Raw genomic sequence first — 128,591 nt, forward strand, 5'->3', positions numbered from 1 at the left:
GTGCTGTTCTATAAGATGCTGACGCAGAGGGAGGAGGTCCTCACCATCTTCCGGGATTTCTCCACAGACGGACAGACGCTCTCGGTGCAGGAACTGGAGGAGTTCCTGCAGGAGGGGCAACTGGAGCAGGGCGACACACAGCGGCACGCCATTGAGCTCATCCAGCGCTATGAACCCTCTGAAGCAGGTACCCTGACCCAAAAACACCCCCCATTATTCATTTATTTTCTGCACGTTGGTACCTTTTAGCATTTTTAAACAGATTCTGTGTATTTATTTGCAGGACTGGGTCAGTTTGATGAATTTTTTTTGCTTGAAAGTTTGTGAACCCTTTCAACTTTTCTATATTTCTGCATAAATATGACCTAAACCATCATAAGATTTTCACACAAGTCCTAAAAGTAGATAAAGAGAACCCAGTTCAACAAATGAGACAAAAATATTATACTTGGTCATTTATTTATTGAGGAAAATGATCCAATATTACATATCTGTGAGTGGCAAAAGTATGTGAGCCTTTGCTTTCAGTATCTGGTGTGACCCCCTTGTGCAGCAATAACTGCAACTAAACGTTTGCGGTAACTGTTGATCAGTCCTGCACACCGGCTTGGAGGAATTTTAGCCCGTTCCTCCGTACAGAACAGCTTCAACTCTGGGATGTTGGTGGGTTTCCTCACATGAACTGCTCGCTTCAGGTCCTTCCACAACATTTCCATTGGATTAAGGTCAGGACTTTGACTTGGCCATTCCAAAACATTAACTTTATTCTTCTTTAACCATTCTTTGGTAGAACGACTTGTGTGCTTAGGGTCGTTGTCTTGCTGCATGACCCACCTTCTCTTGAGATTCAGTTCATGGACAGATGTCCTGAAATTTTCCTTTAGAATTCGCTGGTATAATTCAGAATTCATTGTTCCATCAATGATGGCAAGCCGTCCTGGCCCAGATGCAGCAAAACAGGCCCAAACCATGATACTACCACCACCATGTTTCACAGATGGGATAAGGTTCTTATGCTGGAATGCAATGCTTTCCTTTCTCCGAACATAGCGCTCCTCATTTAAACCAAAAAGTTCCATTTTGGTCTCCGTCCACAAAACGTTTTTCCAATAGCCTTCTGGCTTGTTCATGTGGTCTTTAGCAAAATGCAGATGAGCAGCAATGTTCTTTTTGGAGAGCAGTGGCTTTCTCCTTGCAACCCTGTCATGCACACCATTGTTGTTCAGTGTTCTCCTGATGGTGGACTCATGAACATTAGCCAATGTGAGAGAGGCCTTCAGTTGCTTAGAAGTTACCCTGGGGTCCTTTGTGACCTCGCCGACTATTACACGCCTTGCTCTTGGAGTGATCTTTGTTGGTCGACCACTCCTGGGGAGGGTAACAATGGTCTTGAATTTCCTCCATTTGTACACAGTCTGTCTGACTGTGGATTGGTGGAGTCCAAACTCTTTAGAGATGGTTTTGTAACCTTTTCCAGCCTGATGAGCATCAACAACGCTTTTTCTGAGGTCCTCAGAAATCTCCTTTGTTTGTGCCATGATACACTTCCACAAACGTGTTGTGAAGATCAGACTTTGATAGATCCCTGTTCTTTAAATAAAACAGGGTGCCCACTCACACCTGATTGTCATCCCATTGATTGAAAACACCTGACTCTAATTTCACCTTCAAATTAACTGCTAATCCTAGAGGTTCACATACTTTTGCCACTCACAGATATGTAATATTGGATCATTTTCCTCAATAAATAAATGACCAAGTATAATATTTTTGTCTCATTTGTTTAACTGGGTTCTCTTTATCTACTTTTAGGACTTGTGTGAAAATCTGATGCTGTTTTAGGTCATATTTATGCAGAAATAGAGAAAATTCGAAAGGGTTCACAAACTTTCAAGCACCACTGTAGACCCATGATTAATACATAAAGATTTTGTGTATATACATTACATAATGGTGATATGAACTCACAGATGCCCAGGATTGGTTTGTGATTGACAGAGTAGTATCATCCCTCCTAACCAGAGAGCACAGCCAGTTTTGCTCTCTTCGCCCAAGCCGTGGATGTCTATGGCACCGTCTCCCAGCGATAGGGCTTGGCACTACTTAGGAGCCTGTCTCTAGCTATTTCTAACACATTATTCCTCCTATTAGTTGTTTAAACACCTGTATATAGTGCTGTATTTATTTCTAACAACGCATTAATCCTCCACTGAACAGCGAAACAACGTCAGGCGATGACTATTGACGGCTTTCTGATGTATCTCGGCTCGTCCGAAGGCTCAGTCTTTAACCCGGCCATGCAGCAGCTCTACCAGGACATGAGCCAGCCGCTGTGCCACTACTTCATCTCCTCCTCCCACAACACCTACCTGCTGGAGGACCAGCTACGGGGACACAGCAGTGTTGAGGGATACATCAGGTTACACACTGCTGCACATTACGCTTACGAGGACCAGCTTTTTCATTCTATAACGTTTTTTTTATTCTTTATAATGTATGTGTGTGTGTTAGGGCTCTGAAACGTGGCTGTCGCTGTGTGGAAGTGGACTGTTGGGACGGTCAGAATGGAGAACCGATCGTTTACCACGGACACACTTTGACCTCCAAGATTCTCTTCAAAGACGTCATCACTGTCCTGGGCAACTATGCTTTCATAGTACGTCAAAGACCTCTCTCTCTCTCTCTCTCTCTCTCTCTCTCTCTCTCGCTCTCTTTGTCTAGTATGTGCACACAGGTACTAAATTTTTAAAAAAGCTCTTTCCTTTTAGCTACAGAGGTTAAGGTTATAAGTTAGAGGTCAGAGGTGAGGCCGAGGTCTTAGACCAGTGTGTATAATGACTGAGGCTAGGGGTCGGGGTTAGCATCATTTAGTGATGTTAATAGACAAGTAGATGGAAATACTACTCAAAGATAGGATTACGTGTGTGTGTGTGCGTGTGCGTGCGCGCCTGCACACATCTGCCTTGCTGTGCCAGTGCAAAGTTCAACTTTGTGTCATGGCACATCGCCTGTGTGTGTGTGTGTGTGTGTGTGTGTGTGTGTGTGTGTGTGTGTGTGTGTGTATGAGTGAGTGAATGTAAAGTGATACATCCTTGCCAACTGGTCTCTGGCTGCTAGTGTGTGTTGTCAGGTGTATCCTTTCTCTTCATAACTTATATTCACTCACACACACACATATTTTCCATATGTGTGCATATTATATGTGTGTGTGTGTGTGTGTGTGTGTGTGTGTGTGTGTGTGTGTGTGTGTGTATATGCAGGCGTCTGAGTACCCAGTAATCCTTTCCATCGAGAACCACTGCAATGTGGAGCAGCAGAGAGTCATGGCTCGTCATCTCACACACATCCTGGGAGAGAAACTGCTGAGGAACACCCTGCGAGGCAAAACCAGCTGTGATTTGCCTTCACCTGAGGTCTCACACACACGCACGCACGCACACACACACAGAGCACGGTGCTTATGGAACAAAAGGAACAGAAACACATTCTCCTGTACACATGCTGTACACCTCAGCACTCATTTTTCCCTTCTCTGATTCGCTCTGCTCTGGAGCACACTGAATTATTAACGCACATGCATTATTGTACACACACACACAAAACATACTGGGATTGTTCCAAAAGACCTTGACTGATCAGGTGAAGTGGTATAAACTTTATGCACACCACAGCCAGTGATTCGCAGCATGTTCTGTTTGTGCTTTTCACAACATATAATTAGTGTTTACCAGGATCATGAAACTCTTCTCTGCAAACACAATCAGGCTCTCAAGTCACGCCGTAACACAGAAGGTAACACGAGTGGCTTGAAAACCCGATTGTGTTCGTAGAGACGAGGAGACGTTAGGCTTATTTCATGAGTCTAATCATATGTCATGAAAGGGACAGACTTTGTGTGTGAAATGGGCGGCACTGAACATCTCATCTCATCTCATTATCTCTAGCCGCTTTATCCTTCTACAGGGTCGCAAGCAAGCTGGAGCCTATCCCAGCTGACTATGGGCGAAAGGCGGGGTTCACCCTGGACAAGTCGCCAGGTCATCACAGGGCTGACACATAGACACAGACAACCATTCACACTCACATTCACACCTACGCTCAATTTAGAGTCACCAGTTAACCTAACCTGCATGTCTTTGGACTGTGGGGGAAACCGGAGCACCCGGAGGAAACCCACGCGGACACGGGGAGAACATGCAAACTCCGCACAGAAAGGCCCTCGCCGGCCCCGGGGCTCGAACCCGGACCTTCTTGCTGTGAGGTGACAGCGCTAACCACTACACCACCGTGCCGCCCGGCACTGAACATATTTTTTTTTAAAAAGAGGTAAAAAGATTTTTTTAATATTTCGATTTTATTCAGTAGTGGTTAGCGCTGTGGCCTCACAGCAAGAAGGTCCGGGTTCGAGCCCCGTGGCCGGTGAGGGCCTTTCTGTGCGGAGTTTGCATGTTCTCCCCGTGTCCGCGTGGGTTTCCTCCGGGTGCTCCGGTTTCCCCCACAGTCCAAAGACATGCAGGTTAGGTTAACTGGTGACTCTAAATTGAGCGTAGGTGTGAATGTGAGTGTGAATGGTTGTCTGTGTCTATGTGTCAGCCCTGTGATGACCTGGAGACTTGTCCAGGGTGAACCCCGCCTTTCACCCGTAGTCAGCTGGGATAGGATCCAGCTTGCCTGCGACCCTGTAGAACAGGATAAAGCGGCTACAGATAATGAGATGAGATGAGATTTTATTCAAAGCGCAGTGGTAGAGTTGGGCTCGGATAACTCCTGATGATGCAGACCCATCTCATTCAGATCCTTCGAGTGAAGGTTTGATACATTGCTACGTCACGTGCTTGTGCCAGGATGTTGATATCAGTGGTTGCGTTAGACTTTTTCATTGTCCGTCATTTTGACGGACAGGGTCGTAAAAATTCCGTCATTGTCCATTATTATCTGTCATTTTATTTTAACTTTTAAATGACGATGTATATAGGCTATAAATGCTATATATTTAATAACTTGTGTTTTCATGGACTCATTTTCATTTAAAAATTAATTCACAGAACAAGCTTGTATTATTTAATCATTTATTTATGTATTTATGATGCAAAAAGATGAACAGAGATTCTGACGTTCGGTCACTTGTGAACCCATTTTCCCTCCGCTAAAAACGTTGCGGCTGTTGAGCCTTAACGGGCATATGAACAATGTTATTTTACAACATACAGTAGCAAGACAATTGCAGTTCAAATATGAACAGTCCACTACAACGATTTAAGTGACAATCTAATCTGACCTGTTTGCGTGAGCTCGAACCTTCCTTCTGGCCCGCATGGATTTAAATTGGCAGCTCGCTTGTGCATAATCAGAGTCGTCAATGGAGACTGCTGCCGAGGCAACTGTCATTAAATTTTGCGTCTTTGCCTCGGACAGACGACTTCTCATTGACGTTTTAATTTTATTCTGAAGGCTGAACCCGCGCTCTGCTGCGACACTGGAGACTGGAATAACCAGCGCCACTTCAGCCAAAGTTCTGAAGTCGGGAAACATTTCTCCCAGGGAAGTGATCAGAAGCCGGCAAGAGCCTCTGAAAGTTGGATTTCCCGACCCTGCTAGTCCTCTCTTCATAGGGAGGAAATCCTGCAGCATGCGGTCTTTCTGCACCAGTGGTGCAGCTGCACCCCGCGGTGACCCGTAGTGGGCTGACACGGAAGGTCTTAAATAAAACGAAGTTATGTTTAAATGTTAGTTTGTCTACCCGTGCTCTCATTAAAATGATAGTTTAGCAGATATTCGAGCAGTGATGTTCCTAAGCTTGCTGGGGAAGAATACAATAAATCGACATTTGTTTCATTTTAAAAACAAGAAAACAACTCGCCTAAATGAGCGCTATTGTACAGGCAGGGAAACGACACACACAACCCAATGCATCTCTTTTTTTAATAGCAAAAATGACGTGTCTTCTGCAGAGAAGGGAAACATTAATCCATCTCACTGTGCTAGTGGTTAGAAAAGTGAGAGCGCGGTCAGGAGCGCGATGGGCGGAACAGCCTTCCGCAGTGGCTACAGTGTATACATGAGCAGCCTGTGCACTGAACATCAAGACTGCCGCAACGTCGGCTCAGATTGAAAGTGACGGCAGCGAAGACTATGTATACTGTATGTAAGAAAACTCTGCCACAACTTGCCAATCATTTCAATTGTGTGTTTTATTATTGCTATTATTAGGCTATTATTGTTATTGGTAATGGTAACGGTAAACATCCGTCAAAATGACAGACGGCCTTCAGATTTTTCCGTCATAGCTAAAAAAAAATCCGTCAATGACGGACAATTGTCGGTTAACGCGACCTATGGTTGATATTCAGCGTATATACCGTAGAAGGTGCAGATAAGTTGCACGTGAACGTGTTTTTCTTTGAGAACTGGGTTATGGACATGTCATGAGTCACTCCAGTCATGATTCGATTTGATACAATTCACAACACTGGATTCATGATTTGATTTTCCCACAATATTTTTGAAGAAAAAAATTAAATGAAGAAATTTTTATTACCAAAACCATGCACCATTTATTTTCCTATTTTTTAATGAACTTAAATATTCCTTTTGTTAAATAAAAAAACTTTTTTTTTCCATTTTCCTAATAAAAAACCCCAATAATTATTTACTCACATTTGTAAAGGTTGGAGTAAAATATAAAAGCCTCTTAACTAAAATATTCCTTTTATTAAAAATGAAACCATTAATAACAAGTATTCCTTTTCTTAATAAACTTTTATGAATGTTTGTTCTGCCTACATTTGCTTGTCTTTTCCGTATCTTTCAGCAGTCTGTAAAAAGAGAGAGAGAGCTCTGATTTCTTGTTAAATCTATCTGTACGATTACACAACAGCTCTTTCATATTTTCCATCTGTTTTTGTGTGTTTTTATGGTATTTGAGCTGTGTTACTTCCACCTACTCTGAAGTCATGTGTATTCCAGCTGTTGTACATTGTTAGACTCTGCCGTCTAAACAATGCAATTACAGCTAGGAAAAAATAAAAGATTACTCAGCCTGATAGTAATCACGATTCATTTTTTTTATTTCATCGATTAGAATCGTCACATGATATACTGTTATATACTGCATATTGTTATATATGTTCATGCAGTAATTTTCAGTGTGTGTGTGCAGGACCTGAAGGGGAAGATCCTGTTGAAGGGGAAGAAGATTGGAGGTCTGGAAGGGAACCTGAGCGGCGTTGTGGAAGATGCTCTTGGGGCGGACGTGAGCGAGGAAGACGACCCGGTGGAAATTGAAGAAGAGAATCGTCACAACGACAGCATGCGCCGCAAAACCAAGGTCACAATAATAATAATAATAATAAACAACACTGCGTGTTGCTGCTATAGTAAAATGCTGAGTGGTGGTGTGGTGTGGTTAAGCGGAGTTGCTATTACCATGAAGGTAATTATTTTCCCATAACAGCACTTCCCCACAATGATTACAATTTTTATTTTTCAGCAATGACACATCATACTTTTATCCATCTAGAGTTGCATGTAATATTGTGGAACGTCCAGAAAACAAGTTAGTTCCTGTTCTCACTTGCATTATAGCAGCTATAAACAATCGTTTCCTCACCAGGCTCTCTCTTTTCTCCCTCTTGAAGTAAACAAGAAAAAAACCCGGAGCTTTTCAAGCTAGACGGCCTTTTGATTTCATAAAATCAGTGAAATTTAGTTCGTTCTGAAATGTGGTGATTGTGATATCTGTTTATTTCTGTAATATCTGACAAAATATCAGGCCATTCTGTGGCTGGGAAGTTATTTAATTTGAGGGGATTAAAGCAAATAATGTGCATGAAATCGCTCTCTTGGTGCAGTCAAGCAGACAGAGGAAGTCCGTGTGCGCATGCGCAGGTTTACCTTCTTCTTTTGGGTTTTACGGCAGCTGGCATCCACAGTGTTGCATTACTGCCATCTACAGGTTTCCCTTTGAGCGTGCACTGACAGTTCCATCATTCTGTCGCTAAATGAACAGCTGATCACGCCGAGGTGCTCGCTGAGCACCCATGTTTATTAGTTTGGTCCTGCGCTTCCTTTCCTTTGTATATAACATAACGTCTTTTCTTCTTCTCGCTTTCTTTCTGTTACTGTAGTCACTCTTTCACGTTTCATTCGCACACTCACGTCCTCCATTTTTCTCTCCTGTTTCTAATTTGTATCCCACAATGCCTTGTGTGAACGGGGAAAACCCACCACGTGATGCATGATGTAGTATCTTGTATCGGGCCATGGTGAAGCAGGAAAAAATAGTGGAGAATTTAGGGTCACGTGGAGAGAAATTCATTAATTGTTCTATTTTAAAAAACCTAATAAAACTGGAAGTCTGTGATTCGAATTCAGTAGCTTTCAGTCACTAAACAAAAATAATTGGGTGTTGGGGAAATTCTTTTTATGACCTACACTTGAAAAATCTGAAAAATCTGAAGTCTACCTTTCATGTTACTGAAAAGCGTAAAATACTCCTCTGTCCTGAAGATGAAAACAGAAAACATAAAGTAACAAAGCGTGTTAAAAAGTGCTGGAGACTCCTTCCATAAATATTAAATACATGTGATATGTATAAATATATATGCGTGCCATGTATGTGTGTCTGTGTGTGTATGTACATATACAGTGGCATGCAAAAGTTTGGGCACCCTTACTGAAAATGTCTGTTACTGTGAATAGTTAAGTGAGCAGAAGATGAACTGATCACCAAAAGGCATAAAGGTAAAGACGAGACATTTCTTTTCAGTGTTTTCTGCAAGATTTGTGTATTATTTTTGTTTTGTACAATTGGAGAGTGAAAAAAAGAAAAGGAACACCATGTGAAAGTTTGGGCACCCCAATACATTTGAGTTCTCAGGTAACTTTTACCAAGGTTCCAGACCTTAATTAGCTTATTGAGCTGTGGCTTGTTCAAATTCTTCGTTAGGAAAGGTCGGATGATGCAGATTTCAAAGCTGTATAAATTCTCTGACTCCTCAAACTTGTCCCTAAAATCAACAGCCATGGGCTCCTCTAAGCAACTCCCTCGCATTCTGAATAATAAAATAATTGATGCTCACAAAGCAGGAGAAGGCTACAAGAATGTAGCAAAGTGTTTTCAGGTAGCTGTTTCCTCAGATTGTAATGTTATTAAGAAATGGCAGTTAACAGAAACAGTGGAGATCAAGGTGAGGTCTGGAAGATGAAAACTTCCTGAAAGAACTGCTCGTTGGATTGCTAGAAAGGCAAATAAAAACCCTGTTTGACTGCAAAAGACCTTCAGAAAGATTTAGCAGACCCTGGAGTGGTGGTGCACTGTTCTACTATTCAGCGACACCTGAACAAATATGACCTTCATGGGAGAGTCATCAGAAGAAAACCGTTCCTGCGTCCGAGCCACAAAATTCAGCATCTGAAGTTTGCAAATGAACATCTAAATAAGCCTGATGCATTTTGGAAACAAGTCCTGTGGACTAATGAAATCAAAAAAGAACTTTTTGGCCACAATGTGCAAAGGTATGTTTGGAGAAAAAAGGGGGCCAAATTCCAGGAAAAGAACACCTCTCCAACTCTGAAGCATGGGTGTGGATCGATCATGCTTTGGGGTTGTGTTGCAGCACAGGGCACATTTCATTGGTCGAGGGAAGCATGGATTCGAATAAATACCAGCAAACTCTGGAAGCAAACATCACACCATCTGTAAAAATGTTGAAGTTAAAAAGAAGATGGGTCCTGCAATAAGACGATGATCCAAAACACACCTCAAAATCTACAATGGAATACCTCAAGAGACACAAGCTGAAGGTTTTGCCCGGGCCCTCACAGTCCCCTGACCTAAACATCATTGAAAATCTGTGGATAGATCTCAAAAGAGCAGTGCATGCAAGACAGCCCAAGAAACTTGTAGAACTGGAAGCCTTTTGCAAGGACGAGTGTGTGAAAATCCCCCAGGTAAGAACTGAAAGATTATTAACTGGCTACAAAAAGTGTTTACAAGCTGTGATACTTGCCAAAGGGGGTGTTACTAGGTACTAACCATGCAGGGTGCCCAAACTTTTGCTTTGGGCCCTTTTCCTTTTTTGTCATTTTGAAAATGTAAAAGATGAAAATAAAAAATTGTTTTTGCTTAAAATATAAAGGGAATGAGTCGTCTTTGACTTTATGCCTTTTGGAGATCTTTCCATCTTCAACTTGCTTAACTGTTCACAGTAACAGGAATTTTGACCAGGGGTGCCCAAACTTTTGCATACCACTATAGTATATGCAATAGCAAATGTTATGCTTAGTTAAAGACTCAACAAATAGGAGGAATTAAATTTAATAAGTGCACCATGTTGTCATCCTTGGTATGTGCTGGTAACTGGTTATATGATACACTGTGATATTCAATACACACAGTTGCGCTAGCGCTGTGTTTCCTCAGAGATAGTTCTGTCCACTGCTCTAGAGTGAAGATCATATAGAGTAGTAAACAATGTTAAAGGAGTAAGCATTTATTTGACTTGCCCCTGTCAATGGTACCATGTTCTCTGGTTTTAAACCGAGGACGAATTTACACCGGTTCCTGCGTGCGCCTTATCACGCTCGTATGAAAGCAAAATATTATGGCGTACGTGAAACGAGTGGAAATGTTGTAATGAAAGATGGATGGAGCGAGCACAGGCTGACTGAGGATGAGTGTGTGAGAATGAGAGGAGTGAGGGATCTACTGACAGTGTCATGTGTACAGACAGAGACAGATGGATGTAGAGATAAAAAGAAGGACAGAGGGAGAAAGACAGACCGAAAGTGAGAAGGTAGAGAGGTGGAGGGTAAGACAGGGAAAAGAAAGATGACAGAGTGAGATTAGATGAAGAATCAATCGGACACTGTGCTCTCTGCAGCCTCTGCGCATGTTAGTTCAGGTGAAGGGGGCGTGGTGTGTGTGTGTGTGAGAGAGAGAGAGAGAGAGAGAGAGAGAGAGAGAGAGAGAGATTGTACCAGCAGGTGATCAGTTTTCATCTGCACAGCGTCTGTTCTCTCACCGTGTCTCTGCATGACTGAGCCTCATCTCACCCTCACATCAGCCTGTGTTAATGCAGCATCACGAGATGCCACCTGATAACACCAGTTAATGTCAGTACAGCAGGAACCTCACGTAATCTGATAACTCGTGATTTCATATGTTCATGTCAATACAAAACCGAACCCCAAACTGGCATCTGTTTGGAAAGAAAAGTATATATTTATAACAAAATTACTCCAAAACTTGTTTTAATAAATTGCTACATTTGGTTGGAGAGAAAGAAATTTAATTTGAATGAATGAATGAATTAATTTATTTGAATGAATGAATTTATTTATTTCGAACATGTATAAAAAAATGTATGTAACTATTTGTACGTACAAAAGAAAGAACACGAGAAAGTGACAAAAAAAATTTAATAAATAAAATAACATAAAGAGCTAAGACATTACAAAACACCGCACATTGTTTGAAAAAGGAGTGGGAAGAAGTACAATACTTTTTTTAATTTCCCACCCCTTTTTAACTACCCCGAAATCCAAACTTCATTAATACACCTAAAAAAATATATACCATATATACACTTCATGAATATCTATATAATTACAAAAATAGATATATACTACACACCATATACAGTGGGGCAAAAAAGTATTTAGTCAGCCACCAATTGTGCAAGTTCTCTCACTTAAAAAGCTGAGAGAGGCCTGTAATTTTCATCATAGGTACACTTCAACTATGAGAGACAGAATGGGGGGAAAGAATCCAGGAAATCACATTGTAGGATTTTTAATGAATTAATTGGTAAATTCCTCAGTTAAATAAGTATTTGGTCACCTACAAATAAGCAAGATTTCTGGCTCTCACAGACCTGTAACTTCTTCTTTAAGAGGCTCCTCTGTCCTCCACTCGTTACCTGTATTAATGGCACCTGTTTGAACTTGTTATCAGTATAAAAGACACCTGTCCACAACCTCAAACAGTCACACTCCAAACTCCACTATGGCCAAGACCAAAGAGCTGTCAAAGGACACCAGAAACAAAATTGTAGACCTGCACCAGGCTGGGAAGACTGAATCTGCAATAGGTAAGCAGCTTGGTGTGCAGAAATCAACTGTGGGAGCAATTATTAGGAAATGGAAGACATACAAGACCACTGATAATCTCCCTCGATCTGGGGCTCCATGCAAGATCTCACCCCGTGGGGTCAAAATTATCACAAGAACTGTGAGCAAAAATCCCAGAACCACACGGGGGACCTAGTGAATGACCTGCAGAGAGCTGGGACCAAAGTACCAAAGGCTACCATCAGTAACACACTACACCGCCAGGGACTCAAATCCTGCAGTGCCAGACGTGTCCCCCTGGACTGTGGGAGCACTGAGCACTGTGGGGCTGCTTACCTATTGCAGCCAGTACATGTCCAGGCCCGTCTGAAGTTTGCTAGAGAGCATTTGGATGATCCAGAAGAGGATTGGGAGAATGTCATATGGTCAGATGAAACCAAAATAGAACTTTTTGGTAAAAACTCAACTTGTTGTGTTTGGAGGAGAAAGAATGCTGGGTTGCATCCAAAGAACACCAGATCTACTGTGAAGCATGGGGGTGGAAACATCATGATTTGGGGCTGTTTTTCTGCAAAGGGACCAGGACGACTGATCCGTGTAAAGGAAAGAATGAATGGGGCCATGTATCGTGAGATTTTGAGTGAAAACTTCCTTCCATTAGCAAGGGAATTGAAGATGAAACGTGGCTGGGTCTTTCAGCATGACAATGATCCCAAACACACCGCCTGGGCAACGAAGGAGTGGCTTCGTAAGAAGCATTTCAAGGTCCTGGAGTGGCCTAGCCAGTCTCCAGATCTCAACCCCATAGAAAATCTTTGGAGGGAGTTGAAAGTCCGTGTTGCCCAGCGACAGCCCCAAAACATCACTGCTCTAGAGGAGATCTGCATGGAGGAATGGGCCAAAATACCAGCAACAGTGTGTGAAAACCTTGTGAAGACTTACAGAAAACGTTTGACCTCTGTCATTGCCAACAAAGGGTATATAACAAAGTATTGAGATGAACTTTTGTTATTGACCAAATACTTATTTTCCACCATAATATGCAAATAAATTCTTTAAAAATCAGACAATGTGATTTTCTGGATTTTTTTTCTCATTCTGTCTCTCATAGTTGAAGTGTATCTATGATGAAAATTACAGGCCTCTCTCATCTTTTTAAGTGGGAGAACTTGCACAATTGGTGACTGACTAAATACTTTTTTGCCCCACTGTATATACACACTTCCTAAACATCTATATAAATATTTAATTACAAAATAAATATATACTACATTCCATATATACACTTCACAAATATCTATATAAATATTACAAAAAATATATATATACTATATACCATATATACACTTCATACATATCTATATAAATATATAATTACAAAAATAAATATCTACTACATACCTATCCCTGTAAATATGAATATATAAACTATCCCCATAAATACATACCATATATACCATATACTAAGTTAGTTCTAATATAACAATCAACTCTATTCTATTTATCCCTCATCATCCTCCATTGACATACTTCCTCTTCTATATACTTGTTTAAAAATATTTTTTTGTACCTTCTTTTAAACAGATTTATATTTGCACTTTGTTTTATTTCTGTCTCCAGTCTGTTCCATAAAGTCACCCCACAGCTCGATACGCACATGCTTTTCATATTTGTTCGAACCTTTGGTTTTTTAAAATTTAGGTCTCCCCTTAGATTATATCTAAGAATTATATATTATAATTCAAGAACAGGAAAAGATTATAATAATCTTATTATTTTATAATAATCTATTTATTTTTTCTAATAATTATTTGATAATAATCTTATCAATTATATTATAATTATAATTAAGATTATAATAATATACTATATGACTAATATATATGATATATGACTATAAAAATGTGTGCATCATAATAAGTGTTAGGATTTAAAGCCATGATTTAAGTTAGTTTTATAGCTGCAGAACGTGATTTAGGATTGTTAGATTTAACCAGTCTCTCCAGTGTTGAATTTGAAATTGAAATGATTGAATGTTAGATTTAATGTTAGATTTAAAGCTGCATTAAGTGATTTAAGTTAGTTTTGTAGTTTTAGAATGCAGAATGTGATTTGAGATTAAGACTTTATGAATTTAATATTTTAGCCTCTTAGATCCTATTCCTGTATAATTTCCTGTAAAGTTACTGTGTGACCTTCCTCCGGTGGAGAAGACACACACTTCTTTGCTAGACTAGACATAAACATGTCTTTGTTTAAAATTGTCGTAAAAAAACATCTCGAGCTTTGACGTGTGTAAATGCTGAGTTGCTGAGTTGTTAAAAAACATCCGTTGATATGAAATATATTGCTTATTAAGATGTGTTTTGCTCAGTCCAAGGTTTACTGACCTAGTCACTGTTGTCATAGTCTGACATCCTACGACACACACACACACACACACACACACACACACACACACACACACACACACACACACACACATAGCATAGCTGCATATCCACACAGACACACACACACACACAGACAGATATCAAACAGTGATGTCATTTCATCCACACAGATAAGACACATATAAAATCCCTGTATTCTCTCGTTGTATTGGGGGACTTGCGAATAAAGATTGCGAGCTACTTTGTGGGGTTCCTTTCTTTTTTCTGTGACTCACCTCCAGACGTCTGGGTGACACGAGGGGACTGGTCTCGAGATGGTGAGGGCCAGAGGTGAAGAAACCTAACAATAAGCCATTTCTGTACTAAATTACATTAAAAGGACGAAGGATTATTATTGGGTTATTAATTTATTTATACAATTATTCCATGAAATCAAGTCGTACATGAGCTGATAGGCGACGAGGCGCGTAGCACTGAGTTGTCTATAATCCATGTACGACGAGATTGAGTGGAATAACTGTTTTATTCTATCCACATTCACTGGATTTTGAGAAACAGAGCATTTTTATTTTTATTATTTGCAAATTTGATAAATAAAATCTTTATACAGAACTTCCGCCAAAATAATTTCTGCTTAGAATGTAAACAAACCGGCGAAATGACAGGAGCAATTTGTGAAAAAATGCGATAATAATAATAATTCTTGAAAAATGAAAAATGATGCGTTCTTACCATCAAATACTTTCATTCCATATTTTGTTGCTTTTTTGCATTTTTTTCTTCTTCTTTAGGGTTTTTTTGGTGGTTGGCAAATCAACTTAAAGGTGCATTACTGCCACCAGCTGGTCTGGAGTGTGGAACGGGAGATAGTGGGGGAAAAAACCCAAAAACCCTATGTTCTTTTAGCTATTTCTATTTCCTTTAAATACTTGATAACAATTTGTGGGGTTTTGTTTTCAAGTCGAGTTTTTATTTCATCCTCGGTTGGTTCAGCAACACACTTCACCATTTTGTTTTTCTCTACTTACAGTATATGAGCTGATAGCCTAGTAGTAGAGTAGCCAATCAGAGTGCACGAATGCTCATACCCAGTGAATGTGGAGAGAATAAATATAGTATATTATAATAACGCCGTCATATATGATTACTGTATAACCCTTTACATTACTGACCTAACCCATTCATATACAACAATGCCATTCATATATTATAATAACTAATTTATACACCATAAAACCACATGTAATAAACCCTTCAGATATTGTAATAATTCACTCGTACTGTAATAACCCATTTATAATCTATTAAATCTGCGTATACTATAGTGTAACCCATTTGTCAATACCCTGTTATATACTTTATAAATATGAATATACAATAATAACTCAGGATAGATTAAAATCTTATTTCTGTACTACGGTGTAATCAAATTTAGTTTCTATAATCTAAAAAATAATGTTTACAGCTCATACAGTTGCTTGTTCTTTTCATGTTTTTTGTTTCGTGTGTGTGTGTGTGTGTGTACAGAAATCAGGGCAGCATTTGTCTAAAGAGCTGTCGGACTGTGTGGTGTACTGCAGGAGCGTGCGCTTCAACGGCTTCAAACACTCACGTGTCCACTCCAGGTTCTACGAAGTGTCGTCCTTCACCGAGTCTAAAGCCAGGAAACACATGAAGGAAGGAGGTGAAGTGGTCTAATCTAAAAACTGGGGAAGACATAAGCTTCCTTGGACCACAGATTGAGTGCAACAGGAAGAGCTGGTTATCTCCCGCAGTGAACAGGCTTTGATTTTTTTTTCCAGTGGTACAATACTGAAATATTTTAAAAACACTGAATGATATTTTAAACCAAGGATGATATTTCTGCTTTTTCAGTCAATTTTTGGTCACTCATCTGGCCGTAAGGCTGATGAGCTGTTGCCGTGGCGTGGCGTCCGTCGTCCTGCCGTCATCTGTCGTCCCCAATTCAGGCTACATCCACACGACAACGGCAACGAGATTTTTTTTTTTTAAATATCGCGTCCACATGGGCAACGGATCAGTAAAATATCAGGTTCATATGGGAACGCAACGCTTGCTGAAAACGATGCAATACACATGCCACACCTCTACGTGCGCTGTAAGACGGTCCCATCGGAGACACCAGGACAATAGAAGTAGATGCATGTGCATAACTGCGCATGCGCACAGTGACTATCCCTGTCACTGTCACATGCACACACTTTCTCACTCCCTGTCCTATGGATATAGTCCCTTTAAATCACGTGCTCGTTTTTTGAATGGAGACGCGGAAAGAGGAATGAACGGGGTAGATGGAGAGAGAGAGGAATGAACGGGGGGTAGATGGAAGCCGGTACGCCAACATTCTGAGATCCTCCAGAATTCTTTAATGGTCCGGAATAAATTGAATGCTACACGTTGATGGATTACTTTGTTCTTCTACGCCCTTTTTGAGGAATGTATTGTCGGACTTAAACCAACATCTGAAGAGGTGAGATCGCTCCTTTTTTTTCCCTATTTTTGCTGGCGGGATTGACTCTGCCCTAAGGGCTATTCTGTCTCTGTCTCTCTCTTTGCACCATTACACAATAAATATTCACAGTGAAAATATTTTGTAAGCGCGTTTCATGAATCAAGTTATAGGATTTGTTGACAACTCGCATCGAGTTCGTTACACTTCTACCCGGCGTGAAGCACTGACAGTCATGTGGTTGTGACGTCATCGTAAACAAATCTACTCATCCAGACGACTTCGCAACAGCTCCGTTGCCAGATTTTTTCACTCTGGAACCCGTTCTCAAAATATTTCATTTTGGGGCACTCAAAACGCTGGTGCCGTGTGGACGCCAGGCCGAAACGATAAACAATTTTATCAGATTCACCTGAATCCGTTGCCGTGTGGACAGGGCCTCAGTTAAATCGTATCTCCTCCGTCGGTTCTCCACGGGTTTCCGTTCCTATTGTTTTGTTTGAAAGAACTCATCACTCTGCACAAAACTTAGTCGTTGTTTTGTCAAATTTTTTGCTAACGAGTTACTAATTAGGCCAAATTAATGAATTTTCCAGGCCTCTCACTAGAATTGTATCTTCTTTCTCATCCGATTTCAGTTCTGATCGATGTTTTGGGTCGATCTTCCCATGAGGAACAAAATTTAGTCCTTTGTCGATTTTCCTGTTGTAAACAATTTGTTTACAGCTTTGTTTATTTTCAGTAGCATCGTATCTCCTCCGCCAATTCTCCATGGATTTCCGTTCTGATTGCTTTTGTCCTCTGTTACAGGAGCCGAGTTTGTGCTTCATAACGCACGTCAGCTGACCCGTATTTACCCCAGCGGCCTGAGGACCGACTCCTCTAACTTTAACCCACAGGAGATGTGGAACGCAGGGTGCCAAATCGGTGAGTCCGACTCACTAGCTGGGGTCCGGTCTGAATTTAAAACGTTATAAAGATGATGATTTAATCAAACCGCACGGTCAGGGAGACACTGGAACACACATTCTTTTCTTTTTTTCTAGCTGGTGCTAAAAACCTAAATTACCATCATCACTATCAATGGTTCTGTAATTAGACATGCTGTTTCTTGAATAGTATTGAACATTCCTTGTAACACAGTGTTATTTACTGTAAAAAAAAACACCTCTTCCCTCAGTGGCTCTGAATTTCCAGACGGCCGGTGTAGAGATGGATCTGAATGACGGTCTGTTCAGTCAGAACGCTCGCTGCGGTTATGTGCTCAAGCCGCTGTTCATGCGACACACAGAGAACCGGTTCGACCCGGAACACCCTCAGAACCGAGACGGGTACACACCACTCACTCTCACCATACAGGTACAATTGTCTTTTAGATTGAACTTAATTCTAAAAATCTGTGCACAAAAAACTGATGGGGCGTCAGTAATTAGTAGAAATGTGACACGCTGATATGCAGTTTAGCACACAGCGTAAATGTGAAATGTGTGTGTGTGTGTGTGTGTGTGTGTGTGTGTGTGTGTGTGCAGGTGATCAGCGGTCAGCAGCTGCCCAAAGTGAACCAAAAGGAAGGCTCCATCATTGACCCGTTGGTGCGAGTGGAGATTCACGGAGTCCCTCAGGATCATGCAAAACAGGAGACACGGCACATCGAAAACAATGGTTCTTTAGCAACACACTCACAACGCTGATTCTACAGAACACACCATGTTTCAAACTGAATTTACTAAAGCAGGGTAAATCGATATAAACTGATGGAAATGGAACCTAGAGGGTGGGATCTACAGTACGTGGGTCGAGAGAATTCTAGTCTTTATTCACAGAAGGAGTTAAAATTTGCGTGTAAGTTGTAGAGGATACTCTAATACCCTGGGATTGCTTTCGTTCCTGAGTTAGTTTGTGTTATTTACATACTCTGTGTTTCTCTTTCATACATTTGTTGTCAATTCAGAGCTGTTAGTTCCCAGTTTTGTATTTATTACTTGTTTGCCTTTGGCCTGTTTCTCGGTGTTTGATTATTCCTTTTTTTTTTGTCCCTTTGCAGGTTTTAACCCCGTATGGAACGACACGCTGAACTTCACCGTTCATGTACCTGAACTGGCCCTGGTGCGCTTCATGGTGGAGGATTACGACAAAACATCAAAGAACGACTTTGTAGGACAATACACACTGCCTTTCTCCTGTATACAGCAAGGTATATAACAAATTATGCTTATTAATGCATACACGATATATATATATATATATATATATATATATATATATATATATATATATATATATAGGATATCACACGGTTGTGCAAAGATATGAAGTTTATCTTCCAGTGGTGAACATATTCACGAGTGAGCGAACCAAACAAGTGAAACTATTTCCAACATGAGAAGATAAACTTCATATCTTCGCACCACTATGGAATATTGTTTATATTATATGGACACATCCACACACACACACACATACAAAAAAAAACGCAAGTTAATGAAAAGAATTTTCATTTTGAACCGGTTCACCATTTTGACAACGTGCATCTAGTCAGCGGAAAAACACTGGGAGTGATATCATCGGAGTGAAATATCAGGAAATATTATACCGGGGCGAGTTCTCAGAGACAACAAGGGAAGCCGAGCTTCCCCTAAAATTCTCTCCCCAAACTGTGGCATCTACGACGTTGAATCCTCATTAAAACAATAACTTGCATAACATAATATATGCCCAAGATTGTATTTACGTTCATAACTATCCTGTAACTTATTTGAGTGATGTCTGATGAACTTGCAGTTCGCTACGAGAATCACCTTTGCTGCCAGGCTGTAACCAGCGTTGCCAGATACTGCTGACGTTTTCCAGCCAAAATATGTTCAAAACCCTCCTAAATGCACTTAAAACCGCCCAATCTGGCAACACTGGCTGTAACCTTTCTTATTTCAATGGGCTCTATGCGCTGGCAGTCGGGTTTCCGTTACAGTCTATGAGAGGGCTCTGAACAGCCAATTTCGGCTAGTTGTTATTGGTTAAAATCGACAAAATCGTCACTTCCAGGGAAACCGGGCTTCTCTGGGACTAAACGAGACAGTGGGAGGGACAAGAAGCCGGGCTGATGAAGGATTATTGGAGGTAGTGTTTGAAAGACATGAGGAGGGCGGGCTCTGTACTTTGGCGTCGGCGAGGAACACGGAAGTATGATCAGTCAGTCCCTAGCGGATGTCGAGAAAGTGTAGTCGTGTGCCAAAGTGCTGTCTGAATTTCTTTTCATATAAACGGTTCTTCTCATTGATGTCTCTGTACATTACTCTGTAAATAAATGTAAATATTACTCGTTGTGCTCCGTTAACTTTCATCCATTCTATCAGTTTGATCATTCGCGAATTCACTCGTTTATTTCATTTGTAGTTCAATCTGGTTGTAGGCTAGCTTGAGCCTTATTGGGATCTGCAGTGCTAGCTGCTAACAGAAATTGGTGAAGTCTCTGGAAAGCAGGGCTTTGAACCGGAATTTTTTTCCTATTGGTTCGTTCCGAACAGAAACGGAATTTTAACGTTTCCGGTTTTGGGTTCCACCATTAAATAGACGTTCCCGAACCGGTTAGAACAAAAAAATTTCGTTCCCGGAACGGTTAATTACGTTCCCTGTCAGCTGTTTAACAAATGGCTATAAAGTTATGTCTCTGTCTCATCCAGCTTAAGCCAAATGTAGGCTAATTCTATTACAACCTTCATTAAATAAGACAAGAAATAATTCAAAACAATTATTATTTCAAATGTTGGTGATTTGGATTCTCAGTATGTCTTCCCATCTACACAAACAGAAAAAGTGCCAAAAATGAAAGATAATTCATTTAGTGTGTTACCAAAGGCTAGTCAGGCCCTATAGAGGGCTACCGCATGACGTCACCGCGCCGCGAGATTGTGTTAGGTGCCATATTGGAAGTACACATCTATGCAAATACATATTCATAAACTACAGCTGAAATGTAGCCAGGGCCGGTTCTGCCCTAATCTGGACCCGGGTGCAACATCGCACAACCCCCCCCCCCCCCCCAAAAAAAAAAAAAAAAAAACACCAGTCTAAATCAGGACAACCATCACATAACTATAACTATAAACATTTTATATCAACTATTTTAACTAAATGGGCTATAATAAATCAGCCTGCAGGCAGCCACGGCGGGCTGCCTCAGAAAACTAACCATTTGTCCTACCTTAAAACTCGTTTTGCATTTTCTGCCTCCTTTTTTGTATTTTCGACCCTCCGTTTATTTTCTTTCCTTTTCTGAAAACCCGATTTGTGTCCAGACATTTTGTTCTGCTACCAACGAACTAACTTGTCAGGTCTCGTCTCTCGAGCCCGCGATGATTCCCGTGGGAGGGGCAACAACTGATACATTTTTACAAACAGCCAATAGGGAGGTTGCATCGTTCAGGCTCTTCTTTGCTCAGACACTCAGTAATGGAGACGTGATGGCAGTCCACCTTCCCGCTCTCTCCATTCAGTCAGCGAACGTCACACAGGAAGTGAACCCCAGCGGGTCATAGAAACTTGCGCAGGAGAAGAATGACTATTTGTAGGCTACAGAAACTTTGAGGAACGAAATAAAAACCGGTATTAACCGGTTACCATTATTTTTAATAAGCGTTTCTGTTCCGGAACATAAAAAATAATAAAGTTTCTGGTTTCGTTTCTGTTCCATGTGAAATAGAAAAAGTTCCCGGTTTTCGTTTTCGTTCCTTGAACCGGTTCAAAGCCCTGCTGGAAAGCACAACCAGCTGGTATGACAGGGTCACAGACCATTTTCTGGAAAAGGAGCGGAGGGCAGAATTTGTGTATAAATAGTGTGCATCATATAATGTTCATGAATGTGAAGTGTGTATATTGTTCAGTAATGTTAAGAGAATGGTGGGCTCTGTGTTATAGGTTATACCTGGGTATAATATTCAAGGTTCTGTGTGTTGCATAGCCTACCTGGTTATGAATTTCCAGACTGTGTTGCAGAAGATGTTCAAGGATGTGTTGCACAGCTGGGTGTTGTGTTAAAGACTCTGTGTTGCATATCAGGGTATGATGTTCAAGGCTCTTCGTTGAATAGCCAGTGATTTTTGGATGTTTGATATTTTTGATTAAGGATATGAGGCACTAGCCTGGCAAGCCAGACTATAACATGAAATGTACAAGCAAAAATACTTTCTGCCACTAGGTAGGGTTGTCTAGTTCACTATGCTAATGGGGCACACCTTTCTATGCTTTGATATCCGGCCTACAGGTTTTACGATGAATGCGTAAAATGGGCTTCCCCTGTTTTAAAAACCAGCAGCCGCCACTGTATTATACATACAGGACACTTTTTCGATGGAATAAAAACGTGTTCTATTCCCTTCTAGCGGGTTTCATTCATTTGGTTTTATAGCATGGACACATCCACGCACAATGCTCGTTCTCCATTGGGTAGAGTGACGTAATACACGTAGGATAAGCGATATGCTAACAATCGCTTATCCTACGTGTATTATGTCACTCTACCCAATGGAGAACGAGCGTTGAATATGGTTTACAATATTGCACGGTTGTCAAGACAACATGACGTCCTACGTCGGAGATGTAAAATGTCCGCACTAGCGAGCGACTGGAACAATTTGTAAACAAACATGACCGCCAGGTTTGCTTCGTTAAATATGGAAGATTTTGGGAGAATTTTGAAAGAGAAAGATGCGTTGAACACACAAAAGGAATGTGTGTGTATAATAATAATAATAATAATAATAATAATAATATTGGCAGGGTTGAAACTTGGCAGTGGCGATTAAAACTGACCAGGGTCACTAAAAGTGGAAGTTTGATTGCCCAAGGGGTAACTACGATTTGAGAAGTACAAAAAAAAATTACAATAAAAATTAAATAAAATGTTCCTTCTGTGGAGTACCTTTCTTTTCTTTGCTTTCCTTTCCTCAACTCTAAGTTTGTGAATTCTAGAAAAAGTTTAGTTCTAAAGTGCAAAATTCAAAGCCATTCATGAGTTTTCAGATCACTCCACGGTATCCACAACTTTCCCAAACTCTGGCTTTTCCCATGATTCATTGCTGCGTCATAGTGGAACCCGGGATCTTTCTTCCGCTGCACTGTGTCGACGTTTGTAACTAACGCTAATGGGGCTTTTCCACTACCAACGCGGCTGAGTTGGGCTAAGCCGTGCAGTGCTGAGTTGGGCTGAGTCGAGCTGAGTGGGGCTGTTGGGGTTGCATTTCGACTACAACCGCGCTGAACCGTGCTGGCTGGAAGTGGGTGGACACATTGGGTGGAGTTAGTGAAAGTGGGTGGACGTCACGTGATGTCGTTAGGCGGCGCAAACGGTGACATCAGTGACCTTTTAAGCGGTAGTCTCATGATCCGGATAGTAAACAATAAACTGGCTGGCCTTTCCTCGCTTGGGTTGGTCTTCCATCTTCTAGTTTTCTTTTTTTGTTAATATATTTTTATTGCTTTCACATAGAAACCGTTGTTACACACCAAACAGCAATGCATAATGTATAAAAGACAAACGAACGAACAAACAAAAAACAAACAAACAAAAAACAAAACTAAAAGTATGTGTGTGTGTGGGGGGGTTACACTTCTTGAAACTCAGGTAGTTACAGGGAAAGAGCAAAACATAGGCTACATATCATGACATCAGATACATGAAGTATTTTAAGAAAAGAAAGATATGGCAGCTGACCAGTTGTTAATTGTCCGTGGCGTGGCTTTATGATACCTTGCTGTAGCACGCTCAAGAATTAAAATGTCCAAAATATAGGAACGCCAAACCGCTGCCAGATTTATGTCAGACTCAAACCAACCTTTCAAAATGGCCTTTTTTGAGGCAGTCAGGGCCGCCATCAATATCCTTTTCTGTTGAAGGGTAAACATTACATTAGAATCATCAGCAAGTAAAAGTAACTTTGGACATAAAGGGACATCATACCTTAACAATTCAGAGAGTTTTTTGACAACATGTTTCCAAAACTTGACAATAGGTGGGCATTCCCAAAACATATGAAAATAGTCCCCTATGGAGCCTGTGGGGCATTTTTTACAAACTTTATCATCAGTTAATTTCATTAAATAAGCTCTGCAAGGAGTTATATAGACCCTATGAGCAAACTTAAAATGTATTAGCTGATGGGCCAGACAATTAGAAGATGAGAAAATATTGGTCCAGATAGTTTCCCAGTCAGGCTCCACACCAAATCTATCAAACTCCCTGAACCAAACTGAAACAGCACCTATGGGAGGATGCTTTTCTGCAGTAAACACATCATATAAATATGACACCAAACCCTTGGTTGACTTAAATTTCTGCAAATGTTCAAGAAGGGGATGATTATTCAAGTGTCTATCCCATGGAACCCCATATGCCTTAAGAGCAGAGCGTAATCTTAGGTAAAAGAAAAAGGATGTGCCAGGGAGAGAAAAAGAGTTACAAATGTCTTGAAAAGAACGTAAGCCATCAGAGTCAAATATATCACTCAGAGTATGGATATTTTTATCTGACCAAGAAGGAGAAACAAAAGGTTTAGAGCCTGTTAAGAGGTGGTTGTTGTGCCATAAGGGGGAGGATTTATGAAATTTATGATTATAACCCAGAAACTTACAGGACTGTTTCCATACTTCAAGAGAGCAGTTGATAATTGGACCCAGTCGTAGTGATGAGCTTCTTTGAGTGATACCTGAAAAAGGCAGATCCTGTAGTCGGAGGGGATGAACTAATCCTTGTTCTATGGATCTCCAGGAAATTTTGGAAGAAGGATCAAACCATACTTTTAAAAATCTTAACTGAAAAGCCCAAAAGTAATGCTTAAAATTAGGTACAGCCAGACCACCATAAATTTTGGGAAGCTGCAATGTCTTTAAACGAATTTTGGATCTTTTGTTATTCCATATGAAATTAGAACAAAGCCTGTCAATGTCCCTAAAAAAATGTGGTGGAGGAGTCAGTGATATAGCAGAAAACAAAAAATTAACCCTGGGAAGAATATTCATTTTCAACACAGAAATCCTACCGCAGACAGAAATTTGGAGTGGGGACCATCTGTTCAGATCATTCTTGATTTTTTGTAACATCACATTGAAATTGTGCTTGCAAACCTGAGTGAGGGAAGGATGAATACTTACACCTAGATAAGTGAAACCAGAGGTTTGAATCTGAATAGGTGAAGACACAGGAGGATTAAAATGAGGAGGGGTTGAATCAAGAGGCATTAATATAGATTTACTCCAGTTAATTTTGTATCCGGAAAAAGAACCAAATCTTTGGAATAAAGCTAGGGCTTGAGGAACTGAGTTAGTGATATCAGACAGGTAAAGAATAATATCATCAGCGTAAAGTGAAATATGATGCGTGGTGTTTTTAATGTGTATAGGAGAAATGAATGGACTCTGCCTGACTGCTTGAGCTAAGGGTTCTAGGGATAAAGCAAACAAAATTGGAGAAAGAGGGCAGCCTTGTCTAGTGCCCCTCTCCAGACAGAACTGTGAAGACAATTTATGACCTGTAGAGACACATGCAGTGGGTTTATTGTAAAGTGTTTGAACCATATGGATAAATGTGTCTCCAAATCCAAATCTCCTAAGCACAGCCCACAGATAACGCCATTCCAGCCTATCAAAGGCCTTCATAGCATCTAGACTAAAGACTGCATAGGAGTCAGCTTCATCTTTGGGGGCGTCTATAACATGCAAAAGCCGTCTAACATTGTCTGAGGCCAGGCGACCCCTGATAAAGCCTGTCTGATCCTCATGTACTAAATGAGAGATGTATTTGTTTAGCCTGTTGGAAAGAACTTTGGCATATATCTTAATGTCTGAATTTAACAATGACAAGGGCCTATAGTTTCCACAGTCCAGTGGGTCCTTCCCAGTCTTCAACAACAAGGAAATCAGAGCTGTTCTTTGGTCTCTGTGAAAGTAGCCAGCATCTAGTGAATGTTGGATGGATTTAAGTAACAAAGGCCCAACCAAGTCCCAGAGTTCTACAAATAGCTCTGGAGGTATCCCATCCAACCCTGGTGACTTGTGCCTAGTCATGGAAACAGCTGCTGATCTAAGTTCTTCTAAGGTGAGTGGGGCATCTAATTGGTCAGCTTCCTCTGCTGATAGAGACGGGAGCTCCAAAGGACTAAGAAAGGCATGCATATCGGTCAAGTCATCCGGTGTTTCAGACTTGTAAAGTTCAGAATAAAATTCCCTGAAAACATTATTCACTAGAGGTGGGTGGGTAATGACTACGCCAGAAGAATCTTTTACTGCATCCACTGAGGCAAGGCGTTCTGACTGTTTAAGGCGCAATGCAAGAAGTCTATTTGGTCTATCTGACTGCTCGTAATAAAGCTGCCTAGTTCTAAGTAAATTAAACTCAGCCCTTACACTAATAACATCCTTATATTGTGCCTTTAAAGAATTCATTGCTCTAGCTCTGGCAGCATCATACTTATTTTTCTGCAATATTTCTATCTGCTGAATTTCTTTTTCCAGGTCACAAATTTTCCTCTTACGGTCTGCGACTATTTTGGAGGCATATGATATACAACTGCCTCTGATTGCACATTTTGTAGTCTCCCAGAGAACGTGAGGGTTTACATCATCTGAATTATTTAGGGAGATAAATTCGTCCAAATCTTTCCTAATATATTCTAGGAATCTTTCATCCTGTAGCAGGTACACATTAAAGCGCCAACGCTTAAAACGAGAAGATGAGTAAGCTTTTGATAAAGTGATTTTGACAGGAGAATGATCAGAAATTAGCATAGGTAGGATTTCTGTGTTTAAAACCGACTCCAGCAGGGCAGCTGAAACAAAAATGTAATCAATTCTAGAAAATGTTTTATGGCGTGAAGAGAAAAATGTGTAGTCCCTTTCATTAGGATTCCTGATACGCCAGCCATCCACCACATTCAAGTCTTTCATAAAATCTGTGATGTAGTTAGATGACAAGAGCTGGTTGAAAGTAGGCGGGGCAGAGTTGGACCTATCCAGGATATCAATTGCTAAATTGAGATCACCACCTAAAATTATAGGAACATTTAAATGTATGAGTCTGGCTTTGATATCATCAAAAAACTGTGGCTCAAAGACATTTGGTGCATATATGGAGACTAAACAATATTTAACTGAATTTAAGGTAATCAAAGCAAAGCAAAATCGACCATCAGAATCATTGCCAAGCTCATCAACATGGAGATTCAGCTTTCTGTCAACTAAGAGTAGAACACCCTTTGTTTTATTTGGGGCACATGAAAAAGAAAGGATTTTATAAAACTTATTTTGAAATCTATGCACATCCTGTCTCTTTAAATGCGTTTCTTGCAAAATTCCAAAGTGTATTCTTTTCTTACGTAGAAATTCAAGGCACCTAACCCTCTTAACAGGCTCATTAACTCCCTGCACATTCCATGAAATGAAATTATAGTTGTCAATTATTAACTGTTATGAGCATACACAATGATAATTTGAAGACAAAAGAAAATGTAGCCATGTGAAAATATGCAGCCATGTAACTGACGTAAAAATGAGCAAAAGCCCCCCCAGGCTTGAAGCATTGCATTAAAACAAGAACGCTGCTAGCCTGCCAGGGAAAAACGCTAACATCCCTGCATGGCCTAGCCAGAACAAAAGTAATCATCATTCCTTGGATTCGAGCTAAGACAGTGTTGCAAAACCACGTTCAGTTTGGTTGCTTTAACACGAGTCATTGTTTATGAAAGAAGTGCCCCAACGGGTACAATAGCGGAAAAACACACGTTACAATCCATGTTGAAGACAACGTTACTTTCGCATTCCAAATACAGTATAGTCAGGTCGCTAACCAGTGCAATAACGGATGTTTTCGTAGGAGAGGCAAGTGCTGAAATCAAATGTCTTTAATGTGATGCTGAGCCTCTTCGGGAGAAGAGAAAATGCGGGTGTTGTTTGAGTCGAATGTTACCTTCAGGCTGGCAGGGTAGAGAAGGAAAAACTGGATCCCTTTCTGTTTGAGCGAAGCGATGCAGGATGAGAAAGCTTTGCGTTTCACGGCGGTGGCATTGGAGTAGTCAGCAAATAGCATGAGCTGGGACTGACCATGTTGTGCCTTCGTGCCTGCTTGTCGGTACGCCTTCATGATAGCCTGGCGATCGTTGTACCTCAGAAGTTTGAAGATGAGAGTTCTGGGCTTGCTTGATGAGTTTTCACCTCTCTTGTAGACTCGATGAGCTCTCTCAATTTCGATGATCCCTCGATCAGCCAGTGAAGGGAACCAGATAGGGAGCTGGCGTTGTAGGAAAGCAATAGCGTCGTCCCCCTCTTCATTTTCTGGAAGGTTAACAAGACGCAGATTGTTTTGTCGGTTTCGGTCTTCCAGCTCCGCCACACTGGATTGTAATTTAGCAATCGTTGAGGTAGCTTCCCTAATTTGTGACCTGTCCTCGCGCTGGGCAGCTTGGATAATGTCAGTACGCTTGTTCAAAGTCATTAAAGAGGCGTTCATTGCTGAGACCTCAGTCTCCACATTGGAGAGTTTCTTTCGAAAAGTGTCCATATCACCCCGTATAGCTTTAACATCAAGGGAAAGTTCGCGTAGAGTTCCCCGCATCTCATAGATTAGCGTGGCTAACACAGAGCTCTCAGCGCTGCCATCCAAAATGGAATCCGTGTGCTCACCAAAGAGCTGTTTCTTGGCTTTCTTCTTTGCTGATTTAGATAGCGGAGAAGGGGTTTGGGGGTCTAACTCCTCCACAGTTCTCTTCTCCGCCGATCCCATTATAATTGTCAACAAATAGAATTGCCGTTAAAGCACTTTTGACTCAGTTGAAAATGAAATATTGAAGGTGGCCTTGCAAGTTCAAGTTTAGGCGGCCATCTTAGCTGGAGCCCAACCGGAAACTCCATCTTCTAGTTTTCTGATCATCTTCTTCTTCGTCATAATTCTTCTTCTTCCGGGTTTACGGTGTTTACAGATCCCAGCGTGCTCGCGGGGCATGTGTGGGCATGTGAGGACACTCCTCCTCACCAATCAGTGCACAGGGGAGTGTCTCCTCACGCCCCTAGCCCCACTCGGCTCGGTTGGGCTCACTTCAGCCCCACTCCAAAACCGTGTGAGTTTTGGGTGCTGAGTAAGGCTGAAGTGAGCTCAGTCGTGCTGCTCTGAGGTAGTTGAAACGCGAGCCATGTTGGGCTGAAGTGAGCTGAAAAAGGGTAGTGGAAAAGGCCCATAACTGCTAGGTAGTTAAGCTCAAAGATGACTAAAAGATGGTTACGCGGGTCCAATTTTCTGACGTGTTCTGACGATAATACGATCAAAGTTGCCCATCTGTCTACTCTCACGGAACGGATAGATGACGTGAAGTTGTGGCCCGACGTCAGCTATGTTGACATTATCAATTATTTTATTCTTAGCGAGGGTGTTGATGGTGAGGAGCTAAGGAACTACAAAAGCACGGAGGCGTACAATTATCTACACAGGAATAAAATTAGCAAAATTATATGTAAAAGAGAGCTAGGGCGAGTTTGTTTGCTTAAAGGCTGAGGTTGAGCTGAGCCAGAGTAAAACAAAAAAGGGAAATAAATCCTACAGTCATGCAGCAGCTCTCATCTGGAAGGTCGGCTCTGTCAGAGTAGAGCGAGTGGATTATTGGATTGGTTTACTAATAATGTAGTGTTTATATATTGTAAGTCGCTTTGGATAAAAGCGTCTGCCAAATACCAGAACCAGAACCAAAACCATATTAACCATCAGCACCGAGCTCGAGTCTAATAGAACTCGACCAGCCCACTGTACCATGAGGTCTCTTGTATCGGCTCAAGAAGCAAAAGCTTGGAGAGAAGCACAGGCTCACCATTTTAATGCAAATGCTGTGAAACTTTGGAAACAATAAACACACCATACTTAACATGTCTGTGAAGATTCTCAATCATCCAGGTCATAGTAAACTGTGGGTGGTAGAAATGGGCAACTGGACTTGCTTGAAGATTCTTGAAAACGTTTCACCTCTCGTCCAAAAGGCTTCCTCAGTTCTGTCTGACTAAAGCCCCGTCTACACGATCATACATTTGTCCATGGACATCGTCATACAAATGTATGATGATGTTCATGGACAAATGTATAATCGTGTGGACGGTTTTCCCAACAAACTTGAACAACGGCATATTGTATGACGTTGTATGATGTTCAAATTTTTAGAATCGTGTTTCTACTTTCCAACAAATGTTCACAACATCTTACAACATTTTGGGTCATCCACCAATCAGATTGTTAATTCAAGTCATGTGATCTACACTGCCTGTCATGTGACATACAAAATGTATGATCGTGTGGACAGAAATCCACAACATGATCATACAAACTTGAACATCATCATACATTTGTATGATAATGTTTTGGACAAATGTATGATCGTGTAGACGGGGCTTAATAGGGAGTATCAGATATTTATCTTCTCCTGGATCAGAATCAGAATTCTGATGACCAGCTCATCTAAGGCTACGTTTACATTAGACCGTATCTGTCTCGTTTTCTTCGCGGATGCACTGTCCGTTTACATTAAACCACCTGGAAAAGCCGGGAAACGGGAATCCGCCAGGGTTCACGTATTCAATCTAGATCGTATCTGGTCCGGTGCTGTGGAAACATTGAGATACGCGAATACGCTGTGCTGAGCTCTAGCTGGCGTCTCATTGGACAACGTCACTGTGACATCCACCTTCCTGATTCGCTGGCGTTGGTCATGTGACGTGACTGCTGAAAAACGGCGCGGACTTCCGTCTTGTATCACCTTTCATTAAAGAGTATAAAAGTATGAAAATACTGCAAATTCTGATGCAAATACTGCCCATTGTGTAGTTATGATTGTCTTTAGGCTTGCCATCCTTCCACTTGCAAGTAGTAAGTGATATGCGCTGGGATCACACACACAGCGGCTCAGTCCCGAATCGTGGCTTGTGCACTTCACTCACGCGCTCTGTGAGCTGCGCAGGGCCGGAATGCGCACCCTCCAGAGGGCACTCGCTGTTCAGGGCGGAGTGATTTGGAGCGCAGGATGCCTGCGGAGCCGAGCGTATCCGTGTATTGGTATTGCTGTGTGCACGGCTAACGGTTTTAGTGTAAACACGAATCGTTTTAAGAACATTAATCTGATGATCCGCTGATTCGACGTAATGTAAACGTAGCCTAAGGTGTCATTGAGGCATCATGTTGGTGTGGGTCACTGGAGGCTGGGTGTGAACGGAGAGTCATTAGGGTGATCAAAGGATTGCCCGTTAGGGTGATCAATGGCAATCTGACTCTCTCTGTCCTCCTGTGAGTCACCGAAAACAGCTGGGTCCTGGTGTACACCCAGCCGTCTGGGAAGAGTGTCCAAGACCACCTTGTAGATGGTAGTTTGGAACGGCCATCAGTGAACAGAGGTGGGGGTCTAAGACATCATTTGTCAACCATCTACAAGGCGGTCTTGGACACTCTTCCCAGACGGCTGGGTGTACGCCAGGACCCAGCTGTTTTCGGTGACTCACAGGAGGACAGAGAGAGTCAGATTGCCATTGATCACCCTAACGGGCAATCCTTTGATCACCCTAATGACTCGCCGTTCACACCCAGCCTCCAGTGACCCACACCAACATGATGCCTCAATGACACCTTAGATGAGCTGGTTATCAGGATTCTGATTCTGATCCAGGAGAAGATAAATATTGGATACTCCCTATTAGTCAGACAGAACTGAGGAAGCCTTTTGGACGAGAGGTGAAACGTTTTCAGGAATCTTCAAGCAAGTCCAGTTGCCCATTTCTACCACCCACAGTACACCATACTTAAATAATTCCTTGTCTATGTATTTGTCGAAGTGTCTTCAACTTCTTAACTCCCCTGATCATTCCAGATATTGGATGGTATTTGTAGGTTATTTGTTTCCACTTGTACTTCAGCACTGGTCGCTCTCGGATTCTCTCAGCTACAGGCACTTATGCCGCTTTTCCACTACCAGCGCGGCTGAGTCGGGCTGAGCCGTGCTGTGCTGAGTTGGGCTGAGTCGAGCTGAGCGGGGCTGTTGGAGTTGCATTTCGACTACAACCGCGCTGAACCGTGCTGGCTGGAAGTGGGTGGACACATTGGGTGGAGTTAGCGAAAGTGGGTGGAAGTCACGTGATGTCGTTAGGCGGCGCAAACAGTGACATCAGTGACCTTTTAAGGGGATAATAAACAATAAACATGGAGTCGTTAGTGTTGCTGGTCTTGGTTCTGTGGCTTGTTGTCACCAACAACGCCAACAGATACTGGCAAGAGCGTATAGATGACGCGAGGCGCATAAGGCTTCAGAAATTCTCGTAATTCGTAATTCTTCTTCTTCCGGGTTTACGGTGTTTACAGATCCCAGCGTGCTCGCGGGGTGTGTGTGGGCATGTGAGGACACTCCTCCTCACCAATCAGTGCACAGGGGAGTGTCTCCTCACGCCCCTAGCCCCACTCGGCTCGGTTTGGCTCGCTTCAGCCCCACTCCAAAACCGTGCGAGTTTTGGGTGCTAAGCAGGGCTGAAGCGAGCTGAGTCGCGCCGCTCTGAGGTAGTCGAAACGCGAGCCGTGTTGGGCTGAAGTGAGCTGAAGCGAGCTGAAAAAGGGTAGTGGAAAAGGGCCATTACTGTTAGTCACTTTGAGTAAAAGCGTAAGCTAAATGACTGTAATGTTTGAATAATGTACATTATTTTTTTCGCAGTATGGTTTCCATCAAATCCTGCTCGCTGATTGGCTGGCGAGCGGGTCCGTGTCCTACGGTACGGACCCCAGTTATGGACCTCTGGCGACTCGCTCGTTCACAACAACAACAAACATAGTAGCAATTTCTGTCAACATTTATCTTTTTTATCAGATTTATTTATAAGATTTTTATCAAAAATCTTAATTTTTTGCCAGCATTTCTCAGCATAATAGCATTAATTTTACAGCATGGATAGCTATAACGACAGTGTTCACAGCGAAAGCGAGTTTTACTACCCTGAGGAAGAAGAAATAAAAGAAAACATTTCAGAAGAAAGCTAAAAACCTGTAACTGTTGCTAACGCCGAGCAAAAACATGGCTGAATCCTGAATGACTCAGTTTTGTATAAATAGGGAACTACATAGGCGGCAAAATATAGTTTTTTCCTGCCATGGAAGTGCACTTGTATACTGAGGAGGAAGCCATTTGCATTGCAGCCGTGAATGAGGATTCAAAATGGCGGCTCGGCTCGGTTTTCCCTTTCGGGCTCTCTCGTTTTCTGTTAGAATTTGGTAAAGAAAAAAATTAATATATTATTTACCAGCTTAAGGTCGGTCCATGTGGTGAAATACCATGACCTTGGCCTTGAATACTGGCCTCCGCCCAGAGGGCCTCGCTCAGTACTTTCAAGACCTTGGTCACGGTATTTCACCATACGGACCTCCCAGCTGGTAAATAACACATATATAGACAACAATTACATAGAATTAATGTTGTTGATTAATCCATTTAAGGGGGCATATGTTAAACACCGTAGGGTATTATTCAAGTAAAAATGGTTTTCAAATTTTTTTTGTGTTCGGCTAGAGGAAATTTAAGGGCCACTAAGAATTCAGGGATACTGGCCCGAGTGGTGATCAAGCACTGAAGTTAATTTTTGGCCCTGATATTGTCTGGCTTTTTTTCGTGGTCTCGTCTCGTTTCGTCTTCATCCGCTTTATCCGGGGCTGGGTCTCGGAGGCAGCAGTCTGAGCATGGAAGCCCAAACTTCCCTTTCCCCAGACACCTCGGCCAGCTCCTCGGGAAGAACACCGAGGCGTTCCCAGGCCAGCCGAGAGACATAGTCCCTCCAGCATGTCCTGGGTCTTCCCCGGGGCCTCCTCCCGGGGGGAAATGCCTGGAACACCTCCCCAGGGAGGCGTCCAGGAGGCATCCGAAAGAGATGCCCGAGCCACCTCAGCTGATTCCTCTCAATGTGGAGGAGCAGCGGCTCTACTCCGAGCTCCTCCTGAGTGACTGTGCTTCTCACCCTATCTCTAAGGGAGCGCCCAGCCACCCTACGAAGGAAACTCATTTCAGCCGCTTGTATCCGCGATCTTGTTCTTTCAGTCATTACCCAAAGCTCATGACCATAGGTGAGAGTCGGAACGTAGCTCGACCGGTAAATCGAGAGCTTCGTGTTTTGGCTCAGCTCCTTCACCACGACGGACCGGTAAAGCGACCGCATCACTGCGGAGGCTGCACCGATCCGCCTGTCGATCTCATGCTCTATCCTTCCCTCACTCATGAACAAGATCCCGAGATACTTAAACTCCTCCACTTGAGGCAGGACTTCTCCTCCAACCTGGAGAGGGCAAGCCACCCTTTTCCGGTCGAGAACCATGGCCTTGGACATGGAGGTGCTGATTCTCATCCCAGCCGCTTCACACTCGACTGCAAACCGCCCCAGTGCATGCTGAAGGTCCTGGTTTGAAGAAGCCAACAGGACAACATCATCCACAAAAAGCAGAGATGAAATCCTGTGGTTCCCAAACAGGATTCCTTCCGGCCCCTGGCTGCGCCTAGAAATTCTGTCCATAAAAATTATGGACAGAACCGGTGACTAAGGGCAGCCCTGCCGGAGTCCAACATGCACTGGGAACAGGTCTGACTTACTGCCGGCAATGCGAACCAGACTCCTGCTCCTTTGTACAGGGACCGGACAGCCCTTAGCAAAGAGCCCTGAACCCCATACTCCCGAAGCACCCCCCACAGAATACCACGAGGGACACGGTCGAATGCCTTCTCCAGATCCACAAAGCACATGTGGACTGGTTGGGCAAACTCCCATGAACCCTCGAGCACCCTATGAAGGGTATAGAGTTGGTCCAGTGTTCCACGACCAGGACGAAAATCGCATTGTTCCTCCTGGACCCGAGGTTCGACTATTGGCCAAATTCTCCTCTCCAGTACCCTGGAGTAAACCTTCCCGGGAAGGCTGAGAAGTGTGATTCCCCTATAATTGGAGCACACACTCCGGTCCCCTTTCTTAAAAAGAGGGACCACCACCCCAGTCTGCCACTCCAGAGGCACTGTCCCCGACCGCCATGCAATGCTGCAGAGGCGTGTCAGCCAAGACAGCCCCACAACATCCAGAGACTTGAGATACTCAGGGCGGATCTCATCCACCCCCGGTGCCTTGCCACCGAGGAGCTTGAAAACCACCTCAGTGACTTCGGCTTGTGTAATGGACGAGTCCACCTCTGAGTCATCAGCCTCCACTTCCTCAATGGAAGACGTGACTGTGGGACTGAGGAAATCCTCGAAGTATTCCTTCCACCGCCCGACAATGTCCCCAGTCGAGGTCAACAGCTCCCCACCCGCACTGTAAAAAGTGTTGGCAGAGTACTGTTTCCCCCTCCTGAGGCGCCGGACAGTTTGCCAGAATTTCTTCATGGCCGACCGATAGTCCTTCTCCATGGCCTCCCCGAACTCCTCCCAGTTCCGAGTTTTTGCCTCCGCAACTGCCCGAGCTGCGGCACGCCTGGCCTGCCGATACCAATCAGCTGCCTCAGGAGTCCCGGAGGCCAACATGGCCCGATAGGACTCCTTCTTCAGCTTGACGGCATCCCTTACTTCCGGTGTCCACCACTGGGTTCGGGGATTGCCGCCACGACAGGCACCGGAGACCTTGTGGTCACAGCTCCAAACAGCCGCATCTACAATGGAGGGAGAGAAGATGGTCCACTCAGACTCAATGTCCCCCGCCTCCCTCAGAAGCTGGGAGAAGCTCTCCCGGAGGTGGGAGTTAAAGACCTCCCCGACAGAGTGCTCGGCCAGACGTTCCCAGCAGACCCTCACCATACGTTTAGGCCTGCCAGGTCTGTCCGGCTTCCTCCTCCGCCAGCAGATCCAACTCACCACCAGGTGGTGATCAGTTGACAGCTCAGCCCCTCTCTTCACCCGAGTGTCCAAGACATAGGGCCGGAGATCCGATGAAACGACAACAAAGTCGATGATCGACCTCCGACCTAAGGTGTCCTGGTGCCACGTGCACTTATGGACACCCCTGTGCTCGAACATGGTGTTCGTTATGGACAAACTGTGACTAGCACAGAAGTCCAATAACAAAACACCACTCGGGTTCAGATCGGGGAGGCCGTTCCTCCCAATCACGCCCCTCCAGGTGTCACTGTTGTCACCCACATGAGCGTTGAAGTCCCCCAGTAGAACAATCGAGTCCCCAGTCTGAGCACCTCTCGGTACCTCTCCCAGGGACTCCAAGAAGGCCGGATACTCTATACTGCTATTCAGCCCATAGGCACAAACAACAGCAAGAGCCCTCTCCCCGATCCGAAGGCGCAGAGAGGCGACCCTCTCGTTCACTGGGGTAAACTCCAACACATGGCAGCTGAGGTGGGGAGCTATAAGCAAGCCCACACCAGCCCGCTGCCACTCACCATGGGCGACTCCAGAGAAGTGGAGAGTCCAGCCCCTCTCAAGGAGCTGGGTTCCAGAGCCCAAGCTGTGCGTGGAGGTAAGCCCGACTATCTCTAGCCGGTACCTCTCAACCTCCCGCACAAGCTCAGGCTCTTTCCCCCCCAGCGAAGTGACATTCCATGTCCCAATGTCCTATGTTCGGGGATCAGGTCGTCAAGGCCCCTGCCTTCGACTGCCGCCCAATCCACACTGCACCGGCCCCCTACGGCTACCTCTGTGGGTGGTGAACCCACAGGAGGTCGGGCCCATGTCACCGCTTCGGGCTGAGCCCGGCCGGGCCCCATGGGCAAAGGCCCGGCCACCAAGCGCTCGCATACAAGCCCCAACCCTGGGCCTGGCTCTAGGGTGTGGCCCCGGCTGCGCCATACTGGGCGACATCATGGTCCTTGATTATTTTTTTTTTTATCCATAAGGGTTTTGGTGAACTGCTCTTGGTCTGGCCTGTCACCTAGGACCTGTCTGCCTTGGGAGACCCTGACAGGGGCGTAATGCCCCCGACAACATAGCTCCTAGGATCATTCAAGCACACAAACCCCTCCACCACAATAAGGTGGCAGTTCTAGGAGGGGTTTTTCGTGGTCTATCAGATATATTCCATTCAGCTACTCGTCTTCGACTCGTTCAGTATCATGCTCGCTGAATGGAATATATCTGATAGACCACGAAAAAAAGGCAGCCGATATTATTTAAATATGTCTCTCAAATCCGCAATGTATTTTGTATGAAAAACTTGAGTTTTTCAACATGAGAAGATAAACTTCATATCTTCAAGCCAATGTGCGATTTTCTTTTTATTCTATCAAAGATTCAAGATTCAAAGTGTTTCTTGTCATATGCACAGTAAGGACGTCCTCTTGCACAATGAAATTCTTAGTTTGCTGTCCACCATGAATGCCAATTACAAATAAATAAATAGACGGAAGAAGTAATACAAAGTCAAGGCAATATAGTGCAAAAAGAAAAGCAAAAGCAACAAAAACACACACACCCAGTAAAGTACAAAATAAAGGTAAATGTAGTGCAAAATAGGTAGTGTAATACAAAATAAGGCAATGATCAGACGTAGCAGCAGAAGGGCAGTAATGTGCGAATGTGCAAACAAATGTAAACAGTCAAGGACAGTTTACAGGGAGGTGGTCCATGGTTATAGACTCCTGTCAGCTGTTCAGGAGTCTGATGGCGGTGGGAAAGAAAGAGTTCTTTAGTCTGACAGTCCTGCATTTCAGACTTCTGTGCCTCCGGCCTGAGGGTAGGAGTGTGAACAGTCCTTGCTGGGGGTGGGTGGGGTCTTTGAGGATGGAGGCAGCTCTCCTGTGGACTCTGCGGTGGTAGATGCTCTGCAGAGAAGGCAGTGGAGTTTTGGTGATCCTCTTAGCAGTCTTCATCACTCTCTGCAGGCGTTTGCGGTCCATAGCTGTAGTGCTGCCGGACCACACAGTAATGCAGTTGGTCAGGATGCTCTCAATCACGCAGCTGTAGAAGTTGCTGAGGATCTTGGGTGACATACCAAACTTCCTAAGCCTCCTCAGAAAGTACAGTAACTGTTGAGCCTTCCTAACCAGCTGTGTAGTGTTAGGTGTCCATGTGAGGTCTAGGGATGGCGAAAACTAAAAAAAATCTTGGCCGACCACCGAGCCTCATTAGCCGGTTAAAGTCGGTTAACCTATGAGTTTAAAATTCTAGAATTGGAATTATTACAGGGATGCAAACGGCGCGCCTTTTGGTGGATGGCGCCCTCTCCACGGCTGAATCGCCCAGATCCGACCTTCCTTTCCCAAAGGGGGGCGTTGGAGCGTCCGACCACAACTTCATCAAAGCAAATTCTGCATATAAGCAAATGCCGCCATAGTCCATGAAACACAGGAAGTACAAGCACGAGAAGAAAACAGCAAATCAGAAAGCCGCACACGCCCGCGCCGAAGCCGCGCAAAATTTAATGTACAGTTTAATAAACTGATTGCTCAGCTTCCATGCAAACGCGCACAGCCCCCTGATCCACTGCCCTCCTCCCACACCCCCCACGCCTCATGGACTGCAACGGCACCCGCCTATTTAGTCATTTTAATACAGAATCCACCTTGAAATTACAATCAGACACTCCAATGCCCCCCCCCCCCCCCCAAAAAAAAAACCCGGATCTGCGCAATTAAAAAAAAAAGTCGGCATCTGCGCCTTTAGTTTGTGTGGAGAGATATGATCTGCAATAACATGCATTGTTGGCTACAGACCGAAACATACTTTCAGAATGCACTGGCCAAGGCAGGACTAAACTCGATGTGCCTTCTAATAATAATTTAAAAAAAAACAGAATAGTAATTTGTAAGGGCGGCACGGTGGTGTAGTGGTTAGCGCTGTCGCCTCACAGCAAGAAGGTCCGGGTTCGAGCCCCGTGGCCGGCGAGGGCCTTTCTGTGCGGAGTTTGCATGTTCTCCCCGTGTCCGCGTGGGTTTCCTCCGGGTGCTGCGGTTTCCCCCACAGTCCAAAGACATGCAGGTTAGGTTAACTGGTGACTCTAAATTGAGCGTAGGTGTGAATGTGAGTGTGAATGGTTGTCTGTGTCTATGTGTCAGCCCTGTGATGACCTGGCGACTTGTCCAGGGTGTACCCCGCCTTTCGGCCATAGTCAGCTGGGATAGGCTCCAGCTTGCCTGCGACCCTGTAGAAGGATAAAGCGGCTAGAGATAATGAGATGAGATGAGTAACTTGTAAGCTAAAAAGCCTGTGTCTACACTTTTCTTTCACCGAGTGGCAGCTGGGCGGGACATGACTGAATAGGTGTTTCTGATTTGTCAGCTGTCTTTAACTGGGGCGGGAGGGCGGGACATGACTGAATGGGTGTTTCTGATTTGTCAGCTGTTGTCCTTACACCGTATGGCATGGCCCAAGCGTTTACAACATGGAATTCCAGGTTCTCCGCTCCAAAATCGGCAGCTTCAAAACAATTGATTTTTTTTTTTTTTTTTAACCGACAACCAAAAAAAAATTAACCGGTTGACGTTGATTCGGTCAACCACCGGTCAAACGGTCATCGGTTAACATCCCTAGTGAGGTCCTCACTGATGTGAACACCCAGGTATTTGAAGCTGCTCACCCTTTCCACCTCACGCTCCTGGATGAACAGTGGCCGATGAGGTCTCCTCTCCTTCCTCATGTCCACTATCATCTCCTTTGTCTTGTCTGTGTTGAGGGTGAGGTTGTTGTCCTCACACCATGACACCAGCCTGGCCACCTCTCTCCTGTAGGCCGTTTCGTCACCGCCAGTGATGCGTCCTATCACTGTGGTGTTGTCCGCAGACTTCATGGTTTCCACACACTGATATATATCGACACATTCACAAACAAAAAGTCCCCCAATTTATCAAAAACAATCCATCGAGTTCGTCACAAGTGACATACAGAGCTTTATGTCACGGTTTTGGTTCTCCATGTCCCGGATGGAACTCGGATGAAAAATACAAGTGGTGTATTTCCCAGTAAAACACTCATGTCCATAAAACACTGGATACATCTCATCTCATTATCTCTAGCCGCTTTATCCTGTTCTACAGGGTCGCAGGCAAGCTGGAGCCTATCCCAGCTGACTACGGGCGAAAGGCGGGGTTCACCCTGGACAAGTCGCCAGGTCATCACAGGGCTGACACATAGACACAGACAACCATTCACACTCACATTCACACCTACGCTCAATTTAGAGTCACCAGTTAACCTAACCTGCATGTCTTTGGACTGTGGGGGAAACCGGAGCACCCGGAGGAAACCCACGCAGACACGGGGAGAACATGCAAACTCCGCACAGAAAGGCCCTCGCCGGCCACGGGGCTCGAACCCGGACCTTCTTGCTGTGAGGCGACAGCGCTAACCACTACACCACCGTGCCGCCCCCACTGGATACATCTTCATGCTACATTAGTAAGCTACATTAGGGTTTTTTTTCACACAAAAAAAAATCAATTATTTGTTTGCAATTTGGCTGATGATGTAACTAAAAGCATGTCACACATTCAATTTAACTCCATTCTGGTTCTGTAGCCAGCTGTAAGGTTTAAATTAGTATCACAGTTTCATTTCTATTTTCAGGTTATCGTCACATTCACCTCCTGTCCAAGGACGGCACCAGCATCCCTCCATCCTCACTCTTCGTTCACATCAGGATTAAAGACGCTATTTAACACCTGATCAGAGCAGAAACACAGTCTCAGCAGGATGGAAACACACACACACACACACACACACACACACACACACACACACACACACACACACACACACACACACTCCAAGTCTTCCCACTCATCCGACATCATGGTTTCCACACATAACTACAGCAGGTGCTTTATAATAATAATTTTTTTTTAGTTAAAACTGTATTTTATTGTCTAGCTTTATGTTCCATAGATGTTAGTGCGCCAAAACTTTTTTATCCCTCGTACATTCAGGAGACTGTGTGGAAAAAATATTCAGTGTTGATGATTCTACAGCACTGTGTAGTGTGTGGTCTAATTTATGTTTTGTTTTTTAAGATCTAAAGTGCGATGCGCAACATTTTTACATTTTAGTTCAAAGCTACAAGGTCACATGACTTGCTACTAGCTGTATCTGGACCAACTGGTATGTCCTGGTGGTTACGTGACGAAAACGTACATCATCCATTTGAAGAAACAAAAAGAAAACCTTCTTACACCTTGATAGCCGTTTTTATATTTTGAGCTACAGTGAAATGATACACTGATTAATAAATGTCCTGAGAACAATGTTGCTAGGCAACAGGGGAATATGGGACCCCAAGCAGAAGCTGATCTATCATAAAATGATCAGTCTACTTATCACGTAGTTGTTAAGTCTTTTATACAGACAGTAGCAACAGAAATGTTAGTAATATCAGAATTTCCTTCAATTTTCAATTCTTCTTCTTCTTCTGGCTGCTCCCGATTAGGGGTCGCCACAGCGGATCTTTCGTCTCCATTGCTCCCTGTCTTCCACATCCTTCTCTACCACACCTGCCACTTTCATGTCCTCTCTCACCACATCCATGTATTTCCTCTTTGGCCTTCCTCGTTTTCGTTTGCCTGGCAGCTCCATCCTCAACATTCTCCTTCCCACATGCTCTGCATCTCTTCTCAGGATGTGCCCGTACCATCTCAGTCTCATCTCTCTTAGCTTCATTCCCAAGCTCTCCACATGTGCCGTCCCTCTGATGTGCTCGTTCCTTATCCTGTCCAAACCTTAACATCCTCAACTCCGCCACCTCCAACTTTGCCTCCTGTCTCTTCGTTAAGGGTACGGTCTCCAATCCGTACATCACAGCTGGTCTCACTACTGTCTTATACATCTGACCTTTCACTTTTGCTGGGACTTTCCGATCACAAATGACTCCCGAAATCCTTCTCCGACTGCTCCACCCTGCCTGCACTCTCTTTCTCACCTCACTATCGCAGCCCCCATTTTCCTGCACAGGTGACCCCAGGTACTTGAATTTCAATTTTCAATTACTGACAAAAATATTACGTAGTGATAACACTTAGCATACAGCATTTACCACCATTTTGAGAAACATCATGAAATGTTGTGTTTGTTCTTCTCAGTGACACATGACCATGTCTGGACATTCTAACACATCCTGTATCCTTTCCTAATATTACTTTTAATAATAATTCATCATCAGAGAATCCCTCATGCAATATTTTCCTGATCTTATTCATTAGATACGTGCTAATATTAAATTCTACACGATATCATGATATTACAAAGTGCTGCCAGTAGGTTTCATTCTTGAGTAGGTGACTTTTTTTTCCCCCTTAGATATAAAATTCCATCCATCCATTATCTGTAGCCGCTTTATCCTGTTCTACAGGGTTGCAGGCAAGCTGGAGCCTATCCTATCCCAGCTGACTATGGGCGAAAGGCGGAGTACACCCTGGACAAGTCGCCAGGTCATCACAGGGTTGACACATAGACACAGACAACCATTCACACTCACATTCACACCTACGCTCAATTTAGAGTCACCAGTTAACCTAACCTGCATGTCTTTGGACTGTGGGGGAAACCAGAGGACACGGACACGGGGACCACATGCAAACTCCACACAGAAAGGCCCCTGTCGGCCACTGGGCTCAAACCCAGGATCTTCTTGCTGTGAGGTGACAGTGCTAACCACTACACCACCGTGCCGCCCCGATATAAAATTCCGTTTTCTAATATTTCGTATTTTTTGACACATTTGGATTCATTCTAATTGAATATGATGTTAATTATACTAAACCTAAACCATGATAAAAGATTTAGAAAAGTAGAATATATGAATGATAGATGATATCAGAACATTGATAAGGGCTGTTATAGGAATGTTTTGTCATTTCTGCTCTGATTTTGTATCCTCACACTGCTGGTCAATAGTATTATTTTTATACATTGTGCTGTTATAGTGGTTTATGATGAAAAGTTGTAAAGGAATTGTTCATCTGCTGTTTGTACACACGTGACTCCATGCGTTCATGTGATCATTGCCACACGCAGCTGAGAATAAAGACCATTTTGAGTATCTGTCATTTGTGATTTTTAACTTTTACATTATTTATGTTCAGCAGTGAGATTCAGATTTTAGGTAGCTTTTTTTTTTCCATTAAGACCTTTATTAGAATATGGTTTTTGGGGATTAAAACTTAAATGAGTAAGAAATAACACGAACCCATTTAATAACACAGTGCTGCGATCAAGTATTTCTTGATTCACTTTTATTTCATTATTTTCTTGTTGATTTGATCATGTGTTTATATATCTGCTGGCTTATTTATCTACACTGACCATCCACTTTATTAGGAACACCTCTACACCAGCTCATTCATGCGGTCATCTATTCAGCCAGGTATGGGTGTTGGTTTGAGCCAGATGGACTGGTTTGAGTATTTCAGAACCTGCTGATCTCCTGGGGTTTTCACACACAACAGTCTCGAGAGTTTACACAGAATGGTGCAGAAAACAAAAAACACTGAATGAGTGAGCGACAGTTCTGTGGGTGGAAACAAACAGCCTTGATGATAAGAGAGGGTCAGAGATCAGGAAATGGACAGATTGGTTTGAGCCAGGAAGGATATAGTAACTCGTATAATCACTCTTTACAACCGTGGTGAGCAGAAAAGCATCTCAGCATGCAACAGCAGACAGAAGAACACATTGGGTTCCACTCCTGCAGCCAAAAACAGGGATCTGAGGCTTTGGGCACAAACTCATCCAAACTGGACAGCTGAAGATTAGAAGAAGAAGAAGAAGAAACCTTTATTTGTCACATGCACACTTCAAGCACAGTGAAATTCATCCTCTGTGTTTAACCCATCTGAAGCAATGAACACATGCACACACTCAGAGCAGTGGGCAGCCACACCAAAGCGCCCGGGGAGCAGTCAGGGGTTCGGTACCTTGCTCAAGGCCGCCGCATGTGAACCTAACCGCATGTCTTTGGATTGTGGAGGAAACCTATGCAGACACGGGGAGAACATGCAAACCACACAGAAAGGCCCTCGCCGGCTGCTGGGTTCGAACCCGGAACCTTCTTGCTGTGAGGTGACCATGCCGCCCATAGAAAGGGGGGGTGGGGAGAGAAAGAAATATATCGCCTGATCTTTTTGCAGTCTTCAGCTGTCTTACCTACCTGTCTACCTGCTCACCTGCCCGCTTGCTTGCACACACACTTATCTATTTATTTATTATCTCATATTTAATAATTATTCTAATTATATAAAAGTGACTGAAGAGGCCAAATTGTCTTAAATGTTACAATTTATTTCAATTCTAAATGTAATTAGCTACACTACTGTTCAAAAGTTTAGGGTCACCCAGACAATTTTGTGTTTACCATGAAAAGTCACACTTTTATTTATCACCATAAGTTGTAAAATGAATAGAAAATATAGTCGAGACATTTTTCTGGCCATTTTGAGTATTTAATCGACCCCACAAATGTGATGCTCCAGAAACTCAATCTGCTCAAAGGAAGGTCAGTTTTATAGCTTCTCTAAAGAGCTCAACTGTTTTCAGCTGTGCTAACATGATTGTACAAGGGTTTTCTAATCATCCATTAGCCTTCTGAGGCAATGAGCAAACACATTTTTAGTTTTTTTTTTTTTTTAGTTTATTTGGCCATAAACGTACAATATAAACGGTACAGGTATGGCAGGGATGACACAAAAAAGCATAAAAACTTGTTTCCATTGTGGTCCCTTATCACAGACAAAAAATAGCTACACACAAAAAATAACAAAATAAAAATAATTTGACAATACTGTATAACTGTATATGGGGAAGCATAGCAAAAATGTGAAAACTAATACCATAACAAATAATACTGAACAATATTGATAATGTTAATAATAATAGAAAAGCAAGAGAAAAAAACATCTCATCTCATCTCATCTCATTATCTCTAGCCGCTTTATCCTGTTCTACAGGGTCGCAGGCGAGCTGGAGCCTATCCCAGCTGACTACAGGCGAAAGGCGGGGTTCACCCTGGACAAGTCGCCGGGTCATCACAGGGCTGACACATAGACACAGACAACCATTCACACTCACATTCACACCTACGCTCAATTTAGAGTCACCAGTTAACCTAACCTGCATGTCTTTGGACTGTGGGGGAAACCGGAGCACCCGGAGGAAACCCACGCAGACACGGGGAGAACATGCAAACTCCACACAGAAAGGCCCTCGCCGGCCCCGGGGCTCGAACCCAGGACCTTCTTGCTGTGAGGCGACAGCGCTAACCACTACACCACCGTGCCGCCCAATAATAACAATAATAATAATAAAAATAATAAATAAAGAATGAAATTAAAGAATATAGAAACTAAAAATACACATAATCTGCTGCTTCCTCATCAAATAGAATGTTGAAAAAGTGCTGTTTTACCTTCTTCTTGAACAGGGGAAAATTTTCTACTGATTTTATTTCTGAAGGTAGTTCATTCCAAATTTTGATTGCAGTGTACAGAAAATAAGTTTTTCCAAAAGGACCACACCGGGGGAGCTGAAGAGAAGAGTGACTGAATCTTGTACTGTAGTTATGGGTAACATTTTGAATTGCAGAAGACAAGTATTGAGGCTCTGAGGAATTTTGAGCATCATATGGGCTTTGTACCATTATAACACTGTACCATTAGAACACTGGAGTGAGAGTTGCTGGAAATGGGCCTCTATACACCTATGGAGATATTGCACCAAAAACCACACATTTGCAGCTAGAATAGTCATTTACCACATTAGCAATGTATAGAGTGGATTTCTGATTAGTTTAAAGTGATCTTCATTGAAAAGAACAGTGCTTTTCTTTCAAAAATAAGCACATTTCAAAGTGACCCCAAACTTTTGAACGGTAGTGTATTTAAATTAGAAAAACATGTCCTTGAATAGAATTCCAATCTGAAGCGGAACATTACTGCGCAGGAACCAAAGTCACAGATTTCCGCTCTACTCCGGACACTTTATTACCGTCGCACCACAAACACGGAAGTTGTGGATGCAGCAGCAGCGGAAGCCCAAATCTCTCCTCAGCCACTCCGTTAGCGCACTACACTGAGCTCCATTTCACAGGTTCTGCTCACTATGTAGTGCACTGCATGCCTCAGGGAGAGGTTTGTGATGAGACCCAGAGACACGCTGTTGTGAGCATGGTTGAGAGAGAGAGAGAGAGAGAGCAGTTGCACGACTTTTCACAGCGCTGCTGTTTCATTTATTCACAACAAAATGGTGGGGAAGATAAAGCGCGCACGGCAGAAACTTCACCACGACGCTGTGAAGATAAACACGTCATTAGGTCTGGAGAAGGCTCCTGCTTTACCTTTAAACACAACTACAAAACCAGAAACACAAATAAAGTCGGCTGATAAAAAAGCCAGAGATGTGAAGGTGAGTGTGCACTTTAATGTGAAAGCTATTTCTGTAATGAACCACATCCAGATCCCTAAAGTAACACACAGTGTCCTGGATATACACTACACTATACTACTGCACTACACTAATGCACTACACTACACTACACTACTTCCCTTCTTTCTTTATAAATGCACTGTGATGAGTTTCTGTATGCACAACCCCGATTCCAAAAAAGTTGGGACAAAGTACAAATTGTAAATAAAAATGGAATGCAATGATGTGGAAGTTTCAAAATTCCGTATTTTATTCAGAATAGAACGTAGATGACATATCAAATGTTTAAACTGAGAAAATGTATCATTTAAAGAGAAAAATTAGGTGATTTTAAATTTCATGACAACAACACATCTCAAAAAAGTTGGGACAAGGCCATGTTTCCCACTGTGAGACATCCCCTTTTCTCTTTACAACAGTCTGTAAACGTCTGGGGACTGAGGAGACAAGTTGCTCAAGTTTAGGGATAGGAATGTTAACCCATTCTTGTCTAATGTAGGATTCTAGTTGCTCAACTGTCTTAGGTCTTTTTTTTTGTCGTATCTTCCGTTTTATGATGCGCCAAATGTTTTCTATGGGTGAAAGATCTGGACTGCAGGCTGGCCAGTTCAGTACCCGGACCCTTCTTCTACACAGCCATGATGCTGTAATTGATGCAGTCTGTGGTTTGGCATTGTCATGTTGGAAAATGCAAGGTCTTCCCTGAAAGAGACGTCGTCTGGATGGGAGCATATGTTGCTCTAGAACCTGGATATACCTTTCAGCATTGATGGTGTCTTTCCAGATGTGTAAGCTGCCCATGCCACACGCACTAATGCAACCTCATACCATCAGAGATGCAGGCTTCTGAACTGAGCGCTGATAACAACTTGGGTCGTCCTTCTCCTCTTTAGTCCGAATGACATGGCGTCCCTGATTTCCATAAAGAACTTCAAATTTTGATTCGTCTGATCACAGAACAGTTTTCCACTTTGCCACAGTCCATTTTAAATGAGCCTTGGCCCAGAGAAGACGTTTGCGCTTCTGGATCGTGTTTAGATACGGCTTCTTCTTTGAACTATAGAGTTTTAGCTGGCAACGGCGGATGGCACGGTGAATTGTGTTCACAGATAATGTTCTCTGGAAATATTCCTGAGCCCATTTTGTGATTTCCAATACAGAAGCATGCCTGTATGTGATGCAGTGCCGTCTAAGGGCCCGAAGATCACGGGCACCCAGTATGGTTTTCCGGCCTTGACCCTTACGTGCAGAGATTCTTCCAGATTCTCTGAATCTTTTGATAATATTATGCACTGTAGATGATGATATGTTCAAACTCTTTGCAATTTTACACTGTCGAACTCCTTTCTGATATTGCTCCACTATTTGTCGGCGCAGAATTAGGGGGATTGGTGATCCTCTTCCCATCTTTACTTCTGAGAGCCGCTGCCACTCCAAGATGCTCTTGTTATACCCAGTCATGTTAATGACCTATTGCCAATTGACCTAATGAGTTGCAATTTGGTCCTCCAGCTGTTCTTTTTTTGTACCTTTAACTTTTCCAGCCTCTTATTGCCCCTGTCCCAACTTTTTTGAGATGTGTTGCTGTCATGAAATTTCAAATGAGCCAATATTTGGCATGAAATTTCAAAATGTCTCACTTTCGACATTTGATACGTTGTCTATGCTCTATTGTGAATACAATATCAGTTTTTGAGATTTGTAAATTATTGCATTCCATTTTTATTTACAATTTGTACTTTGTCCCAACTTTTTTGGAATCGGGGTTGTAATATGGAGCTGTTAGAATAGAGTAGGGTATAAATAATAACTTTATTTCCCTGTTGTGATGTACATTTTTGTGTTGCTCACATGACAGTCCAATAAAGAGCCATATTTCCATCCATATCAAAGGCATTAGTTCTGTCAGACTTTCTTTGCAGGATGGCACTTCCTGTCATGTTCAAATTTTTTTTCTTTAATGATATATTCATATTCTATAATTATATCTTCATATGAGTAACCAGTATTCTTGAGCTTGAATGCGGTGCCATTACTTTAAGTCAGTGTCATGAAGACATGCTGTTACACCGGTGACATTTTCCATCATTCTTCAGACCAGCATTCTTTAAAGATGCCCTTCCACCAAAAACATTTAATACTGGCTCTTTTTGAAATACCATAGTTCACTCCGAGTTGAATATGCATGCTGCATGTGAAAATGTAATTCTACTCCCATTCCCTGTATTAGCTTATGAAAGAAAATCGTCAGAAAAACGAGTGGATCAGAAAAAGCCATACGAAGTTACGTCACTTCGAAAATTAGTATTCATGGCCTCGCCCACCTTGGCTTGCGACCGCCCATGGGAAGAAAGCGCGAGGAGAGAGACGTGCTTCGCATCAGTTTCATTTCTAACGGCGGCTCCAGCCCGACTTTGCACGCTCGTAACTCGGGCAGGGGAGGTCCCAGTCTCCCCAGACATGGCAGCCAGCGACCCCTGCCCTCTCCCGAACGAACCAGCGCTGCCAGGGCCCGTCAGCTCCCAGCCAGGGGACGTTATTCCCCCCACACACCCCGAGGCGAGCTCCGCTCCATGCCTCGTGCCTTGATGAGAGCCGCTGCCGCAGGGAGTATTCAAATAAATGAATGAATGAATGACGCACGCACATACACACAATCGTTCTGGTTGGGGAGAGAGCCCCCTTCCTCTGCACTCCCTCTCCTCTTATAGGGCGCGGTCACTGGGGAAGACACACAAACACGTTAATTCCCGTCAGGTGCAGTGATTCTGCCACTTACCTTCCCTGACTCCGCCCTCCATTCACAAACCGACACTCGGCCACGCCCCCACTGCCACATCTACATTGTTATTGGTCAAAACATCGATATCGAGACCATAATAGCCAATCAGAACAGTTTTTACAAAGACACCCACATCCGCTTGTTCTGACCTACTGGAGGTAGCGTCACAGTGCTGTTAGCCAATCAGAGGTAACACGTTTACATGTCATGAATATTGATGAGTAAGAGCTGAAATCCTGTCGTTCTCCCGCCACCCACTCCTCCAGCAAACTAGAACAGCCTGAAACAGGAGAACCACAGCATTTTTTTCACCAAAACCGTCTCACAGGGCGTTCATTCATACTAGAGACCACCGCACAATTAATGAAAAAACGATGCAAGGAGACCTTTAAAAGTAAAACTACTTTTAAATGTGTAAATCCAATGAGATCGAAATTCTCAGCTGGAAATAAAATTTCGGGTTAAATGAATAACGTACAGGGTGTCCACTCTTCAAGCTGTTCATTCTTCTGAACTTTGACCCACCAGCGACATGAGACACAGGTTCGAGTTCCTATTACAGGATTTATACAATTTGTCATTCTGCTCATGTATATATTTGATAGATCTCTTACTTATGTTCAACCTGAGACACTTAAATCAATCAGGATTTTTTTAACGTCTGTAAAAGTCTCGAAAAGCACTACAACTGGATTGTGGGACAGTTTATTTTTCCAGTGAAGAAAATGATATGATAATAAAGAGCCAAGCTGTGTTTATTGCTGAAGAACCCTTAAAGTTATGCAGCGATGTCTGTCTGTGTCCTGAGCAGCGCAGTAAGGTTAGGGACAGGCTCATCACTGGATGTTCACTCAGCTCTTTCTGCCCCACAAACAGGCATTTAACTTCCCCAAGCGGGTTTTTGCTGGGACTGTGATTCCTCCTGAAGCTCTGGTGCAGACTCTCGGTGTTACTGAGCCTCCAGTGGAGCAAACAGCAAAACCAACAGCCGAACAGCCCCAAGGTGAGACACTGAGAGTGTGTTAAAGGGCATATTCTGGACTAATTTCATTGTTTGTTTGTTTTTTTTAATATGAAAGTATGTCCCTTTACACACTCATCCAGAAGGGTAATTTTGCACAAGGGCATCTGTCTACGGCAGAAAAAAAATAAAATCGCAAAACGCGTCTGGAAAAATCCCAAGGGAGTCTGGAGCCAGATTTGTGACGTCACCTGCGGAAGCGCCAGCAGGCTGCATGAGCTTGCACGGTTTAAGTGCACAGCCTGTGTAGACCAAGCGCTCCCATTTCTCTCTCATTGTCCGGTCTTTTGGGGAACGATGAGTACTAATCCCATCATGATTGGTGTTGCTACACCCTCCTACGATACATCTGTTAACCATTTTAATAATTACGCGATAATGTTGAAGAAATTTGCAGAAAACCACCAGGTCGTTTTCTCATAAACAAACCAGCGCTGACGTAGGATTCAGAAGGAGGCGTCCCGCACGCGACGTCACGAAAATCAATGTGTTTTTTTTTAAAAGATATTTTTTGGGCTTTTTTTTCAGCTTTATTATTGGATAGGACAGTGTAGAGACAGGAAATGAGTGGGAGAGAGAGACGGGGAGGGATCGGGAAATGACCTCGGGTCAGAATCGAACCCGGGTCCCTGGATTTATGGTATGGCGCCTAAGCCACGACGCCCCCCATGAAAATCAATGTTTGCCGGGAAATCCAAATGCCAAGTTTTTTCAGAGGCGGACCAATTCGCTTCAGATGGCTTGATTTCAACTGAATTTTTTTGGTATTGCACAAAATGCAAACTGTGACAGATATTTGACCAAAGTTTAATATAAAATAGGAGAATTACATTGATCTTGCTCCTGAATTTACCCGTGATGTGCACTTTAAATGGTTTTAATGGTTATTGATGTGTTTCTGCTGTTTACGCGGTCATTGCGGGCCTCCACCGCTAGAGGGCAGAAGCGACCTGTAGCAACAAATACACACATCATCTATACAGTAGCTTGCTTTTCACCCTTTGATGCAAAACATGGGTCAAAAGTGACCCGGCTGAGTTTTTATCTTCTATATCTTTGCAATAAATTAATTCCATCATTCAGTATTCAAGGTATTCCTCAATTAACTTGTTTTTGATCATCATACATCCTTATTTTATTTTTTCCTTTCTTACTTTTTGAATAAAAACCCTTTTTTGTATCACTACCCTTCTAATGCACAACATGGGTCAAAAACGACCTGCGTTCATTTTCCAGGTTATTTCATGTATGGCTGAGTGTTTCCATGATATACTTTTGAAATAAATTCATTTTGTCATTTACTTTTCCAAATATGCAGTAAATATCTTGTTTTTGTTTAGCACAAATCATCATTTTTATTTTTCCTTTCTTAAGTTATGAACAAGCACAGTTTTTGTAATTCTACATCAAGTTTACACACATGGGTCAGAACCGACCCGCAGGCATTTACTCCAGCGTTTGGTGGGAACTGTGAATTGTGCTTGTGTCAGACATTTCACAGCTCAGCACGGCGCCCTTTGCCCATCTCATACATGGAAGTAATGTTTTTCAATTGTTCTAAAATTACCTTAGAAAAAAATTGATGATGTTTAGGTTACCTTGAGAGTGAGTAGATTACTTGTCAGAAAGTTACAAGTAATTACTATTAGCTACCGAGCTGTCGACATATTCTACTTTCGTTAGCTAATTTTATTGTAGTTGGCTTAGCTAACGACATAGTTAATAAATAAATAACTGGCCCCATTCACTGCTAAAGTAATTACTTGAAACAAATTATTATTATAGTATTAAGACATTTAATTTTAAATCACACTTGGATGACCCATGTGTAGTAATATAAAAAGTATTTTTGTTCATAAAGTAGGAAAGAAAAAAATTAAATTAATGATTTGTGGTAATTAAAAACAAGATATTTAAAGAATACTTGGAATATTCAATCATAAAATAAATTGATTTCAAAAGATAGAGCAAAGAAAAACTCAGTCAGCATGAAATAACCTGGAAAATGAATGCGGGTCATTTTTGACCCATGTTGTGCATTAGAAGGGGTGTGCACATGTTTTGCATCAAAGGGTTAATAGGTATAAATGTCTCCATACAGCTCACTACACAACATAAACTCTAAAAATAATTTTCTTGGATATAAGTTACGAGATGGACAGATATACAGGTGTAGTGGTTAGCGCTGTCGCCTCACAGCAAGAAGGTCCGGGTTCGAGCCCCGGGGCCGGCGAGGGCCTTTCTGTGCGGAGTTTGCATGTTCTCCCCGTGTCCGCGTGGGTTTCCTCCGGGTGCTCCGGTTTCCCCCACAGTCCAAAGACATGCAGGTTAGGTTAACTGGTGACTCTAAATTGAGCGTAGGTGTGAATGTGAGTGTGAATGGTTGTCTGTGTCTATGTGTCAGCCCTGTGATGACCTGGCGACTTGTCCAGGGTGAACCCCGCCTTTCGCCCGTAGTCAGCTGGGATAGGCTCCAGCCTGCCTGCGACCCTGTAGAACAGGATAAAGCGGCTAGAGATAATGAGATGAGATATAATTTTTATTTCAGTAAAAAAAATAGAATTCCTTATGTTGTGTGTTCAGCTTCATGTTTTATCAGTACATGTTGTATTATTTATTATTCATTGTTATTAAATTAATTTTAAAGCTGTGTTTGTTTTTCCTATAATTGCAACCATGATTTTTTTTTTTTACAAAAACTACAGCATGTTTATTTATATATAAAATAGTGGAATGAGTTTGAGAGCTTAGATGTTGATAACGTAAACATATGTGTTGTTTATTAATTAATAATTATACGCTATATCTTAATATTCATCATGCATGGCGTTACCTTTCCTCCTCCTCCTACACGTGTATGCTGTTCTGATTTATGAAATGGAAGATAATTATTGCAATATGAACACATTCTTATGACCATGTATTATATCCGATATGTTTGTTAATATATTTCCATTTTTTTTTTTTAATTGACTATGAGCAATTCCAGCGTTATGGACGTGACACTTGAACTCAAAATGGCAACAAATGACCCAGTGCATGTTTTATTGTCTCCCAGTATTTAAACAGGTGTTGCATATTTTAAGGCTGTACCATACTGGAGAAGTGATAGAACAAGAACAATTCCCATAGTACATCTAGGGCATGCCAGAAAACGCCAATAAAAGATGCGTTATGGATGTGACAGAAAAAGTATCACTTTTCTTGGGTGACTGTACATTTTTATCAAACTCTGTGAAATTGTAAACCTAATGTCGAAATGGAGATATCCATTTGATAGAGGGGTCCAAGGTGAATATTAAAAAATCTTTGTTTAAAATATTTTGTATTTTATGCAGAGTTTAGGAAGGAAAAGTCAGCGTTATGGATGTGACGCTATGTACTTTTAAGCTCCACTACAATTCAAAGCAAATTATTCTACTTTAGCTTGATTACTTTCCACTGCATGTCAGTCATTGCTGATAACTGATAAGAAGAGGATTGGATAAAGTATCTGACACAAACTGGTGAGCGTGCAGAGCCTGAGAAAGCTGGCCGTCTGTTTACAGCAGCATCCAGTAACACGCATTCCTCTGAATTGTGACATTAAAAAACATCATACTTCACAAATACTTTTGCCTTTTTGAACTACGTTTACAAGAAGCCTTGAGTCAGAACATAAGTTGTTTGAATTAGATGATTTCATGATTGACAGGTTGACTGGCAGCGAGACTCGGGTGAAAAGAACAGAGAGAAATATTTACACCACGTGCAGTGGACAGGCGCCGTCTTATTTAGAAAATGATCCTCAAAATAATGTAAATAAAATGGCTCAGTATTTCTGACCTTTGATCCGTAAACACAGGAAAAAGCCATGAGGTCCTTTAACTCGAGTAGAAATGTAAATAGAACACGTCGACTTTTACACCAGTAATATGTTACTAAAGGAATCTCTGCTTTCACTCGAGTATCAGGTTTCTTTTCCGACTTTATCCGCCACTGATCTGAAATGATGACGTGAAACACCACTCCGGGACACATGCACTCACTGGCCACGTTATTAGGAACACCCCTACATCCACTTGCAGTTCTGTAATCAGCCGATCCCTCCACAGCAGCACGATGCATCAAATCACACAGATACAAATCAAGAGCTTCAGTTAATGTTCAAACATCAGAACAGGAAAAATTGTGATCTCAAAGTGTGACTTTCTTTCTCTCACTGTGGTATGGGTGTTGGTTTGAGCCAGATGGACTGGTTTGAGTATTTCAGAAGCTGCTGATCTCCTGGGGTTTTCACACACAACAGTCTCTAGAGTTTACACAGAATGGTGCGGAAAACAAAAAACACTGAGTGAGTGAGCGACGGTTCTGTGGGTGGAAACAAACGCCTCGTTGATAAGAGAGGGTCAGAGGGAAATGGACAGATTCGTGGGTTGAGTTTTTTTGCCAGGAAGGATATAGTAACTCATATAATCACTCTTTACAACCGTGGTGAGCAGAAAAGCATCTCAGCATAAAACAGCAGAAGAACACGTTGGGTTCCACTCCTGCAGCCAAGAACAGGGATCTTAGAATCAACAGCAAGGTCCTATTAAAGTGTCCGCTGAGTGTATAATCACGTCATATCGTCTTATTTACAACCATAAACTAATCGTTAATATTGTATTTCAGCATTGAAGGGTAAATTTGTGTTCTCCATAAACACAATAGTTTTCGTACCATTTTCAAAAATGTTCTACATCCACATCATAACCTTAAAGGAGATACGCAGAACCTTTATTTTAAAATAAATTTCTGAGTGGATAGTATCTCCATCCTTGACTCTTGCATGCTGCATAAATGGGAATAAAAAATATATATATTTGAGAGTTAAAATCGACCGCAAAGTTGTGATTGGAGCCGCCCCGCTGAGCCAGCCAGCCCTGAGTGCGTGACGTCACTGCGGGAACCGGTTTTAAGGCCGAGGCCTTTTACAGCTATAGACCAAAGTCATATCAATAAAAATTTATGGTGAAAGTAAGAAATCCCGTTACCGACTCGCTCAACTAAGACTGATTTGACTTCATTGATTGTGGGTTGACTCTCATTAAATTGACTCTCAGGACGGGTGTTAAAACTTATGCAACATACATGTACATGCATGCATTTTCACCGATAAAACGTAAAAGGCTCATTTAAATAATCAGATGAACTGAGACGATCACATTCTGAAGCAAATTAAATAATCTTATACCGCTAACTTAAACACACAATACAAGTTACATGGATTAATCTAAATGCAGGTAAACAACGTGTTGTTGTTTTGTATCCAAATGAGAGTCGGAGCTTACCCGTCTGTGTTCCCGCTTCTTGAAGGCCAATCTTGTGGCCGATTGTTTTGAAACAATTTGACTTTCAGTTGTTCGTTCAGCTCTCTGTTCATTCGCTTCTTCCACGTAAAGGCCAGATGGCAGCAATATCCAGTTTAGAAATCAGACGGCTGCTCCACTCATTCTCCATTTTCTCCATTACTGAGTACTCCGCCATTACTGCTAGGCTTAGGCAATTACTAAAACCCGGGACGGAACGGGACGTCACTGGTTTTAGCAACAACCGCGGGGAGGTCACTGCCCGAGCGATAATGTGTCGCGTCCCATTCCGGGTTTTACCAACAACCCTCGGCTCACACTCCGGGAGGACTGGTGCAACTGAACTTACTTTCCTTTAAAAAATAAATAAATACTTTCCTTTTCTTGTAGTTTTCTTTTCCTTTAATTGTTGGTACTGCACCCTCTTTCAATCCGGGCTTATAGCCAACACTCCTCAACAGATCAGAGGTCTCGTACGAGTCTTCAGTAAAATGTGCAGAGCAGAGGAGAGACCACTTCATAGGCGCCCAACGTGCCCGTGAACTTCTCGCAAAACGCGTCCAAATCTTTGCAGTTTGAACATTCTTGGGCCATGAATGCAACATAAATTCACCTTCTGTCGTATTGCTGCACCGGCCAACAACACATCTACGTGGCATGGCGATAAATTAGCTCAAAATGGAGGATCGAAGTTGCAGTCAGCTCTGTTTTTTAGTATAGCGGAAATGGCGATGAGACGGATAGACTTCCTGCTGTGACATTACAGATGCCAAGGTCATTCACTCAGACCGCTACCTATATGAATCACTTTAATCGTAAAAATGACTATATTAGATTTATTGTTAACGCTTAAAACTATTCCTGCGGCATTCTTGAGGTCTCAAGGCATTTATAAATGAAAAGTGAGGCCATGGCTCTGCGTATCTCCTTTAACCGTAGTGTTTGTTTTCACGCCATTTACAGTCAACTCGGACTTGATCACATGAACTAATAATGATGTCATGGACTTCCTGCTTCAGGCCACAAATGAATATAAAACACGCATTTCCTGATCTTCAAATTTTATATTACTGTATCTTCACAAATTATAGTTGAAGACTTTAAAACACTCTTCTTATTTTTATTTCATTATTATTATTATTATTATTATTATTATTATTATTATTATTATGTGCTGCTCATGTGTTGCCTCGTGTATTACTCTGCGTCCATGTGGATCGATGATGCTGCTTTGACAGTCTGAACACTTTCCTCTCTTTAATCGCAGTATCAGTGTCTTATCGTGACCCTAAAAAAACCCCACCTCGTTAACCCGTGACTTCTCTCCCCGAGAGACGGAGGGATGGAGCCGAGGCTGCGTCCGCTCTTCATCGAGCCGTGTCCATTTCTGCCAGCTCAGGGAAGACGATAGCCTCTCGGGGCAGGATGTGGGGAAAGCGGGATGGATGCGGGGAGCGGGGGAGGGGGGTTCAGATGTCGAGGAGAGGGCGGAGATTCTTATCACCCAGTTACAGCACATAAACACGCCTGTGGTGAGGCACGGACACTTCATCACTTTATCACTCCGAGAGCAAAGACAGTGGGAAAGATGAAGGTTTTTGAATCCGTGCATTATGAACACTGACCGGTGGCTCAACATCATCAATAAAAGGCTCTGCTGATATTTGACCTTTGGCCTTTTGCATATGAAATGACCTCATTAATCCTACAGTTGCTGCAGAGTGGAAAGAGTGATTTCCTGCAGACTCTGGATGCCAAACCAGTGTTCGTATCTATTTGACCCCGGTGAATAAACCCAGGGCTGTGTTCAGTTTAATTTCTTAACGAGTTTATCATCATTGTAGTCTGAGTTTGGTTTACGGAGATTTTTTTTTGCCTTGCAAGGTATTAGTTAGTTAAGTATCTAACTCTTTAAAATGTTTGTCTCATTGTAATTTTGACAAGCTGAAGTTGATGTTTGATTTTTGCCCAGTTAGATTTGATCTCTGTGTAATTTTGGGTTTTCCTCGAGCTCAGATCAGACTATTAGATATTTGTCGAGCTATATATTTTTTTCTAGTTAAATTTTATCTAGCTAAATATTTGTCCAAGCTCAGTTTTTGTCAAACTAGATTCTTTTCTACTTGCGTTTTTGTCAAGTTAGAATTTTGCACAGTTAGTTTTTTTTTTTTCCCCCCGTCTGACTGGAGTTTTGTCGAGTTATATTTTTGTCATGTTAAATTTCATCCAGCTGAATTGTGTCTGGTTGAATTTTGTGTGGCTAAAACTTGTGTAGAGAGATTTTCAGTTGGATAAATTTTGCCAAGGTATCTTTTTTTTTTTTTTTAATGTAGCTTGATTTTGTTTAGTAACGATTTTTGGCTGGTTTCTTTTTTGTGTGTTTAGTATAGTTTCACTTCGGTTCTGGTTAATATTGTCCAGATTTATTGCTTCACAGGATAAATATTGTGTAATTGTAAGTGAAGAGAAAGTGCTGTTTGGGATTTTCAGGTCTTTTATTCTGAGAGTTTGGTGTAAATTATAGAGTGTGAGAATGGGATGAGTTGGATTGGGATTAAATTGGGGCTTTGTTTTAGGTATAAAGTGTGATCTTAATTGTGTGTGTGAGAGAGAGAGAGAGATCTCATTTAGGAAAATGCACTGTTCTATCTAGTTATTGGACATCAAGGGAATTACTTTAAGCAGAGACGTGGGAACTTCTGTCTTTTTTGAAACAGACACACACACACACACACACACACACACACACACACACACACACCCTGTGCTCTTAGCATTTGGCTGTTCTCTTAGATAGTACAGTCTCATCCGGCAGCAGGAAGCTGCTCAAGGCTACAATAACACACTGCGCACTCAGACAGCTGTGTGTTCAGCTAATTTATACACATTTCTCACACACACACACACACACACACACACACACACACACACACACACACACACACACACACACATCTCCTATACATGATTATCTCTTTTTATTTCTTACAGATTGTGACTTTCCCACGAAATAACATTCCACATGTATGCAAGACACAAAGTGGACAAAGTTCCTTCTTGTTATTTACGTGTGTGTGTGTTTGTTTATATACAATACGTTACAATATTCTACGCATAGTATTATTTTTATTATTAAATAAAATAATTCATTATTCATTTGAATTTTTGACATTTATTCATTTTATTATTTGACAGTATTTGTACAACTCAAAATACTGTCACCTTAACAAACACTAACTACACAAAATTCGATTGAAATGGAAATCTAAGTAGTCAAAATTCTTTCAACACAAAATTCTGACTCGGCTACAACTCAACTAGCCTAATCACACATTCACAACACGCTAATAACACAAAAAATCTAACGGGACAGAATTTTAGTCCAAGTGTTCAACATTCTAGCGAGATGTAAATCGAACAACAAATATTACACAGATAAACTTAACGAAACAAAATTCCAAGTAGGCAAAATGCAACTAAAATTTTAGCCAGAAAAAAATCTAACTCTGCCAAATTCTAATCAAAACCCTTACTCGAAAAAAGTCTAGCTTGATGAAAATTGAACTCATCAAAATTTACGCAAAGATAACTCGCTACACAAAAATCTAACTCGACAAATTTCTGTCTGTCCAGGAACCTAACGAGATGAAATTCTCGCTTGTCAAACGGAGCAGTTCAGGAAGTTCAGCTGTTAGATAAGGAACTTGTTTATATGTTTTCAGTTAGATAAGTGCTTTCCCATTCAGAGAAGAGAATACTTATATTTTTATTACAGTATTTTGCAATTTAGTAAACACTAAAAGATGTATCTGTAAAAGCTTTGTTTCATAATGCATTCACTTGAGCTCTATAAGATGAAATATTTAACACAGGAAAGAACTAAAGCTATATTCAGATGTGTATATCGAGAACGAATCAGTTCAACACATCAAACAGCCTTTTGACTCACTGATTCAAGATGACACATTCGTAAGTGGTGTTTACTCACAAACCTTTTGAAACACCAGATTTTATTGACTGCTTCAATAAAGATAAGGAATGTGAGAGTAAAATTAATTTGCTCTTGCCAGGTTTAATGAATTATTAAGAGAGTTCCACATGCCAGCTTTTTTTTTGTTTTGTTTTTTGTATTTGGTCTTGTGCTAGGATAAAGATTTTTGTAGATGTAAAAAAAAAAAGTGTTTATATTTTTATGCTGTACATTTTATGTTAAATTTCATTAGAATTACATTCCAAGTCAAATTTCACTGAGGATACTTTGAGACAAGCTGTTGTGATGTTCAGATCGTGTTATTTTATTACTAATTTATGACCTCCTTCCTGCTCGGTGTTAATGTTGTGTAATATCTGTCTATCATTCGTGCAGGTGTTGCGGAAAAGAAGCAGCAGTCGAAGAAGGAGAAGATGAAGGAGAGACGAGAGCGATGGCTCAACAGTGAGTGTCTCAGAGTATAATAGAAATAAAGCCTTACACATGATTTCAAAACATAACCAAAGTAGAAAATGATTCTCGTGTGGAATCGTCTCCGTTGATCTCGCCGTACTCATCCACATGTTAACTTTTCTTCATTTCATTAAAAAATTGAATGTTGACAATTAAAAACCTCTTGCAAAATAATTGGGTCATAGACTTAAAATTCATGAAGTACTACATTTATTATAAAAAATACTTTAGTTATTACACACCTTTTAATTCAGATTTTAGAATTGTTACGCATCATTAATTCGAATTTTGGTGTTATTACACACCTTTTAATTAGTATTTTAGTTATTATAAATTATTTTAAAATGCATAAAGTACTACATTTACCAACAAAAACCCCCATTGTTATTATACACCTTTAACTTTGATTTTAGAATTACTCCATACCTTTAATTCAGATTTTAGAATTACTACACACCTTTAATTTATATTTTTGAATTATTGCACACCTTTAATTTATATTTTAGAATTATTGCACACCTTTAATTTATATTTTAGAATTACTACACACCGGAATTACTGCACACCTTTAATTTATATTTTAGAATTACTACACACCTTTAATTTATATTTTAGCATTACTACACACCGGAATTACTGCACACCTTTAATTTATATTTTAGAATTACTACACACCTTTAATTTATATTTTAGAATTATTGCACACCTTTAATTTATATTTTAGAATTACTACACACCTTTAATTTATATTTTAGAATTACTACACACCTTTAATTTATATTTTAGAATTACTACACACCTTTAATTTATATTTTAGAATTATTGCACACCTTTAATTTATATTTTAGAATTACTACACACCTTTAATTTATATTTTAGAATTATTGCACACCTTTAATTTATATTTTAGAATTATTGCACACCTTTTAATGCAGATTTGTGGAGTTTAGTTCAGGTATGAGGAAGTACACAAATGTACTTTAGTGCAGTGATGGTTATCGCACGCTTCATTTGGAGTTTTCAGTGAAATACAAATGAATTTTATAAATTCGGATGAGTTACTGTGTATTGAAATGTATATTAATAATTACTACATTTCTAGTAAATCTCTTCGTCATACAATTTTATCTTGGTTCTGCACCTCTGTGTGTGTGTGTGTGTGTGTGTGTGTGTGTGTGTGTGTGTGTGTGCGCGCGTTCTTCTCTTTTACCCGTAACTGCTGTCATTAGAAACAGAATCTGCCAGCTGGTCGATGCGGCATGTAACACAAGCTTCAGCTGCAGTAATTAGCATCAGGTCTTAATGGAGATTTGGAGCGCGCGCACACGCAGCTATTAGAGACGTGTTAATCGATTTCACTGTCACAGAAAAGCAAAGTGACCTCTGTGACACGTTGCTGGTTCTGATACACACCGCGATAAAGGACAAAAACTCCCGATACGGGACAAAATGTTTCGGCTGAAGAGTCATCTGAAATCTGAAGTCGTAATCGTAAACAGTGGGAGATTATAAGTTATTTTGAAGCCCACTGGTTTTGACAGTGGCCTGCCCAATAACTGCCCTGTTTTTGGCTGAAAAGTTGACTTTCCTTTCTTTGCGCTCTGCTCCTGTGATGTAGCATTAGCATGACTAGGAAATACAAATGTTCTGACAGCTCTGAGTTAGCTAGTTGTGTTTGCCGATGGTGATGTTTCTCAGTATCACAGAAGTCTTGGACAGTCAGTTAGCGCTCGATGCTCTGTGTAATTGCAGTGTGATTTTAATTGCATGGTGTCTTTTCTTAGAAATTTAGCAACATATCTCAGGTAAATGTTGATGTCCCTCATGATTCTGGGTCGTTTATACCCTCACTGTTCCTCCACACTGTCTGGAGAAGAAGTTGTAAACTAGCGAAATAATTAGCTTCCAGGTTTTCCAGTTGCTTAGCAACAGTATGAGGTCATTGTGTTTCTTATGTCAAAAGCACAGTTTTCCCGAGTTGAATTTAACACCTCAGAAATGAAATGCTGAAGTCTCATTCGAACAGATTTGTGTTTAATTGACGTGAAGTGAGGTGGAGAATTGTCACTTTGTGTTTCTCAATAGAGATCAGCGCCATTAAACTGGCCCGTGAGAAGCAGGTGGAGCTCGCACGCCGCAAGGCCACGCCCGTCGTCGGGGATATGAGGATATTGGCTGATGCACTTCCTGAGCTCCACACTTTCATCAGAGCACCTGACTTCAAGAAACAGAAAGGGTACGTGTTACAGCTCACACACACCATTACTTAGCCCCACTCAAAGCACACACACACAGTACACGGAACGAAAGACTCGTATTACATGATCATATTAACTGCAGTCATTAATTCATAGTTTTTTTTTTTTAAGATTTTTTTTTGGGCTTTTTTTCACCTTTATTATTGGATAGGACAGTGTAGAGTAGGGCTGGGTATCACCAGATACCTCACGATACGATTCTATGGCAATATTTTGTCCACGATAACGATAATATCACGGTACAGCGATTCTGCGATAATCGATATATTGCAAGAAATTTCAACCACATCACGATATCTGTGTCACTGAAGAAAATCAGACTTTATTGACCACTGTAAAATTACATTTCACATACATAACTACACACTCTTGCCAGACATATATTTGTCTCTATTCCACTGCTGGCAAAACCAAGAGTTGCTTCACTACAACATACAGAAAATTCCCATTTCTGTGCTAGTATTCTCAACTTTTCTGTAAGCATGGACACATCAGTGCTGCTTAACAAGCAGAATCAAATTGTTTTATGAAAACTTAAAACTTGCACTGCAGACTGCACATACTTTTCAGTGCTAACACTAATATCAGTTTGTTCGTTGTAAACTTGAGAACATACACCGGAGAACATTTAACTTGTGCTTATTTTGCAGGAACAACACACTGTCTGAAACACATTGAAAAGTGCAGTGTGCATCTTAGTCTCCTACTGCGCATGCGCGAAGCCTACTGCGCATGCGCAGAACACATGAATTAGCAAGTTCTCATACAGACCGGTTTATTATTCAAAACAAGGCATTACAAATTATTTGACTTGGCCAAAGACTCGACCAATACGCAGAAAACATAAAAATCGGCAAATGCGTGAAATACTCACCGATTTTCTATCAGCCCACTGATCGGTAGGACAAAACTACTGTTGAATTTTCCTACCCTCCTGGATTTCGCGCATGCGCAGTAGGCTTGGTAGGACAAATCCAAGAGGTAGGATAACTTTACAGAACACCGGCTCATTTTTTTTTTTTTTTTCTCCTTTCCTTTGGAATCCAAATGCCTCCAAACATCTGCCTTAAAGTTCGGCGGCGTCTCTAGGTTTACGTTAACAGCCATGCTTGCTTGTTTTTTTTCATCACTGCAACCGCCGGGGAAAAAAGAGAAGATGAAGAGTGCCTTGCAGTGAGGGAGCGGCACAGCGACACCTCGCGGAGCGGAGGTGCGGAAGTCGTACTGGATTTGCAACCCGTCTGAAACATGATTTATTATTTGAAAAAATATCGATATTCAAATTTTGAGTATCGATATTGAATCAGAAGACAAAGTATCGCGATATATCGCCGTATCGATATTTTTTGCACACCCCTAGTGTAGAGTAGGGCTGCACAATTAATCGAATTTAATCGAAAATCGCGATTTTGGCTGCCATGATTAAATTAAATGAAAATCGTGATTTATTTCTATTTAAAATGCGAGCTCTGCTGTATATCTGATCAAGCACTTTTTGACCAATACTCCGCCAAACCATTAGGGGGCGAACCGATAGCCTGGCTAACGCGACTTCAAAGCTCTCCGAGCATTTGGTCTGGCCAAGCTATTAAGCCAAACTGTTTCCCAGAGCCCGTGGTTGACCCGCCTCCCTGAAATGCCTCAGTTTGCTACTGGTCGAAGCCAGAAAAGGCTGTGACGAAGCTTAAACCAATCACATCACTCTTTCCTCTGACGTATGTGACGCGACGGGGCTAACTGGTAGATTAAACTCTTACCGAAGCCGGTCGGGAGCAAGGCGAAAACGTCCTTCCTTTCAATAAATACCTCCAGGGCTGCTCTTTGCTCCGTTTTCAATGAGAACTTTCCGTTGAATGCTTTCAATACAGCATCTACCACTGTGTTAAAGGCTTGCCGCTGCTCCATGTTCGTGATGTGAATGAAGCGCTTCCGGCATAGATTCTGTAAACAATCTATGGCTTCCGGTCGCAGTTCTACTACGTCACTGCCTTGAACACGCCTCTACCCAGGGCCGTTGGAGATGCTCAAAGTTGATTGGTTCCCGATTTTTCGGGAGCTTGGAAATGCTGTAGATAGCTTGCCTGGCCAGACTAAGCTCGCAACAGGCCCTCGTGTTGCGTCACGCTTAGGATGGGCGGGCCCAGGCTAGCGAACCGACGCATGTAAGGTTTCATCACTCCGCCTAAATAAGCAAGCAAGCCAAGTGCAGTGTTGCCAGATTGGGCGGTTTTAAGTGCATTTTGGCGGGTTTTGAACATATTTTGTGCTGGAAAACGTCAGCAGCATCTGGCAACACTGGCCAAGTGCGCAGAGCTTCAGTGCAGCGGTATCTTCTTCAAGGGGTGATAGCGTGAGAGTAGGTAGCAGATTGAGGTGAGAGAGAAAAGCTAACTATGTCAGAACAACAGACTATTTAGCACTGGAGGCAATGCTGTGACCTGCCTTCGCTCATGTTTAAAGCCAGAGCATGTTGATAGGCTGCTCTTTCTAGCTAAAAACTTGTAGGCCTCAGTATAATGCCATGTAATTGTTGCAATTGAGTTTTCAGTTCCTTCATCCTTTGGTAATTTCTTGGATAAATTTCATTTATTTGTCATTTGGAAATCAGAATTTCTCTTTTAAATTTCATTCTGCACTGAAAGCTGTTCATATTGTTTGTTTGAATATAGTGAAATAAAATTTAAGTGATTTCCCTAACATCAAGAATAATCGTGATTAATAATCGCTATTACAATTTTGATCAAGATAATCGTGATTATCATTTTTTCCATAATCGTGCAGCCCTAGTGTAGAGACAGGAAATGAGCGGGAGAGAGTGACGGGGAGGGATTGGGAAATGACCTCGGGCCGGAATCGAACCCGGGTCCCCGGATTTATGGTATGGCGCCTTATCCACCTGAGCCACGACAAAAATGATTTTTATTTCGGCCTGAGTTATAACTTATTGACAGGAATTATTATTATTATTATTATTATTATGCTAACAATTACATCAGTAAAAGGTTCTAACAGCAGCTGGTAATGGTAATTATTAACGTAAACAAAAGCAGGTGGTCTGTCATAATCATCCCTCCACCATGACCACTTGTCAGCTTGCTGAGATCTGAGTGGCACTCACTCACTCACTCACTCACTCACTCACTCACTCACCTCATTGTGGCGGTCACTGTGACAGTCCTGGTGCGGCTCTATCCCGAGCCTGACGTTCTCCCTCTCCTTCTCTTCCCTAACTAACTCCTCTCCATCCCCATCATACAAGACATGCGCTGTGCCCAAAATCACTCGCCATATCGTGAGTTCACCATTTTGTAGTGCTGTCTGAATATATAGTGAGAATTATTGCACCCTATATAATACACTCGTAGGCAGCGGCAAAGAAGAACGAAAGGATTCAGCCTTGATATGGATTAATATGGATTTATCATAAAAACACACGCGTGTATTTATTGTTTTGAAAGCCCAGCAGCCGACTGATCCGGCACGTTTTAACTGTGCGACAGTAATGACGTAAATAACGGCGCGGCGGAGTAGTGTCCCAAAGTGTTTTTTTTTTTTTTTTACACATTTTACCAATCAGCTCACTATATCGTCCTCTATATAGAATTCCCTAGGTAGGGAGGAGTGAACGAGTGAGTGATTTCAGACACAGCTCACAGCTCATGTTCTGTCATGAAAACATGTTCTGTCGGCGCGCCTTCCAGGCAGGGGTTCCTCAAGCTACGTCATTTCGGATTTGGGCCCTTCTCAGCAGAAGGGAAGGGAATTCCAGGCATCGCTTTGTGACGGAAGGTTTAAACATTGTATTTCGTTGAGTTTTCATCTCCACACCTTGCGATTACATCGAAAATTGAAAGATTGTGTTAATCTATAAAATAACACCTGGGGCGTCGTGGATAAGGCGCCATACCATAAATCCGGGAGATTCCGACCCGAGGTCATTTCCCGATCCCTCCCCGTCTCTTTCCCGCTCATTTCCTGTCTCTACACTGTCCTATCCAATAAAGGTGAAAAAAAGGCCAAAAAAAAATCTTAAAAAAAACAAAACACCAAGGAGACCCGTTCGTGTTAGTATCACTTCAAAATCTTCCACAGATGTAAATGTTCACACTATCTTCATACATCTTAATAAACCCATTAACATCCAAACATCTCTCTCTCTCTCTGTTGGTCTGTGTTCTCTCTCTGTTTTTCTCTCTCACACTGTCTTTGTCTCTGTCTGTTTATTTCTCTTTCTCTCTGTCTGTCCCTCTCTCTTTTCTCTCTCTTGCTGTCTGTCTGTCTGTCTGTCTGTCTCTCTCTTTCTCTCTGTCTGTCTGTCTCTCTCTCTTTCTCTCTGTCCCTCTCTCTTTTCTCTCTCTTGCTCTGTCTCTGTCTGTCTCTCTCTCTCTGTCTGACTCTCCTCTCTCTGTTCTGTCTGTCTGTCTCTTTCTCTCCCTCCCTCTATTCTCTCTCTCTCTCTCTCTCTCTCTCTCTCTCTCTCTCTCTGTGTGTTGGTCTGTTCTCTCTCTGTTTTTCTCTCTCACACTATCTTTGTCTCTGTCTGTTTATTTCTCTTTCTCTGTCTGTCCCTCTCTCTTTTCTCTCTCTTGCTCTCTGTCTCTCTCTCTCTCTCTGTCTGACTCTTTCTCCTCTCTCTGTTCTGTCTGTCTCTCTCTCTCTCTCTCTGTTGGTCTGTGTTGCATCTCTGTTTTTCTCTCTCACACTCTGTCTGTCTGTTTATTTCTCTTTTCTCTCCGTCTGTCCGTCTCTCTCTCTCTCTCTCTCTCTCTCTCTCTCTCTCTCTCTCTGTTGGTCTGTGTTGTGTCTCTGTTTTTCTCTCTCACACTCTCTGTTTATTTCTCTTTTCTCTCCGTCTGTCCGTCTCTCTCTCTCTCTCTCTCTCTCTCTCTCTCTCTGTTGGTCTGTGTTGTGTCTCTGTTTTTCTCTCTCACACTCTCTGTTTATTTCTCTTTTCTCTCTGTCTGTCCGTCTCTCTCTCTCTCTCTCTCTCTCTCTCTCTCTCTCTCTCTCTCTCTCTCTCACACACACAGTATGGTGAAGAAGAAAAAGGAACCCACAGATTTCTGTCAGATGAAGCCAGCGCAGAAACGCAAGCTGCTGTAAGACACAATCACACACAAGTATAAAGTTGTGTGTGTGTGTGTGTGTGTGTGTGTGTGTGTGTGTGTGTGTGTGTGTGTTTTTTTAAGCATACAGTTCTGTGTGTTTTGATTTGCAGTGAAATGGAAACGTCCCGCTTCAGTGAGGTCATGAAAGACTCTGCCTTCAAGGCCAACCCCCTTACTGTGATTGGTGAACACTTGAGGAAACGCCTCAAACAGGAAGATGAGCATAGTTAACTCCGCCTACTTTCTCTTAACAGACTCCTCCATAATCTCGCACACTAACGCACTCTGTCGCGCTGCCCTCACCGTGTGTGTGTGTGTTTTCCAGTTCTCCCGTTATTATTCTGAGTGCTCAATTTCAGATTAAAGAGAAGAATCTCGAGTGTTCTGGCTCTGACTGTTCTACTGTGAGATCATGACCTCTGCAGTTCTGCGAAAGAAGTTGCAGTATTAAAGGACTAGTTCGTACAATCACCTCCCAGGTGTTCATATTAAAGGGGGCGGTTAACGCATTACTTTTTTTCTTTATTAATTTTTCACATATTCATTTTTCAGATGTGATTTTCTCACATGAATAATCATTTTTCCCATGAGCACCTGACTCGCATGACGCCACATGGTCATTCAGCACTTGCGCTAACAAACACTTCAGTGTATTTTCCTACTCTGCCACACCCAGTTTATACTCATGCCGGGTGTGTTAGTGATCTGAGGAGTTGATCAGAGGTGAATCTGAGCAGGAAGTGCACTGCGGTGGAGCTGGATGGGCAGGACTGAAGGGGCTCGGCGGTGACTGGTGAACCACTCTGACGCCCCGTTAGGCTCCTGATAGACTAATGTGATCAATACAGTGCAGAGACGGAGAGAGGCCATTAGCTTTCATTAATAAACCATCAGACGGAGGCAGAGACGTGTTGGCAGAGCAACAAGAGTTCGGTACATCATGTCACAAACACCCAGTTAGAAACTGATCTCCAGTTTATCAGGATTATCTTCCGACAATGGCTAACAGCACGTCCCAAAGTGTTTTATTCCTCTTATATTACACTCGTTTTCCAACAATTACTCTGTTATTTATTAAAGAATATGTTTTATCAATTTATAGTTACATTTAATGTTGGTAAAATGAGTTGGTTCCTGGTCTGTTTCTCTCACCAGCCTCCCTCTTTTTTTTTTTTTTTTTTCCTCTTGAAATTAATGATTTTAAAAAATGCAACTTATGTTACAGAGAAACATTAAAGTGCAAACTCCTCTGTCCTGAAGATGATGGAAAATTTAGTTATAGTTTTACAAAACACTGACACTGGAGACTCCTTCCATAAATGTTAAACATCTCCTTACCATCATCATGGCACAGATTATTTTAAAACGCACTTTTCTCAGAGCTGCTGTTTCTTCTTTTTCACTGACTGAATCTCAAATTATTAATCCATTAAGCAACACCTTCTGACCAATCAGAATCCAGAACTGAGCAGTGCTGTGATATACAGTAATTATGTCTAATATATCAAGTGTAAGCTCCAAATCTTTGTCTTTTTCCTTATTTTTCTATTAATTCCTCGTGTTTAATCTGAGGAAGTGTTATTTAATTTCGAAAATAGAAACTATGTGGGACACTTATATAAGGAGTTTATATAAAGAGTTGGAGCTGTACACTATGTAGGACACTTGTATAGGGAATAAAGAGCCAGTTGAGATTCAGCCGATGGAAAAAAAAAAAAGAGTGACTACTACTTTTCCTCTCTCACCTGCGAAATTAATTGGCTAATTAATCTTAGAAAGCAAATGTTAAGCAAATGGCTCTCTAATGGAGAAATTACTGACCGACCCACCATTAGACTGTTTCCCCATGGCGTCAGTGTAACCTATTTTAGGTGTCAAATGACCAAACATACCGACCCACCTGCTGTTAGTTCCAGTAAAACAGGAAACTGTGGTTAGTAGTGGGGAATAGTCCTGGGTTTTTCCACTTTTCCCCTCTCGCTGAAAAGATTATAGTGTAATTTTCCAACATTAGTGGGCTATTTTTAAAGCTCATGACATGACCACAAGCTTTCTTCTAATTACCAGTAAAGATACTACTCAGATTTTAAAATACATTTAATCTAGAACACATTCTTGAGCTATAGAAAGAAAGAATCAATCAAAAGCCAAGAGTTCTTGTCACCTTACTGACTTGAAAGAAGATTGTAATCTTCTCCCTATGACACCATGATGTCGTATGTTTTCTTAATTTGGTGGTGTAGTGGTTAGCACGTTCGCCTCACAGCAAGAAGGTTCTGGGTTCAAACCCAGTGGCCAGCGAGGGCCTTTCTGTGTGGAGTTTGCATGTTCTCCCCGTGTCTGCGTGGGTTTTCCCCACAGTCCAAAGACGTGCGGTTAGGTTGACGTGGGGCGGCCTTGGGCTGAGGTGCCCTTGAGCGAGGTACCGAACCCCTGACTGCTCCCCGGGCACTCTGGTGTGGCTGCCCACTGCTCTGGGTGTGTGCGTGTGTTCACTGCTTCAGATGGGTTAAACGCAGAGGATGAATTTCACTGTGCTTGAAGTGTGCATGTGACGAATTTCTTCTTCTTCTAATTTTTTTCTATGTTCAGATCCACTTTGTAAACAAGCTCTATTCATGAGATTTGATACATGCTCTCCTGTTCCTAATTACAAACCAGTTCCTGAGGAATTTCACAAAATGTTCAACTGTATACTTAGAAATGGCATAAAATTATTTTCATGCTACTTTCCTGATTAAACAGTGAGAAACAACTTCCCAACGAACTCTTCCTGTCAGAGTATTTCTCTTAAAATCGTTTTTCACGGTGAAATTAGCATTTTAATCCGAACTACATCAAATCATCTGATTTTTTTTTTTTATTATTTGAAGTATGCAGATTTATGCAAATAAGCTTAGCTGAACCTTATTAAATATTCGGAATAACTCATTAGAATAGGCTATGCTGCTCCTCAGTGTTCTTGTTCAACAGGATTTGATATTAAACTTACAGATTTGATCACACATTTCATTTTAAAAGACATTAATGTTTGACCGAACAGGTGAACGGGCCCCTCCCCCAGCTCCATTTTCCGCCTTTCGAAAATTAAAACGTATGCGCCTCATCTCCAGCCAATAGCATGGCGCAAAACACCTGTCATACGATCATCATCCAATAAGAATGCGTTTTGGTTTTAGAACCCGCCCTTTTTGCAGCCAATCATTTGAGCCGCGCGCGACCGAGTTCCCACCTTCTGTGTTCAACGTCCTGCAGCAGCTTTCATCCCCGCCGAGTCGCCTCAGAAATAAAACGCTGCCTGAGGTAACACAGGTCATAGCTTCGCTAATTTTACAAGTGAAAAGATATAAAAATATATATATATAATCCGTAAGTCTGTTGTTTTCATGAATATTAAAAATTAATGTTCATTTTTTGACGCGTCGTGTATCTGACTGGAGTGCACAGCGACGCTGGAAGTGTTAGCTTAGCTTACAAAAAAACACCCGTCTCGAGCCCTTCTGTCTCCTCAGAGGTGCCGTGAGTATTATTTTATTTTATTTTATTTTTGGGTAAATTATCAGATGATAAATATGCAACGAAATATTTGATTATTTCTGTCAGAAAGTGGTTATAATCCCGGTAAATGTTGCTCCTTTATCCGTTCAGCCATTCATTCATTTTATGAGGTGAGCAAATTTTACATTTCACACTGACGCTCGTGCAGCAGGTTCAAAAAGCGTCACGCGCCGTAGAAGGCACGCGCACTGCAGATTCTCCATGCACACCAAACAACCCAGTGCGTTATTACCGTCTGATTTAACGCGTTATAAACCACCTGTACTGGAACCACAAACGCATTACAGGCTGCACTCTGCACTAATGGGTGTGTGTAAAGTGTTCACTTGGCACTAAATGGGATAAAGATGATATTTGATCATGTAGTGCAGAATGAAATCCGGAGTGCACAGGCTGAGATCTCACACACACACACACACACACCTTCCATATTGTGTTATGTTCGGGAATTATGTGCTTTAACACTGTATAAACCAATTCAGCATTGTAGATCAGGGGTTTTATTTGCTGCATTAGTACAAGTTGATGCCATGCACCAGGAAAAAAAAAAGAGGTTATTTATCTAAGCTTGAATAAAAGAGCGTTCCTGTCATGTTGTTAAACGCTGCTTCTGGATAAAACTCTTGTTGACAGTGTTTTCTCACAAATTGTGCTCTTTTCAGTGCTTTCAGTCTCTCCTGAAAGTTCATTATTTTCCTAAAACAGCGTCCTGAAATGTGTGTTTTAATCACAGCACGTTACTTATTCATTGCAAATGACATGCCATACTTTTTATCCAATTATAGTTACAGTTAATATTGTTGAACATCCAGCCACAGGACCTTTACGTTTTAGCAGTTATCAAAAGTCGTTCCCTCACCAGCCTCTCTTTTTTTTATTTCTCTTAAATTTAATAAGCTTGTCGTTTGTCAGACACAGCAAAATATCCTGAAGATAATAACTTCGACAAGCTGTTAGCTGGCATTGACACTTGAGCCTCCTTTCATAAACGTTAAATAAACATTGCCTTATCCTGGACTATAAAGAAAACTGCACCATACTGATCTGATGATTAAACATCTTGTTGATGATTTCCAAAGAGGGAAACTTTTTTAGGAATAAGAGTTGGTTTATGTAGAAGCACTGATTAAAAAAATTTATTATGACATTATTTTACACATCACCACGTCATATTTTGTGTTTGGTGGTAATTCAGTATTGTGTAAATTTCTATTGCTTTGTGTATTGGCTGTCTCAGCCATGAAGGTGAGTTTAGTTTAGTTTATTTAGTTTAGTTGAAACAGGGACCATGCACAAGAGTCATTGGTTACAAAAGTAAGAAGATTGCTTGCGCCAGATTATAGCTAAAAAGCTAATTTCCATCTGCAGTCCCTAGGCAGGTAAAACAAATACAAACAAAATACGTGAGAATAAGAGCAGCCATAGGTGCACAAATGCATGTGCGCATACACACACACACACACACACACACAAACAGTTAAGAATTAAGACATAAGATATATAATTGCAGCATTACATAATATGATTAATGTTGACAAGACTGAGAAGTTTAACATGGAGTCAGACAGGATGGAAACACTTTATCATAGACCAGTGGAGCCTCATGAGCCAAGCCAGTCCCAATACGGCGCGAGGACACTTATCTCCTGAACGTCCTTATTCCTTATTTTGGCCTGAATGAGACGCTGCTGAGGTTTCTTTCTAGAAACGAGGCTCAGTGAGAGCAGTTTGAAGAAGCCATTTTCTCCACACAACAATAATAATACGGTAATAAACCCTGATATATAAATAAAGCAGTAAAAATTGAGGTGAGGTGAAATGTGGTGAAATATTGGCACATGCCTGTTCCAGTCAGGTCTGAGTTTTGTGTGTCAGAGGACAATATCATGGCATACATCACTTTATCTGTCAGATATATCAGCGTCTCGTGTAGTGTCTTGTCTGCAGTTTGTTTAATATCCTTCAGATCATTTCGTCTTTTTTTAAATTTGCTGCACCAGTCTTTCTGATCACAAACCATGATATTATCATAATAATGTTTTTTTTTTAATTATGGTGACTAAAAATATATCCAAGGTCAAATGAACAAGTGGAATGTTTATGGAACAGTGGATGAAACCCCTTGGACAGGCAAAGCCAAAAATTCTGCCGTAGGCTTTCTCAGGACAAGTATTACGAGTCTGGGGTGTGGGGAGTTTATTTTCGATTGCTTTGCAGACATAGTGAGCTCCTGAGTAAGAAAAATACCTGCTTCCTGTTGATGTGTAGAATTTTTTTAATTGAAATATATGTTTAAAAATAACACTCCAGTCAGTTTATACATAAGGAACGAAAGGCTTCACAATATATGTTATACAAAAATAATCCACGATGGGGTGGTGTGACATGGCCCACAAGTGGCTTTTTCCTGTATAACCGCTTATACCACAGTGATTTACCAGCAATTGCAATGTTTTATTTATTAATGAATGACACGTCACACTTTTTAACAATTCATAGTCACATTTAACCTTGTGGAACATCCACAAGACTCTCTCTTTTACAGTATATTATAGCAGCTATAAGCAGTCATTCTCTCACCAGCTTCCCATTGTTTCCCTTTCGGACGTTAATAAAACAAAAAAAAAAAAAGTACCTTGTCATGTTACCAAGAAACTGAAAAAAGCATGCACTCCTCTGTCCTGAAGACTTTCCCATGCTTTTACAGAAGCAGCATGACTGTTAGAAGAAGAAACCTTTATTTGTCACATGCGCACTTCAAGCACAGTGAAATTCATCCTCTGCATTTAACCCATCTGAAGCAGTGAACACACGCGCACACACCCAGAGCAGTGGGCAGCCACACCAGAGCGCCCGGGGAGCAGTCAGGGGTTCGGTACCTCGCTCAAGGCCGCCCCACGTTAACCTAACTGTATGTCTTTGGATTGTGGGGGGAAACCGGAGCACCCAGAGGAAACCCACGCAGACATGGATGGGCAGAACATGCAAACTCCACACAGAAAGGCCCTCGCCGGCCGCTGGGTTCGAACCCGGACCTTCTTGCTGTGAGGCGACCGTGCTAACCACTACACCACCGTGCCGCCCAAAAAAAAAGCACTGACACTGGAGACTCCTTCCATAAATGTTACATAAATGTCTGTTTAAAAACATATCAACAATTATGTTTTTCTTTGTTAAACAACACGTTCTTTAAATGTGTTGATTATTGCATAGTTTATGTAGAGCATCCGTCTGTACAAGCCCCTGCGAATGAGCTGTTACTAACGGACACATTAATATAAACCTTTTTAGCCTAGTTAGAAGATAAATATGATAAATGTTGTGTTGAAGATCCTTTCAGGCCCAGCAGGTCCTTTCATGTGGTCTAAAGGATCTTTAATTAACACTTTAAAATGATTAATATTAATGCAAATTAGTCTGTACTATAGTGTGCTTTATTTACTCTCTGCATGTAGGCCAGTCATGAAGACACCGAAATAAAGATTTGTATATGCATGAATCATCACCTGTGATTCAGAACAGGCTCGGTAGGAGGACAGGATTAAAGGACATGCTGCTTTTTTATTATTAAAATAGAGAGAGAGAAAGGGACAAAAATGGTAGAGCGAAGGAGTGCATATCCTGTAATCCTATTTTTAAAATTCATATTTTTATCACAGAGACAATGAAATAAAACTTGCTGAAATAAAACCGATTGACCCACTTACTTTACTTCTAATTCACACTTACACCTACACTCATCACAAGCTGGTGCCACTGTTATATTTTTAAAATCATGATCATTGGCAAATCATTTATTAGGATTTATGCTTTCTCTTATACAAACTGCTTATTATGGGATGGCTTTCTTGATATTTCAAATGTCATGAAACGGACTTTTCCTCCAAAGAGAACAGAAATGCTGCCTATCTAGGTGGCCTACTCCCAAATGGAACACAGGGCTAGGGATGATAATCAGACATGTCCATGATAATACAGGGTTAGTCAAAATTATGTTAACACTTAAATGGTAGAAACCAGTCAGATCTGTAGTGGAGGTTCATCAGTGGCGTACTGCTGCACCATCTATAAGTAGACGTCTGATGTCACTGTTGGGGCGTCAAAAAAGTCAGGCCCAATTACGCCAGCAGCGGTCACGGCGCACCATACATTCAGGAGAAATATAATCCATTAGTGTTAACGTAATTTTGACAAACCCTGTACTGTATATTGAAATATATTTTATAATTGCTCATTGGCCCTAGTTGGCTTTGTAGTAAATGTAACAGGACAGTGAAATGTCCTAACAGTTATTTGATTATATTATTTCCTTATATTGTTTTTTTTTTTAAACAAACGTACTTTTAAAATGTTCCTGAATAGCCGTCTCCAAAATATGAACAGAGTAATAAACCTCATAAACCATAAACATGATCAGTATGTACTTGTGAGGTTTGAAATAAGATTTTGATTCCATTATTTGATATTAAATGCTTTTAAAATAAAAATATGAATAGAATCATATTTTTACATTTTATTCATTAAAGCCTGTAATATAAATGGATGAAATGACAGTTTTAATATTATCATCAGACATGTTTATATTATATTTATGTAGTTACAAAATACATTTAATTCAGAATATTCCTTCCTACTTCAGAATTAAAATAAATAGATTAAAATATATGATTTTCATGAAGTTATGAAACACATTTAAACAATTTAGAATAGATAAAATACTCTTTTATAAAATACATATGATTATGACACATACATATATACTATGGATTAATTTTATTGTTTCTTTAATACTTTCTTTAATATCCTTGTGTTATGTTGGGATTGAAAACTGATTATATGTGTAAATATGTTATATAAACTAACACACGTCCTCCACCTCCTCTGAGCTACGTTCAGGGTGAGTGTGGACACTCTCTGTGCTCCTCACATTAGCTTACTTACTTTTCTGTTCTTTTCTAAGTCTTTAATTTAGACAACGTTTTTGGAGAAGCTGATAATCTCAGAATTCTTTTCAGCATCTATCTTGAGGACAGGTACGGTCGGTATCGTTTTTCAAGTCTGATATCCTGCAGTGTAATGAAAAAATAGGAGAGAGTCGTGACACAGGTGGACAGGAGAAGATCAGATACGGATAAAATTAATTAGTCCTTGACATGTAAAAGCATCATCAGAGTAAATGTTAATCTTCAGCTACAGGCAGTCCCATAGAGCCAGCATCAGGGTTAATATACAGTACCATTCAAAAGTTTGTACACCCCTACTCTACGCATTCATAGGAGTTTCTGTATTGTGACTATTTTCTACACTGTAGAACAATACTGAAGACAGCAAAACTATGAAATAATATCTGGAACATATAGAATTATGTGATAAACAAAAAAGTGTTAAAAACAAAATATATTTCATATTTTAGATTCTTTAAAGTAGCCACCATTTACCTTGATGACACTTTGCACACTACTGGCATTATCTTAACCAGCTTCATGAGGGAGTCACCTGGAACACTTTTCAATTAATAGGTGTGTCTCATCAAAAGATAATGAGCGGACGAGTTTCTTTCCTTCTTAATGCGTTTTAGATCCAACAGTAAATAATGAAAATTATTTACAAATTTACCCATTTGTAAATAGCCCTATTCCACAACTGTAGTAATCCAAATTATGTCAAGAACCACTCAACTAAGTAAAGAGAAACGACATGGATCCATCATTGCTTTAAGACATGAAGTGACTTTTAATTCATAAAAATAAAGAAAAAGCATTCAGTTGGAAGGTGTCCAAACTTTTGACTTGTACTGTGTAGTAAATATATATTTGTTTTACTTTTATTTTACCAGGAAATCCTATTAAGATAAAAAAAACTAAAAATATATTTATATTTATATAATATATATTTTTAGAGACCGTGATGTATCGGAGCAAAGGAGGAGTGAATCCAAGTCGGTTTGAAAGTGCAGGAATACGCTGAGAAAATTAGGAATGTTGAACATTTGTGTCAGCGCGTTATCGAGGCGTGTGTTTATTCACTGGTCATTAAGTCTAAATTGGTGGATTGAGCGAGTTGTGTAAGCTTTTCTACAGTATGCACTTTGTCAGCGTCATTATTTCTTTCTTCATCCCTGAAACAGTTCCAGCCCTGAATCCTGCCTCTTTATTGACAAAGTGATGCTCTGAATATTTCAGCTCCCTCGGGACAGACAGTTTATTAGCAGTTATTGCCTCTCACATAGGTGGCGATTTCTGCACACTTCGACTCGAGTTCTACTGTTCAGTCATCTTTTTCTCTACATCCAGACATTTCTTAAACACTCCTAGCAATCATATGATGTTGCACACTTTAGGAGGTGAATTAATCTGAATCAACAGACTTGGGTTTTTTTTGTTTGTCTTTAATTTATTTATCATTACATCGAGCACATCATCATTTTTACACTCACAGTAAACCCACAACATAAATATAAAAGCAGTGTGATCATGTCTGTGATGGGATTGTAATTTGTGCTGCAGCAACATCGTGGTTTATGGAAAACGAAATCAGACATCACCCCAAGTACCTGATTCATCAACGGAAATAAAGTGTGTATTTAATCTGAACTGCACACTATCTTTGTATTCAGATTAAGCTCTGCATCCTGATTGGTCGGAAGGTGTTGATTAATTTTTAATTTTCTCCAACAGCAGCTCTGACAGTAGTGCAGCTGCAAATCACAGGTTTATATTAAAGTGCCATTCCACCATTGGATGTATTTTTTTGGCATAAAATACAATATAGTTTATGACAACATGACTAGACAGAGAAATCTTTTAGCTTCAAAATGATATATCAAACATAATTTTTTGACAACGACAAGTATATTAATTTTGCGACCAAAGTCACCTACCCTTTTAATTTCCGCGCGGTAGTGAAACGTGATGTCATCGGCAGGTTCCCCTTCTTGTGTACCACGTCACGTGTGATGTGGCACAGATTATCAGCAATGGCGGATAGAACGCGATTGTCAGCTTCGGAAAAGAAGCGAAGGAAAATAGCAAGTGATGCCCAAAGGAGACGGTCGATGGTGAATATCGGCACAGCAATCGACAAGCGGAAATCGCGTTCTATCCGCCATTGCTGATAATCTGTGCCACGTCACACGTGACGTGGTACACAAGAAGGGGAACCTGCCGATGACATCACGTTTCACTACCGCACGGAAATTAAAAGGGTAGGTGACTTTGGTCGCAAAATTAATATACTTGTCGTTGTCAAAAAATTATGTTTGATATATCATTTTGAAGCTAAAAGATTTCTCTGTCTAGTCATGTTGTCATAAAATATATTGTATTTTATGCCAAAGAATACATTCAATGGTGGAATGGCACTTTAACGTTATTGTTTCTTTAGTAACTGCTCATTCACAGGGACTCATACAGTGAACACATAAACAGAATAAAAACCGTGTGTAATCACTGAGGTGTAAGGAGACATTGATGTAGCATTTATGGAAGTGTCAGCACTTTGTAACTCTGAGGTAAATCTGTAATTTTCAGCTTTCTGATGTCTTCAGGACAGGGGATTACGTTTTGTGTTTTTGATAACATAAAAAAAGAGGGGCTGGTAAGGGAATGACTGTTTATAGCTGCTAAAACATAGGGCCCGTTTACACGAGGACGCTGTTGGGTAAAAACGACTAAATATTTTATCGGAAGTGCCTTTCGTCTACATGGGGACGGCGTTTCCGAGGCTGAAAAACGGAAAAAATTGAAAACGCCTTCCAGAGTGGATAAGTTAAAAACAGCCCCCGTTGCATATCCGTCTAAACTACCCAATACGCGAAACTCTGCTCGGATCTGCTCACGTCGGGTACGCGTTTACGTCATACATATGTCATATACTGTACATGCCAGCCCGGGAAGTAAGAAAGTAAGTAAAAAAGTAAGAGCATGTCTGATTACATCGATCCAACGGACCTTCAAGCTGCTCTGGCAGCTTTAATAAACGTCCAGGAGTCCTTCGAACATCTATACCGAATCTGCACATATACCGTTAATGAACAGAGGCGGGTATAGTATGCTCTTACTTTTTTACTTACTTTCTTACTTACCATAGCCAGAGTAGTCAAAGTTTTCGCAGCGCAGATGTGCAGATCAGACAAGACGGAAGACGTTGCGCATGCGTGCAGACATAGCGGAGGTCTTTCACAGCACCACCTAGCCGCCTGGCATGCACATCCAATCGAATTCCACACATTTATGCGTCACCGTATAGACGCAGATTTCCTCCTTGAAAACGGCCGTGTAGACGCGGAAAAAAAGTGAGAACGAAAACGGACTTTTGCGTTTTTGTTTCAGACTGTCCCCGTGTAAAGTGGGCCATAATTGAGAACTTGTTCTGTGGACATTCTCCAACATTAAATGTAACTATAAATGGATAAAAATTACAATGTGTTCTTAAATAAATTTTAAAAAATGAAATCATTGGCACTGATATAAGAGAAATAAAACAGTTTGGGACGGGCTGTTAAAGGAAAACAATCAACTCTGATGTGGTAACAGGAACTCATTCATCACACCACTCAATCGTTGATTAGTTTCCTCTAACAGCACCACACACACACACAATATTTTATTACTTACTCATTATATACTATAGTGTAGTATACAGTATAATAGTACCAGCCTTTTTGCATCTTCTTTTTAGTTTTACTGTTTAGTGTACATTCTTTACAGAATGCTGAAAATCAAATCCTTCTGTCCCGTCCCCCCCACACCCACACACACACTTTTTTTTATCTCAGATCTCAGTGTTGGTGGATGAGACCCTGGGGAGTGCTGAAGTTACACTGAGATCTAAGGTCAGCCATTCTGTGTGTGTGTATGTGTGTGTGTGATAGAGAGAGAGGGCAAATGGAGGCCACTAAATCAGTCCTTATTGCAGCTTTTAGGAAAAGTAAAAAGAAGAAAAGTTGTGCCATTTTTAATGAGGAGCACTCTAGAGAAGTGGTGTAGAAATAATTTATGAAATTAAGAATGTAGAATGTATTGTAATTGCGATGTACGAGGTGTATACATCTAAGCAGTAACAGCTCTCTAACGAGTAAGACAGACTGGAACCTGTCTTTGAAAAGTCTCTCAGTTAAGGCTCGGAGATGTTATGATGAGATTATATCGATATTGTGAGAAATTATGTCACGATACTCTTTTCTGTAATGTCTTCTATGCTATGAAAATTATAGCTTTCGGGTTTTTTAATAATTACAAATTAAATGGACTCAAATGTAAGCTGCTGATTTATTTCCCCAGGTGCTGTAGCATAGCTGCCCACTGCTCTGGGTATGTGTGTGTGCTAATTGCACACTTACATGTGCATGTGAGTGTTCACTGCTTCAGATGGGTCAAATGCAGAGGTTAAATTTCACTGTGTGCTTAAGTCTGTGCTTGAGTGTACGTGTGACAAATAAAGGCTTCTTGGCTTCATTTATTTATGATAATTGTACATACTTTAAACTAATTTTCAGCATTAGAATATAATTTTCATAAATATTAAAAAAAAGTCTGGGCGGCACGGTGGTGTAGTGGTTAGCGCTGTCGCCTCACAGCAAGAAGGTCTGGGTTCGAGCCCAGCGGCCGGCGAGGGCCTTTCTGTGTGGAGTTTGCATGTTCTCCCCGTGTCCGCGTGGGTTTCCTCCGGGTGCTCCGGTTTCCCCCACAGTCCAAAGACATGCAGGTTAGGTTAACTGGTGACTCTAAATTGACCGTAGGTGTGAATGTGAGTGTGAATGGTTGTGCGTCTATGTGTCAGCCCTGCGATGACCTGGCGACTTGTCCAGGGTGTACCCCACCTTTCGCCCGTAGTCAGCTGGGATAGGCTCCAGTCAGTCCTCGAAAAAAATCTCCCAGCCTTACTTGCCCAATGGGCGAGCAGCATCCAAAACATACTCGCCCGAAAAACAATTCCACGTGCCCAGAGCTTTATTTTATTTTAGAGGGGACAGAATGCAGTTGATTTTTTTTTTATAGGTGAAGCAGCGTAATTATCATAAATCCACAAAACCATAACACCAATATATGCAGAAACATTCAGAAAGAAAGAAGTTCTAGTAGCAGAGGAATTAATAATTTAGGGTATATTAAGCTGTAGAGAGTTTTGAATGAGTATAATAATGATGCTGGAGCTTTGTTTCTGTTATCAAAGGAACACAGTCCTGTGCAAAATGTCACCGTGGAACTAGAGTATAGAAATGAACCTACAGTTCAATAGAGTTCTACACAAACACACTGAACTTTACAACAGCTGCACGCATGTGAAACGGAAATCAATCGACTAAGGCAGGAAAAACTATTTTGGATAAAATTGTTATTGTCCGTTACACACTGATCAACCTGTGTGACTCAGCTGTGCCTTTGAATAGAGAATAAATGAAGAGGGAACTGAACATTAACCGTTTATTGAAATTATTATAACAAGAATGATTATAGTTACTGTATGACTGTAGCGACAACTGGAATGTGCTGATTCTGTTAGTTTGTAATTATTGTGCCAACCACTATTAGATAAATTTAAAATAAAATCTTACAATATTGTTTGAAAGTCTAGAGCAAGATATTTTGTTATTTTACAAGTAATAACCCTTCAGATATTGTTTTAACAATAATAAGCATCGCTGTATAAATGATAGAGTGCAAATAGCTGTGTAACTAGATGTCCTTGGGGTTGTTGAGACATGGAAGGGGGCAGGGATACCATCTAGCCCACAATTTAGGTCAGAGCCCTTTGAGAGTAAATGCTTTGGCTTTCGCAACATTCTGTTTCCAAAAGCTGATGTCGGGAAAAAGTCTTTACACAAAGAAGGTTTTCTTGCTTCTGTAGTTTTTTTTAAACTGTTTTTCTATGTCGGGACTCTTCGGGAAAAAGGTCTATTCCAACATGTAGCTAATGCTAGGCCACTAATCTGCACCGTCACGTCAGTCATTTTGAGGAATTTTGTACGGATCATAACCGCTAATAAACTCTAATATCCGTGTGTATATCTATCCTTTGCTTCTTTCTGACTAAGACTGTCCAAGTAATCCGGTAGTAGAGCTTTTTTAGCTGTAGTTTTCTTCGGACAGCACCAACAGATGCCAGACATCTTCACTTGGCTTCAATATGTGAACAGCCAATCAGTGGGTCCTGTATGTGTTTATGATTTTTATGTCACGATTTACAACCAATGGGAGACACCCTTTGTCGGCTGTCCACCAATCACAGGTTCCCGTGCCACAATGGTGGTATGTTGATAAATATTTAGAAAATAAAAGTATCATTATGAAATATATGAAACTATCAAAAGCAATTTAAAAAAATTGTTTTTTATTTATATATATATATATATATATATATATATATATATATATATATATATATATATATACTGGTTAGAGGTAAGAAACATTATTCGGTGATATTGTTTATTATTAACTCCAGTCGTGATATAAAAGTTCCAAGTTTGACACCTGCCCGCTTCAACCGCGCTGCTGGCACACATTGACCCTCGTCACTCTTAGCCAATCGGTATAATTACGTCATTACGTGGACCCCTCTGAGCCGAGCTTTTCCTGTACACTCGAACACATGCATACTTCGACAAATTATAACCAAAAACAAGGAAATTTGAATGATTTCCTCAAAATATTTTTTGTACTTTTATAAATTGTCGTGTTGATGAATAAAACTTTTTAATGCATTTCCTGTGAAACGAGGCGAGCTACTTTAGACTGGTTCCCTGCTCTCTTAGCGCCTGTGTGTCTGTGCTGCTTAGGCTGCCAGCACTAACTTTTGTCGTCTGATCGGACGATTACCATTAAAGTTTTATTCGTCCTTGCACAGACTTTAGTCATCTGGGATGATCAGACATGAGGTTTTTCGAGCATTGAAAGTAATGCAGTATCAAATTCAGTTTTACAGTTTAATGCAGAACTTCTGTTTTTCCAGTAGTTTGTTCGCTGAATTGTATATCATAATACATATCGTACAAATGTCGTACAATATCATTAATATAATATTTTTGTCATGTCATCCAGCTCTAGTCCTAATCCCCTCTTTATCCCACAACACACGTCATTACTATGCTATAACAAGCAGAAAAAAGCAAATCAAAGGTTTTGTTAAGATGACATTAATGGATTTAGGTTAACGAGTGTAAATTACAGCACGTTACACAAACGCTTGATGTACAGCTGCGCAGAACCGAGTGACGCTGGTGATGTAGTGACTGTAATTTATTAAAATATTGTCATAACACCACTAACAACAGTTAAATAAATACAGATTGATTATTTTACAAATTAATGATTAAACTTTTTATTTTATTGACCATGTACATTCAAAATATCATGAATGTTAGAAATATTAGAAGTGACTCATGGAACAATTTAGATTTAAACTCTTTATCACTTTCATTAAGCTCTTTACAGCTCTACCCTCCGACCGCATGTTTAATAAAGCACTCGTTTATTTATCAAACAGTGAATCATTTCCATCCAGATTTCTCCTTCTTTATTGAATTACTATTCTGTCTCATTTTATTTGGTGTGTGTCAATAATAGACAGAAGGTGCATTAGGTAAGGTTTGTTAAAATCTGCAGAGAACACCATGAGATTACTGTGAATGGTACCACAGACTGTCGAAAACATAAAGATGGCTCTGGATGTTCTTCCTTGGATAGCCTCAGGACTCAAGTCTCCATCATTGAAAAGCTAATAACTTCAGTTAGATCTAATAAACTTTGAGTTAAAATTATAACAAATTCAGAAATGACTCATAACTTGCTCATAAGTTCCTGTTTACACAATTAGTACTTTTTGACTGTATGGTACAGTTATAGAAGAGGAATGATTCAATAGTGAATCGCTCTATCTGATGTCACCCAGATGAGTTTCTTCCTAATGTTATCTCAGGGAGTTTTTCCTTGCCTCTGTCTTGCTCAGTCGGGATGAGTTTATATTTAAAATTTATATCCAGATATACAAATAAAATCGAATGCCATGTACACCAAGCTCCACCCCAGAACCTGGCTTAACTTTGGTTCAACTAGGGTTATGATTAGGATGGACTGTAATAACATCACTTTCAGGCGATCAGCTGATTGAAAGCCGTGTATAAGTACGTGAAATTCACATGGTCACATGATTCATACAATTCATAATCACAGATTATATGGTTGAGTGCCTTTTCTGAAGGATTCATTTTTCTTTCCTGGTTCAATAAGTCTTTAATCTCTGGAGGAGGTTCACTGATACACATGCTGTGTGTGTTACTGTGCAAAAGAATGTAAAGAAATGCTGAGCAAAGATGCCTTCAAAAATAATGAAATTAAATGATTCTACATTAAAAAACATTATAAAGAGTAGTAAACAGTAAAAAATGACGACCCTTTGCTTTAAAACAAAAGTCAGTCCCGGGTCCAGTGTGTTCAGTTTTATAATGAAATGATCTGTAGGTTTTCCTGAGCATCTTACAGAACCAGCCACAGTTCTTCTGGACACTTTGACAGTCACACTCACTTCTTCATTTTACACCAAAACCCAGCAGCCTTCATTAGGTTTTTTGTCTGAAAAGTCTCTCTTGTGTAATATGCTGCTTTCTTTACTGAACTACAAAAATTTTTCTGTAACATTTTTAATTTTATGCTGGAAAACTAATATTTGGAATCTAAAGTGTTTTTGGACTGAAAAACACCAACATGGCTGATCTGGACAGAAATAAAATCACCTGTAAAAGAGGAAATGATCCCGTGTACATGTAATCCCATCCAAATAGGGCTTTTGTCATGAAAAAGAAAAACGTATCTAAATTGATTTGTTATGTTTCGACTGTCACACCTGTAAAAAGATTAATAATAAAACATTCGAGGTTTAAATCCAGAGGATTAAAAAGGTAGCACCTTGATTTTTTAAAATTTTTTTACAAATATAGAGCTCACTGAATTTGTGCAGTTTTATTAACATGAGGTTGACAAGTGCACAATAACACTACATTACACAAATTAACAAAGATTACAGAAGTGAGCTTGTGACTGATTTGAACCGTATCTCAAAAACAACAAACAAGCAGACTCAAAACGCCAGGTGCAGTTTATAAAAAAGTTTTGAGCTGAATAAGTGGTGTGAGGTGTGTCTGTGTGTTTGCTTGAGTTCAGACTCGGATTGTGGGAAGCGCGCGCGTGTGTGTGTGTGTGTGTGTGAGGCTCAGCAATAATTTTTTCTGTTTGTTCTTGTTAGGAATGTGCATGCGGTCAGATGTTTATCAGTGCGTGATCATATCCCTCTCTCTCTCTCAGTGTGAAAATGGGATTAAGCCACTACATAACACATTAGTGAGCACATAACACCCTCTGCTGGCGCTGTAGTATCTTACAGAACTTCACGTTGGCTTTGTGCTCTGATGATGGTATATAAACTGTAAAAGCTCACTTTAGTCTGCTTCATTTTATACAATTCATGATGCTGAGTGAGAAGAAATGGGTTATATGTATATCTTTAAACCTGCTTCAGTTAAATCTAAATTATTTAAATCAAACACTCACATATTTTAGATACAGTTTTTTAAATGTATTTGTGTAAAAAATTAAATTATTAAACAATAAACATTTCTCTGTGATCATCATACATTACAGTAGTATAGTAATTTCTGCTCGAAGTATTAGCCTTTGAGGTTGCAGCAGCGCTTTTCAGACATGAGGTGTTCTCGATAATAAGATAATTAAAACTTCAGAGCTTCAAAGTTTCAGTGCTTTTGCATAAATCCTACACATTTACAGAGCTGTACTACATTCTGCACACAGCAGACTGTTGTATTTATTTCTGATAAATAATTTGAAACCTATAAAGTCGCAATGTTGGCATCTTAAAAGAATACTTAAAGGATGTCATATTATTAAAAACATGGATGGATTGAATGAAAAATAGACAGAATGGTAACCTATAGAGAGATAAACAGAGAGGAAAGGTTCTTAATGAACTTTCAGTTTGTAAGTTATATTTATGCAGCTGAGTGGTTATCACTGTCACCTCACAGCAAGAAGGTTCTGGGTTTGAACCTCACGACCGACTGGGGCCTTTCTATGTGGAGTTTCAGTCTCCTCATGCCTTCGTGGGACTGCTCTGGTTTCCTCCCACAGTCCAAAGACATGCAGATTAGGTCAACTGGCTCAAAGACAGCTGGGTTTGGTTCCAGCTTCCCCCACAACCCTGATGGATAAGCGGTGTAGATAATGGATGGACATCTATGCAGCTTTTTTTTTTTTTTTTTACTGTAAGAGCCAATATGTATGTAGTGCTGCTGGTCTCTCTCTCTCTCTCTCTCTCTCTCTCTCTCTCTCTCTCTCTCTCCCTCCCTTGCCCTTTCTCTCTCTCTCTGTCTCTCTCTCTCTCTCTCTCTCTCTCTCTCTGTCCCTCCTACTGTGTGTTGCTCTATGGGGTCGTCTGTGTCTATTGCTTTCTCTCTTTGCTTCTCTGCCTAGCTCTCTCTCTCTCTCTCTCTCTCTCTCTCTCTCTCTCTGTCCCTCCTACTGTGTGTTGCTCTATGGGGTTGTCTGTGTCTATTGCTTTCTCTTTTTGCTTCTCTGCCTAGCTCTCTCTCTCCTCTCTCTCTCTCTCTCTGACCCTCCTACTGTGTGTTGCTCTTTGGGGTCGTTTGTGTCTATTGCTTTCTCTTTTTGCTTCTCTGCCTAGCTCTCTCTCTCTCTCTCTCTCTCTCTCTCCTCTCTCTCTCTCTCTGTCCCTCCTACTGTGTGTTGCTCTTTGGGGTCGTTTGTGTCTATTGCTTTCTCTCTTTGCTTCTCTGCCTAGCTCTCTCTCTCTCTCTCTCTCTCTCTCTCTCTCTCTCTCTCTGGGAGGGAGTGTACGTAGCTGTGTGTGTGTGAGAGAGAGAGGAGGGTGTATATAACAGCATGTGTGTATCAGACTTTCCTCATGTCTTGGTCGTGTTGCAGCAGCATGGCAGCGTCGTACCTCTGTCTGGTGCACCGTAGGTCTAAACGGAGACGCAAAAAACGCTCTGAACGTAAAGGTACTGGTTGTGTGTGTGTGTTAGAGAGAGAGAGAGAGAGATGGAAATAGTGGTAATGGTTCACAATATGCAGTATTTACAATAGTTAATGATACAAGAAACAGCTTTTTTTGAATATCACACTTTCTGCTCTGTTGTAATGCAATTTATAACATTTTTGTTTTGCTTTTCAGAGCAGTACATATCACAACAGATAGTGATGTAGAATAGAGCATACACAGCCCATGTATATCCTGAGTGAGGTTCGTCTCTAGTTGTGGTTACCGTTTGGATGAACTGATATTGCGACAATGTTTATTGTTAAAAGGGCTATATATATAAACTTGACTGATATATTGGATGAATGATAAGGCTTGCAGATAGTTGAGCTCGACTGTCACGTTAGCATCACTGCAAATCACATTAATGAAGAGATGATAATGTCTCGCTGTTCTTTCGGAAAACTGCGTTCATGCCTCATGGTGCTATTCTAATGTTTTTTCAATAGTAGTAACTCTAATGGCAATCCGAGTCATTCAGAGAACACAACATATTACTGATTTACCTTTTAATTAACCCTGATTAGGACAAAAAATTGTGTATTGTACATAGGGCTAGGTGATATAACGCAAAATATCGTTTCACAATACTGGAAGGGAATTCTAGGAATTAATAACATCCAATCAACTGCTTCTAATCAGAGTTGTTGGTTTTTTTTTACTTTTTATTTAAAAATGTTATCACAATCTGACAGAAATATATTGTAACACAATTTAACGCGATATTAATATTATAGTCATATCGCTCAGCCCAAGTCGTCCTCTATCACTACTCCTGTATTCTTTCATGTGTATGGATCTTTGAATCAGAATTGGACTACTCTGAAGCATTTAAACACTTCTAAAAACTGTTAAGCACTCGGTAACTTGCAGCTGATTGATGTTTATTGTGAGTACAAAGAAAATCAGCATCTGTAAAGTTAAAGTTCTGTACATGTGGTAAATATTTCCATACAACTTTTTACTAAAGGATTGATAAACAAGGCTTGATGTACGATTCAAAACTTCACTATTCTATTAAATGTCCAGCAAAGTTTAAAAGCCGTCCCAGTGGGTGTGGCCTGATATTCTGATTTGCATGCTTGATTGACAGCTTTCGGTCTCAGGCTCCTTTGATTGCATGAGAGGCAAGAATCAGGATTGTAAATGCAAAGATTCAATAAAATCAGTGTTGTGATTGGTGTGGGTGGAGCTTATGCATGCATTGCACACTATTCGCCCCGCCCACGAAGAGGAGGCCATGGAATGTCTGCAATTATTCTGTTGTCTGTTCTGCAGATTATGGAGCAACATTAACTTAATGAGAAAGCAATAAAGATTTATTGGGATTTCTTGAGCTTCGTGAAAGACTTCCATCATCTCATTGTTTCAATGCTTTTTTTTTTGCTTTTTTTTTTTTAAAGAATTTGTCACACTGTTCCTTGTGAAACTCTTGTAGAAAAGCTCTTTAATTTCATGCTTACTTTATTTTTAGCAGTTCTTATAAAGGCCTGCTGCTGCGTTTGTATCATTAATAAGGAAAACAGTATGAAAGGAAACTGTGATTAATGCTTGTAATCCTCTTGCGCCAAATAAAACACAACAAGCCCCTTATGCAAAATAATTAATGATTGATGGATTCATGAGGGATCATATGTTTTAAGAACTGCTGAGGAAAAATCACACGGCAGGCCTCAACATTAACTTTTGACACCTTTTGCCCTGCAGGGCAAATGGCCTCAAATTTTTTTTTGCCCCCCTTGAATTTCCTTTTGCCCTAATATTTTGCAGTTTTTTGGCAAGTTTTCAAGTACACGGTTCAAGGCAACACTGATATGTTTTCTAGGGGTATAATTGGATTATTTAGACAAAAGTACAGTACATTTAAAAAACCCCATTTATTTTTAAAAACAACATTTATTTCTGCAGCAGAACAAGATAAGCCCTGAAAACATGAAAGATAAATCAGTATCATATACTGTATGTAAGACTTCTGTACGGTACTAGTATGTAATACATCTTTTTATATAGAGTTTAGGACACAAAGCACACTTTGTTTTGCCTCACAATGACTAACAATATTGCAAAGATGAATTATAAAACTAAAAACATTATAAAACAGGAGTCTGTACTGCAGTACTGTCTTATTCAGTTTGCCATTGCATTTAGGAGGAAATTAAACAACCTGCCCTCCTCATCTACATCAGCTTCCTGTGCAACCTCTGCAAATTGTGAGCGCCGTTCACGCTGTCCCTCCATCCACCACAGGTGGACACTGCCCTCTCAGCGTTATATGCATCAAGATCTAGGCCCTGTAGAGCAGGGGTTCTCAACCTTTTCTGCTTTGAGGCCCACCTATTCATACTTGTACTGAGTCAGGGCCCATTAAAAAGATCCCCAATTATTTTGCTTATCTATTTGTAGCAATTCTGACGGGTGGGTGGAGCACAGAAGGACGGCAGGCCAGAACTAAGTTCAACAAAACTCTTTTATTTTCCACTTTTCAGTGTACTTACTTTCACTGGGGAAGACACACAAAACACAGGTTAACTGACATCAGGTGCAGTGATTCTGCCACTTACCTTCCCTGACTCCGCCCTCCGGTCACAAACCGACGCTTGACCACGCCCCCGCTGCCACATACCCCCACCACCCGACTCAGGCCGGGCAGCCGTCCGGCCTGCAGCCGACTCCGCCCCCCTTGACGGGAGAAGAAGTCCGCCACGACCATCTGTGCCCCCGGCCTGTGGATCACCTTGAAGTTAAAGGGCTGGAGTGCCAGATACCAACGGGTGATCCGCGCGTTGGCATCCTTCATGCGGTGGAGCCACTGGAGGGGTGCGTGGTCCGAACAGAGGGTGAAAGGGCGTCCCAGCAGGTAGTAGCGGAGGGCGAGGACCACCCACTTGATGGCTAGGCAGTCTTTCTCAGTGGTGCTGTAGCGCCCCTCACGCACCGACAGCTTTCTGCTGATATACAGCGCTGGACGATCCTCCCCCTCCACCTCCTGGGACAAAACAGCCCCCAGCCCTCTGTCTGACGCGTCTGTCTGCAACATAAAGGGGAGAGAAAAGTCAGGGGAGTGTAACAGTGGCCCTCCACACAGTGCAGCCTTCACCTCAGAAAAAGTCTGCTGGCATTGCTCCGTCCACTGGACCGGATCTGGTGCCCCCTTTTTAGTGAGCTCAGTCAGTAGGCTGGTGACGTCCGAATAATTAGGTATAAACCTCCGATAGTAGCCAGCCAGCCCCAGAAACTGTCTCACCCCCTTTTTGGTCTTGGGCCTCGGGCAGGCCGCAATCGCTGCTGTCTTGTTAATTTGGGGACGCACCTGCCCATTGCCCAAGTGGAAGCCCAGATACCGTACTTCCACCCGCCCAATCGCACACTTCTTTGGGTTGGCCGTGAGACCCGCTCACCTCAGCGACCTAAGGACGGCCCTTAGGTGTTCTAAATGCTGCGGCCAGTCATTACTATAGATTATGATATCATCTAAGTATGCGGCCGCATAGGTGGCGTGGGGGCGGAGGACCCTGTCCATCAGCCGCTAGAACGTAGCGGGCACCCCAAACAGCCCAAAAGGAAGTGTAACAAATTGGTGTAAGCCAAACGGTGTGGAAAAGGCCGTTTTTTCTCAGGATAGTGGAGTCAAGGAGATCTGCAAATAACCCTTTGTTAAATCCAGTGTCGAGTAAAAGCGAGCCGTGCCTAGTCGATCCAGCAACTCGTCAATACGAGGCATTGGGTATGCATCGAATTTAGACACTGCATTGACTTTTCTATAGTCCACATAGAACTGGACCGACCCGTCGGCCTTGGGAACCAAGACCACCGGGCTGCTCCAGTCACCGTGGGACTCCTCGACGATGCCCATTTCGAGCATGACCTCAAGTTCTTCCCGAACCACTTTTTTCTTGTGTTCGGGTAGCCTGTAAGGGCGGCTGCGCACTACCACCCCCGGGGGCGTCTCGATGTGGTGTTCTATGAGGTCGGTGCAGCCGGGCAGGGGCGAGAACACGTCCGAAAATTCGGTCTGCAACTGGGCAACCTCCATGAGTTGGGTCGGGGAGAGGTGGTCTCCACAAGGGACCGGAGAGCTACGCGATGTCAATGTTCCCTTTTGAACCTCCGGCCCCAGCTCCGCCTTCTCCGGAACCACCGACACCCATGCCACGGGGACCTCCTTGTTCCAGAGTTTGAGCAGATTTAGGTTAAGTGTGTGAGTGTGTGGAGTTTTGTGCGCAGGTCAATAACGTATTGAATTTCATTTTTGCTGGGGGAAGGTCCCTCCTCCCAATTTTCTCGCAGTACATCTAGGATGCCGCGCGCATTACGCCCATATAATAATTCGAACGGGGAGAACCCCATGGAGGCTTGTGGGACCTCTCGCATTGCAAATAACAGGGATTCGAGCCATTTATCCCAATTGCGTGCGTCCTCGCGAACAAATTTTAAAATTATATTCTTGAGTGTGCGATTGAACCATTCGACTAAACCGTCCGTTTGTGGGCGATAAATGCTGGTGCGGCTCGGTTTAATTCCCAATAACCCATACAGTTCGCTCAGTGTGCGTGACATAAACGAGGTGCTTTGATCAGTCAGAATCTCTTTGGGGATCCGACTCGGGAGATGACACGGAGGAGCGCCTCCGCAATACTGCGTGCTGAGATATTGCGAAGAGGCACTGCTTCCGGGTATCGCGTTGCATAGTCCACCAGAACTAAAATAAAGCGATACCCTCGTGTTGACCGATCTAATGGCCCAACGAGATCCATCCCAATTCTTTCGAACGGGGTCTCGATTAATGGTAGAGGGCGCAAAGGCGCTTTTGGAATGCCCGTTGGATTTACTAACTGGCATTCGCGGCATGCTGTACACCACCTACGGACATTGCCGCGAATCCCTGGCCAATAGAACCGGGCCATTATTCGGGCTAGTGTCTTATCCTGCCCCAAGTGTCCAGCCATGTGATTAAAGTGAGCCGCCTGGAATACCAATTCCTGGCGGCTCTTTGGAATCAAAAGCTGTGTAATCGGCTCCTTAGTCTGAGTGTCCTGCATCACTCGGTATAATCTCTCTCTCATAATGGAGAAATAGGGGAAGGATGGGGTGGCGTTTGGCTGGAGCATTTGACCATCGATTACTCTCACTTGGTCAAACGCATGCCGCAGAGTCTCGTCTCGCGACTGCTGTAACGGGAAATCCGCAAGGGATTCCCCGAGAGAGGGAGGAGAAGCCTGCGGCTCCTCTCTCTGACGCGGAGATGACGTAGACGGCTCTGTGACAGCTGCTCCCGCCAATGCCACACCGGGACCTCCCCCTGCTGAACTACGGCAGGACCCACTCTTCACTAAATGCCTCATTAACTCCCGAAATCCCGGCCAATCAGTCCCCAAAATTATCGAGTGGGTAAGGCACGGATTAACTGCCGCCTTTACACTAAATTTTTCCCCTCGAAAAAGAATGTGGACCGACACTAAAGGGTAGTTGTGAACATCCCCGTGCACACAAAACACGTTCACCAATTGTGCTCCCCCCAATGCCTCGTCTTGCAACAGGTTTTGGTGGATTGAGGTCTGATTACAGCCAGAGTCCATCAACGCCTGATATGTATCCCCTTGGACACTCACTGGTATGCGATACGCTCTGGCCTGATCAAGGGTGGCTCCTGGCGCGTCGGGGATCCGGACCACCGCGCCCACCTCCATGACTGAGCACTGCTGCTGGAGGTGCCCCGGCTCCCCGCAGCGCCAGCAAACTGGCCCGGGCTTTCTCTCTGCACCGGTACTCTGGGGCTCACTCACCTGGGGGGGGGAAGAGACAGACACGGAAGCAGGAAACGGGAGGGCACCGCGGGTGCGGCGGGCCAGCTGGGGTGGAGCCGGCCCCCGTCTCCGCGGTGGGGGAATGGGGCAAGGATGAGACACAGAAGGGGAGGGGGAGAGAGAGAGAGAGAGAGAGGGGAGAAGAGGAGATCTGCTATCCTGCTGTCAGAACAGCCGCCAAATGGTCCTCCACCAGCTCGATGGGCTGATCCAGCGACGCCGGGTGATGGCACTGGACCCACTCCGCGGTCCCTTCGGGTAGTCGGGCGATAAACTGTTCCAGTACCACCAGATCGACGATTTCCTCGGCGTCGCGGTTGTCAGCCCTCAGCCACCACCAGCAGGCGTCCCGGAGTTGCTGGCCAAATGCGAATGGCCGGCCGACTTCCTCCAGGCGCAGAGCGCGGAAACGCTGTCGATATTGTTCAGGGGTGCGCCCCACACGCTGGAGGATGGCCCGGCGGAGGTCCGTGTAGACCAGCTGGCTGTCGGCGGGGAGCTGTAGCACGGCCAGCTGCGCCTCGCCTGTTAGCAGGGGGAGGAGGCGTGCCGCGCGCTGTTCCACCGGCCAGCCCGAGACCTCTGCTGCCTGCTCAAAGAGCGTGAGGAAAGCCTCGGGGTCGTCGTGCAGGCCCATCTTTGTTAGGGTGAGGTGGGGAGGGCCCGCGGCGGTGGAGGTGGTGGACCCCGCCGACGCGAGGAGATGCCGGAACGCCTGACGATCTTCCTGCTGCGCCAGCACCAGGGCCTCGAACCTTTGCTCCTGCTCCTTCCGGAGGTCGATTAGCGCCTGGTGCTGGCTCTGCTGGGCTGTGGCGAGGGCGTGGACCAGGTCCGCGAAGGGGGAGGACTCCATGGGGCTATTCTTCTCTGTGCTCCGATCCCGGGTTTCGGCACCACTGTAGCAATTCTGACGGGTGGGTGGAGCACAGAAGGACGGCAGGCCAGAACTGAGTTCAACAAAACTCTTTAATTTTCCACTTTTCAGTGTACTTATTTTCCACTCTCCCAGCCACGCATGCGCACACACACACACACACACACACACACACACACACACACACACACACACACACAAGGCGTCTGGTTGGGGAGAGAGCTCCCTTCCTCTGCCCTCTCTCTCCTTATATAGGGCACGGTCACTGGGGAAGACACACAAAACACACGTTAACTGACATCAGGTGCAGTGATTCTGCCACTTACCTTCCCTGACTCCGCCCTCCGGTCACAAACCGACGCTTGACCACGCCCCTGCTGCCACACTATTCTATTAGAATCTAATAATCTATTTTAAAGTGTATTAATGGGATGCGACATCACTCCCTGCTACAGATGGGAATTTTAATAAATGCAATAAAAACACATTTTTAGATTGTAGGTATTGTATTTAACCTGTATGGATGTACCAGAAGCCAAACCCTGCATGCAGGTCATTCTCAGCCAAAAGGGATTAATGATCCAAAAGTGGAGTCTGGTTTATTAACATAAGAACTTATTGCCATGTTTGTGTTCAGCAAACAAGCAAGTTATTAAAACCAAGAAGTTCACTCAAAAGAAGTGGATATAGAAACCACTCAGCGGAATGTGAAGATAATTAACAGGTAATCAACAGATTTTAAGTTTTTTTTTTCAAAAGATTATGTATATTTTTAGTCTTTTATATTTGTACATGCCCGACCTCACCAGCTCTGCTGATCAACTTATCGTCTTTAAATAAAGTTATTCATTCATTATGAGTTGGAAAATTATCCATCTGTTGAGTTCCCGACATCTCAGACTACCTGGTGCTGCAGACGTCGTTCTACACGGACACACAGATGAAAACCTGGAAGTTCATGGAGGAGTATAACTTTTTATATGTGGCTCGGTTAAAGATCTGGAGATCAGGACACTACAAGATAAATCCTGTATTGTTTTTGCCCGGGTAAATAAGAGTTTCTGGGCTTTTTGTCCTCGTCTTTGTGATGGTTGCTAGAACGCTACAAGTTTTGGTATTGGGTGTAAACAAACAATTGCCACTCAATTCCCAGTCCTCCCTACTCTTCTCTTCCAGCAGGCATCACAGATCCATAGAATTACCCACAAACGTATCTGTGTGTGTGCGCGCGTGTGCACGATTTCCAGTCACTTTTGACTGCTGAGAATCCCCAGTCACCGATGCTACTTGATAGGGGGATGATAAACACTATATGCACCACTTTAAGAACACGCACACAAATGTGCGTGCGCCTGAAACGAGCCAATCAGAATCATCTTTACAAATTGGGAAGAAAAAAACAAAACGGCGATCACAGGGGACGGCGAGGATGCTGGTTAATACGTCTTGTTTTTTTGGAATGTACTCGCTCGAAAATCATTTTTGTGTTTAAAGAAGCCGACCATAGGTGTGCCCGAACGGGCCTAACTCACTAAAATATTTCTGCCCGAACGTCTTGGTCAGGCAAAGCCTGGTGTTGAGGCTAGCACAGGGCGGCTGATTTTACGGAGAGTTTTACAGTTTGTGTCTGTGGATGATTTATGGACTGTAAGTTGAAAATAAATTTGGGCTGAACTTTTTACTTAAGTTAAAAATAAGTTCAACCTCTCACTAGTGTAGAATGTAAACCACTGGAACGGCACTGATCTCTTCAGCCAGAGGAAGAACGTTTGGTTGGCAAAACATAGCTTGTATGGTTGGGTGAGTCAGAATGAACGAATTAAACAGCATTACATTTCCCTTCATTCTCTCTCTCTCTCTCTCTCTCTCTCTCTCTCTCTCTCTCCTTTTCTTTTTCTGAGACAGGATTTCATAAATGTTTTGGGCAAATGCGCCCCAATGGATATAATGAATTTTCTGCAACCCCAAGCCATCACATTTTGGTTTATACTCATTATTCAACCAGAGTCACTCAATGTCACTGAGTAAAGAGTGGAGGCAGATGGACAGAGAAATTTGTTTTCTTTTGCCGATTTCTTGCTCTAACGAAGTGTATCAGAATAGCAAAAAAAAGACGACTACTTTTTCTTTTCTGATATCAATATTGAAACCTTGAGTATCAGACAATACTGATACCCATCTGATGTTGTTTTGTTAAAAAAAAAAAAACTACTAAGCTTTAAAATTTAATTATTTTTAAACAGAGGCACTTCACAGTTAAAGTCTTTCATAAAATAATTTTCATAAAATTTCTTAACCACTTTCCTTTCATTGAACTAGTAAATACACAGTAATAAAAAGGTTATGGTCAGGACAAGTGAAAAATCTTACTGCTCTGACTAGATGAGCGGATTAGAGTTAATGTCAAGCCCTGTGTTAACAAAAGGAAAAAAACAGTGACGTCTCTTTATATGTTAAAAAAAAGTTTCAAAAGTATATTTCTTTTTCAAATCCAATTCTGATCTTTGTCACTGATATCCATACTGATAACCATTTTGTGCTGGAATCGGCCAATATTGAAACCAGGTATGAGATCGGTGCCATCTGTAGTTTCTATCTGCTTACAGTTACATGTAATGTTGTGGAACGTCCATGAGACAAGTTTGTTCCTGGTCCTGTTGTCACTTACATCATAGCAGCGATAAACCGTCATTCCTTCACCAGATTTACTTTTTCTCTCTTTTGAAGTTAATCAGAAAAAAAACCCCACAGAGAAACCACAAAGAATAATCTCCTCTATCGTGAAGATGTCAGAACACTTACTGACTGCCACAAAGCGCTGACACTGGAGACTCCTTCCTTAAATGTTCTCTACATTTTTCTCTGTAATGATGTGCATGATAACATAAAGCTGTGTATTAAATATCACAATATATTGTTACACTGTTTATCAGAGCATGCCTAATGTGCTGAAACGGTTTGATCAGCGTGTCCTACAGACACACACCGGCACTCGGCTGCAGGGCCACAATGGATTAGATCTGTCACAAAGATTTTACAGCTGCTGCTGATCTCACACACACACACACACACACACACACACACACACACACGACAGATTCAGCTCTGAAATTTTAATAAGCTTTGTTATGGGGCTGTTATGGCCTCATCCCAAGCCCCAGAAGCCCCGCCCTCAGAGCTGTACATACCATCTAATGGTCACACCTTTCAGAATACCACATTACTCTCACATCACTCATACACACCCCAAACAGTTATGCTCTCTCTCTCTCTCTCTCTCTCTCTCTCTCTCTCTCTCTCTCTCTCTCTCTCATTCACTCTCTGTAGGTCACACTCGGAATCTCCAGACGTTTCATGGTGTATTTGTGGATGAAGACGAGAGGATGAGTAAGTTTTCAGATATCTGTCATCCTCTCTGTTTTATTCCTCTTATTCCACAGCACTTTGCCAGTTAATGCAATTTTTTGCTATTAATTAAACAATGTCTTTTTTTATCCATTTATAGTCCTTCCCTCAACAGGATCTCTTTCTACTTTTTCTTAAATTTATTAAGACATAAAAAGCAACTTGTCGTGTTACTGAGAAACCGGAAAGAAACGTAAATCCCTCTGTGTTGAAGATGTCGGAAAAATTAAAGTTACAACTTTAAAAGTTACCTCTGAGTGTTACAAAGCACTGACACTGGATACGCCTTCCTTTAATATTAATATTAATATTAATGTCTGACCAATCAATGCAAACTCCACACAGTGGTGTAGTGTTTAGCACTGTCGCCCCACAGCAAGAAGGTCCGGGTTCGAGCCCCGTGGCCGGCGAGGGCCTTTCTGTGCGGAGTTTGCATGTTCTCCCCGTGTCCGCGTGGGTTTCCTGCGGGTGCTCCGGTTTCCCCCACAGTCCAAAGACATGCAGGTTAGGTTAACTGGTGACTCTAAATTGAGCGTAGGTGTGAATGTGAGTGTGAATGGTTGTCTATGTGTCAGCCCTGTGATGACCTGGCGACTTGTCCAGGGTGAACCCCGCCTTTCACCCGTAGTCAGCTGGGATAGGCTCCAGCTTGCCTGCGACCCTGTAGAACAGGATAAGCAGCTACGGATAATGGATGGATGGATGGATGGATGACCAATCAGAACTGTGGAATACGAGATGGTTGTCTTTGAGACAGACACAACTGTATGTCATTTAGAAAGACGTCTCTTGCGTGATGATTCCTCTCTCTTTCTGTGTGTGTGTGTGCGCATTATTTATCTTACTAATTGCATAATTGTTTTGTTCACTTTGTGCCAGTTATGTTTCTCCTCTTTGGCTTAAATAAATTAACTTCAATTCAAATGTATTAAATTTAACCTCCAGTGATTTGTACGCGCTTAAATGCTTCTTAATGAAAGAAAATTGAAAATCATAAATGTATCCTCTGCTTATCATGTCCTGTTTCTCTTTCATGTTGTGGTGATGTGTGTGTTTATTACCTTTATTTGTTTACAAGGATAAACCTTGACCTTGACAACAATCCTTCTTTAACTCCTGATTCCTTCTATAGCCTTCTCTCTCTTTCTCTTTCTTTCTCTTTCTCGCTTCTTTTCCTCTCATCCTCCTTCTTATACTCTCTTGCTTTATTTTGTATCCTCGAGCCCCAAAAGAAGTAACCTAACGAGCTTTTGCTGCAGGATGTTATAAATGTTATAAATTTACACTCAGCTTTGCACCCGATGATGTGGCTTTCTGTAAAAAAATACTTTGTTTGTTTATTGGTTATTAGTATATTAGTATAATTATGATAGGTGTGCAGGTATTTTTGCCAGCTTGTGTGGTACACATCAGTATTCTGTTGCTTGTGTGTCTCTGAAAACACCGAAGCCACACTAGTTAAAAAAGGATTGTTGGAGAATACGTTACGAATGATGAGGACACAGCGTTAAACTTCTTGTATCACGACTTCATGGTAAAGATGAATCTACAGCTCAGGAAACAGTGCAGCACGAAAGGGACCAATGCTAAACCAGATTACACTAGTAAGGTTTGATTACCATGACTTTTGAATTGAAAAAGATTTGTGCAGAAAATGCACCAAGATGATTAGTATAGAAATTTGTGGAACTACAGCTCTCCTAACTATCCCCCTCTAGTTAGCTGCTCTGGAGCCAAACAATGTGGCTGATTTTCTACAAGAAGTTTCTAAAGCACACTTTTAGATGCAGAACAATAATTTTTATAAAATACTTGAATGCAACTTGTACAATGAGGCAACCTCCAGTGTGACCCACATTATGGAAAATATGGTAAAATTAAACCCTTGAAGTTGCACAAATAACGTTCTCCAACATTCCGGCTCCTGAGTGTATACCATAAAGAACACTTGAAGATTATATAGTTTCATTATTTTTTTAAAGTACTCACATCATCTTGATTTGGTTGCAAAGCAAGAGATGAACCGAGCTCTAAATTTTACATTTACAAGATCCTGCGTCGAAGGCGTTGTAAGTTGCTCTCTCTGGGCGTCACAGGTTCATGTGGCACAGACGTTAAAGAGAACCACAATCTGGATAACTTTTCGCCCAAGGCGGGACGACAAACACCCAATAGGAATGCACCGTTGGGGTCGAGACGCAAGCGGCCACTGGAGGAGGGCAACCGAGGCCATGCCCACTCCAAATTCCGTCCCAAGAGGCGCAAGAAAGTGCCAGGTCCGATGTTGCCGAAGAATGCACTCATGCAGCTGAACGAGATCAAACCGGGCCTCCAGTACAAACTCCTGTCCCAGACAGGGCCGGTACACGCTCCGGTCTTCGCCATGAGCGTGGAGGTCAATGGGCAGCGCTTCGAGGGGACGGGACCCACGAAGAAGAAGGCCAAACTGAGTGCGGCGGAAAAGGCACTGCGCTCTTTCGTCCAGTTCCCCAATGCCTCTGAAGCTCATGTGGCCATGGGCCGCACATTTAGCATCAACACAGACTTCACCTCAGATCAAGCTGATTTCCCAGATGCCCTCTTTAATGGATTTGAGACACCTCGTGATCTGTTCTGCCCCATTTCTAGCAACAACGGAACCCTGTACCCTCAGAATGAGTGCCGAACACCTGTTTCAGCACCTCAGCCAGTCCTTGTGGGGCATGGGAAGAACGCAGTGATGATTCTCAATGAGTTGCGGCCAGGCCTCAGGTACGAATTTGTGGCAGAGAGCGGAGAAAGCCATGCTAAGAACTTTGTAATGGCTGTAACAGTGGACTCGCAGGTTTTTCAGGGATCGGGCCGGAATAAGAAGCTAGCGAAGGCACGTGCAGCTCAGGCAGCGCTTTCAGGCCTCTTCAACATGCAACTGGACCAGACGCCATCTAGACAGCCCATACCGAGGGACGGTCTGCAGTTACACCTTCCGCAGGTGAGGGCAAGCACACGTGAGATCCCAGTGCACAAAGACATTTCTATAGATTCTACAGGATTTAGGTACAACAATGGTTAAAGTTAAGTTATGCACCCTAAACTCTAACCTATAAACCCTAAACATTATGCTATGCACCTTAACTTCTAACTCTACATATCAAGTAGTAAAGCTGTGTTCTTTCACACTGTATTGCATCACCTTTATCTTTGTCAGATAAGTTTTGCCCCCCGTAGTACTGCTGCATTAAATTCCTGTATGATTCAGTGAATTGTTTGCATCAGTGGCCTTGTTGATCTGACGTTCACCCTCATTAAAAAGCCCCTGTCACACTTCATTAATGTGATATTAATTAAATCAGAGTGTAAATGTGATTGAAGTGGCTTTGTACGCAAGTCAGACGTTAAAGCTTTTAAGCTTTCTGTTCGTATTCAGTGTTTATTTACACGTCTGATAATCCGCCATCTATAATCCCTCCATTTCACTCACAACAACAGTGTTAGAGAAACTAATCTTAATTAACATCCAGGAGAATAGCGCACCACTAAAACAGGAAGCACATCGCTGTCATCTTCCTGCCTATACTAGTGTGTGTGTGTGTGTCAGGTCTTAGCAGATTCTGTGTCTCGGCTGGTGGTGGAAAAGTTCAGCGAGCTGACGGACAACTTCATATCGCCTCACGCACGACGGAAAGTCCTTGCTGGTGTTGTTATGACAACAGGTATACAAGCGTGTGTGCGCGCGCACACACACACATATCAAGCGCATAATTTATTAATTGTTCAGTAAAATGGTGTGTCAATGTTTGCATGGCCAAAACCAATGAAAAGTTCCTATGAGATTTACTCAAGTATCTCTGATCTTCTTTATACTCACATGCAAATGCCATAAATCACCAAAAGTGTTCACGACTCAGCTGATTTACATTTATCCATGCCCACAAAACTCCATAAAACACAAAAAAACAAAACAAAATGAAAAGCAGAAACTGACAAAATTCCAACTAAATGGTGAAAGGGTGCCTCCGAAGCATGGCTGTGCTAAATCTTCCAGTAAACGCAGCTCAGCCAGTGCAGCGCATCAGCTGCCATAGGCACACTCTTCCTACTTTTATAGAGTGCTATTAGTTTCATTATTTCCAGCTAATTAATGAATATCACATTTCTGGTGTAAATGCATATGTACAGCCTGTTTATAAATAAATTTGTTTCTATCCACCTGAGAAATGAAAAGGTTTTCTCTTTGGCAAGAAAAATTTTTTTCTGTATATTTCATTTCATTTCACTTATGTATGATGTTTAGGGACTGATGTGAAGGACGCACAGGTGATCTGCGTTTCCACTGGAACCAAGTGTATAAACGGCGAGTACATGAGTGACCGAGGCCTGGCGTTAAATGACTGTCACGCTGAGATCATTGCACGCCGTTCACTAATCAGATACCTGTACAGCCAGCTGGAGTACTTCCTCAGGTGAGTTGAGTTGAGTTAAATATTTTAGGACGGGGTTGTGTAGGACAAATCCAATCGATTGGCTCAAACAATTCCTCAGACTAATCCTTTGGTGCCTGTGGTGTGACATAAACTTTATTATGGTTTCTCCTATCATACTCAACCTCTCATTAAATTTGTACAGAGACATTATGAATAATAATAATAATAAGTTCAGTTTATATAGCACCTTTCTCAAAACCCAAGGTCGCTTTACAATTATATTAAAAAAAAAAAAGCCCACCAAATAGAGGTCAGGATGTCATTCCAATGGTGTAGCAGCCACAGTCCCACCAAAAGGCGCACGAAAACAAATCCCACACCGCCAGCACAGCCGTCGCGACGCCATCAGGCAACATCACTCGGAGCCCCACGCCATGGATCCACAAAGCGAGCACAGACACACCGCCACGCAGAGCGCCTGTACGTCCCAAACCGCCTGCACAGCTGCCGCGACACCACCGAGCAACATCACTCAGAACATCTTCTTCTTCTTCTCCGTGCTCTCACGGAAGGCGGTCGCATTTCTCTGCCTCTCCCTTCCCTTATCTTTCCTGCTTCTGCTGTCTCGTCTGTCTGTTGTCTATACTTTTGAGACACTCTCTCCGCACTGCTCTCCAAACTAAAAATCATGGAATTGATAAACTGGTCTCTTCACGCAATTGACACAGTCTTCTCTACGAGAAGCCTGGGTTCGGGGGAACCAGCCTGTCCTGCCGGAATGTTCGCAGCTGGCTACACGATGGACGCATGGGAGAGGTGGCGGGTTGTGTGCCTGGCAGTTCTTTCTGTGGAGGACATTGAAGACATCTACCTATTCGGAACCATGATTACAGGACTTTTGCTGATTGGATTAGGCATTGCCCTGGTTTATCAGAGGAAATCAGAAAATGGTGACAGCTGTCCAAAGCCCCATAAAGCTGTCGGACATGATTAAAGCGGTGGGCAGAGCTGTCGGCACTCAGACTGTGGCTATTCAGAACTTGAACCGCAACATGGATAACATCATGGAGAAGCTTTTGGCTTTGCAAAGGAAAATGGATTGATTCGAAGACCAGAATGGACAAACAGAGTAGTCGTGTAAAGGAATGTGTCTACTCGCCCCAAGACCAAACAATCCCAATCTTATCTGCTTTCGGCTCCCTCTGACAACACTGGCCTTGGCCAAGGCCATTGCTGGGACAACAACTCCCCCTGAAGGTCACTGCTGTGAGACTCTCTCGTATTCCTTCCCCCACTTCCCACGGTCGCCGCTTTTACCCCCAGTGTGACAAGTGGGTAAGCGCTGTCTTCGGCTGCAGGACCGGACTGCTTGTTTGTGTTGGGTTACCTATACCTCTGCCCCTCCCCCCGTCCGCCTCCCATGATCGCCCCCTCCCTCACCCCCTTCCCCCTCGAGTCCCGAATTTTCATGTTATAAAGTATACTGTGTTATTTTTGTGCTTATGTGCTGAGTTGTTTTTTTAATGTTCCCACACTGTACTCCCCACAGGAGCATAGTGTGGGGGTTGCTTTTTTTCTCCTCCCCTCCCCTCATGTTACTCTGTATTTTTCATCCCTGTCTTCTTGTCCTGTCTACTCCCCCTGTATCAATTGTATGTATGTGTATATGTACGGACGGGTTGACGGCTAATTTTGCTGGTACTTGTGACTAAGTGACAATAAAGGGTTCATTCATCATCATCACGCCAAGCACTAAAGCACCGCTGCACAGAGCGCTGGACAACCACAATGTTAAAAGAGCAACGAACTCACTGCAGTCCATAGCTACGAGCGCAGGCATCACCCATGACGAACCAAGGCCTGGAGGGAACCGACGCCCAAAATTGGGTCCGGAGCTACACCACAACCGGCGGGCAAAAACACTCAAACAAACATCAAACTACACAAACACAAAAAAGAAAAACAAATGAGAAATAAAAAGCTCTGGTGAGAAGCGGCAGCCAGAATGCAGACGTCGTACTCTCAACTGGAAACGGAAATGAAAAAAAATAAAGCTTGGAAAGGAAGTAGCAAAGATCGCTCGTGTTTGTATGGTTAGTGTACATGGCTAGTACAGTTAGTTTGCTTTGCTAATCCAATCTGAGAGTGAAGCTAGTACAGAGCAGAGCACATAACATGTAAATCAAGCAAATCAACCAAGTAACAGAAAAGTAAAATGGTGGACAGGCCACACTCACAAGCAACAAGAGTTCACAAGAGACAAAATACAAGCAATACGAACAACTTGTCACCTGCTAGTGTGAACGCAGGGTTAGAAATGGCATGGAAGTGTTATATTTAGTAATATAACAATCAGAAACCAATGGGGTTTTTTATACTTAGCATTCATTAACAGTGTACAAGTTGACCCAATCGACCTGATCAAATAAAATTAAAAATGCCACCATTTAAAAATACTGTATGTTCCTGATTTATTAAAATGGAGCAGAATTTAGTCCCTTTTACACAGCCTGTTCTCACGCCTTTATTCTTTGTCCCATTCTGTATAAAACTTTTGAATGTGGAACGGGGGGATCTGTGTTGTTCTGCCTCTGTGCTGAACGACTGACAGAAACAGAGGCAGGATTGATGTCGGTATAAAAGGGACAGCTGGCATTGTGGAACAGGGGTGTGACGTTTTTACATTGACATTTTTCTTTCTGAGACCAGCATGAATTCAAACATCTCCGACTACGGCAGCTAAGGTCTGTGAGCCTTTCTGTCTCAAATCACGTCCTAGTCCTCTTCCCTTTCTGCTCCAGCATATTTTTGATCACGCAAACATTTTGCTTGCACAAGTCCTTCCACTCCTCTCTTCTTTGTTACCTTTCACTCTGATTCATTATCTCTCTCTCTCTCTCTCTCTCTCTCTCTCTCTCTGTTTGCAAGCACAGTTTTCTGTGACATACTTTTATTTCCTGAAAAGCTCCTCGGCTAAAGTACACAACCGTGTTTTATATTGAGGCCATTACTTCCCTTAAACATGAATTATGTAACAGAAGTGATCACATGTTCATATGGTGCTCAGTGACTCTGCTTGTGTTTGAAGAGTGGTATAAATGTGCGCGGCTAACGAAAGCACCTCAACACTCAGTTCACCTGTTGCTTTGAAAGCAGTGCCAGTATGCTCAGGGTATTCATATTTCCTATGAAAAGAAACGTCACCCCAGACCCTGACGCTCCGTTGTGAAACGTCACGTCTCTGGCTGCAGAATGTAAAAACACTCTTTGACGCGGCTTCCTGCTGGATTTATTTAGCTCACTGTAAGTCAGTAAAGCCAGAATACTGAGGTGTCTTTTTTTTTCATCATTATTACAGAATATCTGTGTAAAAAGGGCTTTTAAGATGGCCGTGTGTTTTTATAGACATGAATGCCTCAGCAACAGTGTGTTAAATTAAAATAAATTAAAATGGACTGAACTCGTATAAATATTGATGGCTGCCAATCCCATCTGTAAAAATTGATTGAAAAAATCAATCTCAGCAGACAGTGGGATGGAAAACTGATTGTTAGATTCTATTTCAGACTCGACTTGTGGTGTGTGTGTGTGTGTGTGTGTGTGTGTGTGTGTGTAATTGATAGGTCATGGTGTGTTTAGCTGTGGCTATGTGTTAAACAGTGATTGAGTGATGGGTGTTATAGGTGATGGAGCATAAAACCCTCCTGCTTATTGTCAGCTGTGGACTTCATTTACTGAGCAGCGCTAACAAGAGTGTGTGTGTGTGTGTGTGTGTGTGTGTGTGTGTGTGTGTGTGTGTGTTGTGCAGTAACAATCCTGAGGATCACGAGAGCTCCATATTCCAGCGGTGTGAACATCATGGTTACCAGCTGAAGGACGGAGTTCAGTTCCACCTGTACATCAGCACTTCACCGTGTGGAGATGCTCGAATCTTCTCACCACACGAAGCTGCTGTTGAGGGTGTGAACACTTTACTTCTATTCAGCTCAGTTTGTTTTATTTTACTTTAATTATGCTGTATATGGTTGTGCTGTCCAGAGGAGTGCTTGGCTAATCAGTGTTGGTTTGTTAGATCAAGAAATTATGAGCAATTTACTTCCACTTGATTTAGTTTAATTCAATTTAGTCCAGTTTAGTCTAATTCCCTTTCATCCAGTTCAGCTCAGTTCAGTTGAGTCCAGCTCAGATTTGTTTCAGTTTTGTCCAGCTAAATTTAATTGAGTTTAATTCAATTTTGTTTAATTCAGTTTTGTTTAATTCACATTAGTCCTATTTAATTACATCAAATTCAGCTCAACTCAGCCAACATAATTAACTCTTCTCAGGAAGGATTGTACGAGTTGAGTATTTCCACCTGAGGTGTTTGTATTAGAGCAGTGGTTCTCAAACTTTTTTCACCAAGTACCATCTCAGAAAATACTTGGCTCTCCAAGTACCACCATAATGACCAACATTAAAATACAGTAGCGTAGTAGGCCTAAGTATTCATTAAAAACAAGGCGGAGGTTTTATTTAACAAGTATATTTAATATTGTTGGACACTGTAACATTACACACAGTACTTTGAACAGTAACACTGTGTTTAAATATAGGAAAATAAAACACTGTACTTAAATAATGAATCAAATAAAATTAATTGCACATAAAAGTGAAATAAACATTGTACTAAAATAAATATTAAAAGACAGTTCTTAAAGATTAAATGAAAATGTACTTAAAAGTTAAATAACTGTACTGGACTTAAATGTTAAGTAAAAAAAAGTACTGTTCCCTCATACAACACACTGCGGCCTGGGCAGCTCCTCTGTCCCGCTCCAAATGAATACCAGTTTTATGTATTTTTCGTCATACTTCCTCCTCACTGGTTTCTGCCGTTTGCTAGCAGTTCTGGTGCTGGTTTTGCCACTGTCGTTAGCATCTGCGCTCGGCTCACACACGTCCTCTTCAGTTCTCCCTCTCTCCTGATACACGCTCCCATTCGCGGATTTAAGCCACGACAGTAATTTTGTCGTACTCGTCATAATTAGCAAAGCCACCTCCACCTTTTCCCATCACAGCCTAGTCTACCAATGGCGGATAACCGTCTGTCAGCGGAACCGGCGGGAATGCGTACGTACGCTACGTATGGCTACCCAGAAGCACTTGCAAACTTTTTAAAATTATTAACTTAATTTGTATCTCCTTTCATTTTCTTGTCATCGGTTGATAAGATATTTTCATCCATTCGGATATTATGGATAGTATTTCACGTTTTATTTTATTTTTTAAATTTTATTTATATTTAATTAAGTGATTCTTTGGCGTACCACTAGAATGGAGCCTGCGTACCACTAGTGGTACGCGTACCACAGTTTGAGAATCACTGTATTAGAGGAAACACTTAAGTGCTGTAATGTTTTCAACCTGGAAAAGGTGCTTTATGGTATTGATGATGTAGAGAGTGTGTGTCCCTTCTCGTTGTGTTTTTGGAGCAGACCAGGGAGACAGACACCCGAACAGAAAAGCCCGAGGACAGCTGCGCACTAAGATCGAGTCGGGCGAAGGAACCATCCCGGTCCGCTCCAGTAACACCATCCAGACGTGGGACGGAGTCCTGCAGGGGGAGAGGCTGCTCACCATGTCCTGCAGTGATAAGATTGCCAGGTATGATGTCATCACTGTCATCATGAAAGGAGTGACTCATGGCATCGTTACCCACCACATGTCTGCTAGGACATTTATGATAATATTGTACACCATGATAAATTTCACATTTTATTCACAGGCAGGATCGCATGTGGCCTTTTCCCCTGCATTCTTAAAGCTGTGTGTTGCAGCTGTTACTATACATTTACTCTCTCGCTGATTAATACTCACAATTTCACCATTGGCTTCATGTTGATTGTCCGATCTCAGTGATTTAATGGTCCAATCACTCCTCAGCAGTGCTTCCACTAGCAGCTGATTAGCGCTCTGATTAGACTCACATTACACACACACACACGTGCGCACACACACAGAAACTCACATTTAATATACATAATATACGTTACACACTCAGTTACACACATTGTTACCGGTATATACACACTAGGGATGGCTAATATGGCAAAAATATCATACTGTGATACTTGGAAATACACTTTCATGATACACAGTATATAATATATATTATAAATTATATAGAAATTATTAAAAATTACTTGTGTTAAGCTTGTGTGACTGCCCCATCTCTCTCTCTCTCTCTCTCTCTCTCTCTCAGGTGGAATGTGGTGGGTATGCAGGGTTCTCTGATGAGTTATTTCTCAGGCCCTATCTATTTCTCCAGTATAATCCTGGGCAGTCTGTACCATGCGGATCACCTCAGCAGGGCCATGTATCAGCGCATTGCAGATATAGAGGAGTTACCACAACCCTTCACCCTCAACAGACCACTGCTCAGCGGTACAGCCCATCATCATCACAGCTCTGTTCATCTTTACACTCATTACCACACTCTCAGTGCACCAAATTAGATATAATAATACATAAAAGCTTCCTGTATGGGTGAGTTATTCTTCTACACCAGTAACACCATAACTACATAATGTAAAACCTATAAATACAAAACTCTGTTAATAATGAAAACACACACAAAACATTATAAACACATCAAATAATAAACAAATATTATACAACGCTATAAATGAATCAAACAGTAAATCGGATAAATGCACCTGGACAAACTAGAGTAAATAAACCAAATAAATTAATACGGAAGACTGTATATAAATTAAATACATAATCAAATTAATACAGAATGCTGAGAATTGTCAGAGTGCAGGCACCTACGGATGCAGGGGAGAGTGAGTGTGTTGCAAAGTGGTAACCAAATCCAAATCCGTAAACAGAAGGCATAGTCAGGGTCGGGCATGGGTCGGTCGATCAGCAAACAGTTTGTGTCGAAGGGCAGACGAGGGATCAGAGTCAATAATAAATAATAATTAGTTCAACTTATATAATGCCTTTCTTACACCCAAGGTCGCTTTACAATTACAAATAAAAAAGTCCACCAAAAGAGGGTCAGGATGTAATTCCAGTGGCATAGCTACCCACAGACTTACCAAAAGGTGCATGAAGGTATGTCCCACACTGGCAACATCGCCCAGAACACCGCACCAAGGATCTACAAACTGAGCACAGAAGCACTGCTGCACAAAGGACTCGTACATCCCAAACCATCTGCACAGCCATCGCAACGCCACTGGGCAACATCGCTCAGAACACCGCACAGAAGCACCACCGCACAGAGCGCTGGACAACACTGATGTTAAAAGAGCAGCAAACTCACTGCAGTCCATAGCGAGGAGCATAGGCATCACCCATAGTGGACCAAGGCCCGAAGGAAACCGACGCCCAAAACTGGGTCTGGAGCTATGCCACAACCGGCGGACAAAACATTCAAACAAAGAGCATTTAAACAAAGAACAAACATCAAACTATACAAACACAAAAAGAAAAACAAAGGGGAAAAAATAAAAAGCTCCAATGAGAAGTGGCAGCCAAAATGCGCACAGTGTACTCTCAACTGGAAATGTAAACAAACTAGCGTAAACAAAGTCAAGCGGCACAAGAAGTCAGGCAGGAAGTCAGAAGGCTCGGTATATTCACACTGTAAAACATTTCAGCCGTATTTAGTTATGTCCACTTAATTTTTCTCTTTAACTCAATGAGCTCTGAAAAGTGTTTTAATTTGAACTAATCAGTGCAAGTTTTCAAAGGTCCGACTTGATTTACTTAGTTGTCTTGACTAATTGAGACTTTTTGTGAGTTGAAACAAAGATAATCGTCAAATTGAGTTAACTTGCATTTTCAAGGCAGCAGGTGAACTTGCATTTCCAAGTTAAACCAATTTGAAATGTTTTACAGTGCAGGTACAGTACACAGAACGATACTTCACAGAGAGCGTTTGTGAAAACTGGACTTACACAGAGCGGTGATTAGAGGGATGATCGAAAACAGGTGTACTTCCTAGAATTCAGAAGATGAGGGACACTGTGGCGTTTGGGAAGTGTAGTCCAGAGTGGCCATGTTTGGAGGCCACTCAGAACTCAGATTTTCAGCGCTATTACTGACAATAATAATAATAATAATAATAATAATAATAATAAAACATTAGATATTTATATAAAAATAATCTAGAAGTATACAACAATTATAAATTCAATTATATGTCAAATAATAAAGTATTTATTATTGAAACCGGAGTCAAATTCCTCATGTGTTCACATACCTGGCAAAATAAAGTTATTATTATTATTATTATTGTATTTAAGAGACAACATAAAAATCTAACTATACATAAGAACAACTACAGAACACTGTGAACAGAAAATACATTATAAACTAATCATTAATAACTGTCTAATCTGTCTTCCAGTCTTACTTTTTTTTTCTGTTGCTAAATTTTGACGCAGTCTTATTGTGATGTGTGTGTGTGTGTGTGTGTGTGTGTACGCAGGAATCAGTAACGCGGAGGCACGGCAGCCCGGTAAAGCGCCAAACTTCAGTGTGAACTGGACAGTGGGGGATCAGGGATTAGAAGTCATCAACGCCACCACCGGGAAGGACGACCTCGGCCAACCATCTCGCCTCTGCAAACACACCCTGTACAGCCGCTGGGTTCGTCTACACTCCAAGGTACAACTCCATACTCTGGCTGAGGGCATCAGTATCAGGTTATTAAATAATCTGGATTTATAAACAACCTATTATACCCTGTTATCACCACTCGCACCCTGTTATACCCTGTTACACTCTGTTATACATGTACATGCTGTTACACCACGTAACACCCTTTTGCATCTTGTTTTATAAAATTGTGGTCTGTTATTGCACTCTATAACACTCTACAACACTCTCTGACACCGTTACACCTTGTTGTACCCTCTTATACCCTTTAACACACTGTTACAGCCTTTAATACACTGTTACAGCCATTAACACACTGTTACACCCTATTACACCCTTTAACACACTGTTACAGCCATTAATATACTGTTATACTCTGCTAAACCCTTTATCACTCTGTTACACCCTTTAACACAATATTACACACTGTTACACCCTTTAACACACTGTTACAGCCTTTAACACACTGTTACACTCTGTTACACCCTTTAACACACTGTTGCACCCTTTAACACACTGTTACCCTCTGTTACACCCTTTAACGCTCTGTTACACCCTTTAACACAATATTACACACTGTTACACCCTTTAACACACTGTTACAGCCTTTAACACACTGTTACACTCTGTTACACCCTTTAACACTCTGTTACACCCTTTAACAACCTGTTACATCCTTTAACACACTGTTACACTCTGTTACACCCTTTAACACACTGTTACACCCTTTAACACACTGTTACAGCCATTAATACACTATTACACCTTTTAACACACTGTTACACCCAGCGCTCGAAACTAACGGTGTCCCGATGTCCCGGGGACCATAAAAAATGTCATCGGGACACAAAATTATCATATCTGGGACAATCCCGGGACAATGGAAAAAATAGATCTAGAAAAAAAGTTCTACATTAATATTATTTACAAAGCCGTAACACACGCGTAGACATTCACCTAATTTGTCAATTTTAATTTTAAAACCTTAACAGCGAAAAATACATAGTAGCTACACTTTCGATGCACCTGCATCCGTAGGCTACAGAGCAGCGCATTCTGTTCTAGAATCTTCGGCCGGAGTCCGCATTATGGAATGGAATTGCTACCGCACACGCTGCGCCGACTCTTGCCAGAACAAAAATGCTGAAGTGGTTGAAGCGGACCGACCGCGGGGAAGAAACTGAAAGCCCAGACATAACGTCTCCGGGACCTTCAGGATCCAAAGTGTCATCGCCTGGTCTGCAGGCAACGCTAGCAACTGAATGAACTGAATGAACTTAATGAACACTGTTAGACACGTTATAAAATGCAACAGGAATGATGTGGATGATATTGACGGAAGATACCGTTCAACAGAATAAGTGAGTTTTCTTGGTGTCTTTCTAGTTCAGAAAGTTTAGTCAGTCAGCAGCACAACTAGGCTCGGACCTGCTGGCACTATGCTGATGTTGCTAACATTCGCACCCGGCAGCGAAAGTTCATAAAATGGATAACGGAAAGTTCATAAAAATGGATAACGGAAAGTTCATAAAAATGGATAACGGAAAGTTCATAAAATGGATAACGGAAAGTTCATAAAAATGGATAACGGAAAGTTCATAAAAATGGATAACGGAAAGTTCATAAAATGGATAACGGAAAGTTTATAAAAATGGATAACGGAAAGTTTATAAAAATGGATAACGGAAAGTTTATAAAATGGATAACGGAAAGTTTATAAAAATGGATAACGGAAAGTTCATAAAATGGATAACGGAAAGTTTATAAAAATGGATAACGGAAAGTTTATAAAAATGGATAACGGAAAGTTTATAAAATGGATAACGGAAAGTTTATAAAAATGGATAACGGAAAGTTTATAAAATGGATAACGGAAAGTTTATAAAAATGGATAACGGAAAGTTTATAAAAATGGATAACGGAAAGTTCATAAAATGGATAACGGAAAGTTTATAAAAATGGATAACGGAAAGTTTATAAAAATGGATAACGGAAAGTTTATAAAATGGATAACGGAAAGTTTATAAAAATGGATAACGGAAAGTTTATAAAATGGATAACGGAAAGTTTATAAAAATGGATAACGGAAAGTTCATAAAAATGGATAACGGAAAGTTTATAAAATGGATAACGGAAAGTTCATAAAAATGGATAACGGAAAGTTTATAAAATGGATAACGGAAAGTTTATAAAATGGATAACGGAAAGTTCATAAAATGGATAACGGAAAGTTCATAAAAATGGATAACGGTAATGGTGAAAATTATAAGTTGGCCTTATAAGTGCCAACAGATATTCAAGGTATAAGTAGATGAAATGAACATAAAAGGGGTCTTATTTTCAACTAAAGTGTACTGCAGATGTAGGGAGTTGAAACATTTTCTGAATGAGCTAGTTGGCCCCTTTAAATAAACGGGTATCTATTCATACAGTGAGATCGCCAAAGTTTAATAAACTGAAAATGCAATAACTGTAATTTTGAAGTAGATGATGTATAGGACATGTGTCGCTTATGTCTTGTGACTTATTGTAAAAATGATATAAAGGGTTCAAAATTGCATAGTTACAAATATAATAGTAACTTCATATGATAATATTAACCACTGGTTATTTCAGAGAGGAAAAAAATGGGGACACTATTGCTTCCATTCGGGACAATACAACACAGAATTCGGGACCACTGGGGGACACAAAGAAAAAAAGTTAATTTCGAGCCCTGGTTACACCCTTTAACACACTATTACACCCTTTAACACACTGTTAAACCCTTTAACACTCTGTTACACCCTTTAACACACTGTTAAACCCTTTAACACTCTGTTACACCCTTTAACACACTATTACACCCTTTAACACACTGTTACAGCCTTTAACACACTGTTACACTCTGTTACACCCTTTAACACACTGTTGCACCCTTTAACACACTGTTACCCTCTGTTACACCCTTTAACGCTCTGTTACACCCTTTAACACAATATTACACACTGTTACACCCTTTAACACACTGTTGCACCCTTTAACACACTGTTACCCTCTGTTACACCCTTTAACGCTCTGTTACACCCTTTAACACAATATTACACACTGTTACACCCTTTAACACACTGTTACAGCCTTTAACACACTGTTACACTCTGTTACACCCTTTAACACTCTGTTACACCCTTTAACAACCTGTTACACCCTTTAACACACTGTTACACTCTGTTACACCCTTTAACACACTGTTACACCCTTTAACACACTGTTACAGCCATTAATACACTATTACACCTTTTAACACACTGTTACACCCTTTAACACACTATTACACCCTTTAACACACTGTTAAACCCTTTAACACTCTGTTACACCCTTTAACACACTGTTAAACCCTTTAACACTCTGTTACACCCTTTAACACACTATTACACCCTTTAACACACTGTTACACCCTTTAACACACTATTACACCCTTTAACACACTGTTAAACCCTTTAACACTCTGTTACACCCTTTAACACACTATTACACCCTTTAACACACTGTTAAACCCTTTAACACACTGTTACACTCTTTAGCACACTATTATATCCTTTAACACACTGTTAAACCCTTTAACACTCTGTTACACCCTTTAACACACTATTACATCCTTTAACACACTGTTACACCCTCTAACACACTATTACACCCTTTAACACACTGTTACACCCTTTAACACACTATTACACCCTTTAACACACTGTTACACCCTCTAACACACTATTACACCCTTTAACACACTGTTACACCCTTTAACACACTATTACATCCTTTAACACACCGTTACACCCTCTAACACACTATTACACCCTTTAACACACTGTTACACCCTTTAACACACTATTACATCCTTTAACACACTGTTACACCCTCTAACACACTATTACACCCTTTAACACACTGTTACACCCTTTAACATCGTGCTACACCCTTTAACACACCGTTACACCCTTTAACACACTGTTACACCCTTTAACATCGTGCTACACCCTTTAACACACTGTTACACCCTTTAACACACTGTTACACCCATTGACGCACTATTACACCCTTTAACACACTGTTACACCCTTTAACATCGTGCTACACCCTTTAACACACTGTTACACCCTTTAACACACTGTTACACCCTTTAACATCGTGCTACACCCTTAAAGCACTATTACACTCTGTTACACTCTTTAACACACTGTTACACTCTTTAACACACTGTTACACCCTTTAACATCGTGCTACACCCTTAAAGCACTATTACAGCCTTTAACACACTGTTACACCCTTTAACACACTGTTACACCCTTTAACACACTGTTACACCCTTTAACACACTGTTACACTCTTTAACACACTGTTACACTCTTTAACACACTGTTACACTCTTTAACACACTGTTACTCTGTGTTACAATACACTACAGCCCCCACAAACTCTTACACAGCCTTCGTATTGTTTTGTTGTTTTTAACTGATATATCAACTCAAATCAGTTATTATAGTTTTGAAATTTTCATCAGTTTTTATTTTTATTTAGTCTTTCAGTTTTTTTATTTCATTTTTGTTTTAATTAGTTTGTTTGATTTTGTGTCTACGCTTTTTAATCTGTTTTGTACTATGAGAGCTAAGTGAACTGGAGTCAAATTCCTCGTGTGTGTCCACATACCTGGCAATTAAAGTATTTCTGAATTTCTGAATTTACAAGTGCATAAGTAGTTTTATTTTTATTTTGAGGAATTGACTAGTTTCAGAGAAATTTTTATTTAGTTTTAGTTTTTCAGGTATTGAAATCCCATAATAACTAGATAGGACATAAGCTGCTTAGTCTTTAGCTGTTTCTTATATTGCATTGTCATGTTTGTTGATGAAAATACAGTAGGTGGATTAACGCTGAAATAATACTCAGCAATAATGAAATTATGTGACAGTGAGGGTTTGTGATCACTCTGAACATGTCACACAGGCGTGTCGGTGAACATGTTTTTTATATATTTATAAGATATGATAAACTTTATTCATCCCTCGGTGGGGAAATTTACATGTTCCAGCAGCTCACAGATAGAGTCAGGAATAGACAATCACAAAAAGTAGTGCAATAAAAGTATTAAAAAATAATAAAATAAAAATAAATAAAAAATTTTTTTTTAAAAAGTAAAAACATGGGTCGTGTATGTAATGTACACAACAAAATTAGAATGGAACTTGAGTAAGAGTAGTACTTCACCTGAAGTAGCAATATTGCACAAATAAAATACTGGCAACTGAAATAGAAATATTGCACCAGGTAGTGAATGTTATTGCTCAGCATAACATAACTAATGAGGATAGAATGTGTGTAAAGTAACCAATAAATGACAGAAACCCCCCCCCCCCCCCCCCCCCAAAAAAAAAAAACACAGGCTATGGACATAATTGTACATAACAGTTATAGCCAACATGAAAGAAATCCGTGTTTGCTAAACTAAACTGAATATTATGACATCTTTCTAACAGAGAAAGCTCTCCTTTTTTCCTTACAAATATTAGCTTTATTTATATTTTTGTCACTAAGTTTTGCTTATTTAAAATTATTGCAAATAAATAGTGTTTGCTTGTCAGCTTGGTGACTTGTGCTAGTTGTCATACCTGTCGTGACATTGAGACTCATCATCGTAGATAAGAATATTTAAAAATGTTTTTGAGCCAGATGCAAGTAGAAAATTGTTTTGCTTAACATGCTGTTTGTTCATGCAGAAATTTCTCTGCTAAAGTTAGTTTGTCATTCGCTATTTAGAATTTGGCAAGCTCTAAAAATGTATACGGACTAGACCAAGCATCCATCCAATGTCATCCAGTAATTTAAATACATCTGTTCTACAGCCGACCTGGCGACTTGTCCAGGATGTAACCCCGCCTCTCGCCCATAGTCAGTGGGGATAGGCTCCAGCTTGCCTGCGACCCTGTACAGGATAACCGGCTACAGATAATGGATGGATGGATATTCTACAGCCTTCCTTCCATATATAAATTATTATAATGGCAACACCATATTATCATGTTATACAGATAGTCCTTTATCAGTGTACTGTATGAAAATCAGCACAAAAATGCCAAAATACCGTAAATAGCCCCAAAACATGTCTTGAACTTGAACTCTTACTTGTGGACAGTGATCTGTCTTGATGTCCAATATTTGTTGGCATAATGGATGCAGTTAATCCTGAAGCATTCATGCCCCTTACAACGAATTTTGTCAAATTATCTTAAAAGACGCGGAAAAATCAACTTTCCAAGATGGCGTCATGACAAGCCTACGGCTCACCAGTACGTTCAGTGTTCGACTCAGCCCAGATATACTTCAGCAGACGCAGTCCATGCCCTTTGTGCGTACAGTGTACACGATGCAGATTCGGATTCGGAGAGTCCACACAGCACCCAGAGTTTGTGACTGTGCATTTTGACTGTGCATGTACAGTATACTCCGATCCAGTAGTGGGAGTGTGTATGCATTCAGCTTGTGCACTGAGGCTTACGCAAAATCTTTGGAGACACCCAAGTTAAGCTGGGTCCACAGCACAGCAAGCATCTTCTTCTTCTTTGGAGTTTTAGGGCAGCCGGCGTTACATTACTGCCACATTCTAGAATGAGTCTGTTTCTGTCCCAAGGGGGAAATGAAAGAAAAATGAAGCTGATTTTACCTGTAATTCTATTTAGTTTTAGTTTGTGTGTCATTGTTCACTGTAGATTTTATTTAGTTTCTTTTTTAACTGTTGTTTTGATTTTTATTTCAGTTCACAAAATTACTATTTCACTGCTAGTTTTAGTTTTCACTAAATATATTAACCCTGACCCAGATTAAACTGGGGAATTAATCAGTTCTGCTTGCCAACACTTTCTTCTTATTCCTTTTCCCTCTTAATTTCTCTCTCCCCTCTCATCCATTTATGTCACTTTTATGTTTATTTTTCCCTTTGTCTCCTTCTGTCTCTCTCCCTTGTGCCCCCTTTCTTGTTCCCGATCGTATTTTCTCTTCCCCATTTTCTTCCTACTCTTTTTTCTCCCTCCCTTTCTTCTGTTGCTCCATTTTCCCATTTCCTCATCTCTCTCTCTCTCTCTCTCTCTCTCTCTCAGCTCTCTCAGACTCTGAAGATCCAAGTGGCTCAACCCACTTCGTATCATGAGGTCAAACAAGGTGCAGCAGATTACCACTCTGCCAAGCAGACTCTGATCCAAGCTTTCCAGAAAGCAGGCCTCGGTGCCTGGGTGAAAAAACCCATCGAACAGGACCAGTTCTCCCTCACTCAGTGACGGAGAGAGAGGGAACAAAAATGACAGCCCACGTCTGTTTTTAACTGTTCAGCATCTAACAGTTACCGCATGTCCCCCAACATCTCTCAGTTTTACCGCGCTAATTTGTACACTTTTTCTGCGCTGTATTGTGGCTTTGATATTTGTGTAACAGAAATGATAAATCTCATGTCATTATATTATTTAAGTGTTATTTTATATGTGTATAAATGTGTATATGCTCATGCTTTAACACCAGGAATCACCGATTCGCGAAACAGATTTTTATTCTTTAGCTTGTTCTGTTTTACAGTTTTATAATTTATTTGGATGATGTCGTCACACTGATGTTGAATAATCATAATTGCAATTAATTAATTAATGGTTTCTTAAATCCTCACTACTGAAGAAAATCTACCCCAAAACATTTCCATTTTATCATGTTAATAAATTACTTTGATACCACAGTGTGGTGGAATTCTCGAATCTGATTGGTCAGAATTATAAAGGTGTGCATTTTTCCCGTAGAACAGCAGGGCTTGGACGGTAGTTCTGGCTGTAACGTGAACGGCCAGTTTATAGTAGAAAGCCAATGTGCTAACCACTGCACCACCATGCCACCCAGTTTACAATACATAAAGATTAAAAACACTGAAATATGTTTCTGACATGCGAAAACACTGCTCTGCTAGCCTGCTTGTTTGCTAGGCTGTAGCTGGCTGGTTGCTAAGGAAACTCAGCAGGTGGGCAGTGCAGCTTTAATCGTCTTCAGTATCACTCAGTGAAGAAAGACTCAAATCTTGTGAACACACGATCGATGAGACAGTGTAGTCCCATAACACATTTTGCATTATTGCTACCAGGAAACCGTAATTCCAATCTTTCCCAAAAGCACAACTGCCCTATTCCCGTTGGGGAGCGACAGTTCTGCCACATTTTGTAGCTTTGTGTCAAAAACTGTGACCCATGAAATCAGAACAAATTTCTGAACAGAATAATAAGAAGATGGAGAACAGAATGCCAACACAATTAATGCGCTCATTCTAAAACATTATCGTTTCTATAGTAACAACTCCTTCACAAGGACTTTACAGCAGACATTTGATGTAATCTACGATTAAAAATAAACATTTTTTAAAAATGTGTTGTTTAACAAAGCAAAACCTCAACTATGTTGGTGGTTTAGGGCACGTGTTTAAAAAATAAAAATACAATATTTCCAGAATAAACTCAATAATAATATTTTGAGAAGAAGTCATAATACTATGACAAAATGGTGCATGCGATGATCATGTGACAGAGTGATGGATGTTGAGGATTTGGTGAAGTTTCTTGGCAGGCAGTGTTCACCTGCAGGCTGTCGATGGTTACATCTGTGTGCTGTTCTTAGAGGGTGTGGAGATGAACAATAATCAAAATCATTTGGCGTGTTCTGAGTCCAGTGCATTATGTCAGATGGACTCGTATATTACACTTCACCCCAATGGCGAGTCAATGTGCCGTAACTCAGCAGGATGCGATTGCTGTACTGCTACTGAGTGTGCTGGAATTACCGTCGGTAGCCTTGAAGGTGACCCCTGCCTGTGATTTCTCCATCAACTAAAGAGGAAATGTCCTTTGGTTCTGCATAAACTTCATTTCTTGCACAGTCATTTTCTAATATAATTTTTATATTTAAATCTACTTTTAATTTTTAAAGTTCTACTAGGAATAATATTCTGAAGCGGAAAGATTTCTTTATTTGTATAGTCACGTGTTTATTTTTTAAATAAAATTTTTAACATTTATTTGTTTTAATATGCATCATTCTGTCCTAGTGTTATGACTTTATTCTCAAATATTAACAACATTTTTCACAACATATTATGACTTTATTCTCAAAATACCACAACTTTATTGTTAAAATCTTGTATTTTTATTTTTGTCCATATAATCATTGATATTATGACATTTGTTTTCAAAGGACGTTTATTTATTTAACATGTATGGAAGGAGTCTCCAGTGTCAGTGCTTTGTAACAGTCATGTTGTTTCCCAGCACAGGAAAATCTTCAGGCCAGAGGACTCAGAGAGAGAGAGACAGAGACAGAGGCTGCTGAGGAAATGACTGTTTATAGCTGTTATAGTGTTGGTCAGATGTTTCTTTCTCCCTCCGTTGTGTCTCAGCTTCATTCTGCCTTTTATACACTTTGTCATTGTTGTTCCATTTTTCTTTTTATCTTTCTAATTAATTGATTAATTTATTATTAATTATTGCAATTATTTCTGAGTTTTTGTGTGTGTGATCATACAACCCCGATTCCAAAAAAGTTGGGACAAAGTACAAATTGTAAATAAAAACGGAATGCAATGATGTGGAAGTTTCAAAATTCCATATTTTATTCAAAATAGAACATAGATGACTGGCAGTTCGTAAGAGTGGGAGGAGCACAGAAAGACGGCAGGCCAGAATTCAAGTTCCAAAACTCGTTTTATTTTCAGCTTTAAACCAACTCTCCCAGGCATGCACACACACACACACACACACACACACACACACACACACACACACACAAGTCGTCTGGTTGGGGAGAGAGCTCTCTTCCTCTGCTCTCTCTCTCCTTATATAGGGCGTGGTCACTGGGAAGACACACAAACAGTTTAATTGACATCAGGTGTAGTGATTCTGCCACTTACCTTCCCTGACTCAGAAGGTAAGGTAAGGTCCCTCTGGTCACAGAACGGTGCTTGACCACGCCCCCGCTGCCACATACCCCCACCGCCCGACTCAGGCCAGGCAGCTGTCCGGCCTGCAGCTGACTCCCCCCCGACGGGAGAGAAAGTCCGCCACAACCATCCCCGGCCTGTGGATCACCTTGAAGTTAAAGGGTTGGAGTGCCAGATACCAATGGGTGATCCGCGCATTGGCATCCTTCATGTGGTGGAGCCACTGGAGGGGCGCGTGGTCCAAACAGAGGGTGAAAGGGCGTCCCAGCAGGTAGTAGCGGAGGGCGAGGACCACCCACTTGATCGTGAGGCTCTCTTTTTCGATGGTGCTGTAGCGCCCCTCACGTACCGACAGCTTTCTGCTGATGTACAGCACTGGACGGTCCTCCCCCTCTACCTCCTGGGACAAAATGGCCCCCAGCCCTCTGTCCGACGCATCCGTCTGTAACGTAAACGGGAGAGAAAAGTCAGGGGAGTGTAACAGTGGCCCCCCACACAGTGCAGCCTTCACCTCAGAGAAAGCCCGCTGGCATTGCTCTGTCCACTGGACCGGATCTGGTGTCCCCTTTTTAGTGAGATCAGTCAGCGGGCTGGTGACGTCCGAATAATTAGGTATAAACCTACGATAGTAGCCAGCCAGCCCCAGGAACTGTCTCACCCGCTTTTTGGTCTTGGGCATCAGGCAGGCCGCAATTGCTGCTGTCTTGTTAATTTGGGGATGCACCTGCCCGTTGCCCAAGTGGAAGCCCAGATACCAGGTACGCGATGTCAATGTTCCCTTTTGAACCTCCGGCCCCAGCTCCGCCTTCTCCGGAACCACCGACACCAACGCCACGGGGACCTCCTCGTTCCAGAGTTTGAGCAGATTGAGGTGGTAAATCTGTCGCGCCCCACCCCTGTCCGTTCGCCTCACCTCGTAGTCGACGTCCCCGACTCGCCGTGTGACCTCAAAGGGTCCTTGCCACTTGGCGATCAATTTGGAGCTTGATGTGGGCAACAGTATGAGTACTTTATCTCCCGGTGCAAACTCCCAAAGGCGCGTACCCCTGTCGTACAGGCGGGTTTGCCATTCTTGGGCCTGCCACAAATTCTCCTGGGTTAGCTGTGTGAGTGTGTGGAGTTTTGCGCGCAGGTCAATAACGTATTGAATTTCATTTTTACTTGGTGAAGGTCCCTCCTCCCAATTTTCTCTCAGCACATCTAGAATGCCGCGCGGCTTACGCCCATATAACAATTCGAATAGGGAGAACCCCGTGGAGGCTTGGAGGACCTCTTGCACTGCAAATAACAAGGATTCGAGCCATTTATCCCAATTACGTGCGTCCTCACTTACAAGATTTTTAATTATATTTTTGAGAGTGCGATTGAACCATTTAACTAAACCATCCGTTTGTGGGTGATACACGCTCGTGCGGATCGGCTTAATTCCTAATAACCCATACAGTTCGTTTAGTGTACGTGACATAAACGAGGTGCCTTGGTCAGTCAGAATCTCTTTCGGGATTCCAACTTCGGAGATGACGTGGAAGAGCGCTTCCGCAATACTGCGTGCTGAGATATTGCGAAGAGGCACTGCTTCCGGGTATCGTGTTGCATAGTCCACCAGAACTCATATAAAGCGGTACCCTCGTGTTGACCGATCTAATGGCCCGACGAGATCCATCCCAATTCTTTCGAATGGGGTCTCGATTAATGGGAGAGGGCGCAAAGGTGCTTTTGGAATGCCCGCTGGATTTACTAACTGCCATTCGCAGCATGCTGTACACCACCTACAGACATCGCTGCAAATCCCTGGCCAATGAACCGGGCCATTAGTCGGGCTAGTGTTTTATCCTGCCCTAAGTGTCCAGCCATGGGATTAAAGTGAGCCGCCTGGAATACCAATTCCCGGCGGCTCTTTGGAATCAAAAGCTGCGTGACTTGCTCTTTAGTCTGAGTGTCCTGCGTCACTCGGTATAATCTATCCTTCATAATAGAAAAATAGGGGAAGGACAGGGTGGCGTTTGGCTGGAGCGTTTGACCATCGATTACTCTCACTTGGTCAAACACATGCCGGAGGGTCTTGTCTCGCGATTGCTCTAACGGAAAATCCGCGAGGGACTCCCTGAGATGATGCGGAGATGACGTAGACGGCTCTGTGACAGCTGCTCCCGCCAATGCGACACCGGGACCTCCCCCTGCTGAACTACGGCAGGACCCACTCTTCACTAAATGGCTCATTAACTCCCTGAATCCCGACCAATCAGTCCCCAAAATTATCGAGTGGGTGAGGCGAGGATTAACCGCCGCCTTTACTCTAAATTTTTCCCCTCTGAAAAAAATGTGGACCGACACTAAAGGGTAGCTGTGAACATCCCCGTGCACACACAACACCTTCACCCCCTCTGCTCCCCCCAATGCCTCGTCTTGCACCAGGCTTTGGTGAATTGAGGTCTGATTACAGCCAGAGTCCACCAATGCCTGATATGTATCCCCTTGGATACTCACCGGTATGCAATACGCTCCGGCCCGATCGAGGGTGGCTCCTGGCGTGTCGGGGATCCGAACCACCGTGCCCACTTCCATTACCGAGCACTGCTGTTGGAGGTGGCCCGGCTCCCCGCAGCGCCAACAAACCGGCCCGGGCTTCCTCTCTGCACTGGCGCTCTGGGGCTCACTCACCTGGGAGGGGGAAGAGACAGACACAGAAGGGAAAAACGGGAGGGCACCACGGGTGCGACGGGCCGGCTGGGGTGGAGCCGGCCCCCGCCTCCGCGGTGGGGGAACGGGGCGAGGACGAGACACAGGAGGGGAGAGAGAGAGAGAGGAGAGAGAGAGAGGGAAGAAGAGGATGTCCGCTGTCCTGCCGTCGGAACAGCCGCCAAATGGTCCTCCGCCAACTCGATGGCCTGATCCAGTGACGCCGGGCAGTGGCACTGGACCCACTCCGCGGTCCCCTTTGGTAGGCGGGCGATGAACTGCTCCAGCACCACCTGATCGATGATTCCCTCGGCGTCGCGGTTGTTGGCCCTCAACCACCGCCAGCAGGCATCCCGGAACTGCTGGCCAAACACGAACGGCCGGCCGACTTCCTCCAGACGCAGAGCGCGGAAGTGCTGTCACTGCTGTTCGGGGGTGCGCCCCACCCACTGGAGGACAGCCCGGCGAAGGTCCGCGTAGGCCAGCCGGCGGGGAGCTGTAGCGCGGCCAGCTGCACCTCGCCCATTAGCAGGGGGAGGAGGCGCGCCACACGCTGTTCCACCGGCCAGCCCGAGGCCTCTGCTGCCTGCTCGAAGAGCGTGAGGAAGGCCTCGGGGTCATCATGCGGGCCCATCTTAGTTAGGGTGAGGGGAGAAGGGCCCGCGGCGGTGGAGGTGGTGGACCCCGCCAACGCGAGGAGGTGCTGGAACGCCTGTCGATCTTCCTGCTGCGCCAACACCAGGGCCTCAAACCAGTGCTCTTGCTCCTTCTGGAGTGTGATTAGCGCCTGGTGCTGGCTCTGCTGGGCCATGGCGAGGGCGTGGACCAGGTCTGCGAAGGGGGAGGACGCCATGGGGCTGTTCTTTTCCTGTGCTCGGTCCCGGGTTTCGGCGCCACTGTGGCAGTTCGTAAGAGTGGGAGGAGCACAGAAAGACGGCAGGCCAGAATTCAAGTTCCAAAACTCGTTTTATTTTCAGCTTTTCAGCTTTAAACCAACTCTCCCAGCCACGCACGCACGCACACACACAAGTCGTCTGGTTGGGGAGAGAGCTCTCTTCCTCTGCTCTCTCTCTCCTTATATAGGGCGCGGTCACTGGGAAGACACACAAACAGGTTAATTGACATCAGGTGTAGTGATTCTGCCACTTACCTTCCCTGACTCTGTCCTCCGGTCACAGACCAATGCTTGACCACGCCCCCGCTGCCACAATGACATATCAAATGTTTAAACTGAGAAAATATATCATTTAAAGAGAAAAATTAGGTGATTTTAAATTTCATGACAACAACACATCTCAAAAAAGTTGGGACAAGGCCATGTTTCCCACTGTGAGACATCCCCTTTTCTCTTTACAACAGTCTGTAAACGTCTGGGGACTGAGGAGACAAGTTGCTCAAGTTTAGGGATAGGAATGTTAACCCATTCTTGTCTAATGTAGGATTCTAGTTGCTCAACTGTCTTCGGTCTTTTTTGTCGCATCTTCCATTTTATGATGCGCCAAATGTTTTCTATGGGTGAAAGATCTGGACTGCAGGCTGGCCAGTTCAGTACCCAGACCCTTCTTCTACGCAGCCATGATGCTGTAATTGATGCAGTATGTGGTTTGGCATTGTCATGTTGGAAAATGCAAAGTCTTCCCTGAAAGAGACGTCGTCTGGATGGGAGCATATGTTGCTCTAGAACCTGGATATACCTTTCAGCATTGATGGTGTCTTTCCAGATGTGTAAGCTGCCCATGCCACACACACTAATGCAGCCCCATACCATCAGAGATGCAGGCTTCTGAACTGAGCGCTGATAACAACTTGGGTCGTCCTTCTCCTCTTTAGTCCGAATGACACAGCGTCCCTGATTTCCATAAAGAACTTCAAATTTTGATTCATCTGACCACAGAACAGTTTTCCACTTTGCCACAGTCCATTTTAAATGAGCCTTGGCCCAGAGAAGACGTCTGCGCTTCTGGATCATGTTTAGATACGGCTTCTTCTTTGAACTATAGAGTTTTGGCTGGCGGCAACAGCGGATGGCACGGTGAATTGTGTTCACAGATAATGTTCTCTGGAAATATTCCTGAGCCCATTTTGTGATTTCCAATACAGAAGCATGCCTGTATGTGATGCAGTGCCATCTAAGGACCCGAAGATCACGGGCACCCAGTATGGTTTTCCGGCCTTGACCCTTACGCACAGAGATTCTTCCAGATTCTCTGAATCTTTTGATGATATTATGCACTGTAGATGATGATATGTTCAAACTCTTTGCAATTTTACACTGTCGAACTCCTTTCTGATATTGCTCCACTATTTGTCGGTGCAGAATTAGGGGGATTGGTGATCCTCTTCCCATCTTTACTTCTGAGAGCCGCTGCCACTCCAAGATGCTCTTTTTATACCCAGTCATGTTAATGACCTATTGCCAATTGACCTAATGAGTTGCAATTTGGTCCTCCAGCTGTTCCTTTTTTGTACCTTTAACTTTTCCAGCCTCTTATTGCCCCTGTCCCAACTTTTTTGAGATGTGTTGCTGTCATGAAATTTCAAATGAGCCAATATTTGGCGTGAAATTTCAAAATGTCTCACTTTCGACATTTGATATGTTGTCTATGTTCTATTGTGAATACAATATCAGTTTTTGAGATTTGTAAATTATTGCATTCCATTTTTATTTACAATTTGTACTATGTCCCAACTTCTTTGGAATCGGGGTTGTAAGTGAATGATCCTTCTACTATCACTCCTGATCCACACTCAAAATCTATTTATTTATTTATTGAAAATTAAAACATTTTTTTAGAAATATTGATAATCACCTAAACTCAATATCATTATTAAGACTGATAATTTTTTTCATTTCAGTTAGTTGGCATAGTTTTGTTTTTGTTTTTTTTCTCACGTGTGCCAGTATCATCGTCACAACATTTGTTTGAAGCTGTACTTAAATATTTAACCCTTTGATTTGGATTTGATCATAAAAAAGGCTCAGTTTAAACAGAAGCAGGTCTGCTTGGAGAACATTATAAAGTCTATAATGTAGATATACAACCCCGATTCCAAAAAAGTTGGGACAAAGTACAAATTGTAAATAAAAATGGAATGCAAGGATGTGGAAGTTTCAAAATTCCATATTTTATTCAGAATAGAACATATATGACATATCAAATGTTTAAACTGAGAAAATGTATCATTTAAAGAGAAAAATTAGGTGATTTTAAATTTCATGACAACAACACATCTCAAAAAAGTTGGGACAAGGCCATGTTTCCCACTGTGAGACATCCCCTTTTCTCTTTACAACAGTCTGTAAACGTCTGGGGACTGAGGAGACAAGTTGCTCAAGTTTAGGGATAGGAATGTTAACCCATTCTTGTCTAATGTAGGATTCTAGTTGCTCAACTGTCTTAGGTCTTTTTTGTCGTATCTTCTGTTTTATGATGCGTCAAATGTTTTCTATGGGTGAAAGATCTGGACTGCAGGCTGGCCAGTTCAGTACCCAGACCCTTCTTCTACACAGCCATGATGCTGTAATTGATGCAGTATGTGGTTTGGCATTGTCATGTTGGAAAATGGAAGGTCTTCCCTGAAAGAGACGTCGTCTGGATGGGAGCATATGCTGCTCTAGAACCTGGATATACCTTTCAGCATTGATGGTGTCTTTCCAGATGTGTAAGCTGCCCATGCCACACGCACTAATGCAACCCCATACCATCAGAGATGCAGGCTTCTGAACTGAGCGCTGATAACAACTTGGGTCGTCCTTCTCCTCTTTAGTCCGAATGACACGGCGTCCCTGATTTCCATAAAGAACTTCAAATTTTGATTCGTCTGACCACAGAACAGTTTTCCACTTTGCCACAATCCATTTTAAATGAGCCTTGGCCCAGAGAAGACGTCTGCGCTTCTGGATCATGTTTAGATACGGCTTCTTCTTTGAACTATAGAGTTTTAGCTGGCAACGGCGGATGGCATGGTGAATTGTGCTCACAGATAATGTTCTCTGGAAATATTCCTGAGCCCATTTTGTGATTTCCAATACAGAAGCATGCCTGTATGTGATGCAGTGCCGTCTAAGGGCCCGAAGATCACGGGCACCCAGTATGGTTTTCCGGCCTTGACCCTTACGCACAGAGATTCTTCCAGATTCTCTGAATCTTTTGATGATATTATGCACTGTAGATGATGATATGTTCAAACTCTTTGCAATTTTACACTGTCGAACTCCTTTCTGATATTGCTCCACTATTTGTCGGCACAGAATTAGGGGGATTGGTGATCCTCTTCCCAATATTTGGCATGAAATTTCAAAATGTCTCACTTTCGACATTTGATATGTTGTCTATGTTCTATTGTGAATACAATATCAGTTTTTGAGATTTGTAAATTATTGCATTCCGTTTTTATTTACAATTTGTACTTTGTCCCAACTTTTTTGGAATCGGGGTTGTAAAACTTTTTTATATCGCCAATCAATTCTTCATGGCCATGGATCTTCATTAGCTAATAAGAACTTTGAGTTTTTATCTTTATTTTCTTCCTTCCCTGTTTGGTGGCAGCCTGCTGACTGCTTTGATTTTATCAGCTGCAACGCTCATGTAAATTAGGGCGTGTTTATGTAAATGACCTGCCAAGGATTGTGATTTTCATTCATCTGTGCAATTTTGATGAATAATTCTTGTTCCATTCTGACGGGGCTTTTTTGGAGTTATGCTTTATTATGACCGCTGTTTCATACGGATGTTGATTTATTTATTAATAATCTGAATTTTAGTTAAACTTTATTGACACCTCAATATGTTGTACACGAAGGATCTCCAGGGACATTTACAGTAATCCTCGTCTCCCTGAATGATCACACTTGTTTATTTTATAAATATAATCCAGCTCTATAGACACACATATCAGGCACGGTATGGGAATAAAAACTCTTATGAGTCCTATTTATTTGTTTGTTTGTTTAGTGCTGTGTGCATTGTGAACCAAACACAATGAGGTCCAGTATAACTCTGTTTCTTCTATTTGTTCACCTTCAAAAATGTGTCAAAAATGCCAGAAGTCTGTGAAGTTGCAGGTTCTCTTCCTTTGGTAAGCAAAGTATATGTGCGTGTACTCTATTTAAAGCTGTACTGCCTTTCAGATTTTTCAAGTGTAGGTCATAAAAAGAATTTTCCTGACACCCAATTATTTTTGTTTAGTGACCGAAAGCTACTGAATTCGAATCAAAGACTTCCAATTTTATTGTTTTTTTTTTTTAGACAGAACAATTAATGAATTTATCTCCACGTGGCTCTAAATTCTCTGCTATTTTTTCCTGCTTCACCATGACCCAATACAAGATACTAACGTCATGTATCACGTGGTGGGCTTTCCCCGTTCACGCAAGGCATTGTGGGATACAAATTTGAAACAGGAGAGAAAATTGGAGGACGTGAGTGTGCGAATGAAACGTGAAAGAGCGACTACAGTAACGGAAAGAAAGCGAGAAGAAAAGACGTTATGTTATATACGAAGGAAAGGAAACGCAGGACCAAACTAATAAATATTGGCGCTCAGCGAGCACCTCGGTGTGATCAGCTGTTCGTTTAGCGACAGAATGATGGAACTGTCAGTGCACGCTCAAAGGTAAACCTGTAGATGGCAGTAATGTAACACTGTGGATGCCAGCTGCCGTAAAACCCAAAAGAAGAAGAAGAAGGTAAACCTGCGCATGCGCACACGGACTTCCTCTGTCTGCTTGACTGCGTCAAGCGAGTGATTTATTGCATATTATTTACTCGGGAATCCGCTCAAATTAAATAACTTCCCAGCCACAGAATGGCCTGATATTTTGTGAGATATCACAGAAATAAACAGATATCACAATCACCACATTTCAGTGGGAACTAAATTCACCAACTTTATGAAATCGAAAGGCCG

At 41.9% G+C, this 128,591-nt stretch overlaps 3 protein-coding genes across 13 annotated transcripts in view; all 3 read left to right on the forward strand.

The window, feature by feature from the left end:
- The window catches only part of plcd4a (phospholipase C, delta 4a), a 60,844-nt gene extending 17,915 nt beyond the window's left edge, over positions 1 to 42,929 (forward strand). For 4 of the 8 annotated variants that reach the window (XM_060911826.1, XM_060911828.1, XM_060911829.1 and 1 more), the window contains 11 exons: positions 1 to 187; positions 2,218 to 2,419; positions 2,512 to 2,656; positions 3,261 to 3,413; positions 7,160 to 7,327; positions 15,993 to 16,149; positions 17,746 to 17,862; positions 18,116 to 18,294; positions 18,465 to 18,597; positions 18,980 to 19,129; positions 40,464 to 42,929. The exon at positions 1 to 187 is cut by the window's left edge and continues 45 nt beyond it. In XM_060911826.1, coding sequence (XP_060767809.1) covers positions 1 to 187; positions 2,218 to 2,419; positions 2,512 to 2,656; positions 3,261 to 3,413; positions 7,160 to 7,327; positions 15,993 to 16,149; positions 17,746 to 17,862; positions 18,116 to 18,294; positions 18,465 to 18,597; positions 18,980 to 19,129; positions 40,464 to 40,555 — 1,683 coding nt within the window. In that variant the 3' untranslated portion in view covers positions 40,556 to 42,929. Of the gene's footprint in view, positions 188 to 2,217; positions 2,420 to 2,511; positions 2,657 to 3,260; positions 3,414 to 7,159; positions 7,328 to 15,992; positions 16,150 to 17,745; positions 17,863 to 18,115; positions 18,295 to 18,464; positions 18,598 to 18,979; positions 19,130 to 40,463 lie in introns of those variants that run through there. The other 4 variants (XR_009651770.1, XR_009651768.1, XR_009651769.1 and 1 more) reach the window with 4 other exon arrangements.
- A 3,005-nt stretch (positions 42,930 to 45,934) lies between these two features.
- slx9 (SLX9 ribosome biogenesis factor) lies at positions 45,935 to 67,629 on the forward strand. Its single transcript, XM_060911525.1, has 6 exons — positions 45,935 to 46,283; positions 49,963 to 50,089; positions 59,804 to 59,872; positions 61,967 to 62,117; positions 67,170 to 67,238; positions 67,358 to 67,629. Exons 1-6 carry the CDS (start codon positions 46,122 to 46,124, stop codon positions 67,476 to 67,478), a joined length of 699 nt encoding a protein of 232 aa, XP_060767508.1. The 5' UTR covers positions 45,935 to 46,121; the 3' UTR covers positions 67,479 to 67,629.
- A 2,490-nt stretch (positions 67,630 to 70,119) lies between these two features.
- On the forward strand, positions 70,120 to 119,605 carry adarb1a (adenosine deaminase RNA specific B1a). Of its 4 annotated transcripts, none has more exons than XM_060911522.1 (10): positions 70,120 to 70,761; positions 96,882 to 96,941; positions 99,056 to 99,930; positions 100,537 to 100,651; positions 101,233 to 101,401; positions 105,171 to 105,322; positions 106,837 to 107,005; positions 107,604 to 107,785; positions 109,842 to 110,020; positions 117,142 to 119,604. In XM_060911522.1, the coding sequence occupies exons 2-10, from the start codon at positions 96,938 to 96,940 to the stop codon at positions 117,316 to 117,318; spliced, it is 2,022 nt and encodes a 673-aa protein (XP_060767505.1). In that variant the 5' UTR covers positions 70,120 to 70,761; positions 96,882 to 96,937; the 3' UTR covers positions 117,319 to 119,604. The 4 variants fall into 4 exon arrangements, with proteins under 4 accessions (XP_060767505.1, XP_060767504.1, XP_060767506.1 ...); XM_060911521.1 differs by having other exon boundaries at positions 70,121 to 70,766; XM_060911523.1 differs by lacking the exon at positions 70,120 to 70,761 and adding an exon at positions 79,278 to 79,638.
- Positions 119,606 to 128,591: the final 8,986 nt, after the last annotated feature.

This window comes from Neoarius graeffei, chromosome 27 (assembly GCF_027579695.1).
Source record: "Neoarius graeffei isolate fNeoGra1 chromosome 27, fNeoGra1.pri, whole genome shotgun sequence".
Taxonomy (NCBI): domain Eukaryota; kingdom Metazoa; phylum Chordata; class Actinopteri; order Siluriformes; family Ariidae; genus Neoarius; species Neoarius graeffei.

Excerpts from the sequence above, each read along its gene's own strand:
- adarb1a (XM_060911524.1), top strand. The coding sequence starts at position 86,739 with ATGTCTTGGTCGTGTTGCAGCAGCATGGCAGCGTCGTACCTCTGTCTG. Across the intron at positions 99,931-100,536 it reads TGCAGTTACACCTTCCGCAG|GTCTTAGCAGATTCTGTGTC; the intron begins GTGAGGGCAAGC and ends TGTGTGTGTCAG. Across the intron at positions 107,786-109,841 it reads CAACAGACCACTGCTCAGCG|GAATCAGTAACGCGGAGGCA; the intron begins GTACAGCCCATC and ends GTGTGTACGCAG.
- slx9 (XM_060911525.1), top strand. The coding sequence starts at position 46,122 with ATGGTGGGGAAGATAAAGCGCGCACGGCAGAAACTTCACCACGACGCT. Across the intron at positions 46,284-49,962 it reads AAAAAGCCAGAGATGTGAAG|GCATTTAACTTCCCCAAGCG; the intron begins GTGAGTGTGCAC and ends CCCCACAAACAG. Across the intron at positions 50,090-59,803 it reads AACAGCCGAACAGCCCCAAG|GTGTTGCGGAAAAGAAGCAG; the intron begins GTGAGACACTGA and ends TCATTCGTGCAG.